The sequence below is a fragment of the Camellia sinensis genome, chromosome 11 (assembly GCF_055761805.1).
Source record: "Camellia sinensis isolate YWXY chromosome 11, ASM5576180v1, whole genome shotgun sequence".
Taxonomy (NCBI): domain Eukaryota; kingdom Viridiplantae; phylum Streptophyta; class Magnoliopsida; order Ericales; family Theaceae; genus Camellia; species Camellia sinensis.
The window spans coordinates 122,415,000-122,559,178 of NC_138971.1; the positions used below are offsets into that span (position 1 = coordinate 122,415,000).

The 144,179-nt window shown below is 34.5% G+C and overlaps 8 protein-coding genes across 16 annotated transcripts in view; 5 read left to right on the forward strand and 3 right to left on the reverse strand.

Moving 5' to 3' along the window:
- The window catches only part of LOC114317326 (cysteine synthase, chloroplastic/chromoplastic-like), a 2,926-nt gene extending 1,404 nt beyond the window's left edge, over positions 1-1,522 (forward strand). Inside the window, exons 1-3 of one of the 2 annotated variants that reach the window (XM_082894616.1) lie at positions 68-108; positions 500-557; positions 1,076-1,522. In XM_082894616.1, the coding sequence (XP_082750742.1) occupies positions 83-108; positions 500-557; positions 1,076-1,357 (366 nt within the window). In that variant the 5' untranslated portion in view covers positions 68-82 and the 3' untranslated portion in view covers positions 1,358-1,522. Of the gene's footprint in view, positions 1-67; positions 109-499; positions 558-1,075 lie in introns of those variants that run through there. The other variant, XM_082894615.1, reaches the window with a different exon arrangement.
- Positions 1,523-29,486: 27,964 nt separating this feature from the next.
- LOC114289092 (protein WVD2-like 5) lies at positions 29,487-43,038 on the forward strand. The gene is made up of 9 exons (XM_028232747.2): positions 29,487-29,815; positions 30,708-30,977; positions 31,085-31,384; positions 31,523-31,584; positions 31,832-31,906; positions 32,052-32,151; positions 32,246-32,317; positions 32,409-32,519; positions 42,174-43,038. Exons 2-9 carry the CDS (start codon positions 30,714-30,716, stop codon positions 42,576-42,578), a joined length of 1,389 nt encoding a protein of 462 aa, XP_028088548.1. The 5' UTR covers positions 29,487-29,815; positions 30,708-30,713; the 3' UTR covers positions 42,579-43,038.
- Positions 43,039-50,789: 7,751 nt separating this feature from the next.
- LOC114289091 (phospholipase D alpha 1) lies at positions 50,790-58,007 on the forward strand. 2 transcript variants are annotated; one of them, XM_028232743.2, is made up of 5 exons: positions 50,790-50,899; positions 51,508-51,624; positions 54,254-54,325; positions 54,407-56,315; positions 57,436-58,007. In XM_028232743.2, the coding sequence occupies exons 2-5, from the start codon at positions 51,520-51,522 to the stop codon at positions 57,867-57,869; spliced, it is 2,520 nt and encodes an 839-aa protein (XP_028088544.2). In that variant the 5' UTR covers positions 50,790-50,899; positions 51,508-51,519; the 3' UTR covers positions 57,870-58,007. The 2 variants fall into 2 exon arrangements, with proteins under 2 accessions (XP_028088544.2, XP_028088545.2); XM_028232744.2 differs by having other exon boundaries at positions 50,809-50,899; positions 51,505-51,624.
- Positions 58,008-59,469: 1,462 nt separating this feature from the next.
- On the reverse strand, positions 59,470-62,688 carry LOC114289101 (uncharacterized). The gene is made up of 3 exons (XM_028232755.2): positions 60,471-62,688; positions 60,197-60,372; positions 59,470-59,919 (listed from the first exon to the last, which is right to left on the reverse strand). Exons 1-3 carry the CDS (start codon positions 61,020-61,022, stop codon positions 59,709-59,711), a joined length of 939 nt encoding a protein of 312 aa, XP_028088556.2. The 5' UTR covers positions 61,023-62,688; the 3' UTR covers positions 59,470-59,708.
- A 2,480-nt stretch (positions 62,689-65,168) lies between these two features.
- Positions 65,169-70,744, forward strand: NRPB11 (DNA-directed RNA polymerase, RBP11-like protein). Its single transcript, XM_028232742.2, has 5 exons — positions 65,169-65,370; positions 65,478-65,567; positions 65,667-65,745; positions 67,370-67,465; positions 70,522-70,744. The coding sequence occupies exons 1-5, from the start codon at positions 65,318-65,320 to the stop codon at positions 70,552-70,554; spliced, it is 351 nt and encodes a 116-aa protein (XP_028088543.1). The 5' UTR covers positions 65,169-65,317; the 3' UTR covers positions 70,555-70,744.
- A 3,802-nt stretch (positions 70,745-74,546) lies between these two features.
- Positions 74,547-78,564, reverse strand: LOC114289089 (EIN3-binding F-box protein 1). Its single transcript, XM_028232741.2, has 2 exons — positions 78,133-78,564; positions 74,547-77,344 (listed from the first exon to the last, which is right to left on the reverse strand). The coding sequence occupies exons 1-2, from the start codon at positions 78,155-78,157 to the stop codon at positions 75,351-75,353; spliced, it is 2,019 nt and encodes a 672-aa protein (XP_028088542.2). The 5' UTR covers positions 78,158-78,564; the 3' UTR covers positions 74,547-75,350.
- A 13,501-nt stretch (positions 78,565-92,065) lies between these two features.
- LOC114308097 (uncharacterized) lies at positions 92,066-104,104 on the forward strand. The gene is made up of 13 exons (XM_082895334.1): positions 92,066-92,105; positions 94,751-94,869; positions 95,992-96,078; positions 97,324-97,410; positions 98,656-98,768; positions 100,255-100,592; positions 100,675-100,916; positions 101,121-101,339; positions 101,426-101,518; positions 101,611-101,712; positions 101,815-102,198; positions 102,300-102,396; positions 104,088-104,104. The coding sequence occupies exons 1-13, from the start codon at positions 92,066-92,068 to the stop codon at positions 104,102-104,104; spliced, it is 1,938 nt and encodes a 645-aa protein (XP_082751460.1).
- A 30,602-nt stretch (positions 104,105-134,706) lies between these two features.
- Positions 134,707-142,891, reverse strand: LOC114289087 (uncharacterized). Of its 7 annotated transcripts, none has more exons than XM_028232738.2 (6): positions 142,549-142,891; positions 142,197-142,333; positions 136,240-136,481; positions 135,627-135,714; positions 135,042-135,108; positions 134,707-134,959 (listed from the first exon to the last, which is right to left on the reverse strand). In XM_028232738.2, exons 2-6 carry the CDS (start codon positions 142,250-142,252, stop codon positions 134,906-134,908), a joined length of 507 nt encoding a protein of 168 aa, XP_028088539.2. In that variant the 5' UTR covers positions 142,253-142,333; positions 142,549-142,891; the 3' UTR covers positions 134,707-134,905. The 7 variants fall into 7 exon arrangements, with proteins under 7 accessions (XP_028088539.2, XP_028088540.2, XP_028088541.2 ...); XM_028232739.2 differs by having other exon boundaries at positions 142,533-142,889; XM_028232740.2 differs by having other exon boundaries at positions 136,240-136,486; positions 142,549-142,687.
- Between the last annotated feature and the right edge of the window lie 1,288 nt (positions 142,892-144,179).

Here is a 144,179-nt window from a genome sequence, read left to right on the forward strand (position 1 = left end):
GATGATCAGAGCAGGAAGGCAGATTTAAATTCATTATACCAGAAGTATACTGACAGGATGCGATGGTTTGATTTACTCAATCATGACAGAAAATAGCAATGCAATCAGGTAATTTGGACCCCAGTTTTGAATTGGTCATATATACCAGAAAAGTCATTATGTTATTTGGGTCATTATCATCTGATCATGGTTGTTTTTAACATAGCTGCCACTCTAGCACAATTTTAAATCCTACCCACAGAAAAAATTATAAAACCATATAATGAACTGAGTCTGAAAATCATAATGCTTCTTGGGCAGAGGTACATAATCATAGAATTGTACATTTTCCCTGTTGCTGTGTGTTTGCTTTCTTTCTTTTAGGTTCTGCATAATGCTTCTGTAGCAAGAAGCATATCTTGATGTTTCATTTTGATTCTGAATGCTGTGCAAAAAACAAAAAAAATTGGTTTAAGTCTTGGATGCATTTGTTTAGTATTCGATTCTTTTTTGGTTTCAGGATTGGACACAGTATGATAACTGATGCTGAGCAGAGGGGTCTTATAACACCAGGGAAGGTAACATAACCATGAATACAACCCTTACCTCGTATTGTATAAAGGATGTGTGCAATCTTGATGTGCTTTGCCTTTTGTTTTTGCTGTATTTGGACAATAGCAGCGCTTGTATATTAAGGTAGCCCTTCCATAGATAGGCCGCCTTAACAAAAATTGGAGTCCATGAAACTAATTTTTTTATGCACCATCAGCACATAAACACTTAAATCAGCAGCTGTAATGTACCTTTAACCTAATAATAATATATCTTTTGTTGTAAACAAATGATCTGAAGTAGAACACAGCATGAATGCATTTAACACATCATGGTGTTATTCTTCATCTTAGCTCAAAATGCTTCCTGTAAATATGTATGGCACGTTATGTCCTCAATATGTTGATAATCACTTTAGTTTAGATTAACATTTATCCTGTCTATCAAAAAAATAAATTAATTAATTAAAATATATCCTGTTTACCATTCTGATGCAACAATTTTCTTCTTTTTTCCCCATCTCCTCCGCCCCCCCTCTATCTAGAGCATTCTGGTGGAGCCAACTAGTGGAAACACTGGCATTGGACTTGCATTTATAGCTGCTTCAAAAGGATATAAGCTCATATTGACAATGCCAGCCTCAATGAGTCTAGAAAGAAGGGTTCTTTTTAAAGCTTTTGGAGCTGAGCTTGTTTTGACTGATTCTGCTAAGGGGATGAACGGAGCAGTTCAGAAAGCTGAAGAAATTTTGAATAGCACGCCAGGTGTGAACCCTATTGGCGTCCACAATGTCCTCGAAGTTTCTGACACAGAGTTCTTGTTTTAGTCAAAGCTTCCACATATTATTTACTCGTAGAATTGTTTCTTTTTGTTCTTGCTAAAACTAGGGTGTTTCAGTTTGAATTGGAATGTAGTTCTATAAATAGGATGTATATAATGTACACTAGTGTTTTGGGAAATTTAAGAAATTTTGGAAGTAGGTTGTTTGACAGTTTAGAAAGGTGCTGTTGAATTCTTTGGTTGTCATTATTTTGTGTGAACAATGTCTGGTGGAACACCAGCTGGGGATGTCTAGTTGTTTCAGTTTGAATTGGAACAATGTCTGGTTGTTTGACAGAAATTTAATAAATCGAATATTAATGAATTATGTATTGTGTCGAATGTTAATGATTCAGTTAATTTGAGTGATGCTTTAAAATTATAGGTTTATTATGGATTGAATAAATTATTAAGAATTACAAGTGTATTGTTTTCCTGCTTTGGCGACCAATTTATTAGTCGCGATAAATAAATAATTTTTTTTCGCAAAAAATGACATTTGCCGACCAAGAGTTTTGGTTGCAAAAAATACATTTATTGCCGACCAAAATAGCTCTTGGTCGTGGAAACTCACTTTTGCCGACCAAAAGTTTTGGTCGCGAAAAGTAACAAATGGCGACCAAAACCTTTTTTGGTCGTGGAATGTCACAATTGGCGACCAAACTTTTTGGTCGCGGAATGTCACGATTGGCGACCAAAATTTTTGGTCGCGGAATGTCACAATTGGCGACCAAACTTTTTGGTCATTGAATGTGATAATTGGTGACCAAACTTTTTGGTCGGGAAAATATCACTTTTCGCGACCAAAGTGTTTTAGCGACTAAATGAATTAGTCGCGGTAATGATATATTTCGCGACCAAAAATTTAGTCGGCAAATCCGACTTTTGCCGACCAACCAAAATTTTGGTCGCGAATTACTTTTACCGACCCTCAATTGGCGACCAAAGTAGCGACCAAAAAATTTGGTCGCGGATAACTTTTGCCGACCAAAAATAGACTTTTAGCGACCAATTTTTTTGTTGCCAAAAGTGTTAATTCTTGTAGTGCAATGTGGGAATGAATCATAACATAATTTTAAGTATGTAACTATATATATTTAAAAATTCTATTTTACAATAAGTTTAGTAACACAAATACTAAACACAATTTTGTGCCTACGGCTTGTGTTCGATTTTATTATAGATCTTGTTAATGATAGCTTTAATTAATAAGGAACATAAAATATCAAATTATTTATAATTTTAATATTTTTTTTTAACATTTAACAATAAGTCTTAAGATTGTTTTGGAAATTATATTTTTTAAATTTAAATAAAAAAAAATTATAATATTTGTTGACTTTTTAATTGAAATATTCTCTTTTCAAAATATGCCCTAAAATTGTTTTTAACATTTTCGGTTGTCATATATGTTTGGAGAAATTTCATGACAAGGTTCAAATTTTCAGTGTGACGTTGAAGTGATGTATATATGACGACCTTCAATTTTATGAATCTTAACTTACAAACTTTAAATGTATTCTAAATAAGAGTTGTGTGATTGAAATTGAATTTGTATAATATGAGATTTATGTGTAGAATAAATTAATTACAGAATAACTAGTCTGGATTTATAGTATTACTGTATTGAAAAAAAATATGAGAGAATAAAAATGAAAAATATAAGAAAACTTAAGGTGGGTCGCAAATAATTAAAGACCAAATAGTTAAAGATATGAGAAGATAAAAATGATAGAGATAAGAAAACCTAGGATGGGTCCCGAATAATTATTTGTTGGTTTAGAAATATCACGTAATCATCACAAACTTTTAATATATTTTTATATTTTTTAATCATTTAACATAAAATTATAAAAATTATATTCTCTATCAGTCACAACAAACCTTAACACCTCCAAGACCACCAAATAACTTCTCGTTGGGCCCCCTAATTTGTTATGACTGTAAAATCAGGCTTTTGTGTCCAATGGTCAATATTCATACTTGTCCTCCATTTTCAAAGAGGTATTTGAGAATAGTAAGCCCTGACTATCATTTTGGAATTAAAAAAAAAATAATAAAATAAATTAAATAAATTAACGAGTTAAAATATAACATTCAACCTATAATCATTATAATTTTTCTCTCACAAAAGTCAAAAAAGACAAAAAATTCAAATCAAATGAGACTAAAAAAGTCCCAACACAAAAAAATTTACTATATTAACCAGTGTCAAGCGAAGCTTAAGTTTTTTTCTTACTTTTCAAAACATGCTTAAATTTAGTAGAGCTAAATAAGCTAGTTTATTAATTTATTGACTTATTTGAATTACATTACTTTTTATTTTTTTGTATTTTCTTTTAATAAGAAAAAAAAGTCAACTTATATATCATACTCAAACAGCTCTTATTACGGATCTCATTTTGATAATTTTTATTTATCTTATTTTGATATTAAATTATTTATTTTATAACAATTTTTGTGTATATTATTTAGAAAAAAATAAAGTCGATTTAATAATTGTAACATATTCAATTTATCATAGTTATTTTAAAAAATAAGATAAATTACAAATATACTCTTTAAAATTTGCTTAAAATATGAATTATCCCTGTAATTTGAAAAATTAAAAATATCCCCTGGTCACAAAATTTATTTAACAAAATTAACTGAAAAAATAAAATTTCTAACGGCTCTCTTATACAATGATAAAATTACCTGAATTATTAATTGAAATAAATTTTTGACATAATTTAAAATTATTAATTGACTTGATAATTTATTAATAAAATGAGTCATTTGTCATAAAATTAAAAATTCAAGGGACGAGATGTAATTTTCAATATTACAGGGGACAAATTGTATCTTAAGCAAATTTCAGAAAGTGTATTTATAATTTATCCTAAAAAATAAGAATAATGTGACATAATTTTAGAAGTTTTAGAATTTTGTAGTTTGTATAATTAGTAGGGTTCATAGTTTTGAAATAGCAATATTATAATATATATTGATATACTAATTGATATATCAATTAGTGCGTATAATACTAGTAAATAAAATAGATGACAAATGTTTTTAATAGACCATTCACTTTTGATGATAACTACAATTAAATAAAAATATTATAATTATTAAATTAGTTTATGCGTTTTCTTATAATAACCTTATAAAATGAACCATTGAGATTTTCCAAACGAGACTATGGTGAGTACTAGGAACTCAGGACAAGCCTATGACATTCTGAAGATCCGACAAATTGTCCACCGTAAGAAAACTACTACTGGATTGTTGTATGTTTTGATTGTGAGATTGTTTTTTATATGATTATATGTACGGATACTAAATAATTTTTCTCGTATAATTCTGTTGATCAAATTTGTATTCCTCTAAACGTCATCGTTTTATTCTCTGAAAACACAAATGTGAGTTAGCCGGCGGGTGTGTGTCAGATACCTCTCCGATGCCTAAGTTAGCGAAATAGACAAATAGACATAAGCTCTGTGTATTCCGAAAATCAAAGTTGTGTTACCTATACATAGGTTCTGTTGTGAGCTTGTATAGTTTTTGCCTGGTACAATCCTAGTAGGACTCTTATTCCTCCATCTAGAGTCCTCCTAGGAATCACACTCCTAAAAGATAATACTTATCTTTCAACACCCCCTCACTGCTTAAATCAAGTGAGATAGTTTTACCATGATTGGATGACAGTATGACCGAGCTAACACTAGCCCTTTGTCATACTTAATTCAGCGCCTTCACAAGCAACACATAGCTCGGCTCTTGTTCACTTACACCTCGGTTTTCATCTGTTGAGACCGAGCTAACTACAGCAAGCTTTGACCGAGCTAGCAAGAGCAAGGTCCACCATAAGAAGCCCAAATACCTCAGCTTCGAATACTATGACCAAGCTAATTATCACCACTCCGACCGGGGTGACTGTAACCATAATTGGACCGAGCTAACACTAAGGTCCACTCGCTAAGCCCTTTTCACCACGGCCCATAGAACAGTCTATTACTACTCTTGGGCCTAGCTCGACTCTAATGCTCTTAAAAACTCCCTCTCAATTGTCCCTTAATTCCATTTGCATAGCATGATTGGGATTACCTTTTTACCAGCCGAGCTAAAAGTTGGCCTTCAATCGAGCTGAATTGATACCGGGCTACTAATTTGTCCGGTCAAAAAAACGTCTTTTCAGTCGCTGCATAACTGAATCACTTACTATTCCTATAGACACGTGGCTGGCCCTTATTGGTTGAGTACAGCTGTCAACGCCGCCCTCGTACTCTGAAAATTTTGAACAGTCCCGTCTTTTCTTTGCTTTATACGAAAACCCTAGCCTTTGAACTTATCACTCTTCTATTCATCTTCTCTTTCTTGCCCTTTGAACCTCCATTTTCCTAAACACAGCGTCTGCAAAGCTTGTGCTCCTGTTTGGTATCTTCGTCATTTGGAACTTCATTCTCCTCTTCTAAGACTGTAAGTGACTCAAATCCTCACTTTTTCGCTCATTTCATGAACATGTATAGTATAGAAGTATATACTTATATATATTACAAAACACACTCTGTAATTTTGCTGAAATGGGCAAGAATCAGTTAGTACCAAAAACCAGACCCCCAAACCATAGGCTCATACTTAAGAACACACTGTCTGGATTCAGAAAACATGAAGTTTGAATCTAGAATCGTGCTGTAACAGAGTTAAAAACTCTAGGCTTAAACACAACCGAACTAGAGAACTCCACCCAAAAACCGAACTACGGAACTCCACCTAATAACCGAACTGCGAAACTCCACCCAATAACCGAACTATAACTTGGGGCCAATCCAACTCTCTGACTTAGTCAAAACCGAACTAAAAATGAGCTACACCCTCTCCAGCCGAACTAAGGTTTTTTGCGTTTATTCTTCTTCTTTTTTAGCCCGGTCCAGTGATCTGGGCATAACACTTTTCATCTCCGCTTTGCAGACTCTGACTAGGTTGGCTAGGCACTCCTTTGCATACTCAACCGAGATACGCAACGTCATCTCAACACCGAACTAGTACTCCGAGCTAATTTATACATAACTTAAGTCCACATGGGAAAATATCGATTCTTAGTAAACTCACCAGGGGCCATAGCTGAGTTCCGAAAGGATTATCAAATTCTAGACGACGTCCATCTGTCCCTAGCCAAACTAGATACCACACCCTGGGGAAAACAGGGTTTTGTTCCATTTACCGTGCTATCCATTGTTGAAGCCGGCCTCTGATTCCCAGTTCAACCACTGTTATGTGAATTCCTTAGGGAAACTAGAATATGCCCAACCCAACTTAGCACCAATTCATACAGAATAATAAATGGCATCGCCAAGCTAAATCGTCTGCTTGGCCTCAACCTCGGTTTAGCCGAGCTTTTTCATCAATATTCACTTGGCCAAAATGAAGATGGCTGGGTATACTATTTAAGAATAAGAAGACGCCGAGAGAAAATAATAAAAAATACACCGGACAAAGATGTAAATGATGATGCCTCTTTCTGGGTCTCGGGCAACTTCGAAGACCAGGAAGCCCAGATACCAGGCGATCGAATTAACTGGAATAAAGGAGTAGCCGGAATGAATACCTCGGTTTAACTTGTCTAATTTTTGCTTTTGTTGCTTACAACTTTTCACACCGTGCTAACCGTTTCCTTTTTTTTTATGCAAACTTGAACCAATTAAAGTCGCAGTATCAATACCCAATCTTGACGCACTCCGCGGTGCACTCCGGTACCGTGATCAAGGTTGGGCCGAGCTACTCAACTTCGAACCGACATACAGATACATCAGCAGGAGGAAGACCAGGGTGACAGATTTCCTCCTGGAACCCTTACCAGAACCAGATCCAACACTACCTCAAATCAATTTGATCCCACTAACAGAATAGCAAGAAATGGCTAAAAAGAGAGCTGTCAAAGCACTTATCACCGAAACAACGGCTCCAGCCATCGTGGACCAGACCGAGATACTCCAAGCTGGCCAAACACATGAGGCCGTGGTAGCTCTTCCAACAGCTCGACCCTCATCATCTCGGCCCAATAAGCGTGCTTGCACCTCCTCAACCGAGCCACGCCTTGTTGATAAAAAAGACACCCTACTTCCCCAAACTACGCCACCGAGCCTAGAACCTGAGCGTTCTGACCGGGCTAGTTTTTCTGAGCGGGCCCCAAAACTAACATACAGAAACTGAGCCATAAAAAGCACAGACTCAATGGTGGTAGACAAAGACTATATGCTCGCTTTTAACCTGGCTAGAAGCGTGTGTTTGTCCTCTGACATGGAACACCATGACCATTTGACCGAGCTAAAGGCCATCCGGTTGGCGACGAAGTCAATGGTGCTGGTAAGTGCTCCTTCTAATCATCTTTCCTTTTACATCATCTGTTTGCTCGATTTTTATTCATAATTGCTCTCTTCTTTTGCAGGCCATGCAGAAGAACCACGTTTATCATAAGCGCGTGTTGGAATTGCGTAAGACAACTAGACTAGCCGTGGTGGAGGCAGACGGCCGAGGTAAATGACGCCAAGCAGAAAATGGTCGATCTTAAATCTGAAGTCGCCCGACTTACCGGGCTGGTTAACTCGGATGAAGCTGATAAGCAGAAGGCTTTGGCCGAGCGGAAAGACAAGTATCTGCGCGAGCTAGCCAAGCTCGAGAGAAAAAAGACGCAGAGATCGCCGAGCTGAAGAAGAACGCGGACGATGTTGAAGACCGTGGTTACAAGAAAGGTGAAACCACCTACATCCTGCAGTGCGAAGCTGCCAAGGATATATTTTTCAAATGCGGGTGGAAAGTAGCCATGGCGAAGCTTGGTTACGGAGAAGAGACCGAGGTTTTTCAGAGCCCTCCTCCCCACTTTATTCCAAGCTACATGACGGAGTATGCCAATGCTATTTAGCAAAAATTTCTTCAAGAAGGGGAGGAAGAAGAGGCATCCCCAGAGCCCAACAATACCCCGGTTGTCTCTAATGATCATGGTCTCCAAGCCGTTCAGTCAGCTCGGGTGGAGCTCCCGGTAACCAGTACAGTTGAAGATGTGGCTAACCTTCCTGCTGGAACCGTGCTACGGAGTGATGAAACTCTAGTTGACCTGGACACAGACCTGGATGATCTTTTTGCTTGACCATGTAATTTCTTCTTTTTACTTTTGGAAACAATTTGTAACCAGGATAAAGTCCCACTTCTTGTAGCTATGTTTTGAATCTTGAATGAAATCGCCTTTCTTTTTACTCGGTTCATTCTATACCTGTATTTATTTTTCAACTATGATTTGCATAAAGTTTAGCATTCTCTGTTTCTAGCCGAGATACTTATCTCGGTCTTGGAACCTTATAAACTATTTGGTCATTCCTGCCAATTCTCTTCAATCTAGATCCTTATCTCGGCATCTAGGCTGAAGAGAGATAAATGTTGGTTTTTCCTGCCAACCTCTTCAGCCTAGATCCTTACCTCGGCTGAAGAGCAATAAATGTTGGTTATTCCTGCCAACTCTCTTCAGCCTAGATCCTTACCTCGGCTGAAAAAAGATAAATGTTGGTTTTTTCTGCCAACCTCTTCAGCCTAGATCCTTATCTCGGCTGAAGAGCAATAAATGTTGGTTTTTCCTGCCAACCGCTTCAGCCTAGATCCTTATCTCGGCTGAAGAACAATAAATGTTGGTTATTCCTACCAACTTTCTTCAGCCTAGATCTTGATCTCGGCTAAAGAGAGCTCAAAGTTGGTTATTCCTGCCAACCTAAAGCCAAGTGTTTGGTTATTCCTGCCAAACTTCTTCAGCCTAGATCCTGATCTCTGCTGAAGAGAGCTCAAAGTTGGTTATTCTTGCCAACCTAGAGCCAAGTGTTTGGTTATTCCTGTCAAACTTCTTCAGCCTAGATCCTTATCTCGGCTGAAGAGAGCTCAAAGTTGGTTATTCCTGCCAACCTAGAGCAAAGTGTTTGGTTATTCCTGTCAAACTTCTTCAGCCTAGATTCTTATCTCGGCTAAAGAGAGCTTAAAGTTGGTTATTCCTACCAACCTAGAGCCAAGTGTTTGGTTATTTCTGTCAAACTTCTTCAGCCTAGATCTTTATCTCGGCTGAAGAGAGCTTAAAGTTGGTTATTCTTGCCAACCTAGAGCGAAGTGTTGGTTATTCCGATCAACTCTGCTTTCACTGCTCCTAGCTCACTACAACAACTCTGTACAAAAGAAAAGAATTGTGCTTTGGAAAAGAAAAAATTACAAGTACTTTAAAGAAAAAGCTAAAAATAAAATAGTTTGAGATTGGCAGTGTTCCATGGCCTGGGAATAGCCTTGCTATCTCCGTCTTCCAAGTGATATGCCCCTTTTTCCTGCTAAGCCAACCACTTTGTATGGTCCTTCCCAATTAGACCCTAACTTGCCATCTCTGGGTACTAGAGTATTTCCCATTATTTTGCACAGTACCCAATCTCCAATCTTGAATTGCCTCGGATGTACTGTCTTGTTATATTTTCTAGATAACTCTTGCTGGTATGAGGCGATGTGAACCAGTGCTTTTTCTCTTCTCTCTTCTGCAAGGTCAAGTTCCAAGGCTATGGCTTCTCCATTTAAATCTGGGTCAAAATTTTCACTTCTAATAGTGGGGAGGCCTACTTCCAGCGGGATTATTGCTTCCATGCCATGGGCCAAGGAAAAAGTTGTTTCTCTAGTTAACCGCCGAGGTGTGGTACAGTAAGCCCATAAAACATGAGGAAGTTCCTTAGTCCACTTGCCTTTTGCTTTCTCCAGTCTTTTCTTCAATCCATCGAAGACGATTTTGTTTGATGCTTCCGCCTGGCCATTTGCTTGGGGGTATGCTAGTGTAGAATTTTAGAATTCTATCTTGTACTCCTCACAAAAGCTTCTAAAAATTTTACCATCGAACTGAGTGCCGTTGTCAAATATTAGAGCCTTGGGTATGCCGAACCGAGTGATAATATTTTGCCAGACGAACTTCTTCGCATCTTTCTCATTTATTGAGGCGAGTGCTTCTGCTTCCACCCACTTTGTGAAGTAATCTGTTGCTACATGAAAGAACTTTCTGTTACCGGGTGCTGTTGGGAGTGGTCCTACTATGTCCAAGCCCCACATTGCGAAGGGCCATGGGCTAGTTAATGATAGAAGCTCTCTGATTGGCTGATGTATTTGGTGTGCGAACTTTTGGCATTTCTCGCACCTCTTGACATACTTTTCTGAATTTGCTTGCATGTATGACCACCAATATCCTTGTGAAATTGCTCTGTAGGTCCATGATCTTCTCCCTTGATGGCCTCCGCATACGCCTTCGTGTATCTCGAACAAGAATGCTTCGACCTTGCTAGGATGGACACATTTCAAGTAAGGTCCTATGAATGATTTTTTGTACAAGGCCATCGATGGGGAGAGCCAAAATCGCTGTGACTTTGCTCTTATTTTGTTGGCCTCTTTCTTTTCCTCTGGTAAGACACTGTCTTTTAAGAATACTATAATGGAATCCATCCATGAAGGGCCTAGTTCGGCACAACACACCTCAGCTACTTTGGGTTCTTCAATGCTTGGTCTTGGTAGAAAGTCGATCAGTAATGGATGTGGGATAGATGTATTTTCCATCGAAGCAAAGCCTGCTAGTTCGTCTGTTCTACTGTTTTCTTCTCGGCCGATCTGCTCTATCCGCACTACGTCGAATTTCATGATTTCCTTTCTGACTAACTCTTGGTACTTAGCCATCCTCTCATCTTTTGCCTCGTAGTCGCCTGAAATCTGGTTTACTACCAGCTGAGAATCATTGTAAACCATTAGCTCGGTGGCCTTCATGAAGAGCGCTGATTTTAGGCCTGCTAAAAGCGCTTCATATTCTGCTTCATTGTTTGATGCTGGGAAGCCAAGGTTGACTGCTTGTTTCACTATTAGTCCATCTGGTGAGATGAGGACTATGCCAAGTGATGAGGACTATGCCAAGTCCTGCACTATACCTGTTGGATGCTCCATCCACGAAGAGTTTCCACACCTCTCTAATGAATAGTTCCAGCAAGTAAATGGATCGGATAATGTTTTGGGATCATGAATGTTACCGGTGTTTTCCTCCAAGTCCATGCCGGCTGTAGGTGTTGTGTCTTCACTATCAGACTACCTCCAATCTCTGCTTTTTGATGACTCCTCACTGGGAATGGTTTGGTTTGCCTCTTCCTCCCTTTCTTCAATCCGATATGCCCTGGGATGTGGCTGGGCATCTTGTTTTGGGGACTGCGTAATTCCTGCGGCACTTTCCATCCCCTTTTCTGTTGTACCAGTCAAGTCAACTGGGCAGATGTGATGACTTCCTGGTGTGAACTCTGCCACAAAGTCTGCCAAAGTTAGAGCTTTTATTGCGGTTCTGGGTTGAAACTTGATATCAAATTGTCCCAATTCCACCGCCCACTTCAAGATTCACCCAGAAAAGTTTGCCCTCTCAAATAAAGCTTTTAGGGGAAAAGCTGTTATGACGATTATAGTGTGGACGTGGAAGTATTGCGACAGCTTCCTTGAGGCCATCATCAAGGCTAAGGCCAGTTTTTCCAATGGTAGGTACCTGGTTTCTGCGCCCAGCAAGGTTTTGCTAACATAAATGATGGGCAAGTGTTGGATTCCTTCCGCTCTGACCAACACTGCGCTGACTGCGTGCTGTGAAACTGCTAGGTACAAAAAGAGCTCTTCTCCAGGTATTGGGGTTACTAGTAACGGTGGAAAAGACATGTACTCTTTCAAGCTTTCTAGGGCACGGTCGCATTCTTCATCCCACTCAAACTTGGCCTTTAATGCTTGGAAAAATGGTCGACATTTGTCTGACCACCGACTTATAAACCGGTTGAGTGCGGCTGCTAGGCCAGTGAGATGCTGCACCTCTTTAATTGTGTTGGGCCTCTCAAGATCCTGGATTGCTTTGATCTGAGAAGGGTCTGCTTTTATATCTCGGTTGGTCACCAAAAAGCCTAGGAATTTGCCTAATCCTACGCCGAATGCACATTTGGATGCATTTAGGCGCAACTTATTCTCCTTCAGAATTTGGAACATCTCATCCAAGTTCCTGAGATAGTCCTTCTCATCTTTGCTTTTGACCACCATGTCATCTATGTAAGCCTCCATTATTCTGCCTAATAATGGTTCAAACATCTTGGTGACCATCCGTTGGAATGTTGCCCTTGCGTTTTTTAGGCCAAAGGGCATGACCTTGTAACAATACAATCCTCTAGGCATTGTAAAGGATGTAACCTCCTGGTCTGGTTCATACATGGTGATCTGATGGTAACCTCTGTACGCATCAAGGAAGCTAAGTCGATTGTGTCCTGCCATCAGGTCTACCAGTTGGTCTATTTGTGGTAGGGGAAAACTGTCATTTGGGCATGCCTTGTTGACTATTTTGTAGTCCACGCAGACACGCCATTTTCTGTTCTTCTTTGGCACTACTACGGTATTGGAGATCCACCTAGGATAGTGCACTTCTCTGATAGCTCCTGTCTCCAGCAAGTTTTCCACTTCTTCTGCCACTATTTCGGCATGGTAGAGTGTTGATCTGCGAGTGCGCTGTATAATTGGTCTAGCAGTTTGGTGGACGTTCAGTTGGTGACAGATGAAGTTTGGGTCAATGCCAGGCATGTCATACGGCGTCCAGGCACACACTTTGATGTTAGAGGTTAAAAATTCCATGACCTCTATTCTCTCAGTGCTGGACAAAGACGAGCCGAGCAAAAAGAAATTTTCTGGGTCTTTTTCATCTATCCTTACCTGTACCAAGTCTTCCACTACCTTCTATTCAGCCGCCTTGCCAATATCCACAAATAGTTCATTGCTCTCGGGCTCCTCTACCATTTGTACATACCCTTTTGTAGCGCGGCTGCTATTTACTCTGATTAAGCATTGTTTGGACATAATTTGGTCTCCAAAGACCTCTTCAATTATTCCGGTTTCATTGGGGAACCGCAATACTTGATGGTAGGTTGGCGCTACCGATCGCATGGTGTGCAACCATCTCCTCCCCAAGATTATGTTGTAAGTGAAAGGGACTTTCAATACCCAGAATTCCACTTGTTTCGTCATGGTTCCTACCTTAACTGGGAGGATTATCTAGCCCACTGGCCACTCTGGCATTGAGTTGAATCCGATTAGGGGAGATGTTGCAGGCGTCAGTCTTTGTCCTCCGGTTTCAGTTGTTTGAAGGTTTCGTAATACATTATCTCATGTGAGCTTCCTTGGTCAATCAAAATTCGCTTGATGTCGAAATTCTTGACGCGTAGAGTGACAACCAGTGCATCATTATGAGGGCAGTATATCCTTGCTAAATCTTTGTCTGAAGAAGATATGACATTTGTGGCCTTTGTTCTCCCATTTTTGATAGCAGGTTGTGCACTTAATACCCCCTTAAGTGCTCAGCCTTTTTGATCATCCCCTTGAGCTCACATACCCGCTCAAGTTCGAATATCCCATGTATCACGTTAATTACGCCTTGAGGTGGAGTGTCGGCCGGTATGCTGTGTCCCTCCTTCTATGTACTAGTCCAGGTGCCCAGCTGCCACTAACTACTCCAAATGCTGCCTCAACGGTGTACAATTTTCAGTGCGGTGCCCCTTTTCATCATGGAAAGTGCACCGGGACCTCTTGTCATAGTCTTTTTGTGCTTCTCCCAACTTGGCTGGCCATCGGACAAAAGGTTCATTGCGTATTTCACTGAGAATTCGGTAGATTGGTTTTTTGAACACTGTGGTAATGGCAGTGCGAACTCTTAAACTCTTTTTGTATGGGTCTTATCTGTTGGCCCGCCTGCCTCGCCCATTCCTATTTGGTTGTTCTATCGTGTTGACTTTTGCTGTAGTCTTTTTATCTGGTATTGTTGTTGTGCCAGATTTTGCCTTAGCACGGGCGCTATCTTCCTCCACGTGAATATGTTGGTGCACTCTCTCCATTAAGGCCTCTATCGTGAGGGGTGGTGTCATAGTAATTGAGTCCCTTAATTTGTTACCGACTGGCAGCCCCGTTTGTATTGTGCCATGGTAAGGTTCGTAGGGCAATCCCTAATCTGGTTGAAGGTTTCCCAGTAGCGACTATTGCAGGACCTCAACGTCTCTTTTTCGCCCATGTCAATGGAGAGTACCTGGTCGATCTCCACTGGTGTCTTGGTGTTTGTCCTGAATCTAGTCACGAATGCTTCTGCCAACTGCGCCCATGAGGCAATGCTACCTTCTGGTAGCCTTTCGAACCAGGTTAAACCTAGGTCGCCAAGGCTGGATGGAAATAAAATGCACATTAAAGCCTCGTTTCGCCGGTATACTGCCATAACCTGGCGGAAGTGGCTCAGGTGCATGTAGGGGTCGGACTTCCCCTCATAAGTAGTGAATTTGGGTTGGTGGAAGCCTGAGGGTAGTGATGCGTTCTCAATTTTCGAAACGAACGGCGAGCTCTGTAGCCTTGCTAATACTTTGTCTGCAGGTTCGTAAGCAAAGCGCGACATTGACATTCCTACCTCGACGATCCCATGCGTCCGAGAAGCCAACCGCTGAAGGGCTGAAACTCTGTGCGGGTCGCGAGCCCTGGTGTCTTCCTTCCACCAGGCCCTTTCTTCAAGCACAGTTCGTAAGTCAGATGATCTAGGCAACTCCGTGTGCCTAGATGACGTCTGGTGCGTGCGCGAGGGCCAATAGGTGCTTCCCTCAGTACACGACCTCTTAGTTCTCGTTCTCTCAGACCTGGAGTAACGAGTTCTGGAAGTCCGTGATTGAGTGTCGCCTGTTCTAAGACTCCTACTTTCTGCTTGCGATGGTGTGGTATGCCTACCATGATCTTCCGAGTGGCGAGGGGGCGTGTTGCCTTTGCGCCCCTTTCCTATCGCTACCCCTTTTCCTTTTATCTGGCGCTTCATTGACTCCATGTCTGCCGCCATCCTCCTTATTAACTCGTCTTGCTCTTTCACGCGATCCTCTAGAACTTGAGGGTCCATCATCTACCTTTGTCTTTCAGGACTTTGAAAGCGATGGGGGCTACCGCCCCGTCACCCTCTTGCATCCCTCCGGGGGTTCTGTCGCTACGGTTCTAAATCCACCATGGGACGGATAAAAGGCAAACCTTCGCGCCTCTCACCCCCCTCCGGGGTTTGCCCATCAATGGATGATTGCGGCAAGTCTTCATTGTGCGCCATTGCTTCCAACTAGAGAGGAAAGCTTGATCAAGAGGTTTTGTTCTTTGTGGAATTCCCACAGACGACGTCAATTGTACGAGCACGAAATAATTTTTCTCGTATAATGCTGTTGATCAAGTTTGCACTCCTCCAAACATCTTCGCTTTATTCCCTGAAAACACAAACGTGAGCTAGTCGGCGGGTGTGTGCCGGATACCTCTCCGATGCCTAAGTTAGCAAAATAGACAAATAGATAAAAGCTCTGTGTATTCCGAAAATCAAAGTTGTGTTACCTATACATAGGTTCTGTTGTGAGCTTTTATAGTTTTTGCCTGCTACAATCCTAGTAGGACTCTTATTTCTCCATGTAGAGTCCTCCTAGGAATCATACTCCTAAAAAATAATGCTTATCCTTCAACACTCCCCTCACTGCTTAAACCAAGTGAGATGGTTTTACCACGGTTGGATGACAGTATGACCGAGCTAACACTAGCCCTTTGTCATCCTTAATCCAGCGCCTTCACAAGCAACACATAGCTTGGCTCTTGTTCACTTATACCTCGGTTTTCGTCTGTTGAGACCGAGTTAACCACAGCAATCTTTGACCGAGCTAGCAAGAGCAAGGTCCACCATAAGAAGCCCAAATACCTCAGCTTTGAATACTATGACCGAGCTAATTATCACCACTTCGACCGTGGTGACTGTAACCATAATTGGATCGTGCTAACACTAAGGTCCACTCGCTAAGCCCTTTTCACCACGGCCCATAGAACGGCCTATTACTACGCCTGGGCCTAGCTCGGCCCTAATGCTCATAAAAACTCCCTCTTATTAAATATGATAATATTATTGATAAAATTATGAATAATAAGTTAGAGCGTCTCCAACACTTTATATTTTCATCAAATTTAAATTTGATAAAAAAAAGTTCAGTTTTAATGCTCTAATATTAACATCAAATCACTATCAAATTGAGGATGTCTTAAAATTTTCATCAAATTAATTATGTATTGAGCCTTTCATTAAATTACTGTAGATAATCTTTAGCTTTACAGATATGCAGGAGCACTGGACAACCGGCTGATTGTCCCCCGAACATCCACTTTCCTGCAATTTATTGTAGAAAGTCTGTTTCAGATGAAGCTTTTATTCAAATTTGATAAGGGAAAAAAAAAAAAAGAGTAAACATTGGAGATGCTCTTATATTATGAAATTAGATGAAATAAATGATTATACATATATAATAAAATTATGGATAGGATTATGTGGATAAGTATCTAAATGGGATAAGTTAAATTATTGCATAGAAAAAATGAGATTTTATATTTAGGCTTTGTTTGAGAAGATAGAATTTTAGTCAAAAAGCTACTATTAGTTATTATATCACTCTCTCTATTTTTTTGCACATCTTTTTATAAAAAAGTCAAAAAGCCGCTAAAATAATCAATTTTCAAATGAAACCTTAGTTAGAATAAAATAAAAATATATAATTATTTGTTACAGTTAGATGAATGAGACAATAATCAAAAGATGCCTAATCTTTCTAATGGCTATGGCTTCTCTCCAGTCTTCCATCGGACTGGAGAGATATTGTTGGGCCTTATAACCCAATTTTGAGTTTTTCAATAATTTGAATCGTTATATTTTAAAATTTGTCAAGTATATCACCATTGCAAAAAATCAAATTGATCGGATAACGAAAATCATGTGTTCAGATAAATTTTGTATAAAAAAAAATATACGGTAAGAAAATAAACGGTTCATACAAAATTGATTTGAACACGTGATTTTGTTATCCGATCAATTAGGTTTTTTACAAAAATAATATACTCGACGAACCCTAAAATATGAACAATTTAAATTATCAGAATAGGATTAAAAAATTAGCCTATTAGACTAGACTGAACAGTCCAATCCAATTTCGGATTGGAGACTGCCCAAATCCGCCTTCTAATATGGTATTATTTAATTTAATCCCTTTGCTTCTTTTCATTTGCTTGATTCTATAAGCAATAAGGTGTGAACCTAACATTGATTTCCACCCCCAATTTACTACTAAAGTGAAACATTAGCTATACTATTTTGTTGCCAATAGATAAAAATTAAATAAATAATAATTATTGTTGAAAACCTACAATTGAAGAAGAAGAAGATAACCTGAAATAGATTGTGGAAGTTGTATTTGATGACTAACAATATTACATTAATACAAATTTTTTTCTTCAAAATTTTCTGAATGATGTGACAAGATAGAATGTATATAAGGAGAATTTTTGATGTAATATTAGACTTTGGGTTAACTTTTTAAAAATTGCTTGTCACGTCATTCGGAGAGTTTGGGGGAGATAAAATTGTGTGAATGAATCATTTTTCTTTCATGAATTAAAGATTCAACCCCTTTTTGCATTGAAGAAATTCACTTCTTTGAAGCCTTTGTAAAATGGAAATTTTGATGGAATGCAAAATAGCGACTCTTACGAGGGGTGCAAATTTGGCCTGGCCCATGTCGGGCCTCACGGGCTCCCAACAAAATTCGGGTCGAACCACGAGCCAGATGATTAGGCGCGGGCCCAGGGATATTCGGGCCAGCGGGCCGAGCCTCAGGCCAGGCTTGAATATTTTTTTTCTATTTTTTTACTAAAATTTTATTTTTTTCAATAAAAAATGACATTGGGCCTCAAGCAGGTTGGGCCTCAGGCGGGACTTTGAGTTGGCCTTGAGCGGACCACAAGTCGGGCTGGGTTGGGCTTTAAAATGATGGAGGGCTTTAAAATGATGGCCCAAGCTCAGGACCAAGGTTCCGGGCTGGACTTGGGCCCGATCCTAATAGTGCCTAATCAGGCCGGGCCCACCCCGGGCCACGGGCGGGCTTCGGGCCACCCACAGGCCGCAAGCCATTTTTGCACTCCTACTTACTCATATCACTAGCCTACCAAACATATATTGGTATTGTTTGGTATAACTTATTTTAGACTAAAAGTTGATAATCTAAAAGTAGAAATCAAAAACACATCTTAACTAGTTTTTGAAAATCAACTTTTTAAAGTTTATTTAAGCTATTTCTACTTAATAAGTTATGCAAAAACTATATCAAACAGTCTAACATAAACTCTTAGAATAAAAAAATTATAAACAACTTAGATAAACTGCACCAAACCGCCTCATTTGAACTTCTTAATAAAATTGGTCAAATTTGGACAAGTTTTTCTCAATATTTGAAATGTTGTGCTTTATATTCTGACCAACAACACAATCTCACTTAAATCAAAAAGGAAAATGTTTTGTGGCCCGAAAAATCGTGGCTTGAATGGCTCGAATGTGTCAAAACGACATCGTTTTGACACATTCGAGCCACGATTTTTCGGGCCACCTATCATTGTTGAATCAGAAATTTTATGTGTTGGTAGGCTTTCAACTCAATCTAATATCTACTTAACAAATGTCAAATAAAAAAAAAAAATTGCACATTCCATATTAGATTTTAGAGTTCTTTAAAAGAAGATGTTAACCATATAGAATTTTTATTTAAGAGTAACATTATATAGATTAATAAATTTTACATATTTTTTTTCACTAACTGACAGGACACCTATCATATTATCTTAGTAATTTATTTTCAAATTTCAAAATTTTGTTACCGCATGATTGTAAATTTCTTTTTGTGTAAAATTTGTTAGTTTATAATATTTTCCTTTATTAAAATAACTACACAAATTTTTTTTGTTAATCACAATTTTACAATTGTGAATTATCATTATGGGCTATTCGATTTTCAACTAATGAATATGTTGTCTCCATCAATACAGATAAAATTTCCACATATAGTGCAACATTACTTCTTATTCTTCTTCTTTTCTTTACTTTTCTTTTTAAAATTTATAATCACCCTCAACTTTATTAATGCTCGGGGTAATATTCAATAATTATAGAGGATCAAACACAGAATGAGATATATATATCTTATAAAAAGAAATACTTATAATATTAAATAGTATGACCTATAATATTAATTTTTATGATGTAGAAACTACTCTTCGTGAAACATGTACCCTATTGTGTTTGGTCTCATGTTCGTATCATTGCTGAATATCCAATCATGCTTCCAACTTTTATTGCTAAGGCATTGAAGTCCTTAATTACAATGTTCATTAAATAAGTATGACCTGTAATAATTCATAGTTATCTTTATTTTTAAGAGAAGTATTTTTGAAATAATGAAATCATGGTAGGTTTGAAATATCACATAATTATGTGCTCACTTTATAATAAGGGGTACTTACATATAAGTCCTAATAAGTGAACTTATTGTCTAATAGGTCCTATAAGAAAAATTTGTCATAAAAAAAGTCACTAATTAATGGGAATATAATCACTTGGTTACCCTTATAATAATTAGAGGACACATAATCACTTTGTTTAAAACATAAAAAGAAAAAATAAAAAAGAATAAGTTACATGACCTTATATAATTATGAGAACACAAAGTTACATAACCCTATATAATTGTAAAAATGCACCACATAAAATTTAGGAAAAATTACAAATAGATTGGACAATTACAAAATAATCGCACTACAAATTACAATTTTTTTTGAGTGCACCTATGACACACGGAAAGAGTTGCACTAAGCACATAAATAAATTTGTATTATACACACAGGAGAGTTACAACATTATAAAAATATAATTTTTTTTTTACCATTATTTCACTGAAATGCAATTTTCTCTATGATTTAAGCCAAATCTTCTGGATAATTTCTGCATCCATTCTCAGTGATGAGTTGCACACAAATGTATGATTTTCGTGTGCATTTGGGCATTGCCTAAAAACACTGTTTTTCTAACTTTAAAGGCTGCAAACAAGTCAAGCCAAATTTTAGTATGTTCAAACATATTTATTAAGATTTTAATGAGGTTAAACTCGAACCCAAACTCGAGTTCAAATTCATTACAAATTTAACGAATCAAGCTCGAGTCGAGTTGATTTAGTCTTGACGTGAGCTCAAACCTATTCACGAACCTTAACGAGCTAAAGAAATTATAAATTCATATTTACGTACGAGATTAAAGTTACAATTGAAAATTTAATTATACAATTATACATACAATATATTTAAACATACTAAAGAAAAAGTCATTATCTTACCAAAATAATAATATTTACCACTACTATTATATAAAAATGCATTATCTATAGTAAGCTATTATTTACATTTAAATAAATTTAGCTATTATTTACATTCATATTATTTAAATATATAATAACATATTTAACTTAATTTTTGTATATATTTTTATATTATTTAATATATAAATAATATATGTATTGTATTATTTAAATAGATGTTAAACCGAACAAACAAGCCAAACTTGTTTAGATTACCAGCTAACAAACCGAACAAACAAGCCAAACTTGAGTATATTTAGACTTGTTTATTAAGATTTTAACGAATTCGAGTTCGAACTCGACCACAATAAAAATTTAACAAATTGAGTTCGAATGAGTCATTACCAAATCGAGTTTGAACCTATTCACAAACGGTTATATTCATTTGCAACCCTATAAAGGACCAAATACAAAATAAAACACAAATCTCTCATAAAAGATGGGACTTATAGTACAACCAATGACATTAATTTTTATGATATAAAACTCATTCCTTGTGAAACATGTATCTTATATGTTTGGTCTCATATTCATATCATTGTTTAATATCCAATCTTGCTTCCTACTTTTGTTGTCAAGGCATTAAAGTCCTTAATTACAATGTTCATTAAGTATGACCTGTAATATTAATTTTCATTGTTATTTTTATTTTTAAGAGGAGTATTTTTGAAATAATGAAATCCTTATCACATGATTAGTAGAGGACACATAATTACCTTGTTTAGAATATAAAAAGAAAAAAATAAATAAGAGTAAGTTACATGACATTATATAGGATAAATTATACATATAATTCATATAATTTACACGATGTGTCAATTTAATTTATATTATTTAATTTGTTTGATTTTACCCTTAAGTTAACGGATTGTGTCATATTGGTCCAATACATAACGATCGTTAGGTTTTGTGGACAGAAAGTCATCATGTGCTCAAACGATATATCAATTTAGTCCCTATAATTTGCACAATGTGTCAATTTGGTCCTTATTATTTTAATTTGCTCATTTTTTATAAGAACTAAATTAACACATCACGTAAACTATATGGATCAAATTGACACGTCATTTAAGCTTCCGTCTATCAAACCTAACGGCCGTTATTTATTGGACCATTATGAAACAATCCGTTAAAGTAAGCGACAAAATCGAGCAAATTAAAACAATAATGATCAAATTGACATATTATGTAAATTACAGTAATTATTTGCATAATTTATCCCCTTATATAATTGTGAGAACACAAAGTTACATGACCCTATATAATTGTAAGGATACACCACATAAAATTTAGAAAAAATTATAAATAAACTGGATAGTTAAAAAATAATTACACTACAAAACAATTATGACAAACAAAAAGAGCTATACTAAGCACAGAAATAATTTTGTATCATGCACAAAAAAATTACACCATTATAAAAATGTAACTTTTTGAAATTACCATTATTTCACTGAAGCACAATTTTCTCGATAATTTCTCCATTTATTCAATGACGAGTTGCACACAAATCTATGATTGCGGTTGGTAGAATTTTCTAAATATGATTTGAGAATAAAGTTATATTTTGAGTTTGTAAGTTTTGAAATTACGATTTGAGTGTGACAAATTTATTTGGTGAATGAGTTTTGAAAAGAATTTTGAATTGAGTGGGAAATTTTTGATGTGACATATGATATTTGATACAAAAACTTACAACTCATAACCAAACACACAACAAAAAATTCTATTAAGACTCATAAATTTTTTTAAAAATTCAGAAAATATATTTTTTTGAATATATAAAAATTAACATGTGTTAATTGCAAACAAAAAAAAAATTTGCACTATTCCGGTCAACCGAAAGGACGACCGATGGGACGACCGATTAACCTAAATTTTCTCTCATTTTGACAGCGTTTTCAAAAGTGAGTGTGGAATTAATTTTTAAAAATTATAAACAAATACCATGTTCAAATCAATGTTCTAGAGCTCCACCAAACAGAGACTTTGTGGTGTATTTAGGCATTGCCTAACAAAACACTATATACTCTTTTGGCAACTTAGTAAAAAGTTATGTTTGTAACTTGTTTGTTAAAAAAATTAGTTTGGCTTTTTAGTAAAGAGTTATTTGACAAGTCTAAAAAAGTCATATATAAAATTATAATTATATCGTTTATGTTTTTTTTTTATATTTACATGGGTGAAAATATAAATTTTTTATATTGAGTGAGGGTAGTTTAGTCATTTTTATTATGATGTGATATCATAAATAAATATTAATCATAAAAATCAAAAATAATTTTTTACTAACTTCTCAAATTACTTTTCTAAAAAAGTTAAAAACTTAGTTAAAAATAAAAAACTAACTTTTAATTATTTTCTCACAATACTCCTGTTTTCTAACTTTAGAGCTGGGGTGACATCCAATTTTGTCTTTCAACTTTCAAAAATGTTTTGGAATTCTAGAATGAGCTCGCCGGAATTCTAGAAAGAGAGCTCATAGAGTTTTCATAGGGTGAGAGTCATTTATGATGAAATGTTTTGACTTTTTTTTTTTTTTTTTTGGCAGCTCAATAGAATTCCATTTACATCTATCTATCACTGCCCTTCGACTTTATTGCTACAAAAATGATTGGGAATCCTAATAAAAGAGTTTTAATGAGAGTGGATTTTGATGTGATGTTTTGACTTTATTTTTTATTTTTATTCCTCATCACATTATTAAAACTTAATTAAAATTTCAAAATTAAAAAAATGTATCATTGCTATTGCTCTTATTGCTAAGGGCATGCATCCTTTGCAGTTTTGTTTTTGGTTTCACTTAAATTTATATTTAAATTTTAACTTGATAGAATTTAAAGGATTTGTGGCTCACTGGGAATTTTATTTTAATAATTTAAATTATTTATTTTGTAAAATTTTTTATAAAAAAAATTTAAGTTAATCTGATAATCATAACTATTTTATATTATCGTGTTCATCTAAAAAAATAAATATTTTCAAAAAAATATACTTAATGTTTTATTAGATAAATGTGATAAAATAAAATAGTAACGATTATCAAGGTTAATTTTTTTTTTCTTCATAAATGATATATATTGAAAATCTTGTCAAATGAACGATTTAAATTATTAAAATGAGACACATAATGAGTCCCACATGTCTCAAAAATTTTCTCCCATTTAAATTTAAAATTCAACAAAACTTAACTACTTTCTTTATATTATTTTACATCGTCTATTTAATAATGGGATCTACCCCACCCTAAGCTCATTCTCATTGTGAATAAATAATGTAAAATAATATGAGTAATGTTATATAATTAAAAAAGGATAAATTACACTAATACCTCATGAGATTTGATCTAATTACATTCTACTTCTTGACGTTTTGAAAATTATATTCTCACCCTGTGGTTAATAATTTTATTTCACAAACCTCTCTGCTTAGATAAAAGTAACAACTTCTAATATGAAAAACAAAGAAAATCACATTCAAAAAAAAAAAAGTAAATCAAAGGAAAGTTTAAAAAAAAAAACAAAGAAATTAAAGCAAAGAAAAAAAAAAAAAGTGCATGAGTTCAATATATTTATTTTGTCTAAATAATTACAATGACAAGGGGTTAGTGTAATTTTTCAAACATTAGAGGATGATATGTATTAAACCAAAACCTTAGAGGGTGTAAGTGTAATTTACTCAATAAAAAAAATAAATTTATTAAAAAAATCTTTTGGAAATATTTTTATCTAATTAATTTATAAGATATTCTTATGTTTCAATTGTTCTATTATTTTGAATATTTGATCCATCAAATCCTAATTCTTATAGTTAAAGTATTTTATGAATAATTTTACCCTTATAAGTATTTTTTAAACATTTAGTAACTTGGTGATAAGAACATTCATATTAAATAAATTTAACAATGTGATTGTTCACGTTAACAGTGTGAATATTCATGTCATGGAATATTCACAATATCAATGTGAACATCAATGTGCACATCACCCTATTATTAGTAGTAGTATTTTGGTAACTATGTCACTCATAGGGACTTATTAGAACATAAAAAAATAATTTAGACTAAGTAGAACATAAGTAAGTAGAGAGAGATTTATGAATAAATCCTCTATAAAAAAAATCATACATAATGTGGTTCATTGTGAATCTTTCACATCAAAATAAAACACCATTACAGATTAATTTATTTATAATAATGATATTATCACATCATTCTTATTAAATTTTTTGTAAATTTTTTTTTATAAAAATTAAAAAAAAATTCCGCTAAATGTTGGAGTCATGGCGAGTTTGCAGTTTTCCATTATTTTGGTGTTGTGCCAATATGAAAAGAGTAAGACCATCTCCAACGGTGAACCAAACCTGACATCAAATTTAAAATTTGGTGAAAAAGTCACTTTTTTAAGCTCCAACGTTTTCACCAAATCGATATCAAATCCAGAATTCAGCAAAAATGGTACCAAACTGAGTGCAGACGAAGCATTTCACCAAATTACTGTTCCTAACCGTTGGGATGAGACGAACGGGTCGACCATCCGGTTGACCAACCGGTTAACCAACCGGTCCCCCCGGAGAAAGTTCAGACAGTTCAAAAAAAGGTTGAAACCAGTCAAAAAAAAAAAAAAAAAAAAAAATTTTGCCTAGGTGGTCGACCACCCGGTCGACCGGCCGGTTGACCACCCGGTCGACCACCAAAAGTTCAAAAAGTTCAAAAAAAAAAGGTTCAAACCGGTAAAAAAAAAAAAAAAAAAAAAAAAATTTGCCGTTACCGGTCGACCGGCCGGTCAACCAACCGGTTGCCCAGCGCAAATTTGATGAAACAGATTTGATGTTGAACCGTTGGAGCGCGAAGTATCAAATTAAGGAAATGACCCCTTTTTGACTCAGATTTGGTGAAACATTTGGTACACCGTTGGAGATGCTCTAATGCTAGAGACTCTAAAAATTTTATCAAAATTTTTATCAAATGTCTCATATTAGTGTGGGATCCACACAATGTGAGTTCCATGTTTGGTAAAACTTTTGGGATCTCAAAAATTTTTGATATGAAAATGAGAGAATTAGTTAACAGTGAGGTAGAAAAAAAAAAGTTTACAAATATGTGGTATAAGTGATTAAATGTAATGGGATGTAAGTGAAAAGCAGTATAGGTGCAGATTTTATTTGCATCCCTCCGTATTTATATATATATATATATATAGTAATTCATTCTATGAAAATCAATAGATAAAGGGGAAATATCAAATCAATAGACAGTGGAGAATTATTTATATTTTTATGATGGTGTAACTTTATTGTATATATTATGCAAGTCCTCACTGTGTATTAAAATTGTACCACGAATAATTTCATCTATAGTGCAATAATTTCTCTATTATTCTACTAATTTACAATTTTCTCTAGATAAAATGGTTGCAATTTTTTCTGGTGTTTTTTAGGATCCTTATCTACTTTTGTGATAAAATGGTGCTATCACAACAGAAAAATAAAAATATATAGATAGGATAGAAAATGACTGAGAATATCTAAAAGAACAAAATAATATACCCAAAAGAGTAACTTTACGTTGAAAATAATAATATTAATACTATTAGCTCCGTCATAGATATCATTATTTTTTCCTCAGAAGTAAATCTCATATATTCATATATTAACAAAAAAGAAAAAGAAAAAGTTAGGATCTCAGAATTTACCAGAATAGATATGTATGGTAGAAATTAAATTGATGAATTGTGGGGTCTATGGGTAAAAATTTCAACCATTGATTCTTATTTCTGGATAGATAATTTTGAGTTTGTAGTCTTACTAGGTCCTCCTTTGGTAAATATTTTGGAGTTAAAAAAGTACAAAAAGGCAAAATATGTTATATAAGTTAATAAGACAAAATGTCACATTCAAACCATAATCATTACACTTTTTCTCATACAAAAGTTAAAAAAACCAAAAATAAAAACTAAACGAGGCTAAAAAAATCCAAACACAAAAAGTTAGCTACCGTAGTTAATGCCAAACGAAGCTTAGGATCCCAGAATTAGAGTCTCAGAATTTACCCATAATGGGTATGTTTTGTGGAAATTAAATTGATAAAGTATAAGATCCATAGATTAAATGAATTTGAACCATTAATTTTTATTTTTGAATAAATTCTCGGTAAATAATTTTGAATTTATAATCTTACTGTATTATTAATGATCATTTCTTTATAGCACAAGCAATGCATGTGCATATGATCATTTCTTTTTAGCAAAATAAGATTGTAAAATATATACTTGAATTTAGAATTTGAAACATTTTATAAATATGATAAAAAAAATCAAAGTTAAAAATAAATAAATAAATAAATAAAAACTAAATTCGGGACATAACTACTGTTATAAAGGGTTCTTGTGAGTTTTTTTTTATTTTATTTTTTATAAAAATGTGTTACCTAGACACTAACTTTACTATTTATTTTATATATAAATAGTAGTTAGAACACGCGATACATGTATAATAAAAGTAGGTAAAAAAATATTAATATCACAATATGTAACGTTTAAAAATAATAAATAAATAAAACATGACAAAAACACATATTACGTATTTCTTAAGTGGTAAAGAATTTTTATACTAATAAATCAAAAGTCTTGATTTGGACTTTATAATAGTGCAAGTAGATATAAATATATGGGTTTATAATTTAATTTGGTCATTTTAGATTTTTCTACTACAAATACATGGTTGAAAACTCTTTTTAACTAGTAATGATAATGCTCCTGTGCCTTTGGAAAGCTTTTAAATAAAAAATAAAAAGAACCACTACAAATTATTAATCCATTCTATTTATTTTTTTTGTAAAACGTTTAAAAAGTTAATTCCTTAACGAGTTTTTATTAATACATCATATAAAGGGTTAATTACACTTATATTTATGAGATTTAGATTTAATACATATCATTTCTAAATGTTTGAAAAAGTACACTAACTTCTTGTCATTATAATTATTTAGACAGAATGAAAATATTAAACTTATACACTCTCTCTTTTCTTATTTTGTTTTTTTCCTCTATTTTTTTCCCTTTCCTTTGCTTTATTTTTTTTTAATGTAATTTTCTTTATTTTTCTATTAAGAGCTGTTACATTTTATATAAGAAGGAAGTTTATGAAATGAGACTATTAACTATAAAGATGGAAATATAATTTTTAGAACGTCAGGGGATAGGATGTAATTTGACCAAATCTCAGAGGGTATCCGTGTAATTTACCCTTATAAAAATGGTCTTGATCCAATAAAAATAAGGAACAGACTTGTCTCTAGTCCACTTTATGGATTGAACGGTATTTGTTGGGCCCATGTGGTTCACCACGGGTCATATTTCAATAATCTAAACCCTATAATGTGTAGAGTTCGTCGAGTAATTTATACTTGTAAAAAATTACATTGATCACATATCGGTAGGTACTTGATTGGATCAGATTTTTGTTAATAATTTATTTTGAAAACTATATTTACCGTTGACAAACATCTATTTCGATTAAGTAGTTATCGATATTCGCTTAACGTGGTTTTTTACAATGATAAAGTACTCGACGAATTGTACACATTGAATGATCAGATCATCGAAATAGGACTTGTGGTGGGCTTCCACGGGCCCAACAACATGCTTTCATTCAATATTGGATTAGAGAGAAGTCTGACCCTAACCCTAAAAATAATAGTATATTTTTACCTGGTGTATTTTTTTTAAATAATAAATAATTATAAAATATAATTACCAATAACATAATCAAGTGTTATTGGGACTAAGAACGTCTCCAATCCTTATTTAGATTTTTCAACAAATTTAAATTTAATGAAATATACTTATTTTTTTGCTCCAACCATAGCATCAAACATATATCATATGAAGGGAGAGTTACTTTTTATCAAATTAAGAGAGCGCTTTATCCTTTCATCAAATTTACAAGTAACTGTTGAGTCAGACGTCTGCCTAAACATCTTCTCGGACAATCGAGTTTGAGATAAATTGAGATGAAAATCTTATCAGGCCAACTGAATTGATAAAACTTGTTGAAATGCATCATATAAAACTAAATTTTTTTATCAAGTTTAATGAAAGATTTAGGGGTGGTTTGGGATGCTCTAAATAAGTGCACTTTTTGACTTTTTATGAAATATGGGTTAGGTTTAGGTTGGGTTTGAAGTGATGTGTTAGAGAGGTGATGTGATGTGACTTAAATAGAATAGTGACTTTTTGACTTTTTGTCTTTTTTTAAGTATGCCAAACTTGACGTTAATGAATGATTGGAGATGCTCTAATCTGCAAAAGTTCCCTGACGGTTAAAAGTTAATTTTTTAGTTTTTTGAATTTTTTAGATTACATCATTTTTCTATTTTTTTTACATATTTAAAAAAATAACTCTTAACCTACTTATTAAGGCTTATTTTGGGAAGATGGTAAAAAGTGACTTTTTGGCTTTTAACCAAGCTTTTGGCTTTTTTAGACAAATGATTTGGGAAGTTGGTAAAAAGTGACTTTTGACTTTTTTTATTAATGTTTGTTTATAATGTCAAATCATAATAACATGACCAAATTACCCCAATTTATTTAAAATATTTACGACTTCCCCTATGTAACACATTTTGATCCATGAGGGTAAAATTGTAATTTCACCGTTGGCTAAAAACCAACTTCCCAAATGAAAAAAAAGACAAAAAAGCCAACTTTTGGCTTTTGCTATAAACCAAAAAAAATGACTTTTAGCCAACTTCCCAAAATAGCCCAAAATAGGTCAAAATATTATGCCACATCATCCGGGACCCGCGATGACGTGTCAAAATCAAGGGTGCACACAACAACATTCACCCAATCGTATATCTCTCTCATCTCTCAAAATCGTATACGTCACTCTCTCTCCATTTTATCTCTCTAAAAACCGTATCTGAATTTCTCTCTCTCTTAACAGAGAGTGACCTGGAAAAAAATGGATTTGAAATCCGATTTGAGAGCCTCCATATTTCAAAAATCAAATTAAAACCATCTTTTCGTTTCTCGATTTCATTTTCACCCAATTCCAAGATCACACTCCTAGGGTTTTGATTCATCCACTCTCTCTCTCTCTCTCTCTCGTCTTTCAGATCCTTCACAGCTTTCTTCAATGGTCTTCTTTTGATCGTCCTATGCGATTGCGAGGTAAGCTGAAGAATTCACAATGTTTATTTTGAGTTTGTGCTCGAATGTGGAGCGATCGGTTCAATCTTTAGAGGGTATTTTGTGTTTCAATGCTGAGATCTTCATTGTTTTTGGTTGAATCTTTTCACGAGTTTGAAGATCTAGTCCACTATATTTATTTTTGTGATTTGTCTTGTGGGTGTTTTTAATTGATTTGTGTTTGTTGATGGGTTTGTGATATTTTGGGTCAAGTGATTGATTGATTGATGCCCTCCTTCTGTAACTGTACTTGGGTTTTGTTAGGTTATGAAAAATCTATCTCTCTCTCTCTCTCTCTCTCTCTCTTTTTGTTAGGTTTCTTACTGAAGTAAAATCTTGTTAGGCTATGCTGAGTAGGTAGTTTCGTTGATAGTCAAAAAGAGGGGGAAAAAAGATAAACAAACACCTGAATTTTGAATTTTGTGTATTTCTCTCAATTTTCTCAATAAATAATTTACTCAATTTTGTTTTTTGAATTTGTGATTACCATTAATCTTTTTTGATTTTTTTCCACTGATTTTCTGCTAATATTAGTTTTTTTTGGTTACTGGAATCTGTTTTTATGGTAGTTTTTTTTAATTTTTATTTGTACTTAAATATAGTTTGTATAAATTTAATAGTTCAGGTTTGACACATCTGAACTTGTGTTTAAATACAAAATCATTGGTTCTCTTCTCAGTATAATTGCTTGAATATGGTTCACAAACGGAGAGCCACATTTAGCATAATTTTCTTTTAATTTTGGTTTCAAAGAAAAAAGTGCATAGTGTTTCAAATTTTAACTTAACTAAAACCTTTAGGTTGAGTTGTTTTTTACTTCGCTTACACCTAAAACTTTGTAGTTCTTATGTGTTGGATTTATTGTGATTTGCAGCTTGCAATGGATGCTGACATTGATGTACCTGTTTCGGAAAATGGCATGAGCCATCGAAATGGAGTTTACGAACAACTTCATGTCCTTGGAGTAGGTGTTGTTTTGGAGAATGTGGATGGGGCTCCTGCTAGTGGTTCAGCAATTGCAAGGCCAAATAGGAATCCTGAAACTGGTGACAAGTTGGAAGACGGAGCTACTAACTCAAATACTGAAGCAATTCCAGACAGACCAACTGCTCGTGCTGAAAGTAATGGTTTAATGGTCTCTAAGGTAGGAGTTGTTTCTTGCGTTGTTAGGTTAGTAGCACGTGTATCACACACACACATACACAGTTTTGGTTTGATTGAAACTGACCTATATTTCTATCCTACTTCTAGGAACTTGGAGAGAAAGAAACAGACCATTCAAAGGGTCTTAAACCACAAAAGGGTCAAGGTAAGGCCAAAATTGAAAAGCTTTCCAGCCCCAAACATGCTGGGGCAACGTGGGTGAAAAAGAGCAAAGACGGAAAAGATATGGAGACAACTTCTGCCCATTCAAATGGTTCCTTGGCTTCAAATTCTTGCCCAAAACAACCTTTTGCTCTTAGAACAATGGGTAGATCATTTAATGATAGAGAGGTTATTGACAGCAACTCTAAACCAAGACCTGCTCTAATCAATGCTCGCATACCCAAGGTAAACATTCATCTTTCCCTTTCTTCCTTTTGCTAGTATTGTTGCATATTTGTGTGATATACACATTTATTTTGTTTTTGGTATTTGATTATCATACTATACTAATTATTGTTGCAATTCTCAATTTGCTTCTGGCAGCAATCTGGAAAGTCTGATGCAGCGTCATTCACTGTGAATGAAACACAGCCTGAAGGCCTTATGTATGTTCTGCTTGCACTTGCAACTAGAGTACTTCACTTCTTATCTCATGCAGATCAATATCTGTATAACACTGTTACCTCCAATTCCAATATTGTGTGAGAGAGGATGTGGGATGGCTTCTAGAGTCTAGTGACCACCTCTGTTGAAATCTCTGATATTTTGACATTTAGCTAGTTCTCTTTGAGGTTTATCTATTATTGACAACCTTTTGCTAGCTGTTTGTGAACTGTAATTTCCTGACTACAGGGAGAAGGAAAAACTGAAACCATTGAAAAAAGGCCAGCCAAATAAAGCTGAAGGAGGAAGCAGTGAATCTTCTTTGTATCCTCTATTTACTAAGTCTTTTGTAATCATTTTCCTTCATGGTGCAGAAGGGGTGTAATCCTGGTTTCCTGGACACCCATCTGTTGAAAGAGTAACATAGTTCATTCATGTTATTACCTGCTTATCCTTAACTACTTGACAGAAGCCCCACCACAGGAGATGCTAAACCTCGTAAAGTGGGAACTCTTCCGTCGTACAATATCAATTTTAAGTGCGATGAAAGAGCTGAAAAAAGAAGAGAGGTTAGTTTTTATTTGCATTTTTATGATCTTCAATACAGTTTTCTAGAGCATGAGCTGCATCAGTCACATGACGCAATTCCTTATATTTTGGCAGTTTTACTCTAAACTTGAGGAAAAGATTCATGCAAAGGAAGTAGAAAAGAGTAACTTGCAAGCCAAAACCCAGGTAGATAACAATGTACTAATGGTTTTAAAGCTTTTGGGTATTGTAGTATGCTTAAAGTTTGTGTATGACTAGTTTTGTAATTCTCAAACAGGAAACTCAAGAAGCTGAGATTAAAATGTTAAGAAAAAGCTTGACTTTTAAAGCAACACCGATGCCAAGCTTCTATCAGGAACCTCCTCCTCCTAAGCCCGAGTTAAAGAAGGTATTTTTGTGTTTTCAATTACATTTGTTTAAGAACAAATTCCACAATCTGTTCATACCATTAGTCTTTTTAACTGTCAAGAAAGAAAGAAAAATTAAATGCACTTAGGTGGACTATGAAACCCTATAGTTTTTGGTTCACAACCATGTCAGCATATGCATTTTAATTATATATATATATATATATATATATAATTTTTCTAAACTATTCTAGTGGCCTTGGTTCTTTATTCTATCAAAAGACAAGACTGATAGCCCATGGGTTCTGTGAGACCATGAATCCTTTCACATGGATTGTTGATGAGATCCAACAAAGAGATGAGTTTAGTTTTGGAGGTCTACAAAGATAAACATAGTTGGTGCCACCCAACTGGGTTGCCGACTGGGGACACTCCGATGATAAAGTTAGACTCTTGAATCAAAAAGAAAAGATGAAAAACTGAAGAGTGTTTGTGTCCTTTGTTGCAGAGAGATCAGACCTACCTCTAGTCCTTGGGATGCCCTCCTTTTATAGGGGGGAGGGGTGTGATATTTGTCCCATGGGCTTCCTTGTTTGGGCTAGGCCCATTGTCAGGACTTGTTTGGGTTATCCCCAATAACCTGATATTTTTTGGGCTTCTACAATTTCCCCAAAACTTGAGAGTTTTGATTGCCAAGCTACGCTGTTCAAATAGAAGTTAGTTTTCTTGACAAAGAACATGTTTGATAAATGAATAAAATGAATGAATGAATGAATGACTATATGAATGCATGTATGCTTGAATGTATGTATAAATGTATGTCTTGCTTCGAATTCGAAGGCTTTTGCTGATGGCGCTTCGTGTCGAGCACGGAGAGCGCTCCAAATTCGGAGTCTTAGGTGATGGCTCTCTGTGTTGAGCACGAAAAGCATTTCGAATTCGGAGGCTTTGGTGATGACTCTCTGTACCGAGCATGAAGAGCGCTCCGAATTCGGAGGCTTGGGTGATGGCTCTCTGTGCCAAGCACGAAGAGCGCTTCGAATTTGAAGGCTTCGGTGATGGCTTTTCGTGCCGATCAATTTTGACATTGCTAGGATTGTGAATAATACATCCCGTGTCATTGATTGCCTGTACCAAATAATGCAGACTTATTAGGCACAAAAAAGTAGAAAGCTGAAAACCTACTCCAGTGGTAGAGTATTAAAAAATAGCATCGCTCTGTTGTAAGGAATTGCCGAGTGGAGCAAGTTGAAGCAGATTTAAGTTGATTTCTTGCCCTTGAGCTAGTATGAATTGTGGTTGTGCCAAGTCGGAATAAACTAGTACTGCATTGTATACAAAGCATATATTTGCCCCATTGCTTGCGCAAAATATTTGTTATTCGGAAGGAATTCAAATTGGACTTTGGCCAAAATTGCTGAGTAAGCCAATAACAAATTTGTGAAGCGGATTCCTTGCCCCTGTTTTGTCGCCGAGGTGATATGGAGTTGAAGCCGAGACAAAGCAGGATGATTTGTGAGAGGCGAGGTGAAATCAATTTCACTTATGTTGTACTCAATTTTAACTGTTGAGCGGCAAAAAAAAAATCTGCAATTTTTCTGAAGTGAATGTGCAAATTCGGACCATACGGATGTTCTCGGAATGTGCCAAATATCTAGAAGCAGCTATTGGATCATTGTGATTGGACTCCAGATGGCTTATATTTAACTAAAATAGATCTGATGGTTCAGATCAACCAATTGCAATACAACTGCGAAGCACAGGATGATTTCCTCATTTGCTTGTTGGTTCTTCTTCAGCAAAGCAATGGATTTTTTGGGCAAATTTGGATTGGCCCGTACAACTTTGTTTTAGCGTTGATTTTGATGTGGTTTTTAGCGTTGGATTCATCTCAATGAGTATTTCGAATTGGTGTACTCGAAATGGGATTTCGATAATTTCAAAAATTTTAGTTTTTGGAAATTTAGGGGGTGTTTGGGAAGAGTTTTTTTTGTTAGTTTTTTACTAAAAGACAAAAGAGGTTAAAAAAAAAAAAAAAAACAAATCTAGGCAAAATATCACATCAAACCCATAATCATTTCACTTTTTCTCTCACAAACATCACATCCAATTACAAAAAAACCTAACTATCTTCCCAAACACAAAAATTTTAACCTCCTAAAATAATCAAAAACTAAAAAAACCTACTAAAATAACAACTTCCCAAACACCCACTTAATCTGTTTCGCAATTATCAGCAAACGTTGGTTAGTTCTTGGCTCTTTTGGTTGGTGGGGTCTGACTCCTCGTCGACGAGAACCCTCTGGTTGGTTGAGCAATTCTTGTATTGCCGAAAAGTTGCTCTCATGATGAACATAAACCCAATTTCTAGAGAGAGAAAATAGGCACTTGAACTCGGTTGGCAAATCAGTTGTGCTGGCCGAGACACATTGGTTGGCAACTTAGCTCCTTGGTTTGGCTACACACATTGGTCGACAAGTTCATTAGCTCACTAAAGGTTTCTGATGTTGCTAGAGAACCCTCGCAATCTTCATTATTGTATCACTTTGGTGTCAGTTATGCAACCTAGGGGTGTTAACGTTCATTGGGTCGGCTTCATTTTTGGGAGGCATATTGGGTAGCGCTGCTGAGCTATGTGGTAGCAATGTCGGGTAGGCTTGGGTGAGTTGTAGTGATGCTGAGGAGCCTTCTGCAAGCGCCGTCACTGGGCTGGGTTGCAGATATGCCTAGTAATGTTGGTAGCTATGTCGAGTTGGGTTGGTACCTTTGTGGTATGACCCATTCGATTGTTGAACATATTATTAAAAACCTATTCAAGGGCGATTCCTGGCCAAATGGATTTTCTACTCCTCTTGGTCGCTTGCCACACAAATTTTCTTTGCTCTACGTGTTTGTTTGCCGAACAACTTTTGCTGCAAAATCTTGTTCAATGTAAGCTGCAAAATCTTGTTCAATGTAAAACCGAGGAACTTGAGTTGTTGTGCTGAAGAATGTTATTGAGTTGGATGTGTTCTAATGTCTTTAGCAGAATTATGTCGGCTTTGCGGCATCATTTCTACTTGGCAAAGTGTTGTGTGCTCATTTGGTGAGAGCATAAAATGGTGCTCCTCGTTTTGTTTTGTTTTTTGTTTTTGGCTTGCTGAAAGCTCTTAGTCGGCACTCTCTGCTTGGGTGTTGGCTTGTTGAAACACTTGTTCAGCAACTCTTAGTATTTTGGTTTGCCGAAAGCTCGATCAGTAATTCCTCTTTGACTTTGCCAAAAATATTTCTTTATATCTACAATAATTTATACAAGTGAAGAGAGAGAGAGAACATATGAATGGAAGTGTAATCTTTCAATTCCTCTAGGCTGTCTTAGATTTAGAGATGTGAATAAAATCCCAAGCAACACAAATGTTTTTGAGCATGGGGGCAAGTATTACTATGTTGCCGAAAACTACTTGGCTCAAGAAATCAACATTTCTTCTCCTTCCACTTTTGATGATTGGGATCTTTGTGGAGCTTGGTGCCAACCTTGTACAAATCATCCAAAGGTTTTAAGGTTTTTTTTTTAATTTTATATTTTTTATGTACTCAAAACTACAAATATCCATATCTAAATCTATTTATGTATTTTGACCATAAATTTAGGAAAACAATCCAAATTCTTTATACAGAAAGCAGTAGGAAGTGGGGAATTAATTATTATGGGGGTTAATGCAATGAAACCATATTATGTTTGTAATAGGTGATTGATTGTTGGTAGAAATTCATAATGGTATTTTGTCATCTTTCGTTTGCTGAAACCACTTGGTCGACGCTTCTTTTTGGCTGTGCTGAGAACACTTCGTGGCATTCGCAATACTGTTGCCAACAAAAATATTTTGGTCTTCGACTTTATTTTGGCAACTTGGCCGGTTGGCTATTTGCTATTGCCGAACAATCTCATCGGAGTGGCATCGCCGAACAACTTCGGAGGCAGAGATGTATGACTGAACTTCTTTAGGTGGGGCATCGCTTCGGCGGGGTTGTCATGTGGGTCTCAACACTTTTGGTTTTTGTTTTGCCGAAACAATTGATCGGCAAGTCAAAGTACTACCATGTCCAATTTATCCAATTATATATATATATATATATATATATTGTTGCTGAATTGGTTGTATCCACCGGAGTGCTCCACGGAAAGGTAGGTGATAAAAGTTAGTTCCGAATAAATAACACCATGCAACAATATAGATATTTTTAGAGAGAGGATCAAGACCCAATTGCAGATCCACTACGATCGTTGTGTTATTTCAACTTTTTGTGGATAGTACACTGGTCCAAGCTCCTTAAGGATAGTGTTCGCTCTTCTCTTCATTGAATTCTTTCAGACGATTTCCATAGATGGCGCCAATTGTGAGACCATGATCTGTTCACATGGATTGTTGATGAGATCCAACAAAGAGATGAACTTAGCCCCGGAGATCTGTAAAGATAAACATAGTTGGCGCCACCCAACCGGGGTTGCCGGCCGGGGACACTCCGATGATAAAGTTAGACTCTTGAATCAAAGAGAAAAGATGAAGAACTGAAGAGTGTCTGTGTCTTTTGTGGCAGAGAGATGAGACCTACCTCTAGTCCTTGGTATGCCCTCCTTTTATAGATGGGGGGTGTGCTATTTGTCCCATGGGCTTCCTTGTTTGGGCTGGGCCTATTGTCAGGACTTGTTTGGGTTACACCCAATAAGCTGATATTTTTTGAGCTCCCACAGGTTCTTTATTCATTGAAAAGTTTTCCGTCTGTTATGAGAGAGAGCTGCTATAAGGCCATTTTTCTTTAGACAAATGACTGCCCCATTCCACTTGGTGGAAATACAGAGTACAATTTAGTCGTGTGTTGAATGAACAACATTCATTGAAAGAGTTGATGCTATACCTTCTGTCTGATTCTCTTTCCCTAGAAAAGAAAGATCTGGTTGATCAAGCATTCAAGTCGAGTGCCTAGTTTATATTTATGTTGGTGATGTTCTTTCCATGAAAATTTGGTTCTTCCTTGCCCAAAAAAAGGGCTGGTTTTTTCTTTTCCCTAAAATGATTAGTTATAGCTTATACCATTGTACTTGTTAGTGTAAACCCTAAATAAGGTGGGGATTCTGTATTTGCCTATGGGTGTCTGCGCTGTTTTTAAGATTGGATTGTGAGATGTATAGGTTAAACAATTTCTTAATATGTGCATATCAAGGTGGTTTGCTTTGTCTAGTGGGGTATGCAAGAGTAGAGAGCTTCTGTGCTGTGCACAGAAATTTTGTGCATGTAGTAGTGCTGTAACTACTCTTGTGGCTATATAGAGGTAGTTGTACAGAGGTAGTTATAAGGGGTAATTATGGAATAAGAAAAAACCGTGACATAAACACCAAGTGAAGACTTTGCTCTTTATATAATAGAATAGAATAAAATAGATAGAATAGATGTGGGGGGTGTTCCTTTGGGGACAAGTTTTGTCCTAACTTGGCTGTCAGGAATTCTCTAAGGACATCATGGACAGATAAAGTATGCTGATTTGATATGTAAAGAGATGAATGAAGTGAATAGAAGAAAGACATAGGAGATGCAGTGTGCAATGTGACTTCCAAGCCTCGTGTTCACAAGAGGGGAGAGAGAGAGAGAGAGGAGAAGGATAAAATATTATTCATGTTTAGGCTACTGTTTATAGGCTTTACAAACACCAAAGCCACTTTATAACCTTCAAAAATAAATTTTGCCGAACATCATTTTATGTGTGGGCTAAATTTTGGGAGGACTTACGTGTAAATCCTAATAGGTGGACTTATTGTCCAATACGTCCTTTGAGAATGAATGGTATTTTTCATTAAACACTATTAAAACATGTTACTAATTGTTAATTTTCAACGATAATTTGAAAACTGTCACAAAAATGTTACTAATTATAAGTTTTAGCGACATTTTAAAAAAATCATCACAAAAAGTCGCCAATTTTTAACTTTCGGCGACAGCTTGAAAAATTCGTCACATGAAAACGTCACTAATTGTAAATTTTAGTGACAATTTATAAAAATCATGACAAAAAAAATCACTAATTGTCAATTTTTAGCGACATGCAAAAAATCGTCACACATTTATTTTTAGCGAAGATTTTACTAGAACTTATTTTCAATAGGATTTTATGGGAATTAGCTTTGTTTGGCAAGTGTCCCTTTTAGCCAAAAAACCAAAAAGTTACTAAAATAACCAAAAAGCCAACAACCCATACAAAAAAGTCAAAGATTTCATTTTCTCTCTACTTTTTGCACATCTTTTCGTAAAAAGTCAAAAAGTCATTCCAAACATACTAGTTTTTTTACATCACATTTTAGTCAAAAAGTCAAAAAGTTATTAAAAAAGCCTGTTCCCAAACGAGGCCGTCCATCTATTTGACTTATTGGTAGTTTACCCTAAATTCTATTCTTGAACCTTGGCAAACATATAAAATAAGAAAAATATGATTGCAACTTTTGAAATATCATAGTCACTCAATGCTAATATAAAGAAATTTAATTTCATATGCATTGGATTCCCACGTGCATGTCTCCAAAGATTTGTAGATTTGGATTCTTGTTATAATTGAATGGTCTGTTTTCTGATGCATGACATGTTTATCTCCATTAAAGATTCCAAACCTACAAGTTTGGTTACCAATCTTCACAAGATTATAGCGAGCATGCTCTCAAGGAGATTGGTGATTTTCTTAGAATGCAGTCTATTGTACCGAAATGCTCTTATTTGGAGGCACCTGGTTTTAGATGCTGATTTAGTTGCAATTAAATTGACTTTTGTCTTCTTGCCTTATTCACCCTTGTGGTTGGCATCTTTAGTGCATTGGTTTTTAAAGGGTTGACATAATTCAAAGGACTATGGGTTGGGGGAAATGGTTAGAATTTTCATCCCAGTTGAGGATTATTTGACTATGTCTTTTTGGGCAGAAGAGAATAATCTGTAAGCATGAAAATCACTTCTATTTTTCTGTTAAGCATTTTGAGGTTGGAGGATGGATCAAGGTGGTTCATGTGAACAGCTTGTCTTCTTGCAGGATAAATGTGTTTAGAGCAGTGAAATTTTTGGGGAAAAGGTTCCTCGGATTTCCTGTTTATTGGTGACTTGCTCTTGGCCTGTGCATCTTTGGCTGTTATTCTGGGTTTTTGGCTTGAGAATGATGCAAATTTTTTAAATAGATGATGTATTCATTCAAGGTATATAGTTTCTGAAAAGATTCCTTTTTGGACCTATTCTGCATGTCTTGAGCCAAAGGTTTTCACGGGATCCTTTAGTTTGAGAGATTGGTTTTTAGATTGTTCCTCCATTGGAGTAGTTTTCCCTGTTGTTTTAACTTTAAGTCATTGACATTAATCAATTGGTGAGTGTCATTGTGGTCCAAGGATCCAATACAAGTTGAACGAGTATTATTTGATGTTTGAATGTTAAATAGATAATTGGTGCATCATGCATGGAGATTGGAAGAATGATTGTTTAATGTTAACAAACATAATTAAGCATTGTGAAAATTGTGCATGTGACTAACCTTATTCAGAGTTACTGCATCATGCAGATTGTTTGATATAGGAGGCAAACTTAGAAACAAAGCAACTAACATTGCCATCATGGAAGTTGGCATCAATATTGTGATGTGACAACTATTGCAGGTATTGGTTGTGCACCCATGTGTTGAGCTGCTGTTGTCCAGGATTCTTTAGGGGTACAGGTTCTTGGCATCTCTCTTTCTTTCTCTCTAAATGCCCACACTAGCCCTCCTCCTTTCTGGTTCTTATAAGATGGCCTCAGTTCTTTGTGGACCAAGATTAAGGACACAGTTATGTACTCGCCATGCAGCTCAAATTTAAATCATGCAATTCACTGAATAGCATGTGCCTCTCATGCTTGCTGTACCACCCCTCTTGAATTACTTAACTTGAAGGAGTGGGGTCATTGGCCAGCTGGTGGTACCTATAGCTCAAAAGATTTTTTGAGTCGACTTCTAGTTGAACCTCAGATTGTTAAATCTTCATATGATGTTACGTCATTAAATCTTTCTGTTAAGGTGTAAGCATTTTCTCTAGGCTTTCCTTTTCAATTTCCAATGTTTACTACTAGTAATAATTCTTTCCATTGCAAGCTTCTTACTCCTTAATCGTTAGGGTTGTACACAAAATGAGCGGATCTTGAACAATTTTTAATCGAGTCTATTATGAGCTGAGCTTGAGTAACATGGTTTTTATATATATTTATATATATATATATATATGCTAGAAGGGTAAGCACACTACGTATCCAATTGAAAAGATCATGGGTGTGCTATGAGATTGTTGGGAATATCTCTATGTATGTCGGGCTTTGTGAGTCTCCCTATATGTGCCCGTGCCCATAACTGCTCTTGTATATGTAGAGGTGGTTATAAGGGGTAATTTGGGAATAGGAAAAAACGTGACATAAACACTAAGTCAAGCTTTTGCTTTATATAATAGAATAGTTAGATAATAGAATATATATAATCTTAAGAGTGCATATAAAAAAAGTAGCAAGTTTCAAAGTATGCTTACGTTTGACTTATATTTGTAGTGAGCTGATACCAAATGAACTTTTAGCGAGCCAAAGACAAGTGGAGTTCAAGTGGCTTGGATTGTGTTATAACCGTTCACATTGAAGTTTAACTTGGTCTGGTCTTCTAGTCAATGATTAAGCTTATTGAAACTCAATACCCTCTACATTCTGATGTTGTGAGTCTGAAACAATATTCCCATGTGTAAAATTGAACTGCTTTTTCAATTTTTGTTATCTTCTTGTAACATACTTGGAGTTTGTGTTGCCACAATGGGAAATGAAAACCGAAAATGGTACAAGAAATGAAAATGTGAAACTTGGTTTAAAAATATTATGGGAAGTGGGAAACACGTAGTGATATGAAATCCTGTAAAAATTTAAAAGAAAAATTATTTGAAACTTTGATAAAAGCAATAGAAAGCTTTAGAAGACAAGCACTTAGTGCTTTGCAAGGGTGGGGAGGGATGTTAATTCCCATAGGTGCTGTTATCTAAACATCTAACAACTGGCTTTCACCGATCAAAAAAAAAAAAAACAATTATATATATATGTGAGCATGTCTCTGATAAACTCCTAGCATTTCCAAAGAGTTTTCATTAAGTTTCTTATGCATTGTATCAAATGTTTCCCTTGAACTTTAATGATAGTTTTTTCTTTATTCAATAAAATAATGTCTGAGAAAACAGCTGTTTGCCCTCAATATAAGGTGCCTCCCGGAGGTTTTTGGGGATTTGTGTGAAAAAAGTATGCTTTCTGTTCCTTTATTGGGCAGATTGACAGGGAAATTTCTTGTTGCATTTGGTAAATTTCACTATCCCAAATTATACTTATTTTTTTTCTTCCTATTCTACTCTCTTTTTTCTTTTTTGGGGATGCACAATTAAGGTTGATTCTCACCTTGATCGATAATGAATCCCACGACCTGGATGAAGGCAGAATTTGGTTCTAGGTCCCAGCTGTTATGATATCAGCTAATAGTCGGTGTATCCTTTTTGGTCTTTGTTCAACATGCTGATCTAAGGTGTGAAATAAATGGAAGTGATGGCATAATAGAAGGATGTAAAGTCATTGCTGTTTGTGTGAGGGTCTTTTTTGGAGTGTTGTTTTGCTTTGGTCTTTATGCTGTATATTACTGTGATGCAGATACCACCAACAAGAGCCAAATCTCCCAAGCTTGGTAGAAAGAAGAGCTCACCCACCAGAGACACTGAAGGAAACACTAGCCGCAGCTATCGATCTGGTCGGTTAAGTTTCGATGAGAAGTTGTCACAAAATAACGTGACCAAGGTACCTCCTGCCCATCTTAAGAAGCCGCAGCGAAAGTCCCTCCCTAAACTGCCTTCTGAAAAAACCATCCTAACCAATAAAGGGAACGAAGCTTCATCTCATAAAACCACCTTACCCAAAGAAACCAGTGAAGATCGAGAGCCGGAGGCAGCTCCTAGTGTTGAACCAGGCCATACTCAGCCCAACATGGATGATGTGCCTGTAGTAGAAGATCAAGCCCAGACCATCTTGGTGCAGGAACCAATTGCATTGGAGAATTAAACACCACAGGCATTGGAACTGAATATGTATTTATTGAGCCCTTAATCCTATTTTCGCCTAAATATTACAAGAGGAATGAATAAAACTGGAATGATTTGGCGATAAAGGTGTGAAGGATTTTGTATTAAGGCTTGTTATGTGGTCGAGTCCATAAGGCGGCAGCGAGGTTTGCTCGTTTAATGTGTGATGGCTTTGAAGGTTGCTTGCTTTCTTGCGTGGTCATTAGGATTGTCCATTGTATCGTATGCAGCATTGTAAGATAACTCTTTGTCAGTTTGTTTTGCCAACTTATGTTTAAATATCATCCTTTTAGTTGCCTGGTTGTCGAGACAAATATGGGAAATTTTTGGGGAAAATCTTTTGTTAGTTAGTCGGTTGTTGAAGTATTTGCTGTTCAGATACTATGATGAACAAATGGGTATTGTTTATGAGTTGAGGCTTCTGTTGTATTGCTTGTCAATGGTCCTTGAATCTGGAGATGTTTATTTTGCTTGCATGAATGTCATGTCTATTAGCCTCTGTTTGGCAAGTTAGTTTTCAGGCTTTTTTGGCTATTTTAGCCACAAAAAACAAAATAGGCTATTTTAGTCATAACAAACAAAACATCACATCCAACCCATAATTATTACATTCTTCTCTCACAAAAAAAGTCAAAAAAGCCAAAAAGCCCTTTCCAAACCAAGCTTTTTAGCCCAGGCTAAAATAGTCAAAAAAGCCAAAAAGTTAAAAAGCCAACCCACTTCCCAAACCAAGCCTTAGTGATAGACATGTATTGGGAAAGGGTTCCTAAAGTCTTATAAATACAGGACTAACCATACTTATCCAAAATAACCAGTATTTTTCGTAGAGGTTTCAAAAATTCTACCAAAAGTTTTACCAAATGTCTTACACACACCCATGTGAGACATTTGGTAAAATTTTTGGTAGAATTTTTGGGGTCTTTAGCATTACTCATATTCCTAGTACTTAGATTTAATTTCCATCAAGTCTTATTAAAAATAAATCTTGGTAAAATTGTCGTTAAAAATAATTTTTTTGTGATAATTTTTTACATACGTCACTAAAAATTAATAATTAGTGATTTTTTTTTATTATGATTTTTATAAATTGTTGTTAAAATTTATAATTAGTGATTTTTTTTATAATAATTTTTCTCATAGGATTTATTAGATAATAAGTCTATTTATTAGAATCTACACGTAAGTATCTCTTATTATTTTAGTGAGGTATTCTTTTGTTGTTTAATTTGTATTGTTATTTTGTTTACATATTCCTTGATTATTTTAGTGAGGTATTCTTTTGTTGTTTAATTTGTATCGTTATTTTGTTTACATATTCCTTGATCCATCCACTATGCATCAACTTTTGTGATTGTTTATTCATTGAATTGTTGGGTAAATTACCAATATACCAGGTTTGTTTAAAATATAAATTACTCCAGTGGTTTGAAAAATTATAAATATGTTTTTATCATAATTTTTTTATTTAACATAATTAATTGAAAAAATAAAATTCATAATTGTTTTTTTATATAATAATAAAATTATTAGAATTATTAATCGAAATGAATTTATGATATTATTAAAAATTGTTAACTCACTTGATTATTTATTATTAGTAAAATAAATTATTTGTTATAAAATTAAAACTTTTAAAAGAGGGGATGTGATTTTTAAAATTATAAGAAACAATTCATATTTTAAAAAAATTTTAGAAAAGTATTTTATAATTTACCCATTATTGTTTTTGTAGTGTGGTTTTACTTGTGTTCCAACAGCTAATCCGGGATGTTCAGCTACCTTTTTGTTTTGTGATTTTTGTTTTTCGTTGTGACCACCACTTTATCTTTTGTCTGTTAATATCCTGTACAGTTCGTTAGGCTTTAGAGCGCTACTCTATCAGAAGCCTACTTTATCAGTTGAACTCTACCTAATCCGGAATGGAAAATTATTCAATAATTTTATAATGACACGTGATTATATTCTAAGTCAATTATCAATTATTTAATTTTATGTTATTCATCCATTCCTAATATAAATTATGGATTTCTTATCTCTCTTTACCAATTAAAATTTTATAGAACACTATGTGTCTATACTCCGAAAATACTGAATAATCACTCATCAGGGATACAAGAACCGCCTGCTCTCCCCTGCTATGTCTAAAACGGCACAGTTTCACCATTTTTTTTTTTCCTTCTCTTCATATCATGTTCTCACTATTTTTTTTGGCATGATAAATTACACTTTGTCCTTATATTTGGTCACTTTTTTACTTTAATTCTTAAAATTTATTTTTTATTTTGATCTTTTATGTTTCAGATTTTTTTCAGTTTACTTTTAAAGTTAATTTCTGTTAAAATTAGACAAACAATAAGATATTAGCAGTCACATGATATAAAAATATTTTTGTGATTGTTAATATCTTTTTTTTTTGTCTAATTTTTAATAGAAATTAATTTTAGAAGTAAACTGAAAAAAATCTGAAACATAAAAGATCAAAATAAAAAAAAATTAAGAATTAAAGTATAAAAATGACCAAAAAATATATAAAAACATGATCCGAAGAAAAAAGAAAAGAAAAGAAAAAGTGGGTGAAACTGTGCCGTTTTAGGCACAGGAAGGGTTCACAACAGTGACCCCGTATCTCCTAATCAGAAGCAGTGGTTGGGCTGGCCCAAACCTTAACCAAAGGTTTGATGTCATCATATGATATTTTCTTATTTTTTGGAACAGATTATTTTAATCTTTTAACTATAATTGAAGGTTGTCAAACGAGACTTGGTGTGAGTAGTTGAACAAATTTACGTGGTAGAATATAGATATTGTTTTTAAAAACAATTTGTCCTTTCAAATGTCAAAATTGATAATCATTGTAATGTGATGGTGAAAGAAGAGGAAGTTGGTGTAGCATGATGCCAAAGAAGAGGAAGATAGCTAAATAATTCAAGACAAGAATAACAAACACAACAGAGGGAGAGAGAGAGGATAGATTCTTAGGAAAAATCCTGAGTTTACCCCTTGGATTTTTCCTGACTTTTTACTCAAACCAACCAGCTCAAGAAAAGCACATACCATCTTCTTAGATTTTGATTTTTCCTCCATTTTCCTAAACAAAGAATCCAACTTTTAACACTCAGCATCATCATCCAAGCAATCTTTTTTATTCCATCCTTCATTTTGAACCCTCCTTGGAATATCTCCTGATAGATACCATTTGACCTGACAGGTGATTGATTTCTATCTAATCTAATCCAGGAACAGTAAATATCAACTAAGGAAAAATTTAGGGACAAATTAAGAAAATATTTTTAAAAAAAAATCTCAAAAACTTGTCAAAGAACGGAATACATGGTATAAATTCAAAATTGGTGCGATATGGCCGACTTTTTTGCATAGAATTGTTGTAATGAGTAATGACATAAGATGTATGGATAATTCTTCTATGCAGGGATTGTGTTGTGAGAGAGAGAGAGAGTAAAACAAATAGTTAATGACATAAGATGGATTTTTTTTAGCTTTTGTAAAAAAAAACATGAAATGATTATGGTTTGGATGTGATATTTTATTTCTTATTGGCTTTTTAGTCTATTTTGTCTTTTTATGGCTATTTTAGCCAAAAAGTCCAAAAAAGTTATATGCCAAACGAGGACTAATTCAAATTTTGTGCCAAATTTGAATCCAATTTTCTGTCCGAAACAGTGCTTTCTCTGGTCCAATTTCTAGCAGGTTCAAATAGACATATTCAAACTATGCACCGAACAGGTTCAATTTCTTTCCAGACCTGTTCAGTTTAAATACCATACATATTCAATTTGAATTTGTATCTGTACGTTCAGGTTGAATTACAACTGTTCAATTCAAAATCATACATGTTTGGCCTTTTCTAAAGGTCACCAGTTAGCCTACAAATACTAGACCTTTTCCAGCAGATTTTCATATTCAAAAAAATCAATTCTCTTCTCGTTTTTGCTCTCTCTCTTTGCATTTTTCTACATAATAGTTTTTTTTAGAGAAAATTCTGAGAGTATAGAGCACAGGTTCTAGTTCGCCGTACAGATTGTTTGGAATGCTATTACAATCTGTGTAAGATCATTGTTTCTTGGGAGATAGATGCCATTTATCCGTAAGTACCAAAGCGAGACGAATCTATTTTGAGGATAGAGTGTTGCACACTTGACTTAATCAATTTTGTATTTATTCATTTCGGTAAAATTTATTTTTATTTGTTTGTTTTGTTTCACATTATTTTCTCTTACATAGAAGATTGTTCCAACACATTTTTGAAGAAAAAAAAATCTTATCTATTAATGTATTTTTTTGTGTTAAATTCAATATTTGCTTGCTAATTTATTATTCGTTTTAGCTAACATATATGCCTTGCCAAAGATGGCCAAGCACATAACCCATCTATGGGAACATGAACATTCCTTTCTTTGACTCTCATTCATTTCAGATTTCTTGCAAATTTCCCAAGCAAAAGGCAGGAAGAGATCATTCTCCCTCTCTCTCTCTCTCTCTCTCTCTACATATACATGATATGTATAAATATATATACATATATTCTATAGTAACTTGGTGGTTGGGTGCTTTGGAAGGTAGGTCAAAGATTATTTCCAAAGCAACTGTTGTTTATCTAAACTCAAAAGAAGCCAATGTAATTAAAAAAAAAAAAAAATTAAGAAGGGTCGTTCATTTTATATTGGGTAAATTACACTTTTCCTTCGTCAACTATTGTTCTTTGTGTCAAATTATTTTCTTAAATTAAAGTTAACCCCTCTCATTTATTGATTTTCTTCAATTTAGACCTTTATGACGAAAATACAAAATTATGTTTTACCCTTTTGAACTATCACTCAATATCATTTTATACTGTTCAACTAAAAATATAATTATGTACCATGTCAACAACCATAGTTACCTACACTATGTTTACCATTGTTATGGTCTTTGAGTAAGAAAAAGAAACGAAACAAAGAATAATATTTTGATAGGAGGATGATTAGTCAAGCCCATAATTCTACTTGACTAGCTAGAGAAGCTTATTTTAGTGTACTTTACAAAATTTATTTATTGGAGTTCTTCTGTTTCCTCCATATATATTATTTTAAATATTTGAGATGTTACGCGCAACAAGTTACATGTTAATATTTCATCTATTTGTATAACAGATTCTTATCAAAACATTTATATTGATATAAATTGAATTTTTATTAGTATTTTTTCATAACAATATTAGAAAAATATATTAAATTAAATTAAATAGAAATGACAAAACAATTTTTTTATTTTATATTAAAAAATGAGATACATAATAAACTATAAAACTACGAATACAGTAATGCATTAGGTTACATCATGAACCTTGCATAAACAAAATGACTAATAGAACAAATTATTAACATGGATAACTAAATATATTAAAACTTGTTGAGATAAAATAAATTCTGAAATATTAAGGAACAAATGACATGAAAAGAAGCAAACTGACGCCTGTGGTATACACAGTTTCCTTAAAATAGATTCGCCACCTCTCTAATGGGTGCTGGAGGTACGCCGGTGTCCGTCTCCAAGGATACGACGATCGAAACTAGTTAGAGAAGAAGTACCTTCTAAATAGTTTCAGTGAACTTTGATAATGACAACACTCTCTCTCTAACAAGAAGCAAAGGAGGGGTTAGCAAAAAGAAGATACCAAAAATTTTCTTTGGTGTAAAAACCATCTCCAACTTTATCTAAAAAAATCATAAATTTTTCATCTCAAAAACATTTCTATATTATATATCTAAGTTGGAGAGGAAAGGCCATTTTTATACTTGTAGGGAAGGAGTCTTAGCCATAAAGGTTACCATAAAACTTATTATCAATGGCCATCAACTCTAGCCATTAGGGTTAGAGTACAAAGGTGCAAAACTCTCATGTGCATAATATATATATATATATATATAATTAAATATGTATATAATGTTATTCAAACCCGATAGGTTGCAAAATAACTGATACGTGTGTTGAGTCATAGCCCAATCCAAGCCCAATCTCAAACACATGCACAAGCTAAACCCAACACAGTACAGCTCAAACCAAGCTCAAGATTAAGTCCAAGTTGAAGACCAAACTCAACGCATGCATAAGCACTAGTCTAGGCTCAGTCCAAACTAAGACTAAGTTCAAATCTAAGCTCAACTTTTATTGATGCCCACTTTATAAGACAATTCTCATTCACAATTCAGTAGTTTCAGCTAATTATTTTTATATTGTAATCTTCTCACTTAAGAGAATACAATCCTACTCGGACCCACCTCAACTGATGGTTGGATCCTATTTTAATTTTGAATTAAAATTACCAAAAACCCATTATTTTTCAACAATTTTTAATTAAGAAGTGATATTAAGTGATAGTTTAAGGAGGTGAAATATAATTGTATTAATTAGCAGAAAGATTGTTTTTGTCATAAAGTTTTAGATTAAAAGAAATTAATAGATGAGCGGGATTAAGTGTTACTATTATTAGTTCAAGAAGACAAAGTGATACGGTGGAAACGTAAATTGTAATTTTCCCTTTTATTTTTAATAATCATGTAAAAAACAAAGAAAATATGGTTTCAAAAGCAAACAAAATAAAAGAATCCCTTTATATTAAGTAATTATCTTGTTTTTCAAGAATTTCACGTTGACAGTATGCCCAACTAATAACAAGAGTCTAATAATTGCATAAACCTAAATAAAAATATTAAAAAAAATCTAGTAGAGAAATGACAATATTCTATTAGATGGACATACATGATTTTTCTAACCTATGTAACAATTTTACTTTAATTACGAGATTTAAGTATGAGAGATAGCAGTTAATAATATGTTAGATTTAACTTGAAGGTTGAATATAATTGTTTTTAACTAATAACATTTGAATTTATTAAATAATCTCTCATTGTTACCTGGCGCCTTGAATTGTTTAATTATGAACGGTCCAATCCTCCTAAAAAAATAATATTAATATATAATACGTTGAATGATAATGTACATAAATTAATAAGAAATGTAATAAATATCAATATTTTGGAGAGACTAAACTTACACAAAAATAAATAAATAAATTATATACGTATATTTTATATTACAAAAATAGAGAGATTCTAATTTACTAAAGATGCAAAGATTGAAATAGCTTTTGATCTCATTTTTAATAATTAGTAATGTTATGTTGACTATATCATTTTATTATATTTTGCATACCAACAACTCATATGTCATAATTTTATTAATTTATTAAGTCCCACCACTGATGTGTGTTATTAATGTAATAGTAATACATGACATAATATATATAATAATATGATTATCATAACATTATTATTTGACTGATATAGTCTTACAAAGAAATCATAACAAATATCCCATCTTTCTCTCACCATAAAAACCAAGACAGTTTAAATATCATTCATTTTGTTTTATCAACTAAGATTATCTTAGAAAAATTAAGAGATGATGGATGAAATATTTTACTTACCACGGTAATATCATTTTGTGTGGCATGGAAATGACAGTTGCAACAAAATTTAGTGGTCTTGACTTTGCGGTTTTGTATACTAAAATCATTAATTTCGACTCCTAGCCGATTTTGTACTTTGAAAGGAAAATTACAATGAAATTTAACTGAATCAATCTTAAATGATTTTCAAAATTTGATAGAGCGTCGAGTTTCGTTTTCATATATGATCCAATTGAAAAGTGAAATGAAATTTCTTTTTTCACATTTTGTTTAGGTTGAATATTTTTCATTTTTCATGAAGAAATTTAGTCTATAATCTTAATAAGAAAATGATTTACAAATAGAATTTTTATACATAAAACACAATTAGAATGATATGGCAATACCATTTCTACAATTACAAGTTACAATAATGGGTGATTTAGTTTGAAATGAAAACGAGCTAAAGGCCATATCATTATATATGAAATTTCTGTACATAAAATTTTGTTTGTATAGCATCACCATCTTAATGCATTTCTCAAATTAAAATCCTAATTCCGCAATTGTTTACACGTGCCCTCTTCTAAGGAGTCTTGTATATATATATATATATATATATGCGTATACATACAAATTGCTATAAAGAATCTCATGAAAATATATCCCCAAACAAGAGATATTTGTTTCTTAAAAGTAAAGATATGTACTTTTGATTCCCTTTCCTCTCCATATGAATACAAGGAAAGTACCATATATGACCATCTCCTGCAAAAGAAAGTGCTACCTTTGCAAATTAGCACATTTTTCTCTACATATTGCAAGTCATCTCAAGGACACCACACATATTTAAGGTTCCATTCATGCTCTAACTAATATATTTACATATATAGATGTAATTATTACATATGCATACTTCTTTGAATCATGCATGCTAAACTCTTTTTATAAATTTATTTTATTTTTGAGTCTAGGTGCTTTCGAAATATTATTCAGTGTGTTTGGTTTGAGTTTTCTGGATTAAGTTTTTTGAAAACTGAGTTTTTTGGTTTTCGTATTCTTTTGTTTTTAGTGAATATTTTTTAAATTTTAAACATTTTTTTTTTACTTTTTTAGATGCACCTTAGTTAGATGTATCTAAAAAGTAAAAAAATTGTGAAAAAATATTTTAAAAAATTAATAAATACATAAAAATATAAAAAATGTACTGAATTCTTGTATTTTTTTTTGTATTTTTGGTATTTAGTGAATTTTTAAAAGATTTTTTTTACAATTTTTTTACTTTTTAGGTGTATTTTTGTTAGGTGTGTCTAAAAAGTAAAAAAATTGCTTAAAATATTAAAAAAATTCAGTAAAAACAAAAAAATACGGAAAATAAGAAAGTAAAATTTTCTGAAAAGTGTTTTCTGAAAAATGAAAACAAGCAAGCTGATTGTTTTTGTTTCAACCATTTTGCTAGTAGTTTTGGTACGCCATGGTTCTGGATCTGCATTTGCTCCATGGGATGCTTTGGGTCACCATCTTTGAGATTAATAAGCTGCATACTAAATCTGGATGGCGGTTTAATTTATTTGACAAGGTACGTCTCTTAGTATATAGTCTATAAATAATATCTGTATGTATTTACTATTTGTGTTTATGTGGTATACACATTTAAGAAAGATCGATTTGAAATGATGTGTGCAATAGTACCATTACTACAACTTGTTAACAACGCAATTAGGGAGGACATAACATCTATATCAACAAAATTTTTCTTGTTAATGCTTTATAGTGGATAAGAAAATCTCATCATTGGAACACATTTTTATTTCTAATTCTGAACACAAAATTATATGATAAATGAGAATATGCATTTTATTTCATCATCATGTGAAATTTGTTTGCACAGTTTCTATGTATGTATATATAATGAACCATAAGGGGTAGTTACCTTTAATCAAATTAAGTATGACTTAACCTAAAGGGTAAACTACTCACCAACCACCCCTGAGGTTTAGGTTTAATATAGATTCTTCCCTAACATTTCAAAAATCATGCTGACATTTCCTATTAGAGTTTGTCTTTTAACAATGTTAACAGAAAGCATAAAATTTGTATATTATGGACCCTTCCCTACTAAATGAAACAACCTCATTACCCTTAGCTCACCTTTTTTAACATCTTTCCCTCAACCCATTGCAATTCTCTCATTTGTTATTCATCATCTATCATTGCTTCCTCTTCCTTCCTCTCACCATCATTACCTTCTACTCACCTTCACTCTCACTACTCTTCACTAGGCCTAATTGTCTTGTCACCAATTCTATCAGAAATCATCATGACCAAGCCAATGATCACGACACTAAGTTTCTCTTTCCTCTACCCGTGATCGACCCATCTTAATCAATCATCCAATTGGCTAACCATAAAATCTACTTCATAATCATATAGAAACAATATGCAAACCAAACAATGTCAATGTATTAAAGGGACAAATAAGGGAGATTAGAGAGATCAAACAATGAGTGGAGAAGAGAGGGAAGATTAGATAGTTAGGGAATTGACCAAAGTGTATAGGAGATAGAAATGGCGATGATGATGAGTGGTAGAGGCTACTATCATGATGAAACCTTTGTGTGATGGCAGTAGCCAACAAAGGACAATGGTGATACTATGCGATGGTGTGGTATGATGGTAACAAAAAATATATATATTTATTATACGTGCATACTTGATAGTAAATTATTTTCTTAAGACAAAAATACCTCTATAAAATTTTCAAATTTACAAATATTTGTCATTTTTATCTTCTTCCTTTCTTCCCATTCTCTCTTCACTCCTTCTCTCCAACTTCCCCAGACTTGACTAGTTATGCCCCTTTAGGCCTTGCTCTACACTATTATATTACACAAAAACAAAGCTTGCTATCTCTTTTGCCCAACATGAGCTTATTCTCCAATTTCTACACATTCAAGGACTTAGATTTCATTGATTAGAAAACCCAAAACAACCAAATGAACAAATCAATCATGAAAGCCAAGTGTAGCTAATTGTTCTATTGATATGTTTCAATTTGTGGTCTCTACTACTTGAATATTCAACCTCTTTAGCATTTAACAATGGTGTCACCTTGTTTGTCAACTATGCAAATTTATTCCTTCTACATCATTCAACTTCTTAGGTAATGTAGTGTTTGATCCACGATGTGGAATGGAAATAACTGGTCATTCTTTAGTTTTTTTTTTTCCCCTTTAAATGATAATTTATTTTTTTGATCGACATAGAAAAAAATTATATTAGATACAAAATTGCGTGTAATTTATCCAATACAAATACAAACAAAAACAAGAAAAGATGATATGGATGATGATTCTATTTGCAATACATTTTATTACAATTTTTTATTAAATCAAATGTGAGAATGGATAGAATGATTATTGCATTTCATTTTATTCTAGTGAACCAAATAAATAATTATGGTTTTATTTTTGTTTGCTAATCAAGTAGAATGAATATGATGTGTGGCACTTTGTATCATCGTCTATTATTATCTTATAAATTAAGCAGATGAAGCATAAACCTAAAATTAATTGCAATGTGAACGACATACGTATATGCTAGTTTTTGTTAGAGAAATGTTATGTATCACTTGCTTGTTGTCACACTTTTGTATCATTACTTATGTGGATACTCATGACCGATTCTTTGTTTGGAAAGAATCACTAATGAAATAATGAAAACAAATAATATAGTGTCATATACCCGTGATATAAAAGCGTAAAGAAAAAGAGGTGATGTCCTTTTTGCGTTTATCGTGCATTTCTCTACAAAATAGGTATTTTTATTATCATGTTCTGTTATTTTATTCCAGGACAATGGTCTCAATTCAAATCTTTGCTTACTGTATAATGCCTATAACTTTTCCATTTTGTCTATAAAAGAAAACCCTCCGACTCTTTTATTAATTCTCTGCCACTTTTTTAAGAAATAATAGCAGGCAATACATATCATATGGACAAGAAGTCATATTGGATAGATAGCATTTTTATCAGTTCTCATTTTCTATTGCCATACCTCTTATCATCTATAAAACACTTGTTGTTTCATGTATTTTGTCATCCTAATTAATCATGCATTTAGTCTTTTAATTGTTCTTGCTTTTCGATTTCTAAATTTTTTCATGCACTTTTTATTTTTCTCTCCAATCGCTCTCTGGAAATTTGGAGGCTGTTGCTCCAGAAAAGAAAGAGAACAAATTTTTATCACAAGTCAAGAGATTGGTGCTTCGTCAGCCTGAGGTATGCCTTACGTTAAATTCAGTATTAAATTTTGATTTGGGAAATAATATTCTTTTGATGAATATCAAACATGTTGAACAGAATGTTGGTTCCAGACTCTATGCAACTGTTGAGTTAGATAGGGCTAGGGTTGCAAGGACCAGAATGATAACAAATAAACACTCCCATCCTCGTTGGAATGAGTCCTTTCGCATCTACTGTGCTCATAAGATTTCTAATGTTGTATTCACAATCAAAGATGGTAATCCAATTGGGGAAACATTAATTGGAAGAGCTTATTTGCCTGTCAAGGACATTATATTTGGGCATGAGGTGGATAGACTTCTTGACATAGTAGACGAAGAAAATCACCCAATATATAGAAGTCCTAAAATCCGTGTCAATTTGAAATTTTTTGATGCCACTAAGGACAGTAATTGGTCTCAGGGAATCAAAACTCCTTCATTTGGGGGAGTCCCTTATACATTCTTCATGCAGAGAGAGGGTTGCAAAGTTACACTATATCAAGATGCCCATGTCCCAGATTTGATTACCCCCCAATTCAATCTTTCCGAAGGCAAAATTTATGAGCCTCACAGATGTTGGGAGGATATCTTTGACGCAGTCACTAATGCAAGACACTTGATTTACATTACAGGTTGGTCTAAATATACTAAGATCTCTTTGATAAGAGACCCGAAGAGGCCAAGACCACAAGGAAACATTACTCTAGGTGATTTGCTTAAGAAAAAAGCAGATGAAGGTGTGAAAGTTCTTATGCTTGTCTGGGACGACAGAACTTCAGTTAAGGCATTGAGGGCAGATGGTTTGGTGGCAACCAACAATCAAGAAATAGTATATGAATTTCGAAACTCAAGGGTACAGTGTTTTTTATGCCCACGTGATTCTAATGATGCAAGTATTGTCCAGGGGTTTCAGATTAACAGCATGTTTACTCACCATCAGAAGACAATAGTGGTGGACAGCGAAATGCCAGAGGACGATTCACAAAAGAGGAGGATTGTCAGTTTTGTTGGCGGCATTGATCTTTGTGATGGGCGGTACGATACTCCAGATCATTCCTTGTTTAAGACTCTAGACAATATCCATAACCATGATTTCCATCAACCTAACTTTAGAGGCTCGTCAATCAGAAAAGGCGGTCCAAGGGAGCCCTGGCATGACATTCATTGCAAGCTTGAAGGGCCTGTTGCTTTGGATGTCCTGTACAACTTTGAGCAGAGATGGAAAAAACAAGTTGGGAATAAATTCCTTCTCACATTCAATGAGCTTGATAGAATCATTACCCGGCCACCGACTCCAATTACATCAACACATGATCCTGAAACATGGAATGTTCAAATATTTAGATCAATCGACAGTGTTGCTGTTGAGGGCTTTCCTTATGAAAACCACAAAAAAGCAGCCAAAGATCATGAGGAAGCATCTGCAATACATAAGGAAGCAATAGAAATAGGCCTGGTTACTGAAATGGGTAACACCATTGACCGAAGCATTCAAGATGCCTATATCGATGCTATTCGACGAGCAAAGAATTTTATTTACATTGAAAGTCAGTACTTCATAGGAAGCTCATATGGCTGGAATTCCAAGGATATCAAGGATGCAGACATTGGTGCATTGCATCTTATACCGAATGAGCTTTCACTTAAGATTGTTAGCAAGATTGAAGCAGGAGAGAGGTTTACTGTCTATGTGGTAATTCCAATGTGGCCAGAAGGCATACCTGAGAGTGCTTCTATTCAAGCAATATTAGATTGGCAAAGGAGGACAATGGAGATGATGTATACTGACATTTATGATGCCCTTCGTGCTAAGGGAATGAATGAAAATCTTAGAGATTATTTGACATTTTTCTGCCTTGGTAATCGAGAGGCTCAAACGGAAGACGAATATGTGCCTATAGAGAAACCAGATCCCGACACTAATTATCATAGAGCTCAGCTTGCTCGGCGCTTCATGATCTATGTCCATGCGAACATGATGATTGGTAAGCAATATTGGCTTTTCATGTGCACAAACAAGTTTACTTCGAATTGAAACTTCAAATTTTATACCAAATTCAAAACTCAATTTCATCCTCATTCAGGCACTCTAAAAAGAGAATGTCTAGTTTGTGTGTCTTCTATATGACTATTTTGTGGTTCTTTTCTATGTGTCTAAGTTGTTTGAAAAATATTTACAACGAAATCCATGCATAAAACAAATTTTCTGCTAAAGATACATAGCATGAAGTTGTTCAAGATATTACAAATACCATGAATATATCTTGAATTGCAATCAATACTTTCCCTATGCTAATTATGTTTATTTCTTCATTGCATAGCTCCTCATCCCCCTAGGATTCATCTCTCCCTTTCCTTTCCCTTCCTTTCCTGAAGTATACTAGGGCTCTGTTCATTTCGATTTAAAATATTTTACATGTGAAAAATATTTTCTATGTAAAACCATTTACTTGTAAAATAATTTCATTGATCTTATTTTCTTTTGTTTGAAAGAAAACCTTACAAAATTCCAGTAAAGGTGAAAGCATATATTGCAAAGCTCTGACCAAATGAGGCCCTTCAATTCAAGCTCGACAACTCGGCTTGGACCTTATAGAAGTTTTTTGTACTTAAGGCTGGAGCATAAACACATGTTTTGTTTTAGGGTGAGATTGTCAACCCTAAGTTGACTTACAGATAATCCTTTTACTTTTGTTGAAATTTTTTTTTACGTTCAAACAAATAAAGCCTAGAAGGAAAATGATAGTTGTCACCAGAAGATTGTCACTTGTTTTTCATCTGCTATGTGGTTTCACATAACAAACGTCGTGTACATTTAGCACTCGCTCATTATTGTCGAGATATGGTGGGATCCTGCGATAGAAAACAATTTTCATTCCATGAAATATTTTTTCATATCTTTTGACTTAGCTTCTTTCTTTTTCATCATTACTATTTCTAGATTTCAGTTATTGTTTTATAGAATAAATAAAGTCATGAATTTTAATATTCTCGAATGATATTATTATTAGAGATATGTTTTATGAAATTCAAACCAAATTGTTTTACATTTACTAGCAATTGACATGAAGATTGCTGACATGAAATCCTACAATTTTGTTGCAGTTGATGATGAATATATAATAATTGGATCTGCAAACATCAACCAAAAATCAATGGATGGTGCAAGGGACACCGAGATTGCAATGGGAGGCTATCAACCACATCATTTATCAACAAACAAGCCGGCCAGGGGAGAAATATATGGTTTTAGAATGGCATTGTGGTACGAACACCTTAAAATGCTAGACGATGCCTTTCGTCACCCAGAAATTTTGGAATGTGTTACGGCAATAAATACATTGGCTGATCGAAATTTGAAAAACTACATGAGCGATGATTTCCAGGATGACCTTCCTTGTCACCTCCTCAAGTACCCTATTGAGATCTCCGACAATGGAAACATAACTACATTGCAAGGATTTGAGTTCTTCCCAGACACCAAAGCTCGTGTCCTCGGCAACAAATCTAAATACCTTTCTCCATTTCTCACTACCTAATATCAATGTTGTCCTAAGTTTGTGTAAATTATTATGCTAGAGAACTTTGCTTACTTAAATCACAAGTATCTATGTAAATTAAGACATGAATATAAATAAAATTAATTAAAATGTGCACTTATAGCACAACTGCTAAAATAATAGGAATGACTAAGATCCTTTTGTCTTATTTTTCTTTTTCTCTAATAAATTCAAAATCTAAATACAATTTTAAGATAACATACAATCACAGAAGTAAGAGTTAGGCTAACATACAACCAAGAAGGGAAACCCTACAAAATTTTACACATTATGCAATTGCTTATATGCTCGTAATTAGGGATGACAATGGGGATTAATGGGGTAGATATTAATTCTCCATTCCCATTCCCTTATAATTATTTTTCCTCATTCCCCATGGATACTACTCTTCCCATCTCCTAATGGGTTTGGATATTTCCCAACCCAACTTGACCTTTTTTTTTTTAAAGATTCACAGCCAAAACGAAATGTACATTCAATCTTTTTTTAAAATTTTTAAATTTTTATTTTTAAGGTTCACAACTTTTTTTTTTAGGGGGGGTAAGATTCGCAACCAAAGCTAAATATATATTCAATTTATTATTTTTTTAATTTTTTTTTAAGGCTCACAACCCCTTTTTTTTTTGGGGGTAAGATTCACAACCAAAGCTAAATATACATTCAATCTTATTTTATTTTATTTGGCTCAACAACAAAATCAAATACACATTAATTAACATTGTCACATTATTCTTGTCAAATTTTATGTATATCTAGAATTTTTAAAATTTATTTCGAAAAATTCAATCTTAATCAAAGCTAAATATACATTCAATAGATATATATATTTTTAAAAGATTCACAACTAAAATTAAATATACATTCAATCTTATTTTATTTTATTTGGCTCAACAACAAAATCAAATACACATTAATTAACATTGTCACATTATTATTGTCAAATTTTATGTATGTCTAGAATTTTTTAAATTTATTTAGAAAAATTCTATTCTTACCAAAAAAAAAAATTCCATATTCTTTTCAATATTTTTTATTTTTATTTTATGTATCTCCTTCTCCTCTCTATTAATTGATCTTCGATAATCTGAAGGTGAGTTATTGCTCTCGTTTTCATCTTCTTCTTCTTCTTTTGTTTTTAAAAAAATTCTAGATATGCATAAAATTTGACAATAATAATATGACAATGTTAATTAATGTGTATTTAATTTTATTGTTGAGCCAAATAAAATAAAATAAGATTATATTTAGCTTTGGTTGTGAATCTAAAGAAAAAAAAATGGTTGTGAATCTTAAAAAAAAAACAAAAATTAAAAAAAAAACAAAAGAAAAAGATTGAATGTATATTTAATTTTGGTTGTGAATCTTAAAAATTAAAAAGAAAATGGTTGTGAACCTTAAAAAAAAAAAAGAAAAAAAAAAAAGATTAAATGTATATTTAGATTTGGTTTTAAAAAAAAAAAAATTGGTTGTGAACCTGAAAATAAATAAATAAATAAAAGAAAAAAGATTGAATGTATATTTAGCTTTGGTTGTGAATCTTAAAAAAAAAAAAAAGTTGTGAACCTGAAAAATAAATAGATAAATAAAAGAAAAAAGATTGAATGTATATTTAGCTTTGGCTGTGAATCTTAAAAAAAAATATAAAAAATAAAAAATAAAATAAAAAAGCATATGAGGAAATTAGTGGGTACCCATCCCCGACCCATCCCTTGTGGATATTTAAAGAATATCACTTACCCTAAAAAAAGAAAAAAACTCATGTATTTGGGTTGGGTCTCCATAGATACCCACAGGATAGGTTGTCCATTGTCATCCGTATTAAGGAGCAGCTATAGGAGGAGGTGGGGGAGGAAAAGCCAATCCTTGAATGAAATTGGCTGGTGGTTGTGAAGAACTGTTGCCATTATTGAGCTCCTCATATTGCTCTTGCTCTTCAACTTTCTCTTCTTCTTCATCTTCATCTTCATCTTCATCTTCATCTTCATCTTCGGCATTCCATAGGAATTGAGCATACGATGCCATAACATAACTGCATCACACAAAAAAAAAAAAATTTAGCAATGGGGGCTAGTGAAATCCCAATTCATAAAATTCCACCAGAGTTGCAATACATTACAATTTGACTATTGTAACTTCAGTTACTACATAAATTTTTGTAAAAAGATGTACATAAACATAAAGAGAACTATGACAATTTATAATGACTGTTTGACTAAAATTGAAGGTTGCGAAACAAGGCCGATTCATATTCACGAAACTGAGTTCACCCCAAACTAAGAATATTTGTAGAGATTAGTTAAATTTACCAGTCGTGAGGGGAAGCGAGAAGAGCTTGATCGAAATAAAATTGAGCACGAGAAGCATCCTTATGGGCATCCCATATCAATTCCCCATAAAGAGACAATGCATTCCCATCTTCATTTCCTGATATGATCATTGCCCTTTCACAGTACTCTAGTGCTTTCTCAACTTCACCTCTCACCTGCATATCATTCCACAACCCATTAATATTTTCTTCAATTATCTCTCCGAATTCTATCTTATATAAATGTATGAATATGTTTGTATGTCCTTTTTTACCTCTTTTAAGAATCTGGCATAATTTCCAAGAAGAAGAGCATTTCCAGGATTGGCTTTTATCATCTTCTGATAATACTCATCTATACTCTCAAACCCATCATTCGCACCGTCACCCTCATCACCACCACCGCCGCCGCCGCCACCAACCCCACTCCCGCCACCGCCACTGCCACTGCCACTGCCACCCACAAGGGAAGAACAATAGTCTTGATCCAGTTCTTGATCCACCACCATTGTTTCTTGGTATATTGGGTCATGGAACACAGCCTCTGAACACCCATTTGGTGCTGAAGAACTGCTTCTTCTGATCAGAAGGAGGTTATTCTCTGCCTCTTCTCTCTTTCTTGAAATTTTCTTGATTGAATTAGAGATGGAGGAGATAGGGGACCTCCTTTCAGAGAAAGAATTTGATACAGGTGACCAAGAAGAGTTGAAGTAGGAAGAGGAAGAGCTTCTCACAAGGGCTTGTGGAGATAACTCCTTCAAGTTAACCCATGATGATTTCTTGATGATGGGCGTGGAAGCGCTTCTCAAAAGCATTTTATTGGACATGAAAGAAACAGAACAACAACAGGCTTCGAAAGGGAGATGCAATTGAGACTTGTATGTATGTAGTTGTAGACTTGTAGAGGGTGTCTTCCTTTTTTTGGTGAGGAGAGTAAGCAAAATTTAGCCTTTTTATAAGAAAAATGCTATGAACCCTTAACTATTCCGAATTTACCTATAAAGAGATTGTGTGGTGTGGGATTGATATATATAATAAATTTAAATCACAAAAAATATATTTTTAAATAATTAAGTTTGGATTTGTGGTATTATTATTTTTATAATGAGATATTGCAATAGGTAGGAAAGGCACAAATATTTAACCATGGAAATTTATTCCATGCCCCACTTGGCATTGCCCCAATGGTAGTGAATAATTGCTCTTAACCATAGCGGCCTCTCATATGGGCAGCTAAATTATGAAAATAAATAAATTATAAATACATCCTTAAAGTTTTGCTTAAAATACTGATTGTCCCTGTAGTTCTAGAATTATATCTCACCCCTTCAAATTTCTAATCGCATAATATTATAAATATATTTCATTTAACAATTTACGGTAATTTTATTATTATATATAAGAGTAGTTAAAAATTTTCATTTTTTTCTATTAATTTTGTTAAATAAAAAATTTCTAACAAGAACTATTTTTAATTTTTAAAACCACGTAAGACAATTCATGTTTTAAAAAAATTGATCCGAACACGTGATTTCTGTATAAACAGTTTTTGTATGAACCGTTTATTTTTTTTAATACAAAACTGATCTGAACATGTGATTTTTGTTATTCGATCAACTTGATTTTTTGCAAGGATAATGTATTCGATGAATCTTAAAATATGAACGGTTCTAATTATCAAAACGGAACTCAAAAGTGAGCCCAATAAATCTAACAACACCTCTCCAGTCCAATGAAAGACTGGAGAAAAGCCCAATCCTTGTCGATAAGTATTTTGAGAAAACTATCTTGAACTCAATACTTGGGAGAAATTGTTTTTAGTGTATTTTTCAGTGGCCATAGCGTTAGAAATCCTATTCCTAGGGCATTGGATGGACATCAGAGCCATTGAAGAGTGGCAAGTACCTACCAAGGTGAGTAAGCTAATATTGGTTTTTAAGGCTCGTGAACTATTACTGAAGATCCTTCATGAACTCTTTAACATGAGGCATAGATATCGGTACAAGTCTCTTACTTGTTTATGAAAATTCTAATAATTGAGCAATACTTTGAAGGGCGAAGACATCCCTTTTTCTTTGACCAATCCTTTAGGAGCCTATACATTGATTTAGGTTGGTGGGGGAAGGTAAAGTTGGTGTATTTGGTGTTCTTACTAGATTTGTTTTTGTTTTCAAAAGTAGAAGAAACGAAAACAACATTGAAAACATATTAACACAAAGATGGAGGATAGAGTAAGGGATGGAATCCTATTGATATTTAGCTCAATTGGAAATTTCCAATTGACAAAAAAGGGAAGAGGAGTAGGAGATGTGAAATTGGATGAGATATGAGAATGTTTGTGTTTCAAGTGTTCTTGTTTTAAAGTTGATGCTAACAATTCTCTAATTTCTTATATATATATATATATATTAGGGATAACTCGTAGTTAAAGGCACTACTAACAAAACTTAAATATATATTTTAGTTTTATTATATGACTGCTTAAAAAAAAAAGATTTTAAAACGTTCTATATATAACTCAATAATAAACAATTCGTATCTATTATACACTCGTTATCAAAAAATGATATGAAAATCTCAATACACCAAATAATACACATTAACCAGTATTATTTAATTGTTATTCTTATTTTTTGGAATTACTCTTATTTTTATCACAACCATTACTACCTCCGCTTTCTTTTTCTTTCTAGTATTTATAAATCATAAAACCACATTAATGAATAGAAAGAAGAATCTCCAAAAATCAAGATAGAGAGAGAGAGAGAGAGAGTAAACACAACCCCATCACTCCCCTTTACAGCCCACAAACCATCACTACCTCCCTTCTCTTCTACCCACCAATAGCACATCACCCACAAACCCAATTGCCACCACTATTGCCACCGCTATCATGCCCTACAAACCACATGACCCCCACTTCTGCTACCTCCATCACTCCTTACAAATGACATCACTACTATTTACCAATTTTACAGTCCCAAAATGTCTAAAAACCACTATTAACCAAATCTCAATGCTTAACCATCAAAATAAAAACCATCGTGACAATGTTAGCAATCTATGGAGCAAGAAGCCCTAACCAACTAAGCTTAACCTAGTTGGCCACCATGCCTTTCTTAGGGTTTAGTTTTAAGGAGATTATGGGTTCAATTCTCCTTAGGGGAGTTGAATTAAGGGAGTGTAAGCACTTAAGTGCTGTGCCAAGAATAGAGAGATTTCCTTTCATAGGTACTAATCTAACAATTAACAATTAATATTTGCCGATCAAAAGAAAAGAAAAAAAAAAATGGAGCAAGAAGCCCTCGCTATTGGCGATCAAAGGTGCAATGACGTGATGCCAAGTATACTATAAAACAATTTTGCCTCAGAATGGTGTCAATTTGTGATGTGGGATTGATCTAAAAAAGAGTCCCCTTCTTATAGTCTTTGATGAAATTACTCCAACACTTGCAATGGTAAATGAGTCCTCGATTCACTGTGTGGGTTGGCGCTGGTGGTTAAAGATTTGGAAGATAGTTGCAGTGGTAATAGTGGTCATGGTCCAGTGTAGATAAGGATCAAAACTATAAATAAGTGAAATTTATTTGGATAATTTATACTTACACCTCTAATGTTTAGATTTAATACATATTATATCTTGATACTTGGAAAATTACAGTAATTGCCTTGTCATTATAATTATTTAAATCGAATGAAAACATTGAACCCATTCACTCTTGATTTGCTTTACTTCCTCTATTTTTTTTTTCCTTTTCTTTGCTTTACTTTTTTTTTTTCAATGTAATTTCTTTTGTTTTTCTATTAGAAATTGTTACATTTTATATAAGCAGAGAGTTTGTGAAACAAGTCTATTAACTACATGGGTGAGAGTATAATTTTCAAAATGTCAAAGGATGAGATATCATTAGACCAAGCCCAAGGAATGTCAGTATAATTTATCGAATTTATTTTATATACTTTTCACCGTTCAAACTTATACTTAAAAAGATTCTCACTGATTTATAAAATTGTTTTAATCTATACACTAAGATTTTTTTTCTGGTTTTGCAATTCTCCATTTTAAGTTTAAAGTCATCATATAATTTATTTTGTATTAGTTAACTTGTATATTGTTTAAAATGTAATGACTTTTTTTTTTTCATAAATAACGTTGGTACTTTCTTGATTATAAAGTTTTGTTTAGTTTGATTTTTGGAATTTTTTTTTAAAAATTAAAAAATCAAATTGGAAAAAAAAAAATTTAAAAATCATTTTTATATAATTTTATCTTTTGGGAGGGTAGAAATAGTTTTTTAAAATTAATTTTTTTATCTCTATTTTTGTTAAATTAGTTTTTATTTTTTCAAAAAAAATTATAAAACTAGTCTCAAAAACTCAAATCAAGTATAGTGACGATAATTTTGGTATCATTATTAAACTAATCCATTAATCAAAAAAATCCAAAATTAAAAATTAAAAATATTTCATATATTAAACATATTGATTACATATTAAAATATTAATAACCATCTATTACATGATAACCATCCGAAATTAACAATAAAAAACAACTATCTATTGCATAATAATCATCCACAAACATCAACAAAACAACCATCTATTACATTATTATTATCTAAACACATATGAAAAATTAATTTGGTAAAAAAATAAAAGATATATCAATTTTTATGTAATTTTATTATTAATAGGTAGAAATAATTTTTAAAAATTCAAAAAAATCTTTTCAACATTTATTTTTATCAAATTAATTTATATTATAGCATTTTCTGTTTGAAAAGGAAACAACGTATTCAATTATTCTTATTAAAACAAGATTCAAAATTTAAAATAAAATATATTACAATTAAAAAGTTAAAAACTAAAATAATACACGTTTTGAACTACCAGAACTATTAGTGTAATTCTCCATTTTAATTTTTCAAATCATAGATTAGGAGTGTATTTATAACCTATCGTAAGAAAAACCCGAGTTTTCCGGGCGGGTTGCGGGTTAGATTTGGGTCACTGTTACCAAATGGGAAAATGGTTTCAAAACATGAGAGCGAAGGTTATAGTCTAATTGGAGAGACAGGGAGAGAGAGAGAGAGAGAGAGAGAGAGCGCGATAGAGATATAGAATGAATGCTCCGGATCGTTACGAGCGATTTGTCGTCCCCGAGGGCACCAAGAAGTAATCTTTTCTCTCGCACTACAATTTTGTATCGGTATATGTATCTGTATATTTGAATTGTATGGTACGCATTGATTGATTGATTGATGTTTGATTGCAAATGACAGGGTTTCGTATGAACGCGATACGAAGATTATAAATGCAGCTTCGTTCACCATCGAGAGAGAAGACCACACAATCGGAAACATCGTTCGCATGTACCAATTCACTCTTCTTTCGATTGGGGGCATTTTGATTCAGCTTACTTAAATAAACCCTAATGTTAAAACCCTTTTTTTTTTTTTTTTTTTTAACAGGCAGTTGCACAGGGACGAGAATGTACTCTTTGCAGGCTACAAGCTTCCTCACCCTCTGCAGTACAAAATCATTGTTAGGGTTAGTATCTTCGTTCTTCGTGTATTTTAATGCATTTTGAAATGGGAATGATTTTTAGTTAGGGTTCAAATATGGCTTAATGTGAACAAGCTTTTGTTTTGTTGCATTTAAAAAATAAATAAATACTTAGAATTTCATAAGTTTTGTTTGAGGGCCAATAGTGCCAATTTTGGGGACAATAAAAATACCCTTTTTCTTAAATTTTTGTTTCCTTTTTTTTTTTTTTTTTTGGTTTTGGAGAGACTTGAAGAATGATAGAAGAGGAAGAATTCCAAGAAAAGGGACAGTTACAAGCCACACGAGGAGTTTGCTTAATGTTTGATTAATCAAGGATGGATTAAATACTTGATTTAATATACCTGCCTCTTTTTATTTTACAAAACCTAATGACTGAAGGGATTTCAAAATGATTTGAAAGTAAAATAGGAGCAATGATTTCTTGGGCTCTCGGTGGAACAACTGTAAAGAATAAAATCAAGTTACATAGAGAGTGAGATAGATACCATATCAGAATGTTCACCCTGAGTTTTATTTGCAGGGTATGAAACATTACACCATTGGAGTTTGTTAGGAGTAGCAGATATGGGTGGAGGTATGAGGTTTCAAGCAAATTAAGATGGTGGTGAAATTACAAATAAACCAAAAATATATTTTTCACACCCCTTCAAACTCATGATGTGAGCTAACTAATATAAAAAATTTGTCAAATAAAGACCGAAAGCAAAATAAAGTGTGAGTTTTGTTGAGTAAGTCTGCAAGCTGCAAGGAGGACACAAGTTAGATCAATAATACTACCCAAATGGAGATGCTGATGAACAAAATGATAATTGATCTCAAGCAGTGATGGATTGTTTCTTTCTTTTCTAGGACTTAAAGATAGTCACTAATAAATAAATAAATACAAAAACTAGTAGTGCATTTGTGACCAGATACATTGCTAGCCAATTAGCGTCAATGTAGGTTGGAAAGGTTAAAGAGGAAATAAATGACAACAGGAAACTCTAATATAGTACCACAAACATAGCGTGAATTGCGCAGAGTAGCCTCGTGAGTAGAATGAGAGCAGAGACAAACTGACTAATTACATGAACAACATAAGCAATGTGAAAATGACTACCCGACCAGCAGCAGAACTGACCTGAGCCAGGAGAAGTAAATCTTTCGCAATGTCCCCTGAAATGCAGCTTTTTCGTGTAATATCCAAATCATCCAGTTGGATATGACTATAGTTTCCCAAAACCTGTACTGTTTTAGTAAAGGGGTGGGACCTCCTTTTTGATTGGTCCCATAATCTCATTTTGTTCATAATTTCAACGTGCTTCAGTTTGTTGCTTATGTTGTTGTTTAGGTTTAGACATTCCCGTTCAATAAAGTAACTATGAGAGTCAGTTTGCTTTACTAATTTTAACATTCAATTTTATTTTAGTCATTAAGTAAGGTGGTTATTGTTGTTGTTTTTGCAATAGGTTTGATTTGGCATGTACTGTTTTTACGTTAGGGTATTGCTATATATGTTGGTGAACCAAGTGAAAGTGTATTGTGTGATAGGTCCTGCTTAAGGTTTCTTTCTTTCTTTTTGGTTGAAATCCTGCATATGTTCTGGTATTGATGGGTCCTCTTGCAGATTCACACAACTAGCCAATCATCACCCATGCAAGCATATAATCAGGCTATCAATGATCTAGACAAGGAGCTTGATTATCTGAAGAATGCATTTGAGGTGACATCTCTTCTTTCTTCTTGCAACTATGAACTTTGATTGTAGGGATTTTAGATTTTATCTGTTTTTAGATGCTCATGGTTTCATGGTTCAACATTTCCTCCACCGAAACTTTGAAGCTAGCTTGATTATTAGGAAATGAAATATTTTATTTATACGCTAGGGGGTTAAATAAGGTGTGTGTATTTTTAATGTTTGCTTCAAGGGAAATCTAATTTTTAATTGATCTTGCTGAAGCCCAAACTTGGATTTGTAACATTCCTTGTGTTCACGAATCGAATTGTGAATTGTTTTGCTAAAATAGTGAATCGCGAATATTCACTTTATTTAGCATAGTATATAATTTTATATATGTATTTACATTTAAGAATACAAATATGGCGTTTAAAATGAAATAAATAGCAATATGACTAAATTGTATATATATTTATACAAATAAAACCACATGTCAATACAATTAGTTGATCTCTTTTATGAAAAAGACGTTTCATGCTTTATGCAAACAAAACTGAATTGTTTGAATCACAATTGAATTGTAAGATTCACTAAATTTAAGATTTAACTGCACGAATTGAATTGTTTTGCTTGAAACTTGTATCAAATCGTATGAAATCATAAATTGTAAGATTCTAACAATCATGTTTATGACGTAGAAAGATTTTTAATTATAAATGTATTATTGTTAGTAGTGTGGCACCGTCTATTCAATTTCATTTGAAATTTATTTTTGCTAACCATTTTTATATTCTTAGTGTGTGGGTAAATCTACTAGACTACATGGATACTGAGAGAAATTGTGTAGCCCTAGGTATGGGAAAAATATTGAACGATGAAAATAAATTTCCTGAAATCTCTGCCACCGATGCTAAAGTCAGCAACAATTGTCTCGTCAAAACCATAAAATAACTAACTTGACAGCTCAGCAAAATCACAACATGAGTGTTGTTGCTGAGCGACACAGTATGGGACAAATCAGTCCGAATCTTTACTAGAAATTTTTGAAAAAGGATTTAAGATACCTAGAGTTAAACTCAACAGGACCTCATCGGTTAATGAATAGATCATGGGACCTGACGTACTACAAGAAGAAGTCCACTTGGTAGGATCTCCTACCGATTATCCCATTTTTGTTTCCAACAAAAAATATACAGCTAAAATATGAGATAAAAATTAATAAATTGTTTTTATATTATCTCAAGTTTAGTTTGCGATTTTCATTTGGATGACGATAGTAAAATATATTGCAAATGATGAAAAATACAGATATTGTCTTATTGGAACTTGGATGGCACATTTATGCTTGTTTCTGTTTCATTGTGTGACTAGTTGTAAAATAGATTAATGTAAAGTATCTTTTAAAATAGATTAACGGAAAATATCATTTCAATCAGTGTGGTGATTGGTCAAATGAAAGAGGAGGAATTGACTAAGGCCTTTTAGAGAACCTTGAGAGAAGGGCTCTAGTACACAATGAAGTAAATTTACTTTGGATACAATTGGTTTTATGTTGTTAGTTATTGCATGGTTTGAAGATTTTACTAGAGGAATTGTACATTTATCAATTCGATATCATGTATTTCTCTTATTTAGAAATACATTGACACATTAAAACCACGTGATAAAATAGCCTACCTTTATAGCATTGCCTTTTATATTATTTGGCTTCTTGTTTTCCTATTTGTCTTCTCATTCAATGTACTGGTCTGTGTTCCGGGTAGCATAGTTTAAATTAAACTCTATCAATTGAGGTGTCGCACTGTCACTATTTGCCACTTGACCAATGAAAGTATATATTAATTGGAAAACATATGGTTGCGTTTGGTAGAGTTTTAGAATTATGATTTGAGAATAGAGTTGTATTTTGAATTTGTGAGTTTTGGAATTATGATTTGAGTGTGAAAATTTTGTTTGATTATGAGTTTTGAATTGAGTGATGTGACATATAATATTTGATTAAAAAATTTATAACTCATAACCAAACACAACCTAAAATTCTATTTAAAGCTCATAAAAAAAATTTTAAAAAAATTTAAAATATTTTTTATTTAAAATATAAAAATAATAGGTGCCAAAAAAAAAAATGAACATTGTTTTGGTCAACCAGCCGGACGTCCGGGGGAACGTCTGGGAGGATGACCGGGTAGACATGTTTTGAAAGGTGGGTGTGGAATCAATTTTTGAAGACTGTAAGCAAACACCATGTGCAAACCAAGGGGTGGAATTAAAGTTCCAAAACTCTACCAAACAGAGCCTATATTTCTTCTCATTACATCTGTAGTTCTTTCTTTTTATCTTTTTATTTTTTTTTCTCTTTATTTATTTTTATAGAAAGGTTCACCTTTAGATACATGAAAAAACAACTTTCGATTGAGAAGGGATTGGTACATGTGTGTGTGCTTGATATATTTTTTTTTGAACACATATACTTGATATATTGGTCTTATGATATTCCAAGCAAATGTTTTTTTTAAATATAATTCTGAATAGATTGTGGTTCTTTCTATTGTTTCTTGTTGAAGAGTAGAAAACAAAATGGCATCCTAGGAATTTGTAGCATGGTTGTCACTGTATCTTAAAATAAAATTTGTTTGGTGGTTAAAATGTGACACTACTCAATGATGTCCTTTTATGTAAATGATCCTGTCCATCATAGTTTCTTTTGATGGGGGCTTATGAGGAGCAAACTGTTGATGTCCAATTTTATGAATTCAGAATATGTAAATTGAAAACCTTGATATTAGGGAAATACTGACACAATTTGAAGACTTGAATATTGAGAAATATACCAACACAAGTTGAAAATTCAGATTGTGACTTGCATCTTATGGTTGTTCCTTTTGATGTAATTTTAATAATTCTGAAAGTTGGGGTTCACTTAAATAAACATAATTGATTGAACACACTTGGATGAAATGGATCCATCTGCACTTTAAAGTAGTGTTGTCTAGTAGTCGAAATCAAAATCTTCTTAAATGACGTGTTCTTCTCAGGAACTCATCTTCTTGTATAATCAAAATCCACAATTGTAGTTCTTATTATTTGACGTTTCTTCGCAGGCTGAGGTAGCAAAGCACTCAAGGGAGTACTGATCTCTAGTCCAGAAGCATGTATGTTGACAGTGTTAGTGTGTGAAGATGGCAGGCATGTGGTTGTATTATTTAAGATGGTGTGAGTTTTGACTTTATTGGTACTCTGTGTGAATCTGTAACCAACTTTTGCTGGTAGTTTTAACTTTGAATTCACCAATCTTATATGTAAGGCCCATGCATCCTTGTTTTCTGGTGGTGTTTCTTTGGCAGCCTTGTTGCTGTTTATTGTTCTTTTCAAATTGAATTTTTTCAAAGTGGAAGAAGAGAGAAACCTATAACTATGCACATGACCTAGAAGCCTTGTTGTTTTTGCTATGCTACCTCCCCTGGCTGCACAAAATTACTTAAAAATCTTGAAAGCCATTTTTTATTGAAGTCGTGATCATATCATAACCATTGAACTTAGAGAACTTCATGTGATCATACCCCTTTTAGATAAGCTGACCTCACTAAAGGATGTGATATATATTTTTATCCAGATTATCCCTTTTTTCTTTTTTCTTTTTTTGCCTTTTTCCCTTCTTGACATAAGATTATCCGATTGATATTTTATAATTTGTCATGCATGCATTCAAGTAGAGGCAGCAATTTTAAAATAATGATGAGTAGGGGCAGACAAAGTGGCAGCTTACCATCTCATTCTGTGCCTTAGTTCCCGAGTTGAGTTCTTCAGTGATGATGGATTAGTTCTTATATATGGAGTCATTCATGGATACTTGAACACTAAAAGTCTCTTTTAGGAAATGGCTTTTAAGCCAACTTATTGGTTTTTTGACTTATTTGATTCACATCATATTTTTATTTTTTGCATGTTTTTTTCGTAATAAGTAAAAAAAGTTTGCTTATGAGTCACTTCCTAAAACAACTTTAAGTGGCTGTTCTAGTTTTTGAGACCTTCAATTTTAGTTAATTAGTTTATTGGGGAGTAAAATAAAAATCCATGCTATTCGTGTGATGGATTTAGGTAATTATTTGAAAAGAAATGCATTTGACTTTAAATCGTTGGTTTGACCATTTTTGACGTGAAAAATAAGACTAATTTGTTATCCACATAGGTCATTGGAACAAAATAAATAGATTCATGATTTATTAAACTAAATAATAAAACATCAAATAAGTCCATATTCCATTCTAGAGTATAATATAGAAATACATATCACAATATATTGAAAGAAGAAAAATCAAATCAAATTTTGTGTCATACCACAGTATCCTTAAAACATATTAGCCACTTCACTGTAGGTGCTGGAGGAACGTCGACTTCTGTCTCCTAAGATAAGATGGCTTAGACCGGCTAACGTAAAAGCACCTTCTGTTAGTTTTGGTGAATTGACAGTGGCAGCACTCTCTCACACAGGAATAATATATTATATAAACAAGCAAACTGACTAGTATATTCGGGAAGCAAAAAATCTGTGTAAACGCTAAGGGAGATGGGTCTCCTTTTATACACCATGGAAGAGAGAAGAAGAGCCTCTAGTCATGAAGGCTAGCCACTAATGCCCATGAAGGCTGGCAACTAATGGTCATTACCCTTGCAAAATTGCTAGAGTAATAGTCCAAAACTGATGGGACAATAATATATATTTTGTACACACGGGGATATATCTGTAGCAGACTTGGCCCCCAAAAAGTTTAGGTTGGTGGACCATGAATTTGGCCCAGCAAGTCTCAAGCCTAAGATCTAAGACCCACGAACCAAGACCTGGCCCGGTCTGGTCCAGTCCAAGCGACACGCGCGTAGAAATTTTTCCATAATCAACTTAGACCATAGTCGTAGCCCAAACCCATCCTTGAAGCATCCATGCCTTCCTTCCTTCGGAAAATTTGGATGTTCCAAAGGGTTCATACCCTTGTAACAATCTTGAGATTTAAATACCCATCAAAGCTTTCTTCTACAATCAATATGAGATTGGTAGTTATACACAATTCCCAAAACCTCATTCATGAGACCATCTTTATGAGACAATTTCTCATTCAATTCTTAATAGTTTTTGATTTTTTTTTTTTTTTGGTGGTATAAAGACCTTGTTACAAAGAATCCCATTTAATCTCACCTTAATCAATGAGTGGGACCTACTTTAATTTCACATTAAAATCATCAAAAAAACCATTTTTTTCAACATAATTTTCATGCCATTTTCAACTAGTAGCCAGATCCTTGGCGTCATCCGGATCCAAGGGATCAGACCTGAAGAATGATTGTGCCAAGGGGATATCTTAAGACATCCTCTAGAAATGGTTCCCTATAAACCAGAACTCACAAATGGGGAATTGTAGGTTTGATTATGCTAAACTCTCTCTACACGGAATAAAGTGCACAATCAACTCCCATGAACTCATCGAAAATGGGTAGAACAGAGGACATGAACAGAGGAGCAGAAACGATAAAAATGAAATAAGAGCAGCACGTTCAAAACTAAAGGTTGGAGAGGATCCAGTTTGATTCAAATCTAAAAACAATCACAACAACAAATAGAAGAGGGAAAGAACAACAAAAGGAGAATAAAAAGGAAGAGGAGGCATATTGGACCAAGTTCAAAGAAGTTGACGATTGGAATCTCAAGTTTGCCATTTTAAAGAACCCTCTGAAAGGCTTTTTAGTAGGATCAGAAGTGCGAAGAGGCTTTTTAGAGGTTGAAAATGAAGCTTTCATCACTATATCAAGAAGTTACTTTTACTTGGCTATGTCAGAGAGTCAGTCAACCATCAGTAGATAGGAAATGGTAGTACCGAGGCTGGTTTACTACATCCGTCAGGCCTTGAGATGAGTAGAACACAATTATCCAAGACTTGAGAAATTGGCTTCTGCCTTGATAACTTCTTGAAGGAGATTATGACCATACTTCTAAACTCATGTTTCTTATTGACTAGCCCTTGAGGAAGGTTATGCAACAACTAATGTGCTAACAATGGGCCATTTTGGACTGTATATGAAACCAAACCAAGTATTAAGTTTCATCAAATGGAATCGGCTACATAAATTCTCGCATCTCTTCTCTATCGCTTATGTTGTTCTCGTTTGTATATGACCAAATCATCTCAATCTATCATTTCTTAACTTATCTTCTATCAATACTATTCCCACTCATTCATGAATATACTAATTCCTAATTCTGTTTTTTTTCTAGTCTTATCACACATCCACCTTAACATCCTCATCTTAACAACACTCATCTTATCTATATGTTTTTTAGTTGTCCAACAATTCGTCCAATACAATATGTTAGTTTAATAGTCATTTTATAGAATTCTCCTAATCCTGTGATAAAATCTATAATTTTAATTTTTCTTATTAGCAGCTACTTCCTCTCCTTTTGACCTTCCTCCATTTTGAATTGTATTTAACGATAATTTGTACACTAAATATATCCATTATAACCTCACCTAGAATTGAAGGTCGGGTTCAAATTGTGCAATTATACATTACTAGAAAATATCAAAAACATGTGCATCCTTGTTTAAATGTTGGGTGTTCAATACAGCTATTCGATTTATTTTAAATAATTCATGTAAAATCGTATGGCTTGTGCAGTAATACCTCACATATACAGAGCTCATCTCAGCTTCGAGAAGTGGAGGTAGCTTGTTTGATTAAGGAAACTGAATCTCATAATTTCCATGTTCAGCTCTCCAAGCAACAATTATCAACAATTATTTTCATTTGACATCAATAATGTTTGATTTGCTATTATAAACTCTCTCAAAAGCAAGTCCAACTATGTCTGCCACTAACATCTAAGAAGAGGCTCAATACAGAAAAGCTCCCATCATATATAAACAAGAGACAAATAAAGTATTATTTTCCACAATAATATTTCTTGATCTTTCTAAAAAGTTTATCCGATTTTTTCTATCACAACTTTCAAATAGAAGGTAAAACCACAACTGTGCCTAGATATATGAATGAGGGTCTCAACAAAACAATACAAACGAAGCAGAAAACAAAGGGTCAAAAGCAATTACAAAATTAACAGCAAAGAACAATCTCATTATAACAAAAAGGTTCCCAACTTTTATTCAAGATTACTACATATGCAGAAGTACAAAGAGGCACACTATCAAAATACACAGTTCATGAACAGGTGAAGCCTGCAAAAACTAGGGCTTGGTAATAAATAAAACAAAAAACAACCCAAGGGTTGTCGTGGCAAACAGAATCAAACTGTTGTCACGGCCAAAGCCCACGAAAGCAAGGCCACAAACTTTGAACTGCCAAAAGTAACCATAGACCGAAGAGATACAAGTAATCTTAACCCACCCTGAAAGGTAAAAAGAAAAATAAAAAGAGAACTAACCATCACAAGACTGGGTAAAACTGAACGTGGACAGACTGACAAACAGCGAAAGACGAGCTGATAGAAAGCTTAGCCTAAGCATGATGGCATAATCGATGCATGGCTACGCTAAAACACTAGCTAACTTCCAACACCACACAGCAACAGAAAATGACGGTGGAAGAGAATAATTGCTAGAACCAGAACCCAGAGCTGTATTCTCAGGAAAGTATGGCCATGAAGACGAGGCGAACCCTCCATTTGGAAGACCACAAAATTCTTCAAACAGCATCCTAATGGAAGGTAAGCTGCAAAAAAAGTGTATTAGGCCATACTCTCCCGGAAAAAAAGGAACTAGGTCACTGGACTGCAAGAAGACCCACAACTGATGGATCCAAAAACTACGAAGTACTGTTACCCACAAAATTAAACTAGACTGGAACTCCTTAAATATGTTCAACCCCTTCACTTCCATTGCGATCTAGAGTCCAGAAAGGGGCTTTCAATAATGGTCCCTGCTTAGGAAAGGATATCACAGCGCCATAGGCGCTCCACAAGCAGGTCAACCGTGCTGCTTTTTATTGCATTGCAGTGCTGGATGTTCAACCCCACAAGAGTCTGACCCAACTCTACCAAACTGGTCAAGCTCTTGTCTGATATGGAGGAGCAACCAGACATTGAAAGGATCTGCAGATTGAGCTGTTCTGCACAAGCCAAGGCTGCAATGCCAGAATCAGTTATTGCGCACTTAGAAACATCAAGTTCACTTAAAAATAAGCAATTCTCCGCAATTGCTACCAAGCTGGCATCAGTGACATATTTGCAACCATCAAGATTCAGCTGTTCAAGAGTGACACCATGCAACCTGGCAAAGACTGAAACCACCTTGTCTGTCAAATTCACACAATTGCTAAGATTAACCTTTAACAGGCCAGTCTCACAGTTCTCGATGAGTGAGAGAACCCCCTCATCTGTTATTCCGTGAAGCCCATTGAGGTTCACGTGCTGTAGTTGGGGGCACAATCTACCCAACATGGCCAAGCTACCATTGCCAAATCCAGGGCAGTTACGGATAGATAAAGATTGCAGGGAGGTGCAACGCGCTATTAAAGGGCAACCCAAGACAAAATCATTAAACCCCAGACAGTTTGCCAGAGCAAGAGCCTTTAATTTTCCACTACAGTTTAAGAGAGCACCAAAAAACCCAGACTGGGTAACCCTGTGACATTCCTCCAATTGAAGGCTCTCAAGTGACACTGCAGCTTTGGCAAAAGATACCAATCCATTGTCTGATAAGAATGCACATTTGTTAAGGTAAAACTGCTTCAGATTTGGGCAACCTTTACCCACTGCTTCAAGCCCTATATCAGTCACTCCTTGACAAGAGATAATTGTAAAGGATCTCAACTTCTGCAGACCCAGACCGTTGCCCATGACCCAGAAGCCCTTCTCACTCACATTTTGGAGGCCGCTGAGGACTAGGTCAGTAACTGCCTTGCCATAGTGTCCGATAACAGCAAGAGACACATCACTGATGTTCAAAGCATGTAGCTTCAACTTCGTCAACAAATAACTGGCTGATGACAGGAGACCTGCAATTCCTTGATCCCCAACAAGTGGGCAGTTTTTTATTGAAACATTTCTTAAGCTGCCGCAGTAACTACCAACAGCTTGCAGGCTTCCATTCCCGATGTTTGAACAAGAATCAACTGTTATAGAGGTCAGATTGGGACAATTCTTTGCAATGGCCAGCAAAGCCTTGTCGGAAATCGCTGGGCATTGGCAGAGGTCAAGCTTTTCTATCATGTGACACCGATTGGCAATCTCAACTAGGCCTTCATCTCCAACAGATGATACATTCCACAGAGAAAGAACCCTTAACGAAGGGCAGCAACGTGCAATTGCCTTGAGGCCAATGTTTGTTACCCCACGAGTAGAATTGCTTCCTCGGATAGAAAGCTTGCCCAATCCTCCGCGGTGACCAGTTCCAACAGCAATGGCTGCAAGTCTTACATCTGTAGCTTTCTTCCCTTCAAGGCACCTGGAAAGGTATCCATCACCCTCTATCTCTTCATCTTCTGCCTCAACTTCAACTTTATTACCATTAGAACCAACAATCCCACCCTTCTTGTTACACTCAGAGGACTCATGTGCCTTATTGGGGAGAAACTTTTCCTCCATCTCAAAAGATGGATCAGTTTTCTTGGCACAAATTTCATCCCTGCCAATGCTGCTTAAAAGCATAAGCCAGCGCTTGGAAACATTAGCACAGATGCTCCTCTCTTCACCTCCAGGGAGACGTCTGAAGACCTCAAAGAGACATTCGTCAGGAAGCACTTCAATGGAGGCTGGCTGCTTCTCCTCAAAAATTTCTTCACTGAATACAAAAGGGGCACTGATGCGAGACCTCTTGCAAACAGGAAAATAGACATCAACATGATGGCCAAGGGACAAAAAGAGATTCGATTCCTTGGGATTTGGGTATATTGATCCCCCAGGACAAAAATTACCATCTGGAAACAAATATATGAGAAACTAATTTAGCAAAGAAGTTTACCATACTTCACAAACTCAAAGAAATTAAATTCTCACAACACATGCAAGTTTGCTTATAGATCCAAGGCATGTTAGATAAAATATATCATCAGTATGAGCTGCAAACCACAGGCAAGCCCAATCAAATATAGGTCTGGGTTTCGGATGGATATATCATACCATGCCAGAACTATTTGAATAAAACCTTCCCATGAAATATAGTAAATATTAAAACACACCACTTTTAAGTTTTGTTTTTGTTTTTTATTTTTATTTTTCTTATAAGGAACTCTTTTAATTATATTCTCATCAATTCTAATCATACAATTTATAAATTTACCTGTACTAGTAACAAGTTTTTTTTTCCAGATTATCAGAAGATAACAAAGAAACCATCAACAGTTCCTAAAAAAATAGATCAAATTACTCTACCAATTTCAGAAGACATGTCCACGACTTTTAATTAACAGGTCTTAAAACTTGAATTTCATAACAAATATGGCAATCTTAGAACTAATTAGAGAAACAGAAGACATAAAACTAACAAAAAGCTTAAGAAGTGCTACTACCAAGTTTCACAAATTTTATCATCAAACCCCCTATTCGATAAAGATCAAGTATTGAATAAAAATCATCACAATTATAGAAAGAAAAATTCAACCCACATAGTAAAACATCACAGGGAACACCAAAATTCAATGAATCCACAAGCAGATAAGTCTAGAGTACAGAATTGAAGAAAAACCCAAAAAGATAGGAGGCTTACCACTGTAATCGAAGAGTTTCGACATGCGAACAGTTGGAAAAACCTAGGGAGGTCGAAATTGAAGCGATCAAGCCCCAAAAACTCTCGATGGAGAGCAAAAAAGAGGAGATCCAAGAACAAAAACACGGACGATGCAACGTATAGAGCGTCAATCGATGAATGCATGAGAGAATTGGAAGGAAAGAGAGGTCACTGGAACCCTAATAGATAGGGCAAAAAAAAATAGGAGAGAGAGAGAGATGAAGTATGGGTGGATGTTACAATGTGTATGTATAATATATGATGTGATTAAAGTATTATCTTTTTTATTTATTTATTCCCTCTAAAAGCTGGGGTCATTAGTCAGTTTTATTATTTATTAGAGAGAGAGAGAGAGAGAAGTACATGCACCGAACCCAACCTTGAAACCAGTCAAAGCTAAATGTCTACTTCTCCATCATCCTTTTGAGGGGTAATCAGTACATCTTTAATGACAAATATTATCATGCTATTGTTATTGTTAAATTAAGATAATAAATAATAGAAAATAAATGAAAAATAATAATACTTTAATGATACAGTTGTTATTTTTATCATTTTAGTATAGAAATTGGTGTATTCGGATGACTGACTGCATGATTAGTCGTTTAAATACATCAATTTTTGTATTTGTGCGGCAAAAATGACAGGCGTGCAGGACGGAGAGAGGGAGAGATGTTTTGCTAAAAGGAAATGAAAGAGGTTTTTTTGAATAATCTGACATATATGGCAGCTGCTAAAACTTATGTCAAATTTGACAACTGTCATATCTTATCATTGGAGCAAGGTTTAGAGCATCTGATGTCAAATTATGACAATAACAACTCCTATTAGAGATGCTCTTATAGGGAGGAAGGGAAAAAAAATTATCAATATATTAGGTGTAAGTGTGTCTGTGATGGAGTATAAATAAAAGATTGTAAGGGTACAAGTGTCATTTGCACCTCCATATATTAGTTATTTTTTTCTTCTTCTTTTACCTGCTTATGTGGGTGTTTGGGAAGTTAGTTTTTTTGTAATTTTTTTAGTTGTAGGATATTATTGAAGAATTTTTTTTTTTGTGTTTGGGAAAATAGTTAGATTTTTTTATAGTTGGATGTGATATTTATGAGAGAAAAAGTGAAATGATTATGGAGTTTGATGTAATATTTTGTTTAGATTAATTTTTTTTAATTTTGTAACCAATTTGTTATTTAGTAAAAAAAAACAAAAAAAAAACAAAAAACTTACTTCCCAAACACCCCTAATTCTCCCTTCTTTTAACAATACTAGAAACGAGAAACCAAACCTGGACATGCTTTTTCCTTTTGCTTAAAATATGTAATTTATAAAAATTTATATATACTTCATTTGTTAGAATTTTTTATTAAATAAAATTAATTAAAAAAATAAATTTTATAATTATTTTTTGTATAATAATAAAATTATCTAAATTATGAATTAAAATAAAATTTTGATATCAGTAAAAATTATTAATTGACTTGATTATTTATTAATAAAATGAGTCATTTGTTATGAATTTATAAACTTTAATGGATAGGATGTAGTTTTCAAATCATATTTTAATTAAATCTCAAGGGATATATTTATGTGAATAAATTATAAATACACTCCGTGAAATTTGTTTAAAATATAAATTACTTCCTATAGTTCTGAAAGGTCAAATGCTCTCTTGTTAGAATTTTTTATTAACTAAATTAACAAAAAAATAAAATTTCTAACTTTACTCATATACTACAATAAAATTGCATGAATTATTAATTGGAATATATTTATAGTATCATTAAAAATTATTAATTGACTTGATAATTTATTAATAAAATAGATTATTTATTATGCAATTAGAAACTTCAAAATGTGTGATGTAATTTTCAAAATCACATGACACAATTCGTCTTTTAAGCAAGTCTCTAGGGGTTCATTTGTAATTTATCCTTTTTTTAATCACCTTTCCTAAAGTTTAAGAAATTACAATTAGCCTACACTTTTAATATAATTATATTATTTTTTTCAAAATTTTAATTCACATAATAATTAAGTCTTTTTTCATTAACATTTCATTAGCGGTATGAATAAGAAATATTGTTGTCATATGTTCTCTAATAAAATATTTATTTTTATTTATTTTAGTATTTATCCAATATTTTTATTTATTTTTATCACTTTAATCTTACTAAATATAAAGTTTGTGTAATTATGTCAGAAGTGTGAGATTTAACTATAATTTTTTCAACTATCAAGGGAAGTGAATGTAATTTATTCCTTTTTTTTTTTTGTCAAATTACACTCACATCACTTGTGGTTTGAGAAAAATATAATTAATCTTATAAGTTTGGTATAATTATACTAATTACCTTTTAGTAAGATTAAAACGATCAAAACTAATGCAAATAATGAGTAGATATTGAAATAAACAAATATATATATATATATGTATATTTCAATAAAAAAACAACATGACAATATTACACTTTTATCCGGGCGACTCACAAATTACTAATGAAAAATCTAAGTATTATATAAATTAAAGTTTTGAAGGAAGTCAATGTAATTATGTCAAAAATATGAGGCTAATAATATTTTCTTCTCATAATATTAATTTATTATAGACTAAATGTCATTTTCTCTCGAATTATCTCACAAAAATTAATTAAGACAATTTTATGTTTAAATTATTTTGATTGGGATCAATATAAAATTATATAAAAATATCATTGCTCATATTGAGAGTGCAATACTTGTTAATTATTCTGTAAAAGATTAGAGATGCAACACTTTTTTACACTTTGTTCTTTTTATATTTGATCACTTTCTCACTTTAACTCTTATGGCATATTTGATTGGGTGGATTAGAGTATGGGATTGGGATTATTAATCCGTGAGCCCAATTATCCTATGTTTGTTTTAACATTTTGGTTTAGGATTATTAATCCAATGGATAATTAATCCAACAAATTTGTATGATTATTAGTAATGGGGTAGTGGTGGGATTATTAATCCAATGGATATTAATCCAATTGGATAATGAATACCACACTAATTTAATAGGATTATTAATACTTCACTATTAATCTTGTGGATCAAACATGACCTTAGAGTATGTTTGTTTGGAGGGATTATTTCATGGGATTAGTCTATTATTTGGTTTAATTTTTTTGTTCCGGATTAATAGTCTCTCCGAACTATTAGTCCCTTATATGAGGGATTATTGTATCATAGGGAGAGGGGTGGGATTATTTCCATGAAATTGGTATCCCATGAGACTAATATATGAAATGTCTATTTTACTTTCATGTTATTACTTAATAAACAATTGAAAAATGGTAAAATAGTCTTTTGAACATTTATAAATTATTTTTTTAGTGTTGTTAATTTAAAATTATATATTAAATAAAAAATATAAATTATAAATTAAATTTAAAATAATAAATTAAAAATTATGGCCTTATAATTTTTTTAGTTTTGTTATAAAATTAAATTTCTATATTAAATAAAATTATTTTTTAGTGTTGTCAATTTAAAATTATATATTAAATAAAAAATATAAATTATAAATTTAATTTAATTAAAAATAATAAATTGAAAATTATGGCCTTATAAATTAAATTTTTTTAGTGTTGTTAAAAAATTAAATTTATATATTAAATAAAATTATTTTTTTAGTGTTGTTAATTTAAAATTATATATTAAATAAAAAATATAAATTATAAATTTAATTTAATTGAAAATAATAAATTATAAATTATAGCCTTATAAATTAAAATTTTTCAATGTTGTTAAATTATAAATTATAGATTACAAATTTAAAATTATATATTAAATATAACTTATAAATTACAAGGGTAAAATAGTCTTTTGAGCATTTATCTTTATCTAGTTTGTTCAACTAAACATTGGATTTACTAAAAATAATCCAATCCAGACATCTAATCCCATGATTAAACAAACATAGGATACAAATCCAGTCCAACCAAATAATCCAGGGACAATGTACCACAGGACTAACAGTCCGATAGATTACAATCCCCCCTTATCCAGTCCGTCCAAGCAAACACACCCTTAAGGTTTTTTTTTTTTTTTTTTTATCACTTTCACCTTTATGTTTCAAATATTTCTCAATTTACTCCTATAACTAACTTCTATTTAAAATTAGATAAAAAAAATAACACATTGACAGTCACGTGAAATAAAAATATTTTATTATATATAACTTACACTTCTGACACAAACTCAAATCTAAATATAATGAGAAATTTTTGGATGCAGATAGGGTAGGTGCCATGTGATACCTTTCTTTTCCCGCATTGATTAAGAGAGTGAGGATTACATTTATGTGTTAGGTGATAGGGAGACAATATAGGAGGTTATGGTATTTATGATTAGTTGAAGGCACCATGGCATGCCACATGGTACCCTATCTGCACCCAATAATTTTTCAAATATAATAATATAATTTTTATATTATGTGACAATTATGGTGTTATTTTCTGTCTAATTTTAAACAGAAGTTAGTTTTAGAAGTAAACTGAAAAAGCATAAAATAAGAAGGGTCAAACTGAAAAAATGGTTAAACATAATGAGAACAAAGTGTAATTTATCCATATTTTTTTCTATAAAAATATATAGTGAAAATCAAGAAAAAATATCACATCAGTGATATTTTAATAAAATAATTAGAAATAAGTGAGAAATTTTATAAATATTAATAATTATAATTATAATTATAATTTTTTTCATAAATATATATATATATATATATTGACATCCACTTAGCCTCCGTTTGGGAAGTGGGTTGGCTTTTTGGCTTTTTGACTTTTTTGGCTATTTTAGCCTGGGCTAAAAAGCTTGGTTTGGGAAGGGCTTTTTGACTTTTTGGCTTTTTTGACTTTTTTTGTGAGAGAAGAATGTAATGATTATAGGTTGGATGTGATGTTTTGTTTGTTATGGCTAAAATAGGCTATTTTGTTTTTTGTGACTAAAATAGCCAAAAAAGCCTGAAAAAACCCTTGCCAAACACAGTATTAGTTATAATTACCCCTAAAAATTGCACCCCTCAAAAGTTACACCCAACAAAAATTCCTAACGTTTGATAAACGTCTTACTTATGGGTAGGGTTCTAAATGAGGCGAGCCGAATTTTAGTATGTTAGTGTTTGTTTATTAAGATTTTAATGAATTTGAGCTCGAGTTCAATAAAAATTTGACAAATCGAGCTCGACTCGAGTTTGGTTAGGCTTGACTCGAGCTCAAGCCTGCTCACGAGCATTAACGAGTCAAAAAATTTATAAATTCATACTTACATATGAGACTAAATTTACAATTAAAACTTTGATTATACAATTATATATATAATATATAAACATTCTAAAAAAAAATTAATATTTTATCAAAATAATAATATTTACTACTACTATTATATAAATGTACTATCTATAGTTAACTATTTATTTACATTTATATTTTTTAAATATATAAATAACATATTTATCTTATTTTTTATACATATTTTTACATTATTTAATAAATAAATAATAAATATTAAACGAGTTAGTTAACGAGTCAAGCTTACGAGCCGAGTTTTAGAATGTTTGGACTTATTTATTAAAAAATTAATGAGCTTGAGATGGAACTTGAACGCAAAAAAAAATTTAACGAACCGAGTTTGAACAAGCTCTTACAGAGATGAGTTTGAACTTGTTCACAAATGACTCTATTCATTTGCAACCCTACTTATGGATAGTTTTCCATCTAAATTAAGGAAAATAATATTAAAAAGAAACAAAAGTGGATGAATAAATATTGAGTAGTGACAATTATGAGAGAAAATTATCATTCAGCAGTAAGTTTTAAAAATTATTATAGATTCATGAATAAATTTATAGTTATAATTATTATTATTTATAATATTTACTATTTATTTGCAATTATTTTTTTGAACATCATTCTAAGGGTTTCCATCGGCCCAATAGCCCGTCCAACCCACCTAGCCTAGCCGATATTTTTAGGATTTACAAAAATTATTTTGCCCATAAAGTTGGATTGAGATATTTTGTACCCATTTAATTCTTTTTTAGGGTTTAAATTAAAATATTTGTTAAAAATAACCATTGAATTTTGTTAATATTCTAAATTTAAATAATAAATAAAAAGATCTAAATAATTTAATATTCATTCAAGAAGTAAATAAAAAATTAATAAGCCATACATATTCGGTTAAGTGGACACAAGTTTGGGATTTTTAAAAAAAATGTATGGTCAGACTTAGGATGATTAAATTGGACCCAATATCAAACATAACTAAAATTAAAATAACATATATTCTCTTACTATATAATGCAAACTCAACCCGTGTGATGTCGAGTCTTTCACCATCCTCATATTAGACCTAATTATTAGTAGGTGGAATTTTCGAGTTTTTTTCTTCATAATATTCTAAAAAATTAAACTATTTAAAAAAATAACACACTCTTCAAACTATTTAACAAATTAACCTACTTTTTGAAATAACGTTTTCAAAATACACTTTCATGGTGACATGGCTACATGAAATTGCCAACGTAATTATATTGAAATCATATTTTGAAAATGCAAGTTTACCTTAAAGTTGCATTTTCAAAACACAATTTCAACACTGTCATGAAATTGTGTATTCAAAACACAACATTATTGCAAAAATGATGTTTCAATACTCATTTTTTAACCGTGATTTCAACATAAGTTAGATTTCATTTTGAAAATAAAAAAATAAGATTGGGTATCACATTTTGAAAATGAGATTTTAGTTAAACTGATTTTCAAGAAATCCTAATTTAGGAAATACGATTTTACAGAAACACAATTTAGAAAAGCAAAATCATGAAATTGCAATTTCAAAATGTAATTCTATGTTGAAAAATAGTTAATATAGCAAACTTGTATTAGCCTTCGTTTGGTATGTAGATTGGCTTTTAGCTTTTGGTTTTTTTAGCCAAGGGTTAAGAAGCCTTGTTTGAGATAGTTTTTTTTTTGACTTTTTTGACTTTTATAAGAGAAAAAATGAAATGATTATGGTTTGGATATGATATTTTATCTTATTGACTTTTTAACCTATTTTTTCTTTTTATGGTTAAAATAGCCAAAAAAAACCCCATGCCAAACATGCCTTAGTACATGATCTAAATTCATACGATTTCAATACAAAAAAAATAAAATAAAAATAAAAAAAGTTTGTTATTTTGACTATTTAATGAAATCGTATAAATGTTAATGAAATCATATTTATGTACTGAGTAAAATTTTACTATCTTAAATATTTTGCAACATGGAATAGCATACCAACTCTGTATACCAACTCTGTTTGGTTTCGTTTTAAGAATTTGATTTCTAAACTTTTTTTTTAAAACCTTGAAACTAATTTAGTAAAAAAAATGAAAAATAAAAACACTCATTACTTTCATATGATTTTATCTTTTCTAAGAGGGCAAATAATTTTTAAAAATTTAAAAATTATTTTTTAGTGTTTACTTTTGTTAAATTAGTTTTATTTCTATAAAAAATAATAATAATAACATATTCTAAAATTAACCAATCATTTTTATTTTGTATGTTGAAATTGTGATTCCAAAAAATGTGCGTTTCCTAAATTACGATTTCGTGAAAATTCACTTAAAATGCGATTTAATTGAAATCTTCTTTTTAAAATGCAATACCAACTTTATGTTGAAATCAGATCTACAAAGTGAAATTTCGTACTGAAATATCATTTTTAAAATGCACACTTCATGTTGAATCACATTTTGAAAATGCAATTTCATGTTAAGGTTGAAAATTATGTTTTGAAAATATAATTTCAAGGTAAACTTGTGTTTTTAATATGCGACTTCAATATGCCTACGCCAACACCCTTAGGTGGCCACGTCACTATGAAAGTGCATTTTGAAGATGCAATTTTGTCATGAAATTACATTTTGAAAATGTGATTTTAAAAGTGAGTTAGTTTGCGAAATAGTTTAAAAAAAGTGTTATTTTCATAAATAGTTTGATTTTTTAGAATATTCTGTAAAAAAAAAAAAAAAAAAACTAGGAGAATTACGTATTAGTGGGGTGAAAAATAAATATTTACAAAAAGTTAAAAATTTTATAATTATAATTATTAATTTTTATAATATTTTTTAACCTTTTTGTAAATATTTATTCTGCACCCATGGATATGATTCCCCTTATTAGTGTGGGTGTAGCTGGTCTCCAGTTGGAGATCAACACCAAAATTTGAATCAATCACATTTTTAGAGTTCGTCGAGTACATTATTTACACAAAAAATCAAATCGAGCGGATAAAGGCAATCATGTATTCGAATTAGTTTTGTATGAACCGTTTATTTTTATACAAAACTAATTCGAACACGTGACTGTTGTTATTCGATGGATTTGATTTTTTTTTTTTGCATAGATGATCTATTCGACAAATCCTAAAGTCTAAATGGTTCAGATCATCAAAGCGGTGCCTAAAAGTGAGCCCACGTTGCCAACTAGACGGTCTAATTTTGATTTCCAATCAGAGGAAAAATTATTAATTGATCCATGGGCGCCACGTGGCCATACCCCTCGCCAATCACAATTTATTATGTCTTCTCATATTTTTTAATTATCCAACATAAATTTATAAATTTTATTTTTTTCATCAATCACAACACTATTAAAACACTACGTAAGGGTGACTTATTCAACCGGAGATATGTTGGACCTGTAGTATAACAATTTTTTGGGTAATTCTATATTTAACGGGTTGTTTTGGGAACTTAAAAAAAAAAGGTTAACTTTTTACTTTTTTTAGCTTTTTTACACAAAAAAAATTACAATAAAGTCAATTTTTTTAATACAAAAAGTCATAAAAAATGGAAAATTTACCCATAAGTTCTAGTTTCTGAAAAGTTGAACCATTTAATCCTAAAAGTTTTCTTATGCTCCATTTAGTCTCATTTGCACATCAATCTAATGTTCGAAACATTAATCTGATGTTTGGAATCTAATGTTCGAAACAGTAATCTGATGTTTGAAACATTGTAATGGGACCTTTCAGTCTATAAGAAAACTTTTAGGACTAAACAGTGTATAAGTTATTAATTTGGGATTTATTGGTACATCTCCCTAAAAAAATTAAGGGGGAAATTAAAAAAAAAAATCTCAAGGTTTTGCTTGTTTTTTAAATTAAACCCCATAGTTTCAATTTTGACAAAATAAATTCTGGAGTTTCTTCCGTGTTTCAATGTGAATCCTCCGTCTATATCTATTTGATTAAACTAACGGAATCTGAACAAAATTATCAGATTCAAGTAGACATGTTCAAATACTTGTATCTTCCTCGTCATAACTCCGTTTCGCCTTATTTTTACATCGTTGGATTCACCCCATTGCCTAATTTTCATTTCATCCCTCATACGCCTTGTTCCACATTTTTTTGTGTGCCGTTAGAACTCTGAAAGTTAGTCAAAAATAAATTTTTTATCTCTTTGGGCAAAAATTTCAGATTTAAACACATATTCAAGCAGTTGTATCTCTTTCGTTGTAACTCCATTTTACCTCATTTTTGCGTCGTTGGATTTACCTCATAGCCTAGTTTTCTTTCCATCCCTGATACGACTTGTTCTACCTCTTTTTGCATGTTGTCAGAGCTCCGAAAGTAGGCCAAATATATATAGATATATATATTTTTTCATCTATCTTATATCTCTATACTTCTTCCTTCCTCATTCCTTTCCACAATTATTCTCTCTTGTCCTCTTCTTTCATGGCCTTTCCCCCACTCTTATGTTTCTTTCCGTTCTTGTAAGTCATATACATTCATACTCGATGACACTGCCACCGTTGGAGGTTCGGCAGCCACCACGAGGTCAGTGGAAGGGCTATGAAGGAAAAGGAAAAAAGAGAATAATTGTGGAAAAAAAGTAGGAATGAAGAAGCATGGAGACAGAAAATAGAGGAGGAAAAAAAATTATTTTTTGCCAACTTTTGGAGCTTTGACGACATACAAAATGAGCTGGAATAAGGCGCATGAGAGGTGAAATGAAAACTAGGCCATGACGTGAACCCAACAAAACAAAAATGAGGCAAAACGGAGTTATGATGAGGGAGATACAAATGCCTGAATATGTGGGTTTGAATATGAAAATTTTGCCCAAAAAAAGAAAATCTTATTTTTGGCCAAATTTTGAAGCTCCGACAGCATGCAAAAAAAGATGTAACAAGGCTTATGAGGGGTGAAACGAAAATTAGGCCATGAGGTGAATCCAACGACGCAAAAATAAAACAAAACAGAGTTACGACGAAAGAGATACAAGTGCTTGAACATGTGTGTTTCAATCTGAAAATTTTGCCTAAAGAGACAAAAATCTTATTTTTTTCCAACTTTCGGAGTTCCAACGGCACACAAAAAGAGATGGAACAAGGTGTATGAGGGATGGAATGAAAATTAGGCAATGAGGTAAATCCAACGATGCAAAAATGAGGCGAAACGGAGTTACGATGAGGAAGATACAAGTGTTTGAACATGTGTGTTTGAATCTAAGAATTTTGTTCAGATTCCATTAGTTTAATCAAACGGATATAGACGGAGATTTACATTGAAACGCGAAAGAAACTCTGGGGGTTTAATTTGTCAAAATTGAAACTATGGAGTTTAATTTGAAAAACACAAGAAACTCTGAGGTAGCGTTTGGTGGAGCTTTCCAAATATGATTTGAAAATAGGAGTTGCATTTTGAATTTGTGAGTTTTGAAATTATGATTTGAGTGTAGAAAATTTATTTGGTGAATGAGTTTTGAAAAGAGTTTTGAATTGAGTGGGAAATTTTTGATGTGACATATGATATTTGATACAAAAACTTACAACTTATAACTAAACATATAACTCAAAATTCTATTAAAGCTCATAAAAAAATTTTAAAAAATTAGAAAATATTTTTTCTTGAATATAAAAAAATTAACATGTATCAATTGCCAAAAAAAATAAAAAATTACACTATTCCGGTCAATCGGTGGGACGACCGGTGGAACGATCAGTTAGTTCAAATTTTTCCTCTTTCGATCAAGTTTTCAAAAGTGAACGTGAAATTAATTTTTGAAAGCTACAAACAAACGTCATATACAAACTAAAGGGTAGAACTAAAGTTCCAAAACCCTTCCAAACACAGCCTAAATTTTATTTTATAATTTCTCTAAAATTAAAAAATTAATTTTTTATCAATTTTTCAAAACACAATTTGAGAGAGGCTGTATTGAAGCCTACGACTCTAGAATTTCGAGGCTTTCGTAGCTGCCACTTTGTTCTAGTGAGAATAAATAATGAATAAATAAAAATTATACTTTCAACAAGTCATATGTACAACCACAGCTCTCTCTCTCTCTCTCTCTCTCTCTCTCAACATTCGCTGCACTACTCTCTTCAAGGTTGCTTGGATCCCCTAAAAATGTTATATAGTGTTTTAGTTTTTAAAAAAAAAAAAAAATTAAATGTTAAAAATTTATTTGTCATAAGTTAAAAAAATAAATATTAATTTGATTTTTTACTCATGAAAAGTAAACTTTACGAAGAGTAAAGATAACTAACCATAAAGCTCTTTTGAGAAGTAGATTAGTAGCTAAAAGTTAGTTTTTAACTTATTTTAGATCGCATTATCTTTCATATTTTTTAAAAAAAATTAAAAAATTAATTTTTAACCATGTTCTTAAAATCATCCATAATAATTATATAAAATTTCTATACAAAATGAATTGACATCTTGTCATCTTTTTATTTTCAATCACAATACAAGTATTGTTATTATAATTTCACAAATGTCTTTAACGCGTCATGTTGAATGTTTTTTTTTAATATAAATTTTATGATTACAAATCACTTATTTTATAATATTTTTGATTACTTACCCTAATTTATAAATTGTCCCTAATTTAAACCATCCACATCTCCGTGTTATTATAAGCTCAATTTCTTTTCATTCAATATTTTTCTAATATTATATAAATTAATAAACTTTACAAATATCCCTAATTTAAGCCATCCACATCTTCGATAAGCCTCGTGTATTATTATAAGCTCAATTTCTATTCATTCAATATTTTTCTAATATTATATAAATTAATAAATTTTACAAATATTTCTTTTACTACTGATGTGATAATGAAACTTTAAACTATGAAACACTATATTAATATGATAGATGTCATAACAATAAACTAAAAAAAAAAAAAAATTGTAAGTGTATTCTTATTTTTTTTGGCTCTAAACTAAAGGTCCTCTATTTTTAAATTTCTCTATTTTAATGCACATTTTCAATTATTACATTATATAATAATTTTAAAATATAAAAAATTTAAGACATAATTAAATAATTAAAAATACATTAAAACAGAAAGACTGAGAAATTTAAAAATTCAAGTTTTTTAATACATCTTTTAGATTTTGTTTATTTTAATTTCCATTTTTTATTGGGAGGTAACACCTAGGACATCCTCCCTTTACTATGTAATTTTTCCCAAGAGATCACACTTTGTCAACTTGGTAGTTTTTTTAATATTTTCATCTTATCTCATGCATGTTGGAGTTTGTGTACGCATTTGATCCACTTGACAAGTAAAATAATTGCACAACAACACCACCACCACCACCACAGCTAATCCCACTAGATGAGTATTAATATTAATTTACATTCTAAAATACCCTCAACTTGCCATATTTTAATGCAAGTTTTAACTGATCCAATTGTGCATCCCTGTGCTCCTAAGATACAATTTCATTTCTCCATATATAATGGGAAATAAGAAGACAAAAGGCGACCTTATAATAATTTCACAATGTTGATGCAATAGGTATTAAAAAAAAAAAAACATTAATTATGAAATGTTCTTAATTATCAACACACAATCAACCAATAATATTATTAGTTGGAGTTTAAATGTTGTATAACTCTAATGATTCGAATTATTTATTTTATAAATTTTTATGTACTGATTATTTATGAAAAAAGTTTAATTGATCTAATATTCATAAATATATAACTTCATCATATTTGTATTAAAAAATGAACATCTTATTTTCAAAATTATATTTGCCATCTACTTTTAAAATATATATAAAATAAAATCATGCAACAATGAATATCAAATCAATCTTTATACATGGTCATACAAAATAAATAATTTAGATATTTGGAGTGAGCCACGTGATGGGCTCCACGGGCACTAACATCATCCTCAAAAGAATCCTCTCCCTTCCAACTTATGCACTTCTACCCGTTGTGAAAAATTATTAGGTACTTTTCGAGTATCATGTGTTCATACTCTTTTACTATTTATCATTCACCATACGCTCTCATGTTTCTCAATCACTCAATACAAAATTATAATATCCCACTTTCTCCACCAATCATAATATCATGAAATACCACATGATCGTACTCTTAGAGTACCCAATAATCATCCAAAAGTTGTATGGGATTTTGATTTGTTTCGAGGCATTCTAATTTAATAACTTCATGAACTATTTTTAATTTGTAAAAGAATAATGCCTTACATAAATAAATTCATAATCACAAAGCAAATAGCACCAATAATAGCGTAACAAAAGAAAACAAAAAATTCCAATTGAATCGATACAATGTTGGTGTTTGGAAAGTCATTATTTTAGTAGGCTATTTTAGTTGTTGACTAATTAGTAGGCTAAAATTTTTGTGTTTAAGAAGATGATTTGATTTTTTGCAATTAGATGTGATGTATGTGAGAAAAAAAAGTAAAATAATCATAAGTTTGATGTGATATTTTGTCTTAATAACTATTTTAGTCTATTTTATCTTTTTATGAATTTTAGTCTAAAAAACAAAAAAAAAATAGCCTTTGCCAAACAAGGCCAGTCATGGGCAAGTTTGTTATGGGACAAAGGCAACAATGGAAGAGGAGGAAGATGTGATAGAGGAAGCAGATGGTGGTAGATAGCAATGGTGTTATTCATTGGTTGTGAGTGTTTAGCATCTTTTTTTGTTATGGTTCGAAAGAAGAGGATTTGAACAGTGAAAGAAAAAAAATGGTGTTTGGCAACTTACTTAAGGTAGTGTAAGGAATTGGTTTAGAGCCTCTGTTATTTAATTTCATTAAGTAATTGAGGTGATTTTGGCATTTTAATTTACAAATTAATGGCATCACCAAAATTTCATCTTCATTACTAACCACCATATAACAGTAGGGGACTAGGAATTTTGGAATTATAAAATAGAACAGTCACTACAAAAAAATCAAGTTTTAGCATCGTTTTTTATTGCAGCGGCCTTAAAAATGCTGCTATAGATGGGCTATTGTAGCAGTTATTGACCACAACTAAAAATTAAATTTTTAGTAGCATTTTTTTCATAAAACGCTGCCATATATTTTTTTTATAGTGACGGTTTGTACTCAACCGTTACTAAAAGCCCAGCAAAATAAAGGCCCGCCAAATTCAACTCCGATTTCGCGCGGATTCTTTTTTTTTTTTTTTTTTTTTGTGTGGGTGAATAACATATCAGAAATTCAATCCAAAAAAAAAAAACCGTTCAACTCACAATTTGTGCCCTAGTCCACAACACTGCTTTGGCGAAGTATCAAAGTTCATCTCCCCCGCGGCGTATTGACGACATCAAGCTACTGTGATTTCAAGGTCAGTTTGCTCTCTATGTTTCTCTTTCTCTAGCCATCTCTTTCTTCTTGTCTCTCGGTTTATCTCTCTACCCTTCTCTCTTTCTTCTACTGTCTTTGTGTCTCTTTTTTCCTTACTGTCTTTGGTCAAGTTTGGGTCAATGAAATTCATTCTTAAGCTGAGACTTGCCCTTCCATTCATTGCTTCTAATATCTCCAAAACTTCTCTACTTCGAAGGATTTCATGAACATCTTGAATGATTTTGATTTGGGAAAATAATTTAGAAAATAGATTGATTAGCATGTTTGGTATTCTAATTTTGATCATCTATGATATTCATATTTTAACCAATATAATTAGTGAAATGAATGGATTGTTGTTGATGCTACACAATAAATCTCATGCTTGAGGATTCATTATGTATGGTAGGTGTTTGATAAAATGCCACAATGGAGTAATAGTCCCTATATTTTTGTTTATTGATTTGTTCTGTTTTTGTGTGTCTCTCTCTCTCCTTTTTTTTTTTTTTTTTTGTTGAGAAAATTGTTGCCTATGAATTTAATGCACAGTTTGTAATTTTTGTTGCATTGATTATCTATCAATTTTGATATAATTCTGTTCGTATTTGTAATTTATAAATAATCTCCTATCTCTTGATAAAAAAAAGATCAATGAGTAACCAATCACTTTTCCATATACTAGTTATTGTCTGAAATGCTTAGGGTTATAATTGCCCAGGTTGTATAATATATTGTTTAATATTAGTTTCAAAATTTAACGAGTAAAAAAATGTACTTAAGCTTCTTTCGTTTATTTTTCAAATCAATCTCAAACAAGTTTTAATCACCCCAAGTTCGAATAGTTTAATTTTTTGAATAATTTTCTGACACAAACTTATCGAATGAAGCCTAAAAAATTAACAAATTTCTGAATATATTGCTTACATAACGATGAAATCTCAATTGAATTTTCAACAAACTAAATAGCCATTATTTTACAGCCCTAGAAATGAACTACAGCAATTGAGCAACAGAACACTTATAATGAAACATGAAAATGTAAAATGTGAGAAGAAACAGTAGATACCTTAACCCAGTAAAAGGTTTCTAGAAATAAAGAAAACAGAGATGCTGTTTTGAGCTACTACATTCTTGCCATTTCAAACTGATCAACAAAAAGCCAAAAGGCAATTATGATGACAATTTTTTTTTTGTGTCTCACTAAAAGTAGACATCCAAATGCATATCCATATTGGTAAGGATGTTATGTAATGTAGCATTCCATGCAAGAAGATTCGAATACCTATTGAAGGCAATTCATTGGCAGTGAAATACGAATTACGATAACAAAAAAATGTAAACGAAATTTCATGAAGAGAACTACCAGTCCAAACCTATAGCATGAATGGTCTAATTTATCTTATGTTGTTTCCCTGGAGGAATTGTAATAAGCATTTCAAGAAGAGATCGATAGTACATGGACAATTTGCAATGCAAATAATCTTTTGACTAATACCATACAAAATATGTTCATCATCAACATGCATGTGTCAAAGACTATAAGGCTTAACACCAAGCATGATTTGTGAACATATCTAATACTATCCAGCAAAAATACAATAACAAATGAATCCATGTACATACTTTGTTTGTGATGTTTGAAAGCTCAACACTAATCATCCTGCATTCTTCATCACAACAAGGCTTCAGTTCTTCCGACAAACTGCATGAAAGGTAAGAGAAAAAAGTAACAGATAAATTAAACTAAAACAACAGACCAAAACCAATCTTAAACCCATTAGGCCATTACCAATATTGTACTAGACATAGGAGTTGAGTCTTGGCCCTGGTTTGCTGTGCTGCTTTGGTCTCAGCTTGTTCTGTTGATGCTTGAGCCTAGCCTGCGGTGGGTTCTGCTAGCGTGTGTATCTGTCTGTCAGCTTGGGCTTTTTGCTGGTCCTGTAGGTTCAGGTTCATATTCTGTCCTGTTGGACTGTCAGGCTCAGTGGTGGACTGATATGACTAAGTGTTGGGGTTTTATTGGTGTGTGCAGATACTATGAGGGTGCCCCTGTAGATACTATGGTTAGAGCTTAGTATAGTTTAGAGTGGCTCAGTTTATTTTGTGATCTCTGTGAGGCATGATGCTTGGACTGCTCATTGTTTTGAGAATGAATTATCAACAATGACAATTTTCAAACTTATCATTGTTTTGATTCTGAAAACATGAAACAGAGGCAGTCCTTTTCAACTCTGTGTAATGTAATTGTTACATGTACAAAGAAATACAAAAATTGCAGAATCTAGTCCAGAAAAGAGTTTCTTGATGAGAGTCCTATTAGAGCTAAAGGAGCATATGAAACGATCTTTTTCAGAATTTATATTTCATGCCCATGGTCTAGTAAAACTATTATGTTATCATAGCAATACAGAAACTGAGGCATTCTTCCCAGACCACAAGTCATCGGGATGTTTGGTTCAGTTCAATGATAGGGATGGCTTCAGCAGGATGCATCTATTGTCTCTCTAAAAGATCACACTAGATTCTATTTAATTTGCTAAATAGGTAAGAATTCAGTGGAAATGGTTACTTTCATAAAGCTATCTTAGGCAAGAATTCTCTAGATGCTATTGTCTCACATAGCTATTTTTATATTTTACAAGAAATGAAAACATGAACTAGAATAAAAGAATAGCAGAATACAGATTGGAGGAAAACAAAAGAAGAATAAAACACAATAGGGACACAAACAATGATACCACAGCTTAACTTGGAATAAAGACAAACATCTAGATGAATCTCACTGAGGATGCACTCCCCCCTCTTAGCAAGAAAATAATTGCAGAGCTACTGCTAACATCAGTATTTACATCAGCCAACACAATATAATTGAGTCCAGAACACTGAGACAGAACAGCAATGCATTAAAGACAAGCTGCAAGTTATGTAGAGTCCCACTCTTAACAGTAACAATTAACCCTTGGTGTCATAAGCGTCTTTCCAGGTTCAGTTTGAACAATTTAGAATAAATATGAATGAAATCACTGACTATATGATCAACAACAACATGACATGGACTAAGATAATCATGTAAATTGATTGCATACATCTTGAAAATCATACTTCTCAAAATGTCAAAACCCAGGAGAATGACATTGACAGGCTGAGCAGTTTAAACATTCTAATTCTGTCTGCTTTGGTCTCAGCTTGTTCTGTTGATGCTTGAGCCTAGCCTGCGGTGGGTTCTGCTGGCGTGTGTATCTGTCTGTCAGCTTGGGCTTTTTGCTGGTCCTGTAGGTTCAGGTTCAGATTCTGTCCCGTTGGACTGTTAGGCTCAATGGTGGACTGATATGACTAGGTGTTGGGGTTTTATTGGTGTGTGCAGATACTATGAGGGTGCCACTGTAGATACTATGGTTAGAGCTTAGTATAGTTTAGAGTGGATCAGTTTATTTTGTGATCTCTGTGAGGCATGATGCTTGGACTGCTCATTGTTTTGAGAATGAATTATCAACAATGACAATTTTCAAACTTATCATTGTTTTGATTCTGAAAACATGAAACAGAGGCAGTCCTTTTCAACTCTGTGTAATGTAATTGTTACATGTACAAAGAAATACAAAAATTGCAGAATCTAGTCCAGAAAAGAGTTTCTTGATGAGAGTCCTATTAGAGCTAAAGGAGCATATGAAACGATCTTTTTCAGAATTTATATTTCATGCCCATGGTCTAGTAAAACTATTATGTTATCATAGCAATACAGAAACTGAGGCATTCTTCCCAGACCACAAGTCATCGGGAAGTTTGGTTCAGTTCAATGATAGGGATGGCTTCAGCAGGATGCATCTATTGTCTCTCTAAAAGATCACACTAGATTCTATTTAATTTGCTAAATAGGTAAGAATTCAGTGGAAATGGTTACTTTCATAAAGCTATCTTAGGCAAGAATTCTCTAGATGCTATTGTCTCACATAGCTATTTTTATATTTTACAAGAAATGAAAACATGAACTAGAATAAAAGAATAGCAGAATACAGATTGGAGGAAAACAAAAGAAGAATAAAACACAATAGGGACACAAACAATGATACCACAGCTTAACTTGGAATAAAGACAAACATCTAGATGAATCTCACTGAGGATGCACTCCCCCCTCTTAGCAAGAAAATAATTGCAGAGCTACTGCTAACATCAGTATTTACATCAGCCAACACAATATAATTGAGTCCAGAACACTGAGATAGAACAGCAATGCATTAAAGACAAGCTGCAAGTTATGTAGAGTCCCACTCTTAACAGTAACAATTAACCCTTGGTGTCATAAGCGTCTTTCCAGGTTCAGTTTGAACAATTTAGAATAAATATGAATGAAATCACTGACTATATGATCAACAACAACATGACATGGACTAAGATAATCATGTAAATTGATTGCATACATCTTGAAAATCATACTTCTCAAAATGTCAAAACCCAGGAGAATGACATTGACAGGCTGAGCAGTTTAAACATTCTAATTCTGTCTGCTTTGGTCTCAGCTTGTTCTGTTGATGCTTGAGCCTAGCCTGCGGTGGGTTCTGCTGGCGTGTGTATCTGTCTGTCAGCTTGGGCTTTTTGCTGGTCCTGTAGGTTCAGGTTCAGATTCTGTCCCGTTGGACTGTTAGGCTCAATGGTGGACTGATATGACTAGGTGTTGGGGTTTTATTGGTGTGTGCAGATACTATGAGGGTGCCACTGTAGATACTATGGTTAGAGCTTAGTATAGTTTAGAGTGGCTCAGTTTATTTTGTGATCTCTGTGAGGCATGATGCTTGGACTGCTCATTGTTTTGAGAATGAATTATCAACAATGACAATTTTCAAACTTATCATTGTTTTGATTCTGAAAACATGAAACAGAGGCAGTCCTTTTCAACTCTGTGTAATGTAATTGTTACATGTACAAAGAAATACAAAAATTGTAGAATCTAGTCCAGAAAAGAGTTTCTTGATGAGAGTCCTATTAGAGCTAAAGGAGCATATGAAACGATCTTTTTCAGAATTTATATTTCATGCCCATGGTCTAGTAAAACTATTATGTTATCATAGCAATACAGAAACTGAGGCATTCTTCCCAGACCACAAGTCATCGGGAAGTTTGGTTCAGTTCAATGATAGGGATGGCTTCAGCAGGATGCATCTATTGTCTCTCTAAAAGATCACACTAGATTCTATTTAATTTGCTAAATAGGTAAGAATTCAGTGGAAATGGTTACTTTCATAAAGCTATCTTAGGCAAGAATTCTCTAGATGCTATTGTCTCACATAGCTATTTTTATATTTTACAAGAAATGAAAACATGAACTAGAATAAAAGAATAGCAGAATACAGATTGGAGGAAAACAAAAGAAGAATAAAACACAATAGGGACACAAACAATGATACCACAGCTTAACTTGGAATAAAGACAAACATCTAGATGAATCTCACTGAGGATGCACTCCCCCCTCTTAGCAAGAAAATAATTGCAGAGCTACTGCTAACATCAGTATTTACATCAGCCAACACAATATAATTGAGTCCAGAACACTGAGATAGAGCAGCAATGCATTAAAGACAAGCTGCAAGTTATGTAGAGTCCCACTCTTAACAGTAACAATTAACCCTTGGTGTCATAAGCGTCTTTCCAGGTTCAGTTTGAACAATTTAGAATAAATATGAATGAAATCACTGACTATATGATCAACAACAACATGACATGGACTAAGATAATCATGTAAATTGATTGCATACATCTTGAAAATCATACTTCTCAAAATGTCAAAACCCAGGAGAATGACATTGACAGGCTGAGCAGTTTAAACATTCTAATTCTGTCTGCTTTGGTCTCAGCTTGTTCTGTTGATGCTTGAGCCTAGCCTGCGGTGGGTTCTGCTGGCGTGTGTATCTGTCTGTCAGCTTGGGCTTTTTGCTGGTCCTGTAGGTTCAGGTTCAGATTCTGTCCCGTTGGACTGTTAGGCTCAATGGTGGACTGATATGACTAGGTGTTGGGGTTTTATTGGTGTGTGCAGATACTATGAGGGTGCCACTGTAGATACTATGGTTAGAGCTTAGTATAGTTTAGAGTGGCTCAGTTTATTTTGTGATCTCTGTGAGGCATGATGCTTGGACTGCTCATTGTTTTGAGAATGAATTATCAACAATGACAATTTTCAAACTTATCATTGTTTTGATTCTGAAAACATGAAACAGAGGCAGTCCTTTTCAACTCTGTGTAATGTAATTGTTACATGTACAAAGAAATACAAAAATTGCAGAATCTAGTCCAGAAAAGAGTTTCTTGATGAGAGTCCTATTAGAGCTAAAGGAGCATATGAAACGATCTTTTTCAGAATTTATATTTCATGCCCATGGTCTAGTAAAACTATTATGTTATCATAGCAATACAGAAACTGAGGCATTCTTCCCAGACCACAAGTCATCGGGAAGTTTGGTTCAGTTCAATGATAGGGATGGCTTCAGCAGGATGCATCTATTGTCTCTCTAAAAGATCACACTAGATTCTATTTAATTTGCTAAATAGGTAAGAATTCAGTGGAAATGGTTACTTTCATAAAGCTATCTTAGGCAAGAATTCTCTAGATGCTATTGTCTCACATAGCTATTTTTATATTTTACAAGAAATGAAAACATGAACTAGAATAAAAGAATAGCAGAATACAGATTGGAGGAAAACAAAAGAAGAATAAAACACAATAGGGACACAAACAATGATACCACAGCTTAACTTGGAATAAAGACAAACATCTAGATGAATCTCACTGAGGATGCACTCCCCCCTCTTAGCAAGAAAATAATTGCAGAGCTACTGCTAACATCAGTATTTACATCAGCCAACACAATATAATTGAGTCCAGAACACTGAGATAGAGCAGCAATGCATTAAAGACAAGCTGCAAGTTATGTAGAGTCCCACTCTTAACAGTAACAATTAACCCTTGGTGTCATAAGCGTCTTTCCAGGTTCAGTTTGAACAATTTAGAATAAATATGAATGAAATCACTGACTATATGATCAACAACAACATGACATGGACTAAGATAATCATGTAAATTGATTGCATACATCTTGAAAATCATACTTCTCAAAATGTCAAAACCCAGGAGAATGACATTGACAGGCTGAGCAGTTTAAACATTCTAATTCTGTCTGCTTCTAACTCAGTTGGAGTTTAGTTTTTATGGAATAGGACTTGTTACAAATGGGTACTTCTCTCGATAAATATGTCCACCTACTAAAATAAGTCAAAACAATTCCCCTAATATCTTGCTCCTATTCCTTCATTACTCATCTTGGGTACAACAAGTCATATAGATATGCTTCGACTGCTCAGCAGTGGAATGTTATGCTGATTTGCTTTGATTTGTAATACATGGCCTTCAGCTCTATTTTTCTCCAAGTTCAAGATCTATCCTAGCTGCTGTACATTAGGATCTCTTCACAGCCTAGCCAGCCAAATAACCCTTCACAGCTGAACGCACCAAGTGGAACTTCACAACCTAGTCACTCAATTGGCTCTCCACAGCTGGACAGGCCAAATAGAACTTCACAACCTAGTCGTTCAAATGCCTCTTCACAGCTTAATCGGCCAAATGGAACTTCACAGCCTAGTCGATCAAATGCCTCTTCACAACCTAGTTGGTCACATCCCTCCTCACATGCTCCATCACATGTTCCACACGCTCAACCTCAAGAATCAGAGGTTAACCCTCAGTTTGAAGATGATTTAGATGAGGACTGGTTAAGGGAAGAAGAAATGCAACGTACAGGTAGTATTAGATTTTTAGTTGAGGTACAACTTACAAGTCAACCTTCACTTCCATGATATATTTCGTTGTTGTATTGCAATAGATGCATTGACCAAGCGAAACACGCGGGGAATTACACGTATGGTTGAAGTGTGGAATTTGACTCCAGAAGAACGCATTATGCTCACCTTCAACAAGGATTTGCAGGCTATTTCTACAGAGGGTGGTATGTTCAGTCGCTTCATAGGCACCATTGCTAGGAAGCCACATTTATGCCCAATTAAGTACAAGAATTGGCATGAAGTGCCAGATCAGTATAAAGAAGATTGTTGGAATATTATTGAGGTAATTTTCTAACTACAAGTATTTTGTGATAATTCTACTATAAGAGAGATCATATGCATGTGAAAAAGAGAATCTTCCATGCTATTATAGTTGAAGTAAAAATAAAAATATGAGAATTAGGCAAAGAAATGCACAAATTTAGTTTATATCATTGTATTGATAATTTTAAGAATGTTCATAACATGAAAAAACATACAATTGTAGTCCAAGTTTGCCATTCCTCAAGATGAGAGAAGGGATATGATTAGGCATCGAACATTGAAGTCAATGGGAGAGAAATGGAGAAATTGGAAATGTAGTTTAAAAGGAAAGTACTATGATGAGACAAAGACAGCAGCACAGATAGTAGCTACTGCGCCTTTAACAGTTAACCGTGAGCACTATGCTGACCTTGTCGCGTATTGGTTTTCAAAGGAAGGACAGGTATGCATAGATGTATGTTTCATATCAAATAATACAATGTCATTATATCATTTTTTTTAAATATTGTTATGCATTTATGACTGAAGGAACTTAGTACAACCAATAAGGAAAGCCGGCGAGAGCAAACAAGTGCACATACAGCAGGATCTAAAACTTATGCACAACATGCATATGATATGGTATTTCGAACTTCATTCCTTGTTTTATATTTTGAATTTGGTTAGCACATTGTATTATAAATTTATTCTGAAACGATATCATTGTTACATAGGAGCAAAAAGATAAGATTGCACTAGATAGAGCAAAATTATATATACCGCTTCACAAAAGGAAGGATGGGACACCAGTCAATGAAGCAGCAGCTGCAAAAATTGTATGCCCATTTAAGAAGTTACATTTTCAAAATTCTAATGTGTTTGTGGCAAACAATCACTTTGTCTTCTTATTTTCCCCCCCCCCCCCATTTATGCTATAGGAAAAACTAGAAGCTTTGATGAGCTCACAACCAAGTAGCTCTGAAGGAAATGTTAGTGGCCGTATATCTTGGTCACCAAATGATATTTATTCTCAAGTGATGGGTAAAGAGCATCATGGTCGTGTTCGAGGTTTAGGATTTGGGCCTACTCCTTCCAAGCATGGCTTCATGTGTAATAGTTTTGACCACATAAGAATGGTTTCTAATGAAGACAGAATAAGAGACAAAGACACTATAATTGAGTTGAAGGAACAACTAAAAACTCAAGGTGATCAGTTGCAAACTCAAGGTATTCAGTTGCAAGCTCAAGATGCTGTAATAAACTCTTTAAAAGAGCAAGTAGCATTTTTGATGAGTCAGAGACATAGTTCTAGTGGTTTGCAGGTATAACTACATATAACATATTCTTTTATATGATGTATTTATCATATGTTATCCTTTTCTAAATTTATGCATACTTATGTAAATTGTATTGTATAAATTAGGCGGCAGATGGATCTAGTGGCATTCCGGACCAAGCTTCTCTACAAACACATCAAAGATCCTCTTTTGGGAGTCATGAAATGCAACCTTCTAATCGAGGTAAGTCATCATTACAATACACATACATTGACACAAATTTAGAACCACTGTTAATGACTTCTTTACCATTAAATTGTTAGTTAGTTTAGACAAAATTGGGATTTGATAGGTTGACTTCTCTACTTTGCTTCCCTTATTGGCATCCGTAAAAATACCAAACAAACCAGTGAATAGAGAATTGGGCAACCGAACAAAATTTTGCTAATATTGGCAAGTTGACTTCACATTCACCTCAAACTAACAGGAAGTCAGTCTTGTATAACTGACAAGAGTGATTATTAACAATAAACCAGCATTTATGTTGTTGAAGAATTTATACTCAGATGTTTTTAAATTTCAGGTAGGTGGATGATTTGAAACACAAACAAGAATAAGATATATCTCATACTTGGAACCATTCGACGTCTAAAACCACAAACCTCTAAGAGCCAACTATTTTATTTTAATTCTTGTATTAATAACATATTTTATGTTGCTACTTGTTGCATTTTACTAAAATTGAATGCAAACAGAATGTCTTCATTCAGAAATTTCCACGAAAAACTGGCAACTATGCTGAAATTTTTATTTTTGTTTTTGCTTTTTTAAGAACCATTTTGCTGAAACTAATTCCATTGCTAGTACATTGCACACTATTTTTAGAGATTGAGTTTTTAGAGTTAAAAATAAGTTTCTAAATACCGAATTGAACTTGCCTCAATTATTTGCCTAAAAACAATCACAGAGGCAACATACTCCGAGAACATGAGTTGAACCAATTCAATTTTTTTTTTTTGTTTTTTTTTCGACAAAAAGAAAAAACAAATACCTTTACACACACATATAGAAAAAGAGAATTGGCAACAAGTTCCACACCCACCACCTTCAAAAGCATGTTCATGTCTTGAATTATACTCCCTCTCCATTTTAGTAGAAAGAAGGCACAAGTGACAGACCAAGAAAAATAGTATTTTACTGCTGAAAGCTTACTGCTGAATTCTCTAGTTTGGTAATATATTTATGTTTTACTTCTTAGTTTCAGAAAATTAAAGTAAGAGCAATTGCTTGCTGTTATATATATCAGATCAACCATCAATTATTATGGACCAGGATCCTTTGTTTACTCAACTAAAACTAAATAGATAAATTCTAGAACATGGAATACTCTGTCCTTGAATCCTCTGTACATCCACTGTCCAATATACTTTTAATTATTACATCATGCCTCATTCTTAAATCCAGTGGCTCGGTTGATTGGCACTCCTATAGGCTCATCTAGCAATACAAATTCTGGGGGTTCCAAGTCTTCCATCCACCAAAAATATTTCTTCTATTAAGTGTGGAACTTCAAATTTTAAGGACTTTCCTTTTACCTTGCACAACCTAGATTGAGGTACAGAATCAACCAAAGTGAACAAAATAAACTTGTAAGGAACATGCAAAGAAACATATGTTCTACCTGCCCTACGAATACCCTTCTGTTACTTAATCGTTAGGACAACTAACTAATTTTGCTAATGTCAATGATTTTATTTATTAAAATACTTATTTAACCTCAACACTCTTGTCTTTGCACCAATTCTTAATGTTACACCATAACCATAGAACTTTACAACTCGTAGGATTTACAGTTCGTTTGGATCATATAATTTTCTTTATAGATTTTAAAATTGAAAATGATACTTATGCTCATTCAATTATTTTTATTGCAGGAAATAAGACAATATGAAAGTATCAAACAATGGACGTCATTTCTCGATTTGAACATTTTTCATGGAGGTCTTTATAAAATGGCGTCATGAGTAATACTTTTGACTACTATTGTTATGTGACAAGTTTATCTTTTGGATTATGGTGTGGGCTATTAGTTTGCTAGAAACATTGGATCTTTTTTGTATTACAGGTTTATGTAATGAACCATTTAATTAAGTTGTTTTGGATATTTTGGGATTATGAAAATGCAGACTCTTTTACCTTTTACAATTATTGAGTATTGAGCCATTAGAATAAAATAGTGTTATAGATATATAATGTGAGCAGGTTGTTGGCTTTTTTGTTGGCTGCTGTTGTTTTCTTTGATGCCTGGTGTCATTGCTACTGGTGCATGGTGCTATGGCTGGTGTTTACTGTCAACAATTTGCCCACAGTTTGCTATTGTCTGCTGTCTTAGGGGTTATGGTGTCTGTTTTGATCATTTTTTAATCAAATTGTCTCTGTAATATGGCCTTTTGAGTTTTGTTTCTAGTTTCTTTTGTTGTTTGGATCTTTTCAGTGTAACCAGGTTATGTTGCTCTTAGGTTTTTTGTTGTCTTGTTTGCCTTGTTCTTGCTCTCATTTGCTCTTTGCTTATGTGGTGTGTGAACATGATGGTTTTCGCTGTCTACATTGTCTTTTTTTGTGTTTTCGTTTGTGTGTCTTTGTATAGTTGGTTAGCTTCTAGGGTATACCCCTTGTATCTTGTAGTTTTTTGTCATTTTTTTTATGACTTATTGTAGTTTTTTTGTATCTTGTAGTTTTTTGTCATTTTATTCATCTTGTAGCCTACAACCGCGGTTAATAAGCGTCGCTGTAAATAAAATTCAAAATGAATTCTCTGGCTATAGCGACACTGTAAAACTGATGGAATAGTGTCAAAATCTAGCAGCGGTTCACAAAATGTCGCAAAAGTGAAGGATATAGTGGCAGTCGACCCGTCGCTATAAAGTTAGCAAGTAATTGGTAAATTCAAGATATAGCGACATTTATAACTGTCACTACATCAACCGTCGCAATAAAGATAACTATACCAGCGTTTGCGGAAAACGTCACTATAAGGATTTGCTGACGGGGCTATTGCGGCGGTTTGGCTGCCACTATTGCAACCGCTGGTAAAGGTGTTCTAGTTTTTAGCGACGCTTTTTCCTGCTTTTAGCGACAGTTTTGGCCGCTACTAAATCTTGATTTTTTTGTAGTGAGTCGGACCATAAATTTAATTTTAAAAATTTAGGAGTAAGTTCTAATCTTTTGGGATTATAAAGATAATAGTAATTTGAAATACCACATTACCTTCACCCCTTTGTCTGTCTATATATTTTACTTATTTGTTCATGTCACATATTTGTTTATATCACTACCATCACTAGCCATTGTTGACTACCAGTACTAGTCTTAGTTGTCGCCAGCCACCTTCGACAACTTCCAGTGACCAACAACAATGGACAAAAATGAAAAAATATATATATATATATATATATATTTCAAAACAATAATTTGTCATTTTTACCAAAATAATTTTATTAATTATGTCCTTATAATCAAATCAAAACAACTCTTGGAACTAATACTATACACTTCCTAGAAATGGATTTATCAACAATTTCTCTTTTGAAATAGAGTGAGGTTGGTGCAATTATACTAAAATTTCGAAAGTAATAATAATTCTTCAAACCTAAAAAAAATCGTAGTAATTATCTTAATTTTTTATATAATAATATTATAACACTCCCTATCTCACATTACTGTGGATAATCATATTTCTTTGAGATACTTAATTCAACTCCATGAATGAGTAAAAAAAAGATCCCATTAATGATAAAGATCTATGGAGAAATTAAAAAAAAAATAAAAAATATCTCATATCTCATCATTGTATTGATTGAATAGATTGGTGATATATAACAAAATAAGTAGAATATGATATAACTAAATGTTGTGAATATAATTTTATTATATTTTATATACACAATGATATGGAGTGACAAGAAGGTGAAGTAAATTTTGAACACGTGGAAATCATGGAGCTGCCTCCTAATATCAAATCAGGGTTCCATCATTTTGGCCCACCACAACCATCTTCTGTGTTAGGCAGAGAGAAAAAGAGAGGAACCACAAAAGTTTTTGCATTATAAAAAGTTTAATGCATTATTTGAGATATAAAGAGATTGATTGTTATAATTTTTGGGTAATTATACCTTATTTTTATTTAGGAGTTTATATTAAATTGTTTAGTATAATTTTTATTTATAATTTATTAGATAAAAATAATTTTAAAAATTAATTATTTAAAAATTAAAATATAAATATTTTTAATTTTAATTATTACTTTCTGATTATTAATTTTTAACCTATAAAAACGTTGCAGCAGACATGCCAAAGCAATTATATATTCAAATATGAGTCATTGAATCCACCCCCATGGAAAATGTGAAACTCGTTGCTTTTTAGTCAAATTGGGGGTTAGTTGAAGCATTGCGTGTTGTTAACAATAACGTTTATCATTTATTATTTTTAATTTATAAAAAATATTAAATATATTTATACTTTATTTTAGATAAGAATAAAAATATAAAACATGTTTAATAAATAAGTATTTTAAAAATAAGTGAAAATAGGGAGCTGTGGAAGATAGTTATGGATTGCTAGAGATGATAATCAAAGATGATTGTCGATTGCGAGAGGTAATAGTCGGAGGTGGTTGCTGGTCATGAGAAGTGATAATCGAAAGTAATTGTTGAAGGTCAGAGATAGTGGCCGATCGGCCGCCTAAAGTAGTAGTTGAGGTGATTTGCAAGAAAATATGATGACTGAAGGTGGTTATCGCTAATAGAAGGTAGTTGGTAGTGATGGCAGGTGGCTGGCAATTGAGGGAGGTTGTGGTTGATGTGGTTGACAGAGGAAATCATTGGCAATGATAGCTGGTAATGATGAACAACGGATGGAAATTGGAGAGAGTGGAGAAAAAAATTAAACAAAAAAGTGAAACCAATTTTTTTATGTTTACAAATTTTAACAATATTTTCTAAGCTATTTATAACTTTTTGAAAATAAAAATAAAAACAAAACGAGTTTTTGTTTACCGCTTTCAAAAAATCTATAAATATAAGCAAAAATTTGTAAACATAAAAATTACCAAACACACCCATCCAAGTGTCATTACAGATATACACACATTTATTTTTCCACTTTAAAATATAAGAAAAAATAACCTTTTTTTCAATATTTTTTAAGACATTTTAGTTTAGAAAATTAAAAATGTAAAAAAAAATTCACAAAAAGTTCACTAAACATAAAAATAAAAATAATTGATAAAACAGATGGCTTGAAAAAGCCATTCCCAAATGAGGCTGTCAAAAAACAATAAGATTAAATTACACTAATATCCCTTAAAATTTAAATTTAAAATAAGATAAATTACTGTAAATCATTTAAATCATAACTCAATTGTATTTTGTTTTTCTAAATTTCAAAACGCAACAGTTAACCACATCAGACTATTATTTTATTATAATTAACACTTTTTGTTAGGATTATGTTCTAAGATTTAAACGAAATCAAGTCTTGTGAAGCACATAGCACACTTACTGATTTTTTAGAATAATAATACCTGTTATTAAACTTTTTAGGACAAAAATACTCTTATCTAGTGATCCTATTTGCATTTTGTCTTTCTTATATTATTGGCGAAGTGTGCAAATGAGATCACTAGATAAGAACATTATTGTCCTAAAACTTTAATGTGTTTTGTACTTTACATATGATCTGATTTTATGTAAATCTCTTATAGAATCTTAATAGGAGTAAACTGCAACAAAACAATGCTCTGAGGTGATTAATCGTTGAGTTTTGAAATTCATGGGATAAAATGTAAATATATCATAGTTTGAGGGGCTTATTGTAATTTACCCTTTAATATATACATATATATTAGGGTGATCCTATTTACACCACTATTTAATCTCTTTACACCCTCCATCTCATTACACCACTATAAAAAAAGGAAATTCTTATTACACCCTTAATATATTACCAAAACTAACCCTAAATTAATTATTTCATCTCTTTACACCACTAATTTTGGTAACACGGTGCTAAACAATTTATATTATTCCGGTGTTATGCTGTCGAAAAGAATAGATCTCTCCAGCATTTTATTGTTATACATTTACAGAGTCACTTTCTTCCAAACAATGATTTTTTAATTTGTGATGGGCTTGTTCGGTAATACAACGCTAATTAATTTGAATTACTCCAGTGCCATGTTACCGGGCAATATTTTTTTCCCAACATTATGTTGCCGTTTAATTAAATGATAACAAGAAATTAATTTGAGCCACTTGTGAAGTGCTGGTTCAGTGACACATTGTTATACAAATGGAATTAATCTAGTATCATGTTGCCAAACTACAATAGAGTTATCTAGGCCCCCATCGCTGTACATTGAAATATTTATTTTTTCCTTGAAGCATCCATAAAAAATTTCACAAATCAAACACGCATCCATAAAATCATACATAAAAAGTTTTCATAAAAACATCAAGTGTACGAATATCCATAAAGTATCCATAAAATCTGTCATTATTTGTATCCATCAATCAAACATGTTATCACAATTCGTCTTGGTAATTTATAGTTAATTTTCCCCCCTTAATTGAAATAGACATCCACATTTTTTAGAACCTGTTAACCTCAATCGTGTTAGAAAAATGGTTTAATATAGGCATATTTTAGAGCCCAAATTTGAGTGGCCCCAAACTTTGTTTGGGGTGGGTCCGAAAAGATGAAGACAGAACGTCAAAACCATTTATGAGGTGAAGATAGAACGTCAAAACCATTTATGAGTGAATGGGAAGTTGACGTCGTTTTCGAATCTAACATTAATTTTTTAGATAAAATTCATTTGAATTTTTTCAATTAAAAATTATTGTGAAAATTTAATTTAATTCTAAATTCTAATTTTGGATTCCTAAGTGGTTTCCTAAAGTTTGTAATTGTGGGAATTTAATTTAATTCTAAATTCAAATTTTGAGTTTCTAAGTGGTTTCCTAAAGTTTGTAATTGTGGGAATTTAATTTAATTCTAAATTCAAATTTTGAGTTTCTAAGTGGTTTCCTAAAATTTATATCTCTTACTTTATTTATTAAACTATTCAATTTGTTTAATATATATATATTCAATAGTTTAATATATATATATATATATATATGTTTTAAATAGTTTAATTAATATATAAAAGTTCCATTAGTTTGTTGCAGATGCACTAACGGACGGAATTTTTTCCAAGTTATTTGAATTGTTTGCAACGGTCAAATCTTGTGTGATTTAGTGGTGCACCTTTTCATTCAATTTATGGTACCTGTTCGGGCTGTATTTTTGCCTATTTATATCCTTTTTTTTTTCCAGCAGTCCGTATCGAGATGAAAAAAGATATATGTCTTTGTGATCCGAATTTTCCATCCGAAATAAATCAGTCTGTAGATTGTTTTTTTGTTGCTGTCTATTTCTTTTATTTTGTGCATTTTCCTACATTCTAGTTTTTAGGAAAATTATAAAGAGAGTATAGAACACAGGTTTGGTTCGCCGAACAAATTTATTTGAAGTGCTTCTATAAATTTGTGAAGATCATTGTATCCTGGGAGATAAACGCCATTCAACCGTAAGCACCGTAGCATGGCGAATCTGTCTTAAGGACAGAGTGTCACACACTCGACTTGGTCTTAATTTTATTTGGGTTCGATAAATAAATCTGGTATGTTATTTATTTGTTTTGTTTGAATTTATTTCAAGTTTTTTATATACACAGAAGATTGTTCCAACAATCTTAAGACAGATTCGAATTATTCTGTTTACAGAATTTTTCGTTTGTTTTCCTTTTTCATTCTTCGTAAATAATTTCGGAAGAAAATTATTTTCTGTGGATTTACAAAATAATATTCTGGTTGGAAAAACAAATAGTGATTATATGCTATTTGACAGATAATAGTAATATACTGTCTCTTTTCTTTGACAACAACTAGTAGTACGATACTGGTGTCATTAACAATTCAGAATATATTTTTGTGGAATTTTTTCAGAAATTAATTTTGGGTTTTAGAAATTATTTTCTAAGTTTTCATTAATTAAAATTCTGTTTCAGTATTTTAATTATTGAAGTGTTACTGAAATTAATTTTCTTGTGTGGAATTAATTTGGTTAAATAAAATTTTATTTTATTTCCAAATTAATTGAAAAATAAAAGTTATAGTTTTTATTTCTTTTATTTTACAGAATTTAATTTTCTGTGTGGAATTAATTTGTTTAAATAAAATTTTATTTTATTTTCAAATTAATTGGAAAATAAAAGTTACATTCTTGTTTCTTTTATTTTTACAGAATTTAATTCTGTGAATTTGGTTTAATTTTCTGTGTAGTGTAAATTCTAATTATAATTTTGTTTTATATATTAGAATTGATGGCTACTGAAACAAATGCCCAAACAAGTACTACTGTGGTGGCTGCAATGACGCCAACCCCCTCTCCTGTTGTAACAATACCAGTAAATCATGGTGAAAAGCCAGAGAAGTTCTTAGGAACTGACTTTAAAAGATAGCAACAGAAAATGTTGTTCTATCTTACAACTCTGAACCTGGCTCGTTTCCTCCATGAAGATGCTCCTATCCTGAAAGAGGATGAAACCGACCGGCAAGTGATTGCTGCGGTTGATGCCTGGAAACATGCCGATTTCCTTTGCCGGAATTACGTCTTGAACGGACTTGACAACACATTATACAACGTCTACAGTCCAATCAAGACTGCAAAGGAACTTTGGGAATCATTGGAGAAAAAGTACAAAACGGAAGATGCCGACTCAAAGAAATTTGTGGTTGGCAGATTCTTGGATTTTTGTACTGGTTGATTCAAAAACTGTGATCAGACAAGCTCAAGATTTCCAACTCATTCTGCATGACATTCACGCAGAAGGTATGTCTCTCAGTGAATCCTTTCAAGTTGCAGCCTTAATTGAAAAATTACCAAAAGGCTGGAAGGAATTCAAGAACTACCTCCAACAAAAGCGCAAAGAAATTTCTATGGACGAGTTAATTGTGCATTTGAGGATTGAAGAGGACAACTGCAATTCTGAAAAGCGGGCTGGTAAGTTTCCTATGGAGTCTAAGGCAAATGTGGTGGAACATGCTTCAAAAACCAAGAAACGAAAGTCTTTTGGAGAAAGTTCATCACAAGGCTCTAAAGGGGGGGGAAATAAAAAGTACAAGTTTAATGGCAAATGTTGCATCTGTGACAAAGAGGGACATCGGGCCAAAGATTACCGTAGCAAAGACAAAAGCAAAAGAAGAACAAGCAAGAAGCCTGCTCAAGCCCACATGACTGAAGTGGACAATATTTCCAATGGTGTCGATGACATCAATCTTTCTGCAGTTGTTTCCGAGGTAAATCTTGTTGGAAATCCTAAAGAATGGTGGGTGGACACTGGTGCTACTCGCCATATTTGTGCTGACAAAAAAATGTTCACATCTTATTCTTCAGTGGACAATGGTGAACAACTTTTTATGGGCAACTCCTCAACTTTCAAAGTTGAAGGACAAGGAAAGATTATACTCAAAATGACATCTGGAAAGGAACTCACTCTCAACAATGTATTGCATGTACCGGACATTCGCAAGAATCTTGTTTCCGGATCTTTGTTGAGTAAGAATGGGTTTAGGCTAGTATTTGACAGTGATAAATTTGTACTTGTAAGAGGAGCTAATTTAAGCCCACTAAATTATTTAGGCCCAATAGCCCAAGATTAGTGGGCCCGAATTTATTGCAAGTCCAAGATTGGTGGGCTTGGATTTATCGCCGTCAAACGGGCTGAATGGCTCTAAGCCTCGAAAGGGTTCAGATCCACGAACCTAGAGACTTACTCGGGCCCGGACTCGAAAGGGTATTAAGCAAGCCTAGAGATCCGAGGCACTCGGACTCGAAAGGATTCGGATCCACGAATCTAGAGATCCGAAGTACTTGGCTTCGAACGGATTCAGACGCAATCTAGAAGTCGCTCCGTTAATGAGTCCCAGAACACTTGCGGGCTCGGAGCTTTCCGGGATCTACGCACCAGAACCATGGGCGTAATGGAGTTCGAACAAAGGACCCGATCCCGAGGACGGTGAGTGGAGATAAATTCACTCTTCGGTTAAACTAGCCTATACCCGGGTCGAGGTGGCACGACCCCGGGGGGTCCATGAGACTCGGCAATATTTTGCGGCAGGACGTCCTCTGGGACTACCCCTGACCCTTTGGGATGATTGGGGATCATTGGTTAGGTGTGGCTAAGAAGAAGGGTTCGCCGAGGGATTGATCTCCTCTTCGGGGTTTTCTCATCCTCGGAGAAGTCACCTCCTCGGAGAGGTCACCTCCTCGGACAAGGTGGTTAGAGAGAATATCTCCCATGTGCCTTGCACATGGGCTCCATCCTACATCATGAGGTGCCTATAAATAGCACCCACCCATAGCTTTACAAGGGATGGATTTTGGAGATTTTTAACTCTTGGGAAAGAACTAATTTCCCTTCTCCATTATCAACCTTGAGAGCGAAAGTGGGAGATCCCTGGGAGAGCCTTGCCATTATTCTATTCTCTAGCCATTTTGCCTTCTTCTTCACCCAATCTCTTATCTCCATCATCTCCTTTATTGTCGTGTTCCTAAGTTGAGATTATTGAAGAATCTAAGCCTCTCATCATATTCTAGAGAATTCGAAGTTGTTCTTCAAGGATCTTCGAAGATCTTCGAATTTTCTAACTCTTTTCTTGAACCCTCTCCTACATTTTGGCGACTCTGCTGAGGAGGCGGATTGGTTAATGGTCTCAACGAGATCTGGAATCCACACAACTCCAACAAGGATGGCGGGAGAAGATGAAGTTCACCAACAAGGATCCTCTAATGGTGGTGATGACAGAACCATGGCTCCAGAGCAACCACTTTTGCTTGAAGCCATTCAAGGACTTCAAAATACTCAGCAAGAGATTCTTACCACTCTTCAGAATCTCACTCACACCATGTTGGTGATGAGTTCTAACTTTGCACCGGCGCCAAATGGAAATCAAACTGGTGGTGGAGTTATTCCCGCCGGAGCGCAAAATCAAATCCAAGGAGAAGTAGGCCCCAATCAGCCTATGGCTCATGGCAACACGGCCACAGTAACACATGCTCAAACCACAGTAGGCGGCAGCAGTTTGCCCATGCCCGGGCTCCATGGCGTGCCAAGCCAAGATCCAATGGTGACTAGGGGAGTTTCTAGTGTAATGAATGGCGCTCCAGCGACTGTTGGTGTCCAGGAAAACATAAGGAGCATGATGGCGCAAAAGGGAGCTCTGCCCGTACCTAATCTTGTTACGCCATCAATAAATGTTACCCAAGCACCAAGCGGGCCTCCTTTGGTGCCGACAACAAATCTGCAAGCACAACCCGGTATAGCGGCGCCGTGCGGTGGACTCTATGGGCCTCAATTCAATATCCCATCACCAACTGGCTTGTCTATAGGCGCTGATGGCCAGTATCGTCAAATGTCCTCACCAATGATGAATTCGCAGCACCAGAATGGCCAAGACGCCCCTAGCTCAGTCTTCGGGTACATAAGCCAAGTCCCGGGAATACCACCATCAAACTCTCTCCCTCAACAGTTTCTCACTCTCGCCGATGTGCAGGCCATGTTCGATCTCGAACGGGGCAAGAGGACCTTACCCTCTTTGCCTGATCCAGACGTCAAGCCGCCTTACCCCATTGAGATGCTGAGCTATCCATACCCTGAGGGGTATACAGTGCCGAAGTTCATCAAGTTCGACGGCAAACAAGGAAATGCCCGAGAACATGTTGTGCGATTCATCGAGACTCTAGGTATTCATGGTTCAAACCACGTCCTCCGACTGAGAGAATTCTCTAAGTCCCTTACCGACCGAGCATATAGTTGGTATGTTAATTTGGCCCCAAACTCTGTCCGAAGTTGGGAGGAAATGGTTAACAAATTCCACTCCAAGTTCTTTCAAGTGGCGGAGAAGGTGACCACACTTACATTGTATAAAGAGAAGCAACAAGAAAGTGAAGACATCCTTGACTACGTCAAAAGGTTTCAGGACAAGGCCGTGGATTGTCATGAAGCAGTTGAGGAGAGTTATCTGGTTCAAATTTGTCTAGAAGGGACATTGAGCAGGTGCAAAATGTTTCTAGTTAACCACAAGCTACCCACCTTCTCGGCATTAATAGAAGCAGCTCGGAACATTAGCATTCCTCAGGCTCAGGAGTCCGGATTTAAAGCCAGTTACAAGACTAGTTTCAAGTCATCTCGTGGACCTATCGTTGCTGCTGCCTCTGCCCCGGATACCCGAAATTCACAAGGAGGAGGTCATAGAGGCCAGAAAAGAAAGCAATATAATGGTAAAAAGGGGAATGTTTCTTATCCATGTGGAATCGAGGAAGTGAAAGCTCTAGTTAAGGAATGGGTGGCTGACGGAGAGCTAAAATTACCTTATGTTGAAGAAATGCCATCAAAAAAGGACCGTGAGAGCCCTGAATTTTGTGTCTACCATCGTACATTGAAACATCCGACAGAGAAGTGTTGGACTCTCAGGAAAATCTTCAGAGATAAAGTCGAGGCAGACGAATTGAGGTTCAAAAAGCGAGGGACTCAAGACATCCGAGAACAACCATATCCTCAACACCGAGACAAGGGCAAGAATGTTGCTATGATAGCTTATGAAGGCCCAATGATCGAGGCTATCGCTAATCTCGATGACGATGACTGTTATCTGGACGACATCCTCGAGCCAGAGGGTGAGCAAGTTTACTATGGAAGTGCTCTCGATCCAGAGGGCAGAACATTTATGACTCATGGCGAAGATCCCTTTGATCCAGAAGGAGGAGAAGAATACTATGGAAGAGGAGGACACCATGTTTATGTGGCATCTTATTTTGAGGAGATCGAGGAGATGGTTAACTACGAGCCTCCAAGAGTGGAAAAAGATCCGGATCACTATGCCAAAACCCTGCAAGACTGTGTAAAGTTCAAGCAGTTCTTTGACCAGCTTGGACTTTCCAGGGAGGCAAGAACGGAAATCACCAAGTCTATCATTAATATAGCCGAGGCACACCATGAGGAATGCATGTCGACTGAGGGGTCTATCCCGAGGAAGGCAAAAGAGCAATCTAGTGCCATTACTTTCTCCGAGGCTGATCGAAAGTATCATTTTTCTCACAATCGCTCGCTTTATGTGACTGTTTTTATTAACGGGGTTGAGTTCAAAAGGGCCTTTCTAGATAGTGGAGCCTCTATCAACATTATGACTCGCGCTACTCTAGAAAAAGCCGGAATCTCTGAAGAATGCATTGTGAAGCAGCCGATAGTCATCACTGGCTTCGGTGGAGAAAGGAGAGTTACTATCGGATGCGTAACAGTTGATTTAGCCGTTGGAGAGATTCGCTCGGCCACCAAGTTCCATATTATCGATTCTGAGGCAAATTATCACATCATTCTAGGGAGGACCTGGATGCATAGATATGGGGCTGTACCATCAAGTTATCATCAGTGTGTTAAGGCTAAATGGGGAAAGAAGACGGTGACAATTCAGGCTACAGAAAGGCCGTTCGAGATCCATGAAGCTCATTATTCTGATGCCATCTACTTCACCGAACTGGCTGTCGAAGAAGTTCCCACCACCTCTAAGCCTCGAGGGGTCAAAATTCCTCGTTGGGAGGATATCAAAGATGACAAGGAGCCGATGACAGAATCAAGTAAGTGGGCGATGTCTAGACCAGAAAGTCCGCCTATTCCTCGGAAGGTGATGAAAGTTCGAGAAGGAGGCAAGATGGTGTATTATTTATGAAGGTGCGGGGAGTCGGTTTCTTCAGTCACCGACTCCGAGTCAAAAGAAGAGCCTCCTGACAATGATATAGTAATAAAGCCTGAAGTGGCTCCAGAATGTATGCAAGATGGGCCGAAGCCTCAGCCTGAACAACTTATCGAAATAGATCTGAGTGATGGACAAGATGCACCGAGGCCGGTATTCGTAAGTTCGAGCCTTAGCCCAGAAAGGCGGGAACAGTTGTTAAAGTTGATAAGCCGATACTCAGATGTGTTTGCTTGGTCATATAAGGAAATGCCCGGACTAGATCCTGACCTAGTCTCCCACTATCTTGATGTATTCCCAAACTCCAAGCCAATTAAGCAAGCTGCTCGAAAATATCATCCAGATCTCGAAGAGAAGATTAAGGAGGAGATTGAAAAACTTCAACAGGCTGGTTTCATCCGGCCAATACAGTACCCCACGTGGTTAGCAAACATCGTGCTAGTAAAGAAGAAGAATGGCCAAATCAGAGTATGTGTAGACTTTCGAGATTTGAACAAATCTTGCCCGAAGGATGAATTCCCTCTTCCTCACATCGACACCCTCGTGGATACTACCTCGGGACACCAGATGTTCTCATTCATGGATGGATTCAATGGATACAATCAGATTAAGATGGCTGAAGAGGATGCAGAAAAAACCGCTTTTAGAACACCTCTCGAAAACTTCTTCTATACAGTCATGCCTTTCGGACTCAAGAATGCCGGTGCAACTTACCAAAGGGCTATGACTGCAATCTTTCATGACATGATCCATCATGAGATGGAAGATTATGTTGATGATCTAGTGGTGAAATCCAAGAAAGAAGAAGACCATCTCCGAGACCTTGAGAAGGTATTCAAGAGGTGCCAGAAATTCAAAATGAGGATGAATCCTCTCAAATGTGCTTTCGGGGTGACGGCCGGGAAGTTCCTCGGGTTTCTTGTACATAGGCATGGTATCGAGGCAGATGAAGACAAGGTCAAATCTATCAGAGCAATGCCTCCCCCGCATTCTCAGAAGGAGTTAAAGAAGTTCCTCGGGAAGGTGTCTTATATTCGGAGGTTTATCCCAGCACTGGCAGAGATCTCTGCGCCTTTCGGCTCTTTGTTAAAAGGAGATGCCAAGTTCGAGTGGAACCAAGAGCACCAAAAGGCCTTTGAGAGAATCAAGGCGGCCTTGACCTCGCCTCAGACCATGATAGCCCCGCAGCCCGGGGTGCCTCTAATGTTGTACCTAACTTCAACCCCCAAGTCCATAGGGGCATTATTGGTCCAAGATGTAGATGGAGTAGAACGCCCGGTGTATTACATCAGTCGGAAGATTCGAGGAGCAGAAGTCCGATATACTCCAGTAGAGAGACATTGTTTAGCTTTGGTATTCACTGCCCAAAAGCTCAGACATTACTTCCTAGCACATCAGATTCAGATTGTTACTAGAAGTGATCCAATCCGATACCTCCTCAGCAAGCCTGCTCTAACCGGGAAGGTGGCAAGATGGTTGTTAGCATTGGGTGAATTCGAGATCACATGTGTAGCCCCCAAGGCGATCAAAAGCCAAGCCTTAGCTGATCTCCTTGCCCAATTTCCAAGTGGTGACTATGAACCAGTGAATGAAGAATTAAGAGGAGAGGTGCACGCAGCTATGGCTTCCGAGGAAAGCTTCTGGACATTGAGCTTTGACGGAGCAGCAGCCGGAGGGAAGGGAGGAACCGGGATAGTCCTTACAAGCAAAAGTGGGGAAAAGTTATATTTGTCTTATAAACTGGATTTCCATTGTTCGAATAACGAAGCCGAGTATGAGGCTCTTATTTTAGGCTTGATAGCAGCTGAGAAGCACAGTATCAAGAAGATTCGGATCCGGGGGGACTCAAAGCTGATAGTGAAGCAAGTTTCAGGACAGTTCGTCTTAAAGGAGCCTACCTTGGCCACATATCGAACAATAGTCCAAAGGCTTCTTGACAAATTTCAGAAGGTCGAAATAGAGCATGTGCCTCGCTCCGACAACAAGTTTTCAGATGCCCTCGCAACATTAGGGGCAAGAGTTGACATTCCAGAGGAAGAGGCAACAATTGTTATCAAGAAGAGAACAGAACCTTCAATAATACCCGAAGACAAAGGCCTTCCGGAGGACTGGAAAGGAGAAGTCCTCGAGCAACTCAGAAGCAAAGTTGGAAAACTGACTATGGCCAAGCTTGCCCAATTCACAATTATTCAAGGTGAACTTTACTTCCGAGGAGGTACCGGATTCCTAGCCCGGTGTATTGGCCAACAAGAAGCAAGCTTCCGACTACAACAGATCCATGAAAAGTCTTGCGGGGATGGGGATATCAGTCTGTATAGAAGAATCCAAAGACAAGGTTATTATTGGCCCGAGATGGAGAAGGACTCAAATCAATTACAGAAGGAATGCCCCAAGTGTCAGTCATACATCCAGGAGGATGAGAGTTGCTTTGAAATTGATACCCCTGACTGGAGGCAAGTCTACATTGACTATCTCAAAGAGGGAACACTACCTGAGAGCCCGAGGGACATTGCACACCTCAAGAGGAGAGCGAGGCGGTACTTTCTTGATCAGGACAAGCTGTATAGAAGAAGTATTGAGGGCACTCCCTTGAGATGTCTCTCCAAGGACGAGTCAGATCTAGTCCTCGGAAGAGCCCACGAGATTGAACATCAAGGAGGGACTCGGCTGTTCGAGCAACTTATACACCTTGGGTATTACTGGCCGACCATGGAGTCAGATGCATCCCATCACGTGAAGAGGTGCCAGACTTGTCAGAAACACAGAAATTTGATCCACGCTCCAGCTGTAGACCTGCATAGTATCTGAACGCCATGGCCGTTCCATACCTGGGCTTTTGATCTGATAGGGCCCATCTCCACATCTTCTAAGGGGTACAAGTGGATTCTCGCAGCCACAGAATTGAGTACAAAGTGGGTCGAAGCAATTCCTTTGAAGAACGCTACGGGGCCTGCAGTTGCGAACTTTATCAAGGAGAATATCATTTGCCGATTTGGAGTACCAAACACCATCCTCTCGGATAACGGCACTCCCTTCATAAACAAATATGTGAAGAGCCTCCTAGAGACTTACCAAGTGAAGCATCACAAATCCACACCCTACTATCCAAAAGGGAACGGGCAAGCGGAAGCCACAAACAAGACACTGATAAGGATTCTGAGCAAGATGATGGATGAGTTTGGGGGGACTTGGTCCGAACAGTTGATAGTAGCCCTATGGGCGTATCGCACTTCGAAGAGAAAGCCAACTCAAGCAGCTCCTTACTCCCTTGTGTATGGGTCCGAGGCAGTGTTACCTATAGAGTTGGAAACGCCATCTGCTCGAATGGCTCTCACCTCGGGGATGGTATTGGAGCCTCGAACCACCAGATTGGAAGCATTAGAGGAAAAGCATGACAAAGCTGCAAAAGTCATGGAAAGGTATCATGAGTCCATCGCCCGAGCCTATAACCAGACTGTGATACCAAGGAAGTTTGAAGAAGGTGATCTAGTATGGAAGATTGTAGACCCAATCATGCGAGGACAGCCTTTGCCCAAGTTTTCTCCAAAATGGGAAGGGCCCTACAAGGTGGTTCGGGCGAGCTCAAGCGGGTACTACAAACTTGTAAGGGTTGAAGACGGCTTCCGAACTGGCCCGCTCAATGCAAAGTTTATCAAGCATTACTACCCATAGTTGGACTCATCTATGTTGAAATTCATTTTCACTTTCTTACTTTGTCTAAAAGTTGTATTTCCCTTACGTTATAAAGAAGCTGGTTTTCTCTATGGTGCATGTTTTATCCCATCACTTACAGTGAATCTATTATACTTTCGTCAAGAAAGTTGAAGAACTAATAAGAATATTTCAGCTTTTATAAACATGTGCATATGATTGTTCTTTCCATTGTATCATTCGAAATAAATATTTTATCAAGTAGAATGAGAAAACAATGCGAAAATATCCAAACAACAAAAATTTTGTCATTTCATTGCATTGTCCTAGATAAAACATTTTTATCGAAAGGGGCAAGAAAGTAATGATAAAAAAAAAACTCAATCTTTCCTAAAGACACCCTCGAAGAAGCTGCCCGTCATATCTACATCTAGAGGACAAACAGTAGAGTGTGCCTCTAAAGTCTCCAAGGCCCGAGCATAACCCGACTCAAGTTCACGAAGAGTTGCCTTTATCTCATCTATAGAGGTGCGATAAGAGGCAAGCACAGACATAAGTTCCAGCCGATGACTGGCGTTCGAAGCTATATCCAGGCGCTTCCGAAGCCATGATAAGTCCACTTGGTGACGCTCCATGTCAGAGATCCCCTGATACGCCGTCTCGACTACTTTCCCATTAAGGTCACATAACCGTTGCCTGTCCAAGCTATATAAGATAGTGGCAAAAGACTCGAGAAGAGCAGTCTGAATGAGTGGACACTGGCAAGCAAATGAAGCAAAGGTCTCCGGGTAACTTGAATGCACAAGCTGTAGAACTGAAGCAAACTCAGGAGCTACCCAATAATGGAGAAATGATACTTTGCCAGAAGCTGAAGGAGGAATTGGGGCCGGAAAGCTGCTAGTCTCAGGAATCTCCCCAATGTCTATCGGGTTAGATGAACCACCCGGAGGGGTAACTCCCGGCAGAGGTCCCGAGCCTGAGAATGCCGAACGATAAGGGGAAAGACCAAAAGCATCACTATCAATGTGAAAATCACTAAGATTCAGATCCAAAATATTCGAAGGCACTGGCGATGAAGAACCTCTGGCAGTCGTCTCAAAGACAGGTGTCCCCCCTTGAGAAGGAGAACCGTGAGGAGTTACAAAGAGAGTCGGAGTAGAGCCCGAGACAGGTGAAGGCAGGACCCCGGTAGCAGCTAACACTGGAGCAGAGTCCGAGGCAGGTGAAGGCAGGACCCCGGTAGCAGCTAACACTGGAGCAGAGTCTGAGGTAGGTGAAGGCAAGACCCCGATAGCAGCTAACACTGAAGAAAAGATAAGAAGGCCTTATTAGAGGTAGGGAACAGGAAAGTCATTTAAGTAAAGATTTCTCACAGATATAAGTAAATGACAAACTTCAGAAAGAAAGATTACCAGAAGGAGAATCAATATGCAAAGCCGGGGCAACTGAAGGACTCCTAGCATTAACAAAGTCACTTGGTCGTGTAGAGACCACCTGATCGATCTCAATGTCTGATGAAGCCTGAACAGTAGCAGTCATCCCTGAAGAAGGAAGGAGGGCCGGAGGATGAGAATCACCATAAGTGCCAGAGCGAGTCTCAGAGATCTCTAGCACATCCACCTCCACACCATTTCCAGAGGCGCACCTCATCTCTACATCGCTTCTAGAAGCATGGCCCGCGACATCAATTTCTGTGGCATCAGTCCCTCCAGCAATCTCAACATCAGAACGGTGAGCCCTAATAAACTCGTCACCAAGGTAGTGCTCCTCCTCAGCTACGGTAGGGCGGTGACGACGCGTGCGTGGAATAAGGTCACAAAAATGGTCGGAAGACTCAGCCTCATCATCGTCATCATCTATAACTGCTATACGAGAGGTGCGCATCTTCACAAGTCTTGCAGACAAAGGGAGGGTGTCGTCCAAGTCTGAGTCCGGCCTGGAGGAGGCAGCATGGCCAGGAGCCACGGTACTGAGAACGTCAACAACCGCAGGATCCTACACAACATGGACAAATAAAAGTTTTCATTTTAGAAGGTATAGTCGCAAAAAGGAAAGTAGCTTCAAATCAAAAATTTCGGGTACCTCATGAAGCCTTTTGGAAAGGCGAGAAGCGGAAGGACTGGCATCAGAAGTCCTCTTGTGAGCCATCTTCTTAAGGCGGGTCGTCCGAGGACCAGAGGCCTTATTCAAAGGGACTGGCTCCGGAGAAGTAATTGCCAAGCTAGAAGCAGATGCCCGAGCAGAAGGGTCAGTTGGAGCAGATGAGGTGAAGAAACTCTCGTACATGTGGTCAGATTTTCGGCTCTCGGGTAGCCGAAGAGAAGAATCCTTCTTATAAATCGGCGGAGGCAAACATACGGTTGGTCTGCTCTGGACAAATGCAATAAACGCATCGATATTCTTCTGCCAATATCGCCTTAAAGAGGAGATGAAACCCCTTACTCGACTCAAGCCTGGCATCGTCAAAGAGCCGGATATGGGAAGCACGGTGTGTACAAGCCGGCGACTGAAGCGCCCGTAGCTCTCTGAAAATGATAATAAATGAGGTGCTGGCCCCGGGGCACATTGATCAAACCCGAATTGACATGCTACACGGTCAGGCCTATAAACGGCACTATCAACGCCTTCCTCATGCCACACCGGTAATGAACTCGGATGGATCATAATCAGCATATCAACAAAGGGTGCAGGGATGTTCTTCGGCAAAGGAAAGGACACCGAGCGGGAGGAACCATGATAGATAAGCGGTGTGGCCACACCTACAGGTGGGCATACATACGGCCGTGCCACAAAGCGTCGGGGATCATCCACCAGAGTATTCAAGGATAAGGTGGAAATGGTACGTGACCAACGTGTAATCAACGGCTGGCAAGACTTCGCTTTCTCAAATGTCCGAGACCCATCAGTATCGAGCACGGGGATGCCATCTTTATCCACTATCTCCCGAAGAACCTCCGCCTCGAATGCAGTCGGAGCAGGGGCAAATTTTGGGAACCTCTCGAAGAAGAAACAAAGCAGGAACTGGCTGTGAATGAAGGAGACAGGCTCATATCGACCCACGGAGCGAACCATATCTCGATGTAGTAGATCCAGCCGATAATAGAGATTCCCAAGAAATAGGGGAGCCAAAGGGATCCGATCTCCTCTAAAGAGCCTGACTGCCAAGGGGAAGACGAAAGGATTGAGGGAATCCGGAGGTGTGCTCGGAAGAATGAAGAATGAAAGGAAGCAAGCCAGAAATCCCAAGAAATAGAGCCTGGAGCCATACATCGGACCGGCTTCATACTCCCGAGAGTCAGAGTCAGCATCTCTGGCCAAGGGCTGAAGATCCTTGAAGAAGTGACAGATCCATGCAGTATAGGAGGCACGGTCCGTCCTTACTCGACTAGTCCTCCTCGCTGAACCATCAAAAACAGAACTCCACCGACCACAAGTTTGAAGATTTAGCTTCAGAGATTGGATCAAAGAATCATCTTCGGGGGGTGTCTGCTCAGGGTCGAAGGCATCAGGGCCGGTCACTTCCAGACGCAGCAACATGAACACATCCTCAAGGGTGGGCCCCATCTCGTGCTGGCCAAGTATAAAGGTGTGTGTCTCGGTGCTCCACCGAAGAGCCATGGCTTCCAGGCTAGCATTGTTGCGACGGATGGATAGAGATCTAGATATTTTCACCGGGATCAATAGTCGGGCCTCCTAAAGCCGTTGACAGAGGCTCTTGTCCGAGAGGACATCATCGACCCACTCCTGCCAACCGAAATGAGGGTTTGAGAAGGCCTTGAACTGAGGATAACAATATGGAAAGTCCCCCCGCTCAATCCGAAAGCGTAGCACCGAGGAAGGAGAAATGAGCGCCTCATGTCCAGAGTCAGTGTCCTCAGTGAGACATAATGGAGCCGCCTTCGGAGATAGAAGAGAAGTGGTGGAGGTAGCCGCCCGCCAGAAGGGGTCCTTCCGACCAAAATAAGGAGATTTCCTCCACTCAGATGCCGGAGGTACATCCCTCTCTTTCATGAGAGCCGGTTCCGATGACCCCGGGACAGCGGGTTTCTTTCGAGAAGACATATGGCTGAAATAACCAGTATCAATAGTAAAGAGTTGACCGTATTAAAATTCAGAATATTGTTACATGTAACATGATGGGTTTATTAACAAATTCAACTTCGGGCGTCATCAATAATTCATTTTCTCGGGTATTCTTCAAGTTCAGCAAATTTTAATACCAATGAGTGCATCATCGACATACAGATTTTCGGTTTCTATCATCGATAAAGAGGTGCAATATCATAGGTCGTTTTGTGATGAAGTTCAATCGGGTCAATTTCACAAAGTCACTATGTTCCATATTAAAGGTCCAATTTATACGGGGCTCAAAATTTGGACACAGTGAAGTTCAATAGCAAATTTCAGGCCCGAGATCCGAAGTATATCACATTGCTCATCAGTAGCAAGATTCAATGGATCATTATGCAAATTACGAGAATGTCCTTTCTAAAGTCCATATTCATAAGCCCAGGGTTTTCTCTCTCCATGTCAAAAATGGAGCTCAAATACTAGTCAACAAGTTATATTCGGCCTTTTTCTCGGTGATAAAGTTCAACAAATTATGTTCAAGCCAAGCACCTCAATAGGGTTTTAAGTGCTAATGTATGTTTCCATGCGGCCAAAATCACGGTGTTTGAGCTAAAAAAAAAAAATGTCATTGGGATTGCCACAAAAATTGAGTCCATATTCAGATTCAGTTTTTATTTTTATCAGATTGCTTGAGCCCTCTACATTGCCACAAAAATATATTTATATATATTTAAATATATTTATATTCGGAAGAGGGGGCCGAATTCCATACTTACAAATTTGGGCAGTTAGAGAGGTGAAGTCCAAAGCCGATACTGGAAATTCAAGCTGAAATCAGAGAGGCTTTACAGACTGTAATCAACAAGACTGGGCTAGGCTTGGTAGGACCACACACGTTGCGTTGAGTGGGCGAACGTGCGTGGTCGGCGTCGGACAAGTTGAAGCCGGAAGCAACGCTGGTACTACAGAAGAGTCAGCAACCACACACGTTGCGTTGAGAGGGCGAACGTGTGTGGTGTGCGTTGGAACCGTTGAAGCCAACAGTGATTGGTGATGGAGTAGCAGCAGATTGAAACCGACAATGTACACATGACTTCAATAGCAGATTGAATTTGGCCTTGCAATAGCAATCAATGTACACACGGCTTCAGTCTCTAACTTGTTAAAAGAAGAATGTGTGTCATTGGAATCATAAGACTACCATAAATTATATGTATATACAAGAGTTCAAACAGTAACTATTCCAACATTCACAAGGATGGCGATGGATAAACTCACCAGAAACAACCAACGAGTGATCAATATTTTTCAATAGCTCTATTTGTATCAAAATCATCAAAGCACGGGCTCAAGTTTTAAATATTAGCAGGAGTGCAATGTCATGAAATTCAACAGAGTATTACCTATCTCAGGTGAAAAATTGCAAATTCTCGGAGTATTAAATCAAGTTGTACAAGGGCCAAAACTTACCCAGATTTTTTTTGAAACCCGAAATCAAGAGAAGAAAGTTTTTGAAAAAAAAAAAAAAAAAATGAAATTAGTTGAGAGGAAGACCAAGGCCCACCAAAAATGAAGCTCCAAAATATGAATTTCAGGATTACATTTCATATGCAAGTCAAGATTCAATGGAAGCTTCAGCTATCTCGAGTTCAAAATTGATATACAATAATGCTCGCAAATCTCAAAGGCCCAAATCAAATTTCTAGTAAGGCTCAGAAATTCAGATTTCATCAAAACAAGAGGATCGAGAGTGGGTTTTGAAAAAATGCTTACAGATCTGAAGGCCACGCCTATGAGAGAGTGGCCAAGAACAGTATAAACCGAGATCGTGATGAAGCGGCGCTGGGGTGGGCAAATATTGAAGTTGGCGAGCTGAATGGGCGATGGCTAGGGTCGCGGTGTTGGCGTGTCCGGAGCAAATATAATCAGTGAATAACAGCACAGCAAAGAACAGTAGCGCAGGTTGAGGCGCCTGCTGCGGCACCTAAGGCTACTGCAACAAGCAACACGCAAATAGTTGTGGTCTTCGGTGGAGCAAGACTGAGCTCTGGTGTGTTCGGAGTTTTGATAAGTCGCGTTGCTGGGGCCAAAATGAAGCATCGACGATGAGGTAGAGCTGGCGTCGGTGTGAGTTAGCAGCAGCTCGGGTTGTGGTAGGTGTGTTCCGAATATCTGCAATAGGCGGACAAAGATGGTGATGGTGCTTGGGGATGCGACGATGGCCAGTGTGCAAGCTGGTCACGGTGGCCTTCGGTTTGGTAGCTGCAGAGCGCCAATTGATGAAGAAGAAAGTTGGGTCTCTCTTTGTTGAAGAGAGAGAGCTTGACAATGGCGTCTAGTAGTATTACAGGAGCAAAGTTTTTCTTGAAAATGAAGAACTGGGTCACTCAATATAGAGACAGGCTAGGCTAAGAGAAGAAATTTGGGTAATTTCGGCGGCTGAGCAAAAGTTTGTGAGGTTTAGGGTTTTGGGCCTTTCTTTAAATAGAAATAAAATGGGGAATTATCCTTTGAATATTCCTATTCTGTCATATATTCTATATACGTGTGTATACACGTGATGAGTGTGCTGACTTACCCAAAAAAAAAAAAAAAAAAGTACAAAAAAATAAAATTTTTGCTTGTCAATTTTTTTTGTAAATTGAAGTGCGTCATCAACTTTATCCATAGGCTCTGTCGTGACAACATGTTTTTTTTTTTGGGAAACGTGATGCGAAGCAGGGTCGAAGAAATGACAGTATGCATGTCCGAGAAAATTACAATTTCTCGCACACGCAAGGGGCAAATGTAAGAGGAGCTAATTTAAGCCCAATAAATTATTTAGGCCCAATAGCCCAAGATTAGTGGGCCCGAATTTATCGCAAGTCCAAGATTGGTGGGCTTGGATTTATCGCCGTCAAACGGGCTGAATGACTCTAAGCCTCGAAAGGGTTCGGATCCACGAACCTAGAGACTTACTCGGGCCCGGACTCGAAAGGGTATTAAGCAAGCCTAGAGATCCGAGGCACTCGGACTCGAAAGGATTCGGATCCACGAATCTAGAGATCCGAAGTACTTGGCTTCGAACGGATTCAGACGCAATCTAGAAGTCGCTCCGTTAATGAGTCCCAGAACACTTGCGGGCTCGGAGCTTTCCGGGATCTACGCACCAGAACCATGGGCGTAATGGAGTTCGAACAAAGGACCCGATCCCGAGGACGGTGAGTGGAGATAAATTCACTCTTCGGTTAAACTAGCCTATACCCGGGTCGAGGTGGCACGACCCCGGGGGGTCCATGAGACTCGGCAATATTTTGCGGCAGGACGTCCTCTGGGACTACCCCTGACCCTTTGGGATGATTGGGGATCATTGGTTAGGTGTGGCTAAGAAGAAGGGTTCGCCGAGGGATTGATCTCCTCTTCGGGGTTTTCTCATCCTCGGAGAAGTCACCTCCTCGGAGAGGTCACCTCCTCGGACAAGGTGGTTAGAGAGAATATCTCCCATGTGCCTTGCACATGGGCTCCATCCTACATCATGAGGTGCCTATAAATAGCACCCACCCATAGCTTTACAAGGGATGGATTTTGGAGATTTTTAACTCTTGGGAAAGAACTAATTTCCCTTCTCCATTATCAACCTTGAGAGCGAAAGTGAGAGATCCCTGGGAGAGCCTTGCCATTATTCTATTCTCTAGCCATTTTGCCTTCTTCTTCACCCAATCTCTTATCTCCATCATCTCCTTTGTTGTCGTGTTCCTAAGTTGAGATTATTGAAGAATCTAAGCCTCTCATCATATTCTAGAGAATTCGAAGTTGTTCTTCAAGGATCTTCGAAGATCTTCAAATTTTCTAACTCTTTTCTTAAACCCTCTCCTACAGTACTTACTAAGAATGGGATGTATGTAGGAAAATGTTACATGTCTGATGGCATTTTCAAGTTAAATGTAATGACCGTTGTACCCTCAATTATTAATAATACTACATCTTCTTCTTGCTTGCTTGAGTCTTCAAATTTATGGCATGGTAGACTAGGACATGTTAATAATGGATCTTTGCGTAAATTAATTAATATGGAATGTTTACCTAAATTTAACATTGATTCAAATCATAAATGTGAAATTTGCGTTGAGGCAAAATTATCTAAAACTCCTTTTCATTCAATTGAAAGAAGTACGGAACCACTTGAATTAATTCATAATGACATTTGCGATTTTAAATCAATTCAAACTAGAGGTGGGAAAAAGTATTTTATCACTTTTATAGATGACTATACTAGATATAGTTATGTCTATTTAATTCGAACCAATGATGAAGTTTTGGAAACTTTCATTCAATATAAGAATAAAGTTGAAAATCAACTTGGTAAGAAAATCAAGAAACTTAGAAGTGATAGAGGTGGTGAATATGAATCACCTTTTTGGTGAGTTTTGTAAAGAACATGGAATAATTCATCAAACCACCGCTCTTTACTCACCTCAGCAAAATGGAATTGCTGAAAGGAAAAATAGGACTTTAAAAGAAATGATGAATGCCATGTTAATTAGTTCTGGATTACCTCAGAACTTGTGGGGGAAGCAATACTTTCTGCTAATTATATTTTAAATAAAGTACCCCGAAAGAAAATAAATCAAACACCTTATGAATTGTGGCATGGAAGAGTATCATCCTACAAATACTTAAAAGTGTGGGGGTGTTTGGCTAAAGTGGTTATTCCTAGTCCTAAAAAGACTAAGATAGGTCCTAAGACCATTGATTGCATTTTCACTGGTTATGCCAAGAATAGTAGTGCATATCGGTTTTTGATTAATAAATCAGAACATTCCGAAATGCATGTAAATACTGTTATTGAATCTCGGAATGCATCTTTCTTTGAACATGTATTTCCAAAGAAGACTGGACAAGAGACTAGTACTAATAAAAGATCTTTTGATGCTATTACTAGTCAGGATCAAGAACATGATCAAGAACAAGAGTTAAATCAAAATGAGGAAGAGGAACTTAGGCGTAGTAAACGTGCTAGAACCTCAAAATCTTTTGGTCCAGATTTTCTATCATATTTGTTAGAAAATGAGCCTTTAACTTCTAAAGAGGCTATGTCCAGTCCTGAAGCTCCTTTATGGAAAGAAGCTGTCAACAGTGAAGTTGAATCCATCATGCAAAATCACACTTGGGAATTAGTGGACTTGCCACCAGATTGTAAACCTCTTGGGTACAAGTGGATTTTCAAAAGAAAATTGAAAGCGGATGGATCAATAGATAAATACAAGGCAAGACTTGTAGTCAAAGGTTTTAGACAAAAAGAAGGTCTAGATTACTTTGACACATACTCACCGGTTACTAGAATCACATCCATTAGAATGCTAATTGCCATTGCATCTCTATACAATCTAGAAATTTATCAAATGGATGTTAAAACCGCTTTCTTAAATGGTGAGTTAAATGAAGAAATTTACATGGAACAACCAGAAGAGTTTTCTGTTCCAGGGAAAGAAAAGAAAGTGTGTAAATTGGTTAAATCATTATATGGTTTAAAACAAGCGCCAAAGCAATGGCATGAGAAATTTGACAAGGCAATGATGTCAAATGGATTTAAAATTAATGAGTGTGTCAAATGTGTTTATATTAAAAACACAGATAAAGGTTATGTCATTTTATGTCTTTATGTAGATGATATGCTCATCATAGGTAGTAATAATGATATGATTAAAACTACAAAGAAAATGTTGAATAAACATTTTGACATGAAGGACATGGGCATTGCTGATGTAATTATGAAAATTACCAAAACATCAGAAGGATATGCTTTGTCACAATCTCATTACATTGAGAAAATACTTGACAAATTCAGCAAAGATGATGATCATCTTTCTAGAACTCCTGTAGATGTTAATTTGTATCTTTCTAAAAATGTACAAGAAAGTATTTCTCAATTAGAGTATGTCCAAATTATTGGGAGCTTAATGTACGTGATGAACTGCACCCGCCCAGATATAGCTTATACAGATAAATACAAGGCAAGACTTGTAGTCAAAGGTTTTAGACAGAAAGAAGGTCTAGATTACTTTGACACATACTCACCGGTTACTAGAATCACATCCATTAGAATGCTAATTGCCATTGCATTTCTATACAATCTAGAAATTCATCAAATGGATGTTAAAATCGCTTTCTTAAATGGTGAGTTAAATGAAGAAATTTACATGGAACAACCAGAAGGGTTTTCTGTTCCAGGGAAAGAAAAGAAAGTGTGTAAATTGGTTAAATCATTATATGGTTTAAAATAAGCGCCAAAGCAATCCCATGAGAAATTTGACAGGGCAATGATGTCAAATGGATTTAAAATTAATGAGTGTGTCAAATGTGTTTATATTAAAAACACAGATAAAGGTTATATCATTGTATGTCTTTATGTAGATGATATGCTCATTATAGGTAGTAATAATGATATGATTAAAACTACCAAGAAAATGTTGAATAAACATTTTGACATGAAGGACATGGGCATTGCTGATGTAATTCTTGGTATGAAAATTACCAAAACATCAGAAGGATATGCTTTGTCACAATCACATTACATTGAGAAAATACTTGACAAATTCAGCAAAGATGTGATCATCTTGCTAGAACTCCTGTAGATGTTAATTTGTATCTTTCTAAAAATGTATAGGAAAGTATTTCTCAATTAGAGTATGCCCAAATTATTGGGAGCTTAATGTACTTGATAAACTGCACCCGCCCAGATATAGCTTATGCAGTAAGTAAATTAAGTAGATATGCGAGTAATCCGGGAGTAGAACACTGGAAAGCAATGATAAGGGTTCTAAGATATCTCCGATTTACTCGTAACATTGGGCTTAACTATACTAGATATCCAGCAGTACTTGAAGGATACTGTGATGCAAATTGGATATCGGATACTAGAGGCTCGAAGTCCACCAGTGGGTATGTCTTTACTCTTGGTGGGGCGACTGTATCTTGGAAATCTTCCAAACAGACTTGTATTGCTAGGTCTACTATGGAATCTGAATTCATAGCTTTAGACAAAGCAGGGGAAAAGACAGAATGACTTCGCCACTTCCTTGAAGATATTCCAATATGGCCAAAACCGGTGCCTGCTATATGCATACATTGTGATAGTCAATCAGTAATTGGTAGAGCACAGAGTCATATGTATAACGGTAAGTGACGACACATTCGTCGTCGACATAACACGGTCAGACAACTACTCTCTAATGGAATTATTTCCGTAGAATATGTTAAGTCTAAAGACAACATAGCGTATCCACTAACCAAAGGGTTAGCAAGAGAGTTAGTTGAGAATTCATCGAGGGGAATGGGACTAAAGCCTATTAAATAAGAGTTACCACAACGGTAACCCAACCTAGTTGACTGGAGATCCCAAGATCTAGGTTCAAAGGGACAACCGAGTTGTGATTGACTTAGAAGGATCACTGTGGAGTCCAACTCCTACCCATTTCTATGATAAAATAAGTGATGTCTGCAGCGTTTGAGGTTAAGTAAAATTTTAATGATTCTTATATCTAGGTAAACCTAGTGGAGTATGGCAGGATACTTTTCATAAGAATCACCTATGTGAGTGTGAACTGGGCCGGTTCTATAAGATTTGTGAAGGGCTACAAGTCTTTAGAGCACTCATGAAAGACCAGGTTGTTCAGGGCCAAAATGAACACAATAGTGAGAACTAAACTGTGTCTGGGAATATACTGTGTGAGTTCTATTGTCTTGGTTTACACAAACGGCTGAACAGTTCAAGACATCATGTTCACTGGTTAGCTAGTAAGTCCGATAGTGTCTCACAAGGGAAGGTTCAAAGCTAAAAGCTACCTATCCTATGCAGAATATTTCCAATTTCTGTACTCTCTGACATTAGATCATGTTGTTGCATTTTCTCTCCGTCAAATTCCATTCATGTGGGGGATTATTGGAAAAATGGTTTAATATAGGTATATTTTAGAGCCCAAATTTGAGTGGCCCCAAACATTGTTTGGGGTGGGTCCAAAGAGGTGAAGACAGAACGTTAAAACCATTTATAAGGTGAAGACAGAACGTCAAAACCATTTATGAGTGAATGAGAAGTTGACGTCGTTTTCGAATCTAACATTAATTTTTTAGATAAAATTCATTTGAATTTTTTCAATTAAAAATTATTGTGGGAATTTAATTTAATTCTAAATTCTAATTTTGGATTCCTAAGTGGTTTCCTAAAATTTATACCTCTTACTTTATTTATTAAACTATTCAATTTGTTTAATATATATATATTCAATAGTTTAATATATATATATATATATATATATGTTTTAAATAGTTTAATTAATATATAAAAGTTCCATCAGTTTGTTGCAGATGCACTAACGGACGGAATTTTTTCCAAGTTATTTGAATTGTTTGCAATTGTCAAATCTTGTGTGATTTAGTGGTGCACCTTTTCATTCAATTTATGGTACCTGTTCGGGCTGTATTTTTGCCTATTTATATCCTTTTTTTTTCCAGCAGTCCGTATCAAGATGACAAAAGATATATGTCTTTGTGATCCGAATTTTCCATCCGGAATAAATCAGTCTGCAGATTGTTTTTTTGTTGCTGTCTATTTCTTTTATTTTGTGCATTTTCCTACATTCTAGTTTTTAGGAAAATTATAAAGAGAGTATAGAACACAGGTTTGGTTCGCCGAACAAATTTATTTGAAGTGCTTCTATAAATTTGTGAAGATCATTGTATCCTGGGAGATAGACGCCATTCAACCGTAAGCACCGTAGCGGGGCGAATCTGTCTTAAGGACAGAGTGTCACACACTCGACTTGGTCTTAATTTTATTTGGGTTCGATAAATAAATCTGGTATGTTATTTATTTGTTTTGTTTGAATTTATTTCAAGTTTTTTATATACACAGAAGATTGTTCCAATAATTCGTTGATCTTCCTGTTGTCTCTATAGTAACCACTTCTTTTCACAAGCAAGTGTAAGTCTTAATTTTCTACCATTGTCTCCCGCATCTGATTTCTTTATAACAATGACAAATCCAATCTTCTTCCCAATGTCAGAAGCCCATTTAATTAATGCTTCACGACTACTAAAAATCTAAAGATAATAAATACATTTATACGTCAAATTATTAATATAACTCAATACACATTAAAAATAAATAAATAAATCTTATTCATAAAAAAAAAAAACTTAATAAATCTCTTCTATAATGAATTCATGACTAGAGTCCACTAATATTGTAGTACTTGCGTTGTTGCAATGAATATAAGTATAATCCTTCCAAGCAAAAAAATAAAAAATATAAAAAATGAAACTGAAAATACATGGTAATGAGAAGCCGAACAAATTAAAAAAATTCAATTTGAAGTTACCAAAAATGTATCTTTTATTTGGTAGTTGGTTACCAGACTTTTATTATTTGTTCGGTAATGTGATGTCGTACTATTTTATTTTGTTCTATTTCGAACCACCGAATGAAAGTCAAACACCAGTCCAGAAAAACGAAACAAAAATCTACCAAATAAATAAAAAAACTCACAATTTCACTTTTTGATAATTCTTCACCACCGTTTCTTCATTCATTACTTTCTTTAATAATCAAAATACTATGATTCTCACTTTTTGAAAAGAAATGTGTAAGAAAGAAAAAAGAGGAGTAGAGATTGAAGACCAAAGGGTATAAGGAGATAATAAAATATATTTAGTGTTTTTACATGGATAAAATTGGGAAAGAAAAAAAAAAACTCATATGAAGAATGTAAAAAAGTAAAGTAGTGGTGTAAGTAGAATCACTCATATATCAAACTTCACTAATTTGACATAATTACATTTAACTCCATTAATTTTTTAATTCACATAGCACTTAATTCTTTTTTTATCAATAATTCATTAATTATAGTAGAAGAAAAAAATGACATTTTTATCTCTCCTATATTGAGATATATATTATCTAGGTTTATCCCTCTATCTTCAAACTATCTAGATTAGTTTCTGTTACTTTAATTTGCTAAAAAAATTATTATATAATTGTATCAAATTTATAAAAAATTTGACAACTCAATTTTTTAAGTTTAAAAGTCAAAAAGTCATTAAAAAAATTTAAAAGTCAACGGTCTATACTAAAAAGTCAAAGATTTCTTTTTTTCTATATTTTTTGCACATTTTTTTTTTGTAAAAAGTTAAAAATTTCTTCAAAACATATTAATTTTTTTACTTTATATTTTAATCAAAAAATTAAAAAATAATTAAAATAATATATTCTCAAACGAGATCTTATCGTATTTTCTCCAAACCCAGATTAGTGATAAGTGTAATTTACCCGAACAAGAATAAAATCAAAGGGGTCAACAACTAGGATACACATGAATCCAATTGGAATAATCCAAGGAAGGCCTTGAGTGGACTGAAACCAAGCCCACTTGGGACTGGTTTATCAGGAAAATCACAAATCAAAACCTTACTGATAGTTTTGTTTTTTTGTTTTTTTTTCTTAAAGCAGGCTAGGACACAAATAAAGATAACAACAAATTTTACTTTATTCTCTTATGATTTAACCTATATGCAGATTATCCTCTTTATTAGAAAATTATAATACAGTCCTCTCATAATTTATGAATTAAAGTGTCAAGTTACATCCATTAACAATTTAATAAAAAAGATTAAAATATATAAATCTAAGTACATGAACTATGAATATTTTTGTCATTGATTTAGATGGCAAAACACAATTTTAATTCGTTGAGATTTATTTCATATGCCATTTATTCTCTTAAAATTTGAAAATTAACGCATAACCTCCTTATATTTAACACGTATTTCACACTTACTGTTAAGTTAAACGGAATGTTTAATAGTATACTTCAATTCACAAATCACAAGAGGACTCAGTGACTATTTCCAAATGAAAATGAGTAATCCGTACATAGATAAAAGTACGAGAAGGTAAAGTGAAATTTATCCCAAAAATAATCACTTCCATGACAAATGCTTTTCTTCGGATATTCACTTTCAATATCAAGATTGAACTTGGGAATCAGAAAATCTGTCATGTTGGAGAAAGATATTATGAACAATGACATGGACAATACAGTTTATGTTTTGTGCACTTCGCGCAATCTATTTTTCAGTATCACTGCCTTATATAAAGTTACTATTGAAAAAAAATAATTATACTTGTTTTTGCCAGCTCAATCATACAACCCCTCTTGATCCCAGATATCGACAAGAAAATCTACCATTTCCTGTAATTTGAACCCGAAGGCAGTCAGGAATGTCAACAGTAGCTTGCGCGAAAAATAACAGTAACAAAAGCAGCAAACTTACAGAGAGAGGGACGGGTTGAGGGAAAGGTTTGTTGGTTCCAAGCAAATTCTCATATGTTGCATTCCAACTACAAAAAGATAGCCAGTAATGCATGTAATATAGATGGATTGATATAATGAGCTGATAAAAGGTGACAACAAGCTTGTTTGGTGTAGTTTCTAGCAAGCTAAAAAACTAATAATTAGAAATCAGAAACTAAAGGCACCATCTTCCCTTGCTTCTCAAGAATCAGTTTTTATTTTTAAATATATTTTTTTTTATTTTTAAAATTTTTTTAAAGCTTATTTAACATATTTCTGCCACATAAGTTAGAAAAAAAATTGCACTTTAATATATATATATATATATTTTCTTAAATGAAGCCGCCATAAGGCAGCTTCATAAGGTCCACCAAACAGCTGCAACATCATAAATGACAGTGGCCTGCTAAATCGTGAACAAGTAATACAACAATGAAGCTTTTGGCTCCTATAATTTGGCTTGCACATAGATGAGAAACCAAAAAATATTTATGGAAATATAAAGCCTCATAATGACAACTTTGTACTTCACATTTATGTACACAAGATTATAAATTTAAAACACCTTAGTTTGGGTTCCCGAATTTGTGGTTGGTTCTCAGGCCTTTTATTTCCAGTCCACTGCAGCCTCGTTTGATTCCAGAGAAGAAGACCTGCAAAAGTAACGAGTCTTAAGTTTATTAGTCACATTAGAAACAAAATAAAAGTAAAATTAAAAATAATAATAGTAATAAAATACATAATTTATAAAAGTAAAACTAAAAATAACAATGATAGCAGCATTACTGTTGTCCAAAACCACTTCTTAGCACTTCATGCTAATTAAATTCATGGCAGCATGGACATCAAGGCATTTTCAAAATCGCTCTTGGAATTTGTCCCAAATTGTGAAACACGACAAACCAACAATCATGTGACCAAAAAAGGGGAATAGGTGGTTCTAGTGATGCTTCTGTCCAGACTCCAGAGAGCCCCAATAAAACCACTAATCTAAAGAAAGATTGATAGGCATCTTAGTTTCAGGTTGCGAGGCCTGGAAGACATCTCAAAGAGAACGATTTTACAGTGATGTGTCAGAAACAATGAGTTGAGCAAGACTTTGATTGGTACATGGGAAATGTAAGCAGCCATTGTGGCAAGTAATAAACAACAGGAAAAGTAAATTAATTTAAACTTGCCGTGATTTACGAATTCAGTAGGATTACTCATGCTGCCAACACTATTATGGGGATCTAAGGGTGGATTTGATGTGCTCAATGTAGAGACACTTCCGTGGGACTGAAGTGCACTATTGTCCATCTCACATGTGCTTGTACTCCAAAAATCATCTGTAACGCTTTGTTTCCTCACTATTTGGCCTTGAATCTTCATTCCTTTGGATGGCTCATCCACAGGCTTAGTGCAAAAACCAAGACAACCCCTGCTCTGTTGCAAATCAGGTTCACAACCATAAATACAATTAGTACAAATAAATCGACTTTTAAGGTAGCAGGCATTATACAAAAAACAATAAATATAAAAAATCTACTCATATATATATATATATATATACATAAAGGGGGGGAAAAACTCTTTTTCACATTTTTGACAAATATGTTATTTGTAACTGACTAGTATTTGTTGTGTTAAAGTAAGATTGGGATATGTTTACTTTTCTGTTCCTTGGGTTTCACCTACAGCACGAATCACAGTTAAGCCGTATGTCTTAGGATCAGTCATCAAGTAGGTGTTTGGCATCCCCCTAAAAAAGTCAAAAAGTCACTAAAAAAGCAAAAAAGTTAATACTATTCACATGTTTGGGCGGGAAATAAAAGTCTGAATAGACAGAGGGTAAAAGGACAGAAATGCCCTCGGTACAGTCCCCTTCCAACAGTGCACTTTTTGGTGAAAAAAAAATTCAAAACAGTGCAGCACAGTGCACTGATGCGGTACACTGACACACAGTGCAGCACAGCAGAGTCACTGACATGCACGGAAGCATGTCAATACTCAAAAGGGTATGAAGGTAATTTTGTTAGTCGATATAATATTTTAATACACATTTTTTCGTAAAAAGTCAAAAAGTTATCCCAAACATACATCTTTTTTTCTTCTATTTTTTTAGCCAAAAAGTCAAAAAATGCACTTATATAGTTCATCCTAAACAACCCCCAAAATTTGTGCCAAACTACAAATGCCTGTCCATGAATTGATTGACAAGACCTTGATATCAAAATCTAATATAAGATCTGCCAAGATAAACTATTGAAGTTTCACTATGCCATAGTTATAAATTTCACCCAGGTATCACGAAATATCGTGATATACAATAACAGAATTAGCAAACAAATTGTCTGAGATATCAAAAAATATCAATGACGTATAGGAAAAATGGATGAATAAAATATTCATAAAACAAAATTTTTTTTTTTCAAAGACGACAAAAAAAAAAAAAAGTATTAGGGGGATAACAGTCATTATATCGGATATAACGGATGATATATTGGAAAATAATAAAATATATTGGATCAACAAGATGTTCAAATAAAGACTGTCTGGAAAAGTAACAGTCAATATATCGGATTTCAGAAAAATATATCGTCAGCTACTGTTACATGGACTCACATCCAGGTGTGGTGTGGGTGCATATCTAGAAGTTGGACTCATTAAACCTAAAATTTAATGGTGGTACACGAGCTTGGGAAAAAAATATCATATTTTTATATTTTTAATCTATTATGTGAGATAAAATGAACTTATGTGTAGCATACAACGTCAAAAAATGTATTTTATAACAATTATACAACAATATATACATATACTTATAGTGTTAAATACAAATATATAAGAAGTGTCAGATGGAAAGTATCGGTCATCCTTGTCCAAGCGTAGGGTGTCCAAATTGAAAACCTTGCACTATCCAGTACAGTTTAATGAGCAAAGCAATCCTATGAACAGTCGTGGAACATGTTATTTGTGCATCTTATACAAAATCTACAAACAACCCACCTGTGACTGGGCATAAAAATATAATCTATGACTCTCCCATTTCAACAATAATGCACAAATATTAATCACCATGGCTCATGATAGAATACACAGTTTGAAATCCCATCAAACATGGGGATCAATATTTAATCTTCAAAGATTCTACATTAGATATTTTATCAGAAAATATATAAAATGTGTAAACTCTCAGCACAGATATAATAAAAACTAAACAAACCAAAGTTACTAGAGCTTCAAACTAATAAAGGCATTTTTTTATCAGTAAATAATGACACAAATTAGATGATATGGCGTACATACAAATGCATAAGATTAATCAGGTAACAAGGCATCAAAACTATAGATCACCCACTTTGTTCATCAAGTTAGACGGAGAGCATACCAAGGGAAAGAACAGTAACATAACTAAATTACCAAAACTCCAGGCATCCAGAGTTCTGATTTGTTTGTCCCAGGGAATCATATTTGAAAACAATTAACTTACAGTGATAACAAGAATGACAGATAAAGCATGCTTATATATGCAGAGAGAAATATGAATGCAATTGTTTTATATTTACAGGTGTGAGAATTTACATGTCTACAACTTAGAGGAGAAGGAATCCAAAAATAAAGTGCTCAATCATTCTCCCAAACCCCCAACAGCACAAAGAAGATATTAAAAATATATATATATATATATATATATTTAAACTTTACAAGCAAGCAAAAGTACTCCTCCAATTATTTTTTGATAAAAAGGGTGATATGGTGATATACTGAAACTAAAAAGGTGATATGGTGAGTAAAAGTGATACATAGACTATTTTTGCCTCCAATTCCTATGTCCACTGGTATGGGATATCTATCAAACACACATACCCTAAGACACAAACATTTCTAAGAAAATGGTGTGTCTGTGTTCGACATGTGTCAGACACCAACACTAATCGGACACGTGTTGAACACGTCAAAACATGCCCTATTGTTTTTTGAATTCTTTTAGATTTGAACACGCTTCGAACATTTGGGAAACACTTGTCCATCGATTGGACACACATAAAACAAATTACGAGTTTAAAAACAAAATAACTTAGGATCAAATGTGATATATATATATATATATGTAAATTTACACCCATTATTAATCTATCATCCCTTAAAACTTTAGAAACTCACATCATGCCGTATATTTTTATTAACTTTGAATGAAATATGAATATATATGATATATAATAAATCTACAAAACCATATATTTTGCACATGGCCCCCATGTATCGTTTACTCCTTTTTTTTTGAAATAGTCAAGACTGGACGCTTGAATCCTCCAATTTTTAATATGTTTGAAGAAGAAGCTCACAATTGATAGTAAATAAAACTTTTTGACATGGATTATAGATAAAAATCCCCTTTATCCTATTTAATTTATGTTCCTAATAATTTACAACAGCTTACGTCAAAGTACCAGACAATATGCAATATATTTAAACCTACATACCATACTTAACTTTTGGATACAAATCCCAAAATGTTGAATCTAACATTTAGGGTTTAAAAAGGTCTAATGGTAGGACAAACACCTGCACCCGATATTTGTACCTAATTCCACGTAACATAAGTGAGTAGTGCCAGAATCTAGATACCAATTAGTGTCCAAGCGAGGAAAACTCAAATTCATGGAAGCAAAGAATTAGTGTCTTTCAATTAGTGTCAAAGTATGCTTCAGTGTAGTGTTGATAACATTTTAAGGCAAAGTGGCCCTTTTTTTGCAAATTTGCAAGACAAGAGAAGCAATGGACTTGTATTAAAAGTAGTGTGTGAAAACCAAGATGCCAACATGAGAAGAGTTGGCGGCCACAAATTAGTTAATGACCACGATTACAATGACGGTTTCCACAACAACACTCACCCTGCTAGGCAGGACAATCACACAGTTGAGTGGACTAAGTGATAAAAGCAGTTGTCAACATCTTGTTGAAATTCAAAAGAACATTCAAGACATGTTTCTTGATTCAAAAGCATTGCCTAAAGCTCATTGAGGGAAGAAGTTGTACCCAAAGTTACAAATGATTCATACTTCATGCCAAACCTAGCCAACATGTTAAGGACAAGATCACCATTGGAAATATGGCCTTGGCTACCAAGCACTAAAATTGTTTGACTACACCAAAGCATCTAGTTGGCTTTATGAAGCTTGGCATCAACTGTTTTGGAGGCTGGTGGCCTATGAAGCATGTATATGGTCCCGGATACGATACAATATGAATACGGCAAAATTGCAAAATCTATAAATAAAAAAAAAAATAGGATACGAAAATGGCTAAAATATGTTGAAAAAAAAACTTGTAATTTTTAGTATTATATTATACATGAGCTTGAAGAATAGTGAGACACCATTTAGTAGATTACAGTTTAAGAGCCAATAGTCGGTTTGCTTTTTTTTTTTTCTAGGGAATATGTTAATTTGATAAAATCTAAGAAAGTTGGGTATTATCTTAATCTCATTGGGTATTATCTTAATCTCATTGTTTTCTTCTTCTGTAAGAAATATGAAAATATTGGAAAACTATAATATTTTCATATTTATTCAAACAATTAAATTCTAATACTACGCAAAAATTATTACAATCTCAAATTCATAATCATTTGGATACGTGACCTAGAGTGTCCAAAATGTATCCGATACTTTTCAAAATTAACATCAAATATTGGATACATTTAAAAAGCATTAGATACGTATCTTCGACTACCTAATACGGGTACAATACATATACAACTCCCTTCTAGAAGTATTTGTGCTTCATAGTTGGTGGGTGGAACAAAAGAAGAGAATGAAGAAGTCAATATGATAAACGGAATGAATACAAAGAGAAGGGGTTAGCAGGCTGAAACATGACTTGATAACATGAACGAAAACAAAAATAAACCAGTAGGTGGTTAACAATAATTCTGAAGATATCGCTACATGAATAAATAGAGACATACACCGAGCTATGAATATCAAATCATAACAGGATAAATATGATAAGCCTATTCTACATTACATGAGCAACTGGATGAATTATCCATCAAGTAGAGAACTCATCAATCATGACACCTATCTTTTCTTAACACCAACAACCAATTTCACTCAATATCTTATCCAATTCATACATTTAATCTGATCTCCCAAAATTGATCACCATTTAAGTTGATCATTCAAAATTTAATACCCATTTAAGTTAACTTTTCAACATCTATAACAATGTCTTTCCTAACTTCTAATTTATCACAGGCTAAATGGATGCCTTATTTTCTAACTATACGTTTCTTAAATATGCCAAAATTCCTTGAACATTCTCAAGGACAAATTGGTACATTATTATGCAAAATAACAACGAAATAAACAAAATTCCATCAAATTTACACCATCTCATCAGAAATTCAACCAAGCCTACAGTGCTAACTGTTATACCTCCTCAGTTAGTTATGGGGAAAATACTCTACAAAAAATTTCCCCAATAATCATGAAAAACTTGTATTTTACATCCAAGCAAACAGAGATCTGTTTAAATTTTCTGATACCCAAATAACAAAATGTAGAAAGGGAAAAAAAACAAAGAAAGAAAAAGAAGAAACAGATATTAATCTCTTACACCAAAAAGAGTCCTGCATTTATCCTTCAATTTCTCCATCATCAAAAGAATAAGAGCACAGCAATAAGCTCCACACAACCAAAGAAATGAACAAAAAGGCCTTTTGCCAAGACGTGAATCAATGTGAATTGGCAAACAACACCTATTATACATAGCTCGGATTGTAGTATTTGATGCTGAAGAAAACCAATTAGGTACAGAAAAATATGATAAACCAAGTGTTTAGGACCTTCAAGCAAATAGGAAATATAAAAAAAGGTAGACAAAAAAACATTTCTGTTCATTCACACTTACCTCACTTAAGCTACAAGAAAACACAAGATTCCAAACTAAAAAAAAAAATATTAATAATAATTCTTTTTAATAATACCAACGAAACTTCATTCAAAATCAACAATAAAAAAATAGAAAATTTGCACAGTTTCAATGTTTCAAGTTGTTCCCTCTTCTGCCATTTTCCCAGCAGCCAAACAGAAAATCAAGACATACGAATACGTAGAGAGAGAGAGAGAGAGAGAAGGGAAGGACTTACCCCATGCATGGGAAGATGTCGCAGATCCAAGAGGAAACTGATTCACAGAGTTGCATTTAATTACGAAAGCGAATCGTCAGAGCACCGATCTCGAACTCCAAACGTCCAATCGAGGAGGAAGATAGTTCAATAATAACCTACAAATCAACAATTGATTTCAAATACTCCGTTTTTGGCGTTTGGTTGCCCAGAAAGAGCAGGAAAATTAACAAGAAAATAAAAAAATTAGAAGCCTTTTTTTGAAGGTTCAATTCTTCCGAAACCAAATCAAAATCACACACAAGGATTAAAAACATTCTAATGACTTTTTCCTCAATTTCTTAGCAACCAAACAACCTGAACAGACAGAGACCTGTGAAAGGACATGTTTGGGTTTTGATCTTCGGGTGAAAGTAATCAGAGCCCTCTCTCTCTCTCTCTCTCTCTCTCTCTCTCTCTGTTTCTGTTTCTGTTCTTTCACAATTCCTCATTTTCCAGTTTTCACAATTTGCTTTTTTTAAAAAAAATTAAATAAAATTTAATTTGGTTAAAAAAATGAAAATAAAAAATACTTTATTATTTTCAGAAAATTTATCTCTTTTTTGAATTGGAATTTTTTAAAATTGTTGTTTATTTTTATTATTTTAATTTTTAATTTTTTAAAAAAGAATTAAAAATTCTAAAAACATAATTTATTTTGAAAGTCCACTCACAATGATAAAGTGATTTGATGATAATGTGGATTTTTTATTATCCAAAAAGTCAACTCCAATTATTTTTATATGTTTTTTTAATAAAAAATCAATTAAAATAATTATTTTTCAAATGAACTCATAATATACAATAAAATCATGAGATGAAGTGTCAAGATCCTCTAGAGTGAAATGGTAGAGTGATCTTCTACAGTGTATTCACGAGGGTATGATACCTGTCCCACTAATGAAATCAAGGGTTGAGATCATTCCCTCAACAAAACGATATCGTTTTGGTGGGAAAATTAAAAAAAAAAATAAAAGGAAAAACACGAAAAGAGAAACGAAGAAAGAGAGGACACACAGCCACTGAAATTATTATCCATCTTCGGCGCACTCTTCTTCCCTCCGGCGACCCCACTCCTTCCCTTCTCGTTCTTCTGCCGGAGAGAGAGAACCAGGGTGCCTAGTCAAACATTACAATGAAGCTCAAAGCAAGTACTCATACAGGGAAACATCTACATCATACTCATAAATATGCAACACTCAATCAAAATCCATTTGGGTATAACAACAGCCTAAGAGGCCTATGCAGAATAAACTTTAGAGTAAATTGAAAAAAAAAAAAAAAAAATTTCAAAGAAATTAGGGTTCCAGTGAGTCTATCAACCATGGCGTCGACATTGCTCCCAATTTTGGCGACGGATATCATGATTTCCGGTGTGTGCGGTGGTCGAAACTCACAGATCCGTTGACATTGCCTATCTATTTCTTTACTCTTCTCTTTCGTTGGTCCCAGATTTGAGTCAAATTCCACAAATCTGTCGTCGACGACGAAAGCAAAGAAACCATCTGTCGCCGTAGCCATCGTCGTCGCTGAACGCGGAAAGACCAAATCTGGTTGATGGTAGATCTGTCACCCCATTGCTCATCGTGTCGGCAGATTTGATGAGACCTTGCAGCTCAAGTGTCTTCCAAATGGTGAGAGCGATTCGAATTTGAATGGTGATTGTGGTAATGTTGTTGTTATCGAAGAAGTTGTGGATGATGATATTTTTGGTATGGAGACTGGTGGTGACAGAGATGGAGATTCTGTGGTGGCAATTGTCTCCTTCTCTCAGCCCTTGTCTCTCTCTCTCTCTAACTCTCCCCAGTTGAAAAGAAACAAGAACAAAAGATATTTGATTTTTTTTTTTTCAATTTACTCACCAAAATGACGTCGTTTTGGTGAGTTTGAATCTTAGCCCTTTGAGGTTGAGTGGGACACGTGTTAGGCATCCTCCCTTCATTATAGGAGTGTAGACACCCCATT

Coding starts and splice junctions, on each gene's coding strand:
- LOC114289092 (XM_028232747.2), top strand. CDS start 30,714: ATGGATGCTGACATTGATGTACCTGTTTCGGAAAATGGCATGAGCCAT. Junction 32,152..32,245: donor GAGCTGAAAAAAGAAGAGAG/GTTAGTTTTTAT, acceptor ATATTTTGGCAG/TTTTACTCTAAACTTGAGGA. Junction 32,520..42,173: donor CTAAGCCCGAGTTAAAGAAG/GTATTTTTGTGT, acceptor ACTGTGATGCAG/ATACCACCAACAAGAGCCAA.
- LOC114289091 (XM_028232743.2), top strand. CDS start 51,520: ATGGTTCTGGATCTGCATTTGCTCCATGGGATGCTTTGGGTCACCATC. Junction 51,625..54,253: donor GGTTTAATTTATTTGACAAG/GTACGTCTCTTA, acceptor GGAAATTTGGAG/GCTGTTGCTCCAGAAAAGAA. Junction 54,326..54,406: donor TGGTGCTTCGTCAGCCTGAG/GTATGCCTTACG, acceptor CATGTTGAACAG/AATGTTGGTTCCAGACTCTA.
- LOC114289101 (XM_028232755.2), bottom strand. CDS start 61,022: ATGTCCAATAAAATGCTTTTGAGAAGCGCTTCCACGCCCATCATCAAG. Junction 60,373..60,470: donor ATGCCAGATTCTTAAAAGAG/GTAAAAAAGGAC, acceptor AATGATATGCAG/GTGAGAGGTGAAGTTGAGAA. Junction 59,920..60,196: donor CTCGCTTCCCCTCACGACTG/GTAAATTTAACT, acceptor TGTGTGATGCAG/TTATGTTATGGCATCGTATG.
- NRPB11 (XM_028232742.2), top strand. CDS start 65,318: ATGAATGCTCCGGATCGTTACGAGCGATTTGTCGTCCCCGAGGGCACC. Junction 65,568..65,666: donor ATCGGAAACATCGTTCGCAT/GTACCAATTCAC, acceptor TTTTTTTAACAG/GCAGTTGCACAGGGACGAGA. Junction 67,466..70,521: donor ATCTGAAGAATGCATTTGAG/GTGACATCTCTT, acceptor GTTTCTTCGCAG/GCTGAGGTAGCAAAGCACTC.
- LOC114289089 (XM_028232741.2), bottom strand. CDS start 78,157: ATGTCGAAACTCTTCGATTACAGTG. Junction 77,345..78,132: donor GAAACTCTTCGATTACAGTG/GTAAGCCTCCTA, acceptor ATTTGTTTCCAG/ATGGTAATTTTTGTCCTGGG.
- LOC114308097 (XM_082895334.1), top strand. CDS start 92,066: ATGGAAGAGGAGGAAGATGTGATAGAGGAAGCAGATGGTG. Junction 101,519..101,610: donor CACAACATGCATATGATATG/GTATTTCGAACT, acceptor ATTGTTACATAG/GAGCAAAAAGATAAGATTGC. Junction 102,199..102,299: donor ATAGTTCTAGTGGTTTGCAG/GTATAACTACAT, acceptor TGTATAAATTAG/GCGGCAGATGGATCTAGTGG.
- LOC114289087 (XM_028232737.2), bottom strand. CDS start 141,817: ATGTATAATAGGTGTTGTTTGCCAATTCACATTGATTCACGTCTTGGC. Junction 136,487..141,664: donor AATGCAGGACTCTTTTTGGT/GTAAGAGATTAA, acceptor GATTTGCAACAG/AGCAGGGGTTGTCTTGGTTT. Junction 135,715..136,239: donor TACTGAATTCGTAAATCACG/GCAAGTTTAAAT, acceptor TTACTTTTGCAG/GTCTTCTTCTCTGGAATCAA.